This window comes from Cyrtonyx montezumae, unplaced genomic scaffold, assembly GCF_038088225.1.
Source record: "Cyrtonyx montezumae isolate F1298 unplaced genomic scaffold, pur_monq_1.0 scaffold_0, whole genome shotgun sequence".
Lineage (NCBI taxonomy): Eukaryota > Metazoa > Chordata > Aves > Galliformes > Odontophoridae > Cyrtonyx > Cyrtonyx montezumae.
Window position 1 is genome coordinate 52,157,967 of NW_027071824.1, and position 144,179 is coordinate 52,302,145.

The 144,179-nt window shown below is 44.0% G+C and overlaps 2 protein-coding genes across 3 annotated transcripts in view; both read right to left on the bottom strand.

The window, feature by feature from the left end:
* Positions 1 to 1,216: 1,216 nt before the first annotated feature.
* On the bottom strand, positions 1,217 to 86,083 carry FOXO3 (forkhead box O3). Its single transcript, XM_065735222.1, has 3 exons — positions 85,443 to 86,083; positions 16,923 to 18,354; positions 1,217 to 5,336 (listed from the first exon to the last, which is right to left on the bottom strand). Exons 1-2 carry the CDS (start codon positions 86,025 to 86,027, stop codon positions 16,957 to 16,959), a joined length of 1,983 nt encoding a protein of 660 aa, XP_065591294.1. The 5' UTR covers positions 86,028 to 86,083; the 3' UTR covers positions 1,217 to 5,336; positions 16,923 to 16,956.
* Positions 86,084 to 109,230: 23,147 nt separating this feature from the next.
* The window catches only part of AFG1L (AFG1 like ATPase), a 60,084-nt gene continuing 25,135 nt past the window's right edge, over positions 109,231 to 144,179 (bottom strand). The window contains exons 6-13 of one of the 2 annotated variants that reach the window (XM_065735268.1): positions 143,384 to 143,483; positions 141,092 to 141,150; positions 125,198 to 125,280; positions 121,611 to 121,681; positions 121,256 to 121,356; positions 112,601 to 112,741; positions 111,476 to 111,589; positions 109,231 to 110,794 (exon numbers count right to left, since the gene is read on the bottom strand). In XM_065735268.1, coding sequence (XP_065591340.1) covers positions 110,660 to 110,794; positions 111,476 to 111,589; positions 112,601 to 112,741; positions 121,256 to 121,356; positions 121,611 to 121,681; positions 125,198 to 125,280; positions 141,092 to 141,150; positions 143,384 to 143,483 — 804 coding nt within the window. In that variant the 3' untranslated portion in view covers positions 109,231 to 110,659. The remainder of the gene's footprint in view (positions 110,795 to 111,475; positions 111,590 to 112,600; positions 112,742 to 121,255; positions 121,357 to 121,610; positions 121,682 to 125,197; positions 125,281 to 141,091; positions 141,151 to 143,383; positions 143,484 to 144,179) is intronic. The other variant, XM_065735276.1, reaches the window with a different exon arrangement.

Consider the following 144,179-nt stretch of genomic DNA (forward strand, 5'->3'; position numbering starts at 1 on the left):
CAAAAGACCTTTGGTTTTCTGGGACTTGGAGAAGTTTAAGATGTTGGAGCTTATTTTGAAAGTATTCTGTAAGATAAGGGTGAAATATTCCATGGCTGGGTGAACTGCAGGTCACCGTCAAGACGTTGCACAACACAACCAAGTAGGTTTAGCACAAAACTTGCACAGGACTTGATCTGCTCGCTGCTGCCCTGACCTAAATTCGGATCAAAGCAGAGGCCCTCCCATGTTGGCATCTCACTGGGCTGAAGGCTTTCATCAAGTGTCCTAAATGCCAAGGGAGCAATGCCAAGGAGGAGGACAACACAGGTCCTTCACTGACAGCAAAACAGGTCCATTTTCCAGGAGCTAAAGCACAATTCATCCCAGTAAATGGCTATTTTCTGGCTGTATCTCCCTGCTGCACAAAAAGGCTGCTCTTTCTTGGAATCATCATTTGCTTTTGAAAAACAACTTTCAAAACCATAGACATCTGTGGCTTCCCATCAGGGCAGGGGAACAGTGCTTGCTGATGTGTCTCATGTTTCTCATCACGCTCTCCTGCGCCTTGGCCAGCGCCGTTGATACAGCTTTCTGCTGAGTCAGGCTGCTGGTTTTCTTATTCCAGATCCCGAACGGACAGTTTCAAGTCCTCGAGGCATATTTCCAACACAGTTTGAAACCCAGCCAAGCCTAGGGGGGACGCAACTCTTCTGGCTGTCTTACAGCTGGGCTGGTTTTCTCCTCAGAAGAGTGAGCTGGGCTGCAAGAGAGGAGCGCAGTGTCGTCCCAGGGGACACCCATCAGTGGCAGCCTAACCCAGGCAAGATGTCAGGACTTTCTTCATGAGGCAAGTGAGCAGGGTTTGGTGTCACCTTCCTCACCTGGCACCTTTGCTGGTCTGCTGCTCCTTACTCACCTCTTTGCAGAGGCCTACCATCTTCACCTGCTCCCCAGTCTCCCTCACCCATTGCTCACAGACTAGGTCATATTGTTCAGCATTCCCTGTGCCAGCAGCAGCTCTGGAATGAGTAGCTTTGTTTACTCCATGTAGCATGCTGCCTGCAGTGGAAGGGATGTTAAGACAGCAGCAGTCCACCTGGAGATGCCTCTGCAGAGGCACTGGACCTCGTGCAGGTCCTATGGACACATGCCACTACTGGTGTCCCCTCCCATCCCCCTTTTCCAGGTCCTGCATTTAGATGTCCATCACACAACAAAACAGCAAAGGCAAATCTGCAATGTAGAGATCCATTACGCTTTATTTACATGCGTCACCATCTCTTTTACAAACTAGATTACAATTTAAAATGGAATACACAAGGCAATATCTACTAACACCAAGTGGAGTAAGCACTGCGTCTCTACTTTGTTTGGAAAGGGGCAGGTTTTGCTCCAAAACAAACTTCCTTCCAATCTCTGTGGAGTAAGGTAATATATTCATCCAGGACAGCATCTTTTTTTTTTTCTTTTCTTTTTTTTTTTAATTTTTAAATTATTTTATAAAATCTTCAGTAAGACTGCAACATGAGAGTGTCTGCTTTCAAATGAAAGTACGAGATAGCCCAAATGAAAAGTATAAACTGTTCAGCTCTTCGGTATGTAAAGACGGCCATGCGCGCTAAGGCTGTGGATTTAATATTCTTCCAATTTACATGGCTTGAAACAAAAACAGATAAAACAGTTTTACAGATACTGTATACATATTTTTTCCAATCATGCAACTTTTTTTAAAAAAAGTTAAACATGTGAAGCCAAATGTACAATCCATTTTTCCAACCCATAGGAACAAAATGTATCTGGTCCCCCTTCACATCTGTTGGCAACTCCTAATGAATATCGTGTGCTAAAAACAATTACAGGACACCGACTGCCAAGCAATGACGTCATCTGAGAGAAATACATGATCTAAAAGGTTGTATTTTTGAGTAAGTGGCACGAAGATTTCTGGAGTTAGGCAGTGGCCAACCATCCCATTATTCTTGTGAGGAAAAAAAAAAAGGTACAAAATTATTAAATAAACCCCCAAAACTGTGACTAAGAACTGCATAAATGCCACCTTTTTAGACCTTTTGTAGAGTGTTTGTTTAAATGATACCTGTGGAATTGTTCTGGGCCTTTATTTTTTGATGTGATTTCAGAAGGAAAACTATGCAGAAGAACGTTCAAAAACTCAAAAGGCCAAAGTTTTCAAAAGGTGGTTTCCCCAAATTAACTATTATTTTTATCCTTACTTTTTGACACCTTGACAAGTGACCCTTGAGTTCAGCAAGACGCAGTTATTTATTCGGCAGCTCTGCAGACGAGGGCAATTTTTAGGCACCTCAGCATGTGGATGAGGTGGCCCTGGGGGGCAGCAGGCACCTCTGCGTAATGCGGGAAGTGCCAGCCCCATGACACCACATCCGTGTCCCAGACTTTCGATGCCTGACGTGAGGCACTTCAGTTTGAAAATTTTGGCCGCAAAAATGAGCAACAGAAAACAAACCAAACTGAAGAGGTTGTCCAAGTCCATCCCTCTTCAGCAAGTGCTGAGATAGACTCCAACATAGGGGCCCAACGTGGCCTAGATACGCCAATGGTAATGCTCTCCTTGACATTGCTGGGAGGTAGATTTAAGCCTTTCAGTTGCTAATGCTTTTAATTTAAAACAAACAAACAAACAAAAACCTCTGCCATTGACTAGCTGTCTCTGAATCAATTGTTTTGTCTCTATTTTCTGAACAGAGTGGACCATGTTTTTCTCTCCATTTATGCCAGTGTGAGCTAGCTTCATCGAGTTCGAAGTAGCAAGGCTGCCCTGGCAGAGTAGAAATTGCCCCAGGCTGTTTTGGACTAAGGGCCTTCCCTTGCATTGGACAAGAACTACATCTGTACAAAGGAACAAAACTGAATAATGGGTTTTTGTCACTTCAGCTATCCACCACAACAGCAATACTGGTGCTGCCTATGTGCACCACAGACCCGGCAGGTGGCCTTTGGGAAGGCTCTGGGCCTCGCTGCAGGCATCACCCATTCATGAAGCCCTGTTGGTGGCCAAGTCCTCAGGGTATGGGGACAAGCCCAGGTTGAGGCAGCAACCACAGCCTGGGGAAGAAGCACCAGAGGACAGGCCTTCAGTGTGCACACACATTTTGGGGCATGCCTGGAAGCTTTCAGGGAAGCCCTTGACTGATTTTGTTAAGATGTTGTCCACAGTTGGACCAATAAGCAAAGCGATGCCCAGGCCTGGTGACCTGTGGCATGCTAGTGTCTGGTAACAACCAACCTCCTTGAATTATGGAGATGGGCAGCGAGTGTCAGCCACCTCCCATGAATTTAATCACCTAGTCTACATGCTGACAAATAGACCAAGTGAGTGTGAAAATAAAAGTTTCCTTTTTTTCAGAAACGAGAATGATAAACCCTTGGCTGCTTGGAAAAGTTGATATGCTACAGGGCAACAACAACCACAACTGCACAGAGTTTACACAGTCATAACTGCGGGATGAAACCAAGAGGTGCATCTTTACGAGAACACTGTGAGCATGATGGGGGGCTACGTTACGAAACAAAACTTCCATCACACGGGGAGCTGTTATTTCACCAATATCACCTTGGGGACCTGGAAAGTGAGGAGCGAGGAAGGACCCATGAGCACTCGTGTGGGCGTGCATGACTGTGCGTGTGCGGTGGCAGTGGTGAGAGGGAGTCACTCCACATTGCATGGTACACGGACCGGTGGCAACTCATGCACTGAAACTTTGGGTTAAAATGCTAGTTGGTTTTCCTAACATCCATGCATAATGATCCGTTTCTGTACATAATAAAATATATTTATATATTTATACGCATAATGCCTTTATGCAAAGAAAAAAACTTCATATATCACTTTGGAGAATTATGTATACACTGTCCTATTCAGAACGTCTTCATACCAAGTTCTTATGTACCACTGGTGTTTTCCCCTCTTTTTTTGTATCCCTCCCCCCAAGACACTAATAAAAAGTAATCAAACTTTCCAGATTATAGAGAGGATCTATACAGCACCATACCTTTTATTCATTATTATTATTATTCATTTTACAAAAGAAAATCTTAAGAAGCAAAATATATAAAACTCCCTTGTCTTTCAGTGTCAGTTATCCTGTTACAGTCTGTGCTCATATGAAAAGCCATTTGCATGATATTGTCACCTTACCATTCCCTCTCCTTCTGCTTCTTCTGCAATGGATTATATACAATGAGAAGGAAAAAAATCTTCAAGGATATGTCAAAAAAAAAAGAAAAAAAGAAAGAAAAAAGGGATCACCGATGCAGTAACACACACTGCAACAATCTGTGCCTTGATACCCAGTGCTGCCGCTGCCATCAACTTGCTGATGCACACAGCCTGTTTGCTCACCTTTCCTGCAAAGGGGAGTGCTTTCTTTTATTTTTGCTTCCCAGACAGCTCTTTTACAGGTGGTTACACACTCAACGTGGCTGGCAGCTCAGCCTAGAAGTTCTCACCGTGCTACCTGCAGCAGCCCTGCTAACGTAAGGCAGGAGGTGAGCCCTCTCCGGTGGGCAGCAAGCAGGATCCCGTGGCAGCAAAGGCAGTGGCACCTGTGGTCAGTCTGTCCTCACCAGCACCAGCCGGGAGGTCTGCCTTTCTGGTTTCCCTGGCTTTGTAATCAACCTTGGCTTGATGCTTACAGAAAACGGGGCCGTACCATTATGTTTAAGGAAAGAATAAGAAAGAAACAAACCAAGCCAACAAGCACACAGACCACCCGAATCACCTCTCCCTGGAATTCGGTTGGTTGGTGTCACGAACGGTGTCTATTTGGAGAGCCCTAACATCTGAGCAACGTTGGGTTATGATCATTTCCTTGCTCGTACGCAGTGTTTCAGATTCCCCAGTGAGAGAAAGCAAAAATGGTCAAAAATCTACAGAAATCAAACTGGAGGTTGTGGGGAGGAGGGTGGGCAGACAGGGAAAACCTCCAAAAAGAAAAGCCAACTTAAAACATCCCATAAACCATTAATATATTGAAACACCACATACTCATTGACAAGTAACTACTGTAAAGGCTACACAGTGTGTTCTCAACAGGATGGTGCTGAACATTGTCTCCACAGCAGGTGCTTGGCCATCCCAGAAAAGGAAGATTTTGCATACTTCAGAATGAGTTCAAATCCAAAGAAAAAGAAGAAAGGAAAAAAAAAAAAGAGAGGATCTTCACTCAGATAAGGGGCCTTTTAACAGTCTGCTTTGTTAGGAAAATAATGCAGGGTTCACAAATGTCATAAGCTGTAAACAGTATCACTGTCCACTTGCTGACAGCAGATTTGGCAAAGGGTTCTCTCTCTACATCTCGTGTCAGTTCGAGGGCCTGGAAAGAAAGAAGAAAAAGAAGACAAGACAGTGAGATTGCTACATGTAGGAAAAGGAAAAAACAATCACACAGCAACAACAAAAACCCAACTGAGCAAAGCTCAAACCCAACCACAGTTTACACCGACAAGCAATTTTGTTTTCATCCAGAAGCTTCAAATGCATAGCAAAGGATAAGTTTACACCATTACCCCTCATGAAAACTTTTATGTAACAGCCTGAGTGTGTTTCTTTTCTGGCTAATGGTGAAGTCTAGTTACAGAAGCCCAGCATATTGTCTACTTGCTATGCATATTTCCAGGAGAAGCATGGAAGGATCCTTCATCTTCTGGAGATTTTTCACTATCACCACCTCCATCACCTGGGACAAATCTTCTGTCAGTACGTGACATCAAGTGCCAGCCTTGAACGATGGCCAAAGAATGCTGCTCAAAAGCAGCAGCAAGGAGTCACCAATTTTAGGTTGGACTGTTAAGTTCTTCATGAAGCATGAACATTTCAACATGTCAAAGGGTCAGGTTTTTAAAGGTGTGCAGAGGCTTAAGGATACACACAGGCATCCCAAAGGGTTTTTGAAAAATATGTACATTTAAACATTCCCATGAAATCCTTTTGCATCTTCAGGAATCCCATTTGAGAGCCGTCTGTATTGCTTAGCACGTGATTCCTCAAAGGTCTGGTTTCTGAACCCATCACCTAAAGCCTTTTGAGGACTTCCCCTGAGATGAATGACTAGAATTTTTTTTCTACTGTGCAAGGAGAAGAGGACATTTGCTGAAACCACAAAGCAATCTGAGTTGATTACAGGAATGTTTTTACTCTCTGGAAAGCCTGGTATCAGCCACCCTCAGGAAAAAACATGGATTTAGGGGGACTGCTGGATTAATCTGGGAGAGCAGCTCGTGCAAGGGAAATCTCCCAGTGTGATAGAAAGGCTCTTGAGAGATGCACATTTGCTCCATTACTGCACAGACTATTCTGAGGCTTCTCCTTTTTAAGGTTCCGGGCACTGATCCTATGATAACATTTTATTAAAATGACCTATTCTGATAATGCTAAATGATTGATGGAAATTTAATCATTTTGTCTGATGGTTATTAGAGCAACAGTGTGACAGCTGCTCCCTGCGCCATTAGGGGAGAACTTCATTCAGAGTGGCTTAGGGAACAGACAGATTGCGTCTTTCACCCAAACAAAATTTGGCTTTAGCCTTAATTACGAGCAGGGTTTTGGGGTAGACTGTTTTACGAATAAAGGGATTTCCGACTGGATCAACATATTGATTTCTTCGTTTCCAAAGAGTAAATTAATGCTAGCACTTTGCTAATGTGACTGCCTGGCAACAACTCCATTTGGTGTGTGTGTCTCCATGGCCACAACAAGGTCACCACGAGATCTCCAGTTACCAGACGGGCCTGGTAACTCCCAGTGTAACCCAGCAATGGATTTTTGTGGAACAAATGAGTGACTGCCCTTCGCAGGGCTGTGCTCCCCCACTTCTCACTGCAGCCATGGCACCGAGGCTGGAAGCCGGTGGCTTCCCAGCATGCCAGCTCATCAAAAGGAAGGGTTCAGCACTGTGCACTGCAGCAGCGAGCTGGGCAGGTCCCACAGGGCAGCCAGCTAAGCTAAGCATGGGTTGAACTTGAGTCCTGCTGACTTCAGAGGGAGCTTATAATGAAAAGGGAAGGAGTACAGGAACTCTGAAGTACCACAGAAGCATTTAACATTTAAGATTAAGGTTAAGAATGTATGTAGATTATCCTATAAAACAATGTGACAAAAGATAAAACTGAAGGACAGATGCTCAGAAGCATCACCTGTGTAAGTGGCATTGCCTGATGTTACCTTCTGAGAACACCAGTCCCTCAGGCAGCACAAACCTCCAGGAGATTGAGGCTTAACCAAGGGAAATACACAGCAGAGGTGGAACTCGCTCATAGCAAAACCAAAACATGTTCAATTCTCACTGTTCTGTTTACACAGGCTTTGCAAATGGATTAAAAAATGAAAAGATGCAGATCAAAGTCTTAACCACTGTACCTTTGGATTACCCCATGACAGCCTATAATAGACAAACACACTCTCACTTTCTGTCTCACCACAAAAAGCCTCCCTCAACCTTGAGTTAGTTGCCCTCTATTATGTAGCAATGAAAGCCATACTAGGCAGGGAAGTGAACATTCCAGCTACTCCTCTGTGCACATGTGGTCCTCCACCGCAACCACCCAGCTCTCTCCAACCCCAGCCTCAGCATCTCCAGCTGCATCTCAGAGCCACCACTAGGATCTCTCATGCTCCCAATGGCTGTTGGAAAAGCTCAGTGTCCACAGCGTCACCCCCAGTCCACAGAGAGCAGAGCTCAAAAGCAGTGTGATGGCAACAGCTGGAGGCTGTGCAGCCCTCGCAATGAAGTTGATACTTGGGCCCTGTGACACACAGGAAGGCACTGGAAGTAAGGGCAATTCCACTCTGCTGTTTTGACCCCTTGGGTACAGAACATTGGAACAAGACACATCTGCTGGACGTCACAAGAAGCTGAAATACTGTGTGAAATTACAGCCTGTGGAACCACACATGCATGTGGTTGGTGAAAATGAGCACTTTAAAACAGAAACAGAAAAAGCATTAAATTAGGGATAGTTCAAGATGAACTCTCGCTTTATCACTTCCCACAGACATTCTGAGCCTTAGATGATAAATCTGCTTATCCTATTCTGTGGAAGAGCATGAAACAAAACCCAAAGATTTCTTACTTTCCAATTCTTCAGTTTGCAAGCACTTATGTGGGAGGTAAGATGCTCACATTCTGTCCTTTCCTATACTCTCCTATCCTCCTTGCTACTGGCTTCCTATAAAGGCAACCCTTGCTTTACTCTGGTCCAGATGTTGGTTGTGGTTTCCCACCCCACCATCACATTTTCTAAGCTCTGACTCACATCACATCTCTATCACCTAAGGGGAAAGTGGCCTCCCAAGCCCTACATCAGTTAGTGGACCATCAGAGAAGCTCTAAAGGATCCATATTGTTTTCTCCCTTTGATTTCCACCTGTGCCAATTACACAGCATTAGAAATTTCTTCACATTGCAAAGGTGATGGATGCAGTGATGCTCCCCAAGAGCAAAGCACAAACAATGTGCGCTGCTGGTATGTTTATCAGTGAGCCAACACCACTGTCAGCACATAACACTGGTTTGCAATAAAGTGATGTGCTCCTTCACATTATCCTGGTACCAGGAACTGCACCATCAACACACAGCTCCTATGTAAGGAAGCCTACCGAGGACATCCTCATTTGGCTGGAAGGTTTGATGAGTGGACTGCATCTTAAAAAACACTCAAGGTGTGTAAAACAAGCATTTTCCCAGGGTACCACTCAGCAGGGACAGGAAATCCCAATAACACCTTTTATAAGTAGCAGTCCGGAGACTCAAAATGTAAACCTTTTGAAGGAAATGTGTGTCCTTTGGTGACAAATGTGCATCTGGTTTGGTGCCTATGACCCCTGCTTCTGTCATCACTCCCAGCAGTACAGCTTCTCCTCTAAAATGGGAGTAGGCTCAAAAGGGAACACTTGACTAGGTATGATTACAGCTCTTTCCTTAATATTCAGCCATAGGTTTTCACAACACTGAAAAATACAGAACATTTGTCACAACTGAACAAGGAAAATAACTGTTGTGGCCTTCCATGATGACAAAGTTGCAGCGTGAGATGTTTCATAAATCACAGAACGGTTTGGGTTGGAAGGGACCTTAACGATCACGCAGTTCCACCACCCATGCCATGGGTAGTGCTGCCACTCACTTAACAAGGTTGCACCATGCCCCATCCAGCCTGGCCCTGAATACTTCCCGTGAGGAGACCTCCACAACTTCTCTGAACAAGAGAAGAATGAAAAACAGAAAAAAAAGATTTTTTCTGGTTCAGACTGGTGGGCAGAGAGCAAGAGTAGAAGAATGGAAAGAGTAAGAAAACAGCAGAGAACTAGGGCATACGGGAGCTAAAAATTTGCAGTGCTGATATTGTGCAGGAATGTGCAAGCACAAAAGTGTATTTTTTCCTTCTGTTGCTGCCTTTTCACTCCAGAACACACTGCAAAACATAGCATACAATCAAATATTTTGGAAGCAAATGTAACTGGAGGTGTCAGATCGTTCTTTCTCCCTGCGTCAGCTCTGCAATAAAAGGCTTGCCGAGGACTGCAGTGAGGTGCCACAATTTGGGTTAGATATTAGGAAAAATTCCTTCTCAGAAAGCATGGTGAGGCAGTGGCACAGGCTGCCCAGGGAGGTGGTGGGGGCACTGTCTCTGGAGGCATTCAAGAAACATGTAGATGTGGCAGTGAGGGATGTGGTTAGTGGGCGCGGTGGAGATGGGCTGGTGGTTGGATTAGATGGTCTTAGTGGTCTTTTTCAACCTTAATGATCCTGTGATTCTATGATTACTCCTGACATACCTACCTCTACCTCCTCTGCAGAGGCCAATGCTGTTTTTCATGTCTGTAACACCACTGCTGCTTCTTCCCGCACAACAAGCAACTTGCAGCACCAGAGAAATTCACAACTTTGCCAAATGCCAAAGCCTGTCTTTTTGCACTTCATACACAGTAACCCTCTGAGAAGATTTAAACCAGACTGTATAGCACAGAATGACTTTAGCTCTATATAATTCACCACTTAAGTCATGTAAATCTACATTTACTCTGCCATGCACGTTATAATTTGTCTGTTTGACAATGAGGTAAACCAGAAGAAACAGAAGAAATTCTGCTCTTTTCTTATTCTATTTTTCTGCAGAACACAGATCAAATGTAATCAAATCATTACTATATTGTCATCTTTTATGCATGTGAACAGGTTAAAAAAAAAAAGCTGAACTTTCACAACCATTGATGAAGCTTTTGAAAAACTACTCGCAGAAACCCAGAAAAATCCAGGCTGAGGAGAACTTCTGAATCATCTGGACCAATCTTCTGTTGAACCTTAGGTTAGATCACCCATGGCCCTGTCAAGGCAAGTTTGGGATATTTAAGAGAGTCCACCACTACTCTGGGCAGTTTGCTTCACCTTATAGGTCGGCAGGGTGCCTTCTACCCATTTTACAGATGGGTACAAAAAGAGACATCTGGAAAGAAAATGGCCCACCCATACTCACACACTTGAAAAGAAAAACAGATTGGGGTTTTCCTTATGTACTGGGACCTGATACTAAACAACCTAATTCACAGGAAATTCTGCACTTGCTTGCAAGAGGAGCGGGCTCATACAGACGACACTACATATGTCACTGTGTTGTTGCCCATACAAAAAGACCATATGCTGCGACACTTGTTTTTACACCTCCAGATATGTCACTGTGCAGTGATGCTGGCTTTCCAGCGCAAGTGCTGCTGATGCCCAATTGCCTTTGAGAACCATTGCATCAGGCTGGAGTCAAACCTCTGCCCTGGCCAATGAAGAAGAGATTAGGGACAAGACATCATCTCCTAATGTGTCTCCAGGCTTCCTACTAACATTGTATGGTAAATTTTATCCCACCTTCCCTTCATGGAACTGAAGAGGTCTCCTGAAGGACTCCTCCATGCCTCTCAATGCTATGGATAGCACTACAACTGATTGAGGGACAGTGCTGTGCTCAACACAGCACATTTAGGCAAGATGCTGTTGGATTAGTGAAAGTTAACTGTATGGAGAAAGAAGGCCAAAAATACTTGATAAATCACAATGCTTTCTATGAGAGCACTTGTAAGGATACCCCTACTATTCACAGAAAAAGATGGGTAACTACTCTACAAAGGATTGTACAGCACAAAAATGGAGGAGAAATTTGCTCATGCTTTTGAGTCTGGAGAACAAATGTTGCTCTCTGAACTGCAGAGTAAAGGATACCTACCTGAGAGAAAACATCCTGAATTACAGGCTTACAGCACTGTGGGATCCTGCTTTGTGCTCTTTTTCTGAGTGTCCTCATGGAGTGTTTATTTTCCTCTCCCAAGTACCAATAATGCTCATATGGATCATTCATAAGGATTTTCACCAAGTTGATGTAAGAAAGGACCTCCTCTATCATGACTTAGGAGTGTCAGAATAAGGCAAGAGAGGGAAGGCATTTCCTCAAAACCAGATCTCTATGTTTGTACAAAATAGTAATCTTTGGAAGCTGGAAGAGGCTGTTCGCAGAAGGAATCAGTGCAGGGAAAAACAAGAGGCAAGATCTCAAACCAGCTGAAAAAGTGAATGATCACATGCCGTCCTCCATGGCATCCTCCAGGAAACTGTCCTCTTTCCCCCACAGCAATCACAGACAACCATGGCTATAGCAGCCTCCTTTAGCTGAGCTGCATCTCCGTCCTCTTACTGTTCAACAGATGTCTGCTCTGCCAGGCTCCAGCAACGGCTGCCCCGTGTGGTAATCTGAGCGGAAAAGCTGATTAAATGGCCCCACAAACCAGACTAAGGCAGAGTGGTCCCACCACCCAACTGCTGGTACCTGATTTAATGGGGTCAGTGTCCCCATGCGCCTCACAGAGGATCGATCGATCGGGGCAACTCTGATGTGACCATCCTGCTAGAGACATGCTCTTCACCACTGTTACGAAGCCTCAGGGAGGCTGTGAGCATCCGTCCTCCCTCCGTGGGCCAGGAAAGGAAGGCTGGCTATTAACCCACAGTACCACACAGTTACGTGCTTTCCTGCTGCCCACATCATACCTGTGCTCTCTGCCTGTCAGGAACATAAGACTCAAGGCTCTCTGCCTGTCAGCTCACCACTGCGGCTGAGCACTGAATTGCTATGAAAAAAGATCCTGACCTTTCCTCAGCTGCATGACGCTATGCTTCTAAAAAGAACCTCTCAGTACACGTTTCTTCAAGAAAATATGCTTTTTAGGGGGCTGTTTAAAAGCCTGGCTCAAAAGATGGACAGGAAATAACAAACCACCTGTAAGCATTCCCGCTATCAGACAACAGCACAATGTGAGACCAACGCTGATCTGCAGCTCTGAACAATCACAACAGCTCATTCACATGAAAAAGACAATTTGCAAAGACTCATTCTGTAATAAAACCCGAGTGCTGCTGATGCAGGGAGGAAAGCACTGGGGAGACCAGTTGATGCGGACTGTTCTAAAAATATCAGTTTGTGCTGTCATCTGGTGAGAGTATGTCATCCTGTAATCTTGGCATCTGCAGGGACAGCAAGTTTCTGCCTAATTATTGCTGCTGAATCACATGACAAAGCATGAGGCACTGACATATATATATATCTGTCACAAAAACAGAAGAACACTCAAACCACAGGACCAGACCAATATCTTGGCTTCAGCCATCCTCTGCTCACGAACACAAGTCTGTGGACAGAATTCTGTTCTTTTACAGACCTTTTCCCTCAGCTAGTAAAACCCTAAGCCAACAGCTTAGCAAAGCACTTCCAGAAGGTACAAGGGACTCATAGCATCCATACATCAGCTCCCCTTGCCTTCACAACTGCTGAGCAAAGGCTCGGCAGCCATCCTCCTGACTCACCTGGCCAGGCCTGGGGACCCTGCTACATGGGGCTGCCACAGGTGACACAGAGCTTCTGAAGCTCAGCTGGGAACCGTGGGGACTGAAGCCCAGCTGTGCATGAGCTGGCAGCAGCAGAGGCAGCTTTCTGTGCAAGAGAAAGCTGCAGCACCCCTGCAAGTGTGAGACCGGCCCTCAGGGAGCAAGGAGTTTGCGCAGGGCAGGCCCTCCTTGCAGATAATGGGACCCCTGTTCCCAGTGCAACACACAGTTTTGCATGCAGATATTTTTGTGAAGACTGAGCTTGGCATGACTGATGTTCAGCAAGTCACAAAACCACCTTTCAAAACTTGGGCTGGCTGAAACAACACTGAAATGCTAAAAGCGTGCCGCTGCCTTAACCACTAACCTGCTAGAAATGGAGCAGAAGAATTTGCCCCTCTTGAATTTCCTTCCTTGAAGGTTGGAGCCCCACCTTGGCTCCACACAGGAAACCTGCCAACCCTGCCCAAGACCTCATTTTTTGAAGCTAAGAGAGGAGGAAGCAGGGCCATGGCCCTGAAGCCATGGGGGCTCTCAGGCAGCAGGCTCACCAGCTCCGGTCTCCACAGGTCAGCTCTAACAGGCAGAAACTGTTTCTGGAAAAGAATAAAAACCACCTTCCTCATGGTATGTTGTCTAGTCAGCATGCTCTGATTCCAACGGGACAGACTGCACCTAAGCAGTGATCTCTGCACTATTTCACCTTTTAAGATGAACTTTTAGTCAGTGTTGTTATCCTCAGACCTATGGATTTGTCTTTGGTATGAATTTCATCCAGAAACTGAATGGAAATTAATAAAATAGCAAGCAGTCCAAATAGATAAGGACCAGTGAAATACAAACAGGCACCTTATTATTTTTCTTGGAAATCAGCTTTATCAGAAATGTTAATCACCACATTCCATGAACAAATTCACAACACTGCTATTAATGGCATGCACGCTGTACTACCATAGTAAGATGACTTGGGACTTCAGTGATGCTTAGTTTGAATGACTGCTTCTAACAACTCTATGCTGTATTTTATTTCTATTTCCAAACAAGTCAGCGTGGCTTCAGCACAACTCTGCTGCAGCACCCAGAGGGATCCAGCTAAATGGCACATGAAAACCTCTCCCGGAAGATGCAGCTCGATTAGTTTTGCAGGCAGCAAAACCAGCTCAAGAAGTTCCTGCCCTGCTTGCACAGAGGCAGTTGCTGCTGGCTGTTGGGCTCTCTAGTAAGCTGATCACTGAAGGGACAGAGGTAAATATGACTTCTTTGTGGAGTTTTGATACCACAGGAGGTGCTGCAGCACTGACCACCAGCTCATGACATGTTGCACTCTGCATCAATTTGCTTGAGGTTGCTCTCAGCAAGCACCAAGTCCCTTCAGCTCCACTAGCTGAGAGGGACACTGAGCTAGGCACCACATGGTGGGAACACTAGCAGAACGTGATGTAAAAGTATAAGGTATCCTGGAAAGAGGTTAGAGAATAGTTACTAGATGACCTCCAGCAGTCCCTTCTAAACCTCTAGGATTCTTTGATTCATATATTGACAAGTGAGCAGAGAAAACAGCCCAATGATAGATACGTGAGTGGGTGGAGGGCAGATACAGTGCTCTTGGGAAGTAAGTGCACGTAGGGGAACAGAGGCCCCCAACTAGCTTAACAGCAGGAAATTATGGCTGCATGAATAAAGTACGTAAAAAAGTATACTGATTTCTCCTTTCTTTCTTGCAAGAGGAAAAGTCAACCAACCAAATCCAGTCATGAGCACCAGTTATGGCCTGCTGAAAGGCTGGGAATGGTGAGCCTCATGAGCTCAGAGCTAGCACAGTGGAAGCTGGTGAATTTGCAAAGGCAAATGTGCAGCCAGTGGCTGCAGACACCTAACTCATCATGGTGGCATTGTCTGGACAGAGCCTCCCCTTCCCCAGTGAACAGAATGTAGTTAGTTTTCTTCCAAAGAGGGAAAGAGGCTTCCACAGATGACTGGACAGTAATTCACTGAGGAGAGCCATCCCCTTTACAATTCTGTTCTCCAAAGCAAGGCTCCGCACACACAAATGTATGGATTTCTCTCCTTCAAGGCACACCCCAGGAAGGATTGGGGTGGCCATGCTCTCCCTGCATTGCACAGGACAGAGGGTAGTGGGGAGCTGCTGAGAGGAGGTGGCTGGTACTGCACCTCCCTGCTGCTTCTGGGTCTCCCCACCACCTTCTACCTACACACAGCACATGACTGTACCAAAACGGGAGGTTGCCTTATTGCGTGTCATACAAAACCGTCAGTAATATCTCTTTTTTAAGCATACTGTACTGTTGGATGCTTCACCTCAGACCAAAATGGGTTTCTAAATTCCAACAGCTCATGCACTTGGAGGAGACAACAAAGGTGACCTGACGTGAGGATCTGCTTCACGGTTCATGAATCACTTTTCTTTTCTTTTTTCCCTTTTCTTTCTTAAATGATCAAGCACTGGAACTGAAAAAACAGCAGAACTAAGCTGGCACCCTAGCCTTGCCACAACACATGGTCAGTGGAATGCATCCTCTACAGCCCACTGCTGCAGCCCATCTCCCAGCCTCACCCTGCAGTGCTCTCCTTTTTAGAGAGATGTGAAAAGAATAAAAGGAAATCATTTGCCTGGAAGAGAAAGTTCTGCACAAACCACTGGCTGCACTGGAGCGAGGAAGCTTTGCAGAATGGTTACACCAAGGAGCCCTCAGTAGTTTTGTCCTCCCTTATAGCCAGCAAATCAGCACAGATTTTGGGGGTACTCTAGACACATAGGCAGATATCCAAGAGGCTCACCACTGGAGGTTCACATACTGCAAAGCTTCCCCCTGAACATTTAACTGTGAAAAAAAGGATGAAAACTCAATTATAGGGTCACTCAATAGCAAAGTCAAAAGACATGGATTCCTTCTTTCCATCCTTCCCCCAGAAAATAAGAAAATTGGAAGTAAGCTGAAAGTTCTGAGGAAGCGGAATACTTTCAATAATTTATAGCCAACCTTTTATCCTACTATATTTTGAAATCAACTCCCTTATACTAATAAATAAACAAAGAAGAAAGGGCACTCTGTATGGAACCTATTCTGTGAGTCAGGGAATGTGCACCTCTATGCAGGCAGAGATGGGTGGGAGCCCGCAGAATCACAAAGGATGACAGAAACAGTGTTTATATCCTCACCTGCAGATAAATACTGAAAAAAACCCACAGCGATCTGGAGAAAAATAACGTGAGGAAGCTGACATTTGAAAAGCACTTATGTCAGAACCCAAACCTAGAGACATTCTCTTGGTGAAGTCCAAAAGGAAATAATACCTAATCTTGTTTTGTGGGGGACCAACCATTTTTGCGTACTTCCATCACTTCAAACAGGATGTTCCCATGACCAGGATCCTACTTTTCATTTCTAAAAATATAATTCCTTGATTTGGTACTCTTTTTTTTTTTAACAAGAATTACATTAGAAAAATAAAAACAAGCAATGTCACTAGTGTCACTGTACCACAGCAGCAAACTATTTCGGTCCAGCTCTGTGACATACACTTAAGCCTTGGTGCAAGCACTGATCTTGCAAACTCTTCCTCCTCCCCAACAGTAATATTCCTCCGCTGACTGCAAAGCCCCTGCCTCATCCCTATGCAACACTGTTTGGCTACGTGTGGCATTGGCTGCACAGAGGAATCTGTCTGTTGCGATTTCAAAGTAGACAAACTGGAGCTCTCTGATTCCTAAAGCCCACAAATATTCCACCTTTGTTTTCCTGATTTGTCATTAACATTTCTTATGCCTAAATTAAGAAGGACACAGCATCTGATGCGTGCTGACCGTGCTGCAGCTGAACAGCTTTTATAGCTTAGCCTCATTTCCCTCTACACCTCCCAGTTTTTCTTGGTTGTGCTTGTTGCATACCAAAACAAAGCAAGCCATTGCAAGTTGAATTAGTATGATTAGTGTGCACTAACAATTAAGTGGTTGGTGTAAACTCCAATAAAACTAAGGAACCAAGCATTTTACCACATCTACAGGGCACTGACCTGTTTGCCCATTTTCCCTGTCCTCAAAGATCCTTCAGCCTGGTACCCAACTCTGTGATGAAGCCTGTTTAGCACCAGTGAAGTTCCCCACATTCAGACTGACAACGTTCTGTGCTGAGATGAGGGAATCAAAGTTAAAATCCAGCCCATCTGCATCCATGAGTTCACTGCGGATGATGGACTCCATGTCACACTCCAAGCTCCCATTGAAAATATCCAGGTCTAAGTCACTTGGGAATTTCTCGTGTCCCATGACCGGAAGGTTCATGCTAGAGGAATACAAAGAGGAGCCTGAGAGAGGGTCAGAAAGTGTTTGCATAGACTGATTGACAGGTGACTGCTGATGTTTGGAACCCAAGCTGTTGGAGTCATTCAAGCCTATGTTACCGATGGAACTGGACAAGGCACGGCTGCCGCTAAGAGGAGAGCTGTGAGACTGGTGCTGGTGATGGGGCAGGCTCTGATTGACCAGACCGCCCTGACCGGACTGCGCAGCAAACGACATCATGGGGTCACTGCGGAGCATTATATTCCTGCGGGAGTTCTGGGCGGACACAGCTGTGCTGGCCTGGGACATGAGCGGGTCAGACTGTGTCATCATGACATCGCTGTGACTAAGTGCATCTGAGGCGAGCAGATCCTGCAGCGTCTGGTTGTTGTAATGAGAAATGGAAGAGAAGGTAGCCTGCTTGTTCTCCTGAATGGTCTGCATGGGTGACTGGCGGAGGGAATTCAGGGACGACGGCCCGAACACGGCATTGTTGAAACTACTTGAGGGGGAGCCCAGCCCTGAACCTTTGGAGCCATATGGAAAACTGGAGCTTCTCTGCATTATCCCTCCTGTGGGCGACTGCTGGGAGGAAGGGAGTGTTATATTGTCCAAGAGGTCATCCATGAGGTTATCCGTCAGTCCATCGTTCAAATTCATTGTCCCAGCCATATCAGTCAACCTAGGCAACTCCACAGTGCACGGTTTGTTTACCGAGGGGGACAAGCTGGAAGGACTACTGTACAGCATGGGAGAAAGTGGAGCATCATCATCTTGAACATCATCCAGCTCGGTGCTCGCCAAAATCGGTGACAAGCGGCCGCTTATTGTACTCGCATTCGAATTTGTCCGGGAGCGAAAATCTGTCCAGGCATCCAGCTCGTCACTGCTGCGGGAAGTCGGGCTCCCTGGCCACTTGGACAGCTGTGAAGGGCTGTCCTCACTCGCCTCCTGGGCAGTCTGCAGGGCTGCCTTTTTCTTCGCCGCCCGCCCTCTGCTCTTCGTGTACTTGTTGCTGTTGTCCATGGACACGGCGCGTCTCCGGGGCGCCTTTCCGACCTTTCCGCCATCTGGATTGATCATCCACCAGGAGCTCTTCCCTGTGCCTTCATTCTGCACCCTGATGAATCGGCTGTGGAGCGACAAGTTGTGTCGGATTGAATTCTGCAGGAAAGGAAGAAAACAACATGCCAAGATCAGCCAGCATTCTTACTGCTGCCCCAAATCTCAGTCACAACACCAATGTCATGTGAAAACGATACGAATCAAAATGCTGGGCCCTCCTGGACCATCACCGTGGTTCACTGGGTGATGGAAATGGGAGGGCTGGGGCATGAGAGCACCTTGCCAGCATGCTGCTCTACAGCAAGCACCATGCCTGCGCTATCTGGGCATTCCTGGTACCCACCCTTAGGCCCCAGAAGCTGCATCCTAAGGAACAGAGCTAGTAAGGAACTAGATGAGACAGCTGGGGACATCAGAACAAGGGAACAGAATATCCAGCTCCTCTTTGCCAAGAACCCCCCTTCTCCTGGGATATGGATGAAACCAGAGGCCGCTGCTTGTGCCCTTAAATCATTCAACTCATTGAGGGAGCTGCACTTCTCCCCTTTCAACACAGGACAAACCTCTACATTATCAGCAATCTTGCCATCAGCTCCATGAAACAAAACACGCAAAGTCACTGCTGAAGACTGACTGGAGAGGCAGCCACACTCACTGCAGCCTTGGCAAATGTCTTTTTAATTCTTCATAGCCATGTGTGTTTGTGTATTTATTCTAATTCTTGAGCAAACTGCGTGTGCTGCTGCTCCTCTCCCACGAGCACGCTGTGCATAAGCTGTGCTTTCTCTCCTGATGAGATGCACCAGAATTACGCCTGTACCACGGCAGTCAGCCAGATATCCCCCCACTATGGTACCCTCACAGTCTTCAAAACGTGATGTGACACAGCACACATCGATACACTTGTCCCTATAAGCTGCTGTATGAGGCTGCACACCGCTGTATTCCCCACACTGTACAATGGGAGGTGCATTCACAGCCTTGCTCAAGTCAGCAACATCTGCACTCTGAAAGCCCCACCAGCTCGAAACAGTGATCATCAACCTGAAACAAGAGGCAGAGAAAACCAGCCCACAGTAGCCCTAATGAAACGACGCCAGATTTATACAGAACAACTGAAATGAAAATCCCACTCTGCTCATCCTACTGCTCTTGGCTTAAAATACAGCTCAAAGAAGGACACGCAAGTACTATTGGTGACAGAGAATGCTTCCAGAGGGTTGGATTTTTCTTTTCCCCCATGTGCAAGGCAAAAATTTTTGGAGTGATGCCATATCCTTTTGACATAAGTGTTATGCTATTCCTGCATGTTAAAGATGATCGAGTTTAAAAGTTTTTTTGTCTTTTTCTTTTTTAGTTTTGGCAAATACCAGCTATAGAGGATAAAACTACATTTGTTCTACCAGCATGCTTTAAAAGCACGAAGTCAACAGGACCATAGCACTGCCAATCCATCTGGCATAAGCATCCTTCATTCACAAAGCACTGAAGAAATTCCAGGTTTAAACGGACAAAGAATGTGTCAATCAACAAATCATTCTCCAGCATCTCAATGCTCGTATCGCTGGGATAAATGGTTGTTTGACATAAGTGAACTGGAGACACACTGGATGTAAAAAGAAAAACAGCCCAGCTTTTTTTTTTTTTAAACAATTCTTTTTGGTATAAGATGTCTTTTTCCCGTTAAGTGTTGTGGTTTTTGTCAAGATTGTGAAATGGAAAACACGCCTGAAATTCTTCTCACATGCAGACAGCAGACGCATTTGTGATTATCACTTAATGAAAAGAGAAATCATATTGACTACAGTTCAAAATAGCAACTGCTTTGTTTTAAACAATTTGCACAGAACAGCAGACAAGGCTTCGCAGACATACTCGAGACAAGTTTGGGTTAGTGTTTCAGCTGTAAACTTGGCTACTTCCAAGAGACTATAACACCATTATAGTATGTTGGATTGAGGTGCAGCATCATAGTTCTTCAGTCTAAGGAGAGAAAGAGCCTTTTATTGTTTAGCTGTTGACATTTTAAATGATACTTTGAGCCTGGTAAAAGTCTGCTTCTAATTTCAAATAACCAGGCACCACTGCTAACTTCCTCAGGTTCTTCCCAAGTGCCTGGAGACTGCTAATTTTGTTTTCTTCTGTTGATTTTAAATCTTTCCTGATATTCCAGTTTGTATTGCATCAGTGCAGAAGCTTTTACGTTCACCCATCGTGGCGACCGTATGTGAAAATATGTGCATGGGGATCTCTCCCAGTGGAAGGGAGAACACCACACCAAACACTAATGCACAAAAACTAAAAATGCTGGATATAAGAATAATCAGCAGAGTGATACCTACATATGAAAATACATATATATATGTATATACACACAAACATTTACGTATCTCTCTCAGAAAACAGAAAATAAACTCCTGAGGTGGGACCTGCAGCGTGCCGCATAGCTTCAAACATAAAAACACCCAGCTAAGCACCACCACCTAAGAGTTTGCAATCTTTGGTCTTCTCATGAATTTCTGCTGTACTATTATAACATCTGGTTTGAAACCAGGCAAAATCCTAAATAGTCAGTTGGTAAAACTGTGAAATTGAAGAACATTTCAGGATGAGGGCTCTGGTATGTGCGTGTATGTATGCACGTGTGTAATTTTCTTATTATAATATCTTTTTGCTCACTGTTGGTATTACAAAAATAAGAGTGTAATAATACTTTTGCACTGAAAATTGGTGGTTATGAAAAATCCAAGCAGTTTGTTTTCCTTTACATTATGCAATATGCCATTTATGCTCCGGCTTCTGTTTTTCTTTACTTTTCTCCTGTAGGAAGACTATTTTCTTAAGCATAATTATGGGCCGATTCATTTCTGTGTACCTCATCTCCACCCTCTGTTCAAACACTGCTTTGAAACCCACTTCTTTCATACAGCTTCCCATGCTAACTTCTTCAGCAACAGTGTCTCAGTTTTTGGTTTCTCCGTGTGCTGGGTACCCTGCCAAATCAAATGATGGCTGGATCCTGTAATCCTTTCACATATGAACTCTGCTAAAGAAATCACCGAGACTCAGAATTCACATGAGTGAAGACTGTTGTGCTGGGCTACTGGGCTACAATCTGGAAGGAAATAATTGGTCTTTCTACTCATTTCTGAACCATCAGAGAATGTTCACGACTGCTTAAAATGTAGAATAAACCTGTGGCACAACTTTTTCTCACAGGGATGTGCATTAAGAACATGACCTTACGACACACCACTGAGGAACTGAGGAAGCAAAGGAAGTACAGTTTGTGACTTGGACCCACTGTTGCTCAAATTAATGGAGATTTGTCTCTGGCTTATTTGGAAGAAAGATTAGGCCACAATGACTGAAACAAAACACATTTTTTCCATGCCAAAATACAAGAAACTTCAAAAGATCTATAGAAGAACGCCCATGAATCTGTCCTGGAGACCATATGTACATGGGACAGATGCTCACCAGGCCACAGACACCTCAGAAACAGCTCAGATACCACTGATAGCTACAACATGAGGACTGTACAAGAGCCAAGCAGAAAAGAAATACGATGAGCTCCTCTCTTTATTAGCGTTACTATTTATACTCAAAGTAAGCTGCATGCCCTACCAAGACTGTGGTTCTTGCAGATAAGATCAAGAGCATACCATACAGAGCCCAGCTGGGTCCCAGCTCCTCTTGAAGGGGTCCTACAGAAAGGAGTTATTGTTCCTGAAGACAAGGAAGAGTCACCACAGAGGAATACATGAGATGGGGCAGATGTGGCATGAGCAGAGGATGCTGCACGAAGGCAACGGGGCTACACTCAGCTGCCAGCTGCCGAGAGGTTACTGCAAATTCTCATTTAAAAAAAAACATACATCTGTGCAGAGTATTACATGCCACTGACAGATGTCAGGTGGTGTGCAAGGCTGAGAGGAAGACGGACAGGCAGGAGTGTCCCTGCTGGGGAGGAAGGAAGCTGAACATGGAGGGGGCAGAACAGGCAGAAAGGGGAAAGGACCAGGATGCCTGGAGAAGGGGACAGCAGCGGGGTGGAGCAGGGCACATCCAGGCACAGCAGAAGGGAAAGGTGACAGGAGAAGGCGCTACAGGCTGAGTGACTGTGCTACTGAGGTGGAGAAAGGGATGATAGTGAGGCCTGCAAGAGGGCAGGGATGGCAGGGCCCTGCCTCAGCCTCCCTGCCACAGGAGCTTAGACATCATGGGTTGAGACTTCCCCAGACAGCTTCTGGGCTAAGGAATCCAAGCCACTAAGCTGTGAGCTGAGGGCATTATGAGAACAGGTACTGGTGTGCCCACCACCTCTCCACTGCCTCCTTCACTGATCACTTGTCTTCACCGTGCACCTCAAGGTGTTCACTGACCTGTGTACTGATGTGAAACGGCAGGCCAGGAGGTAGCCAGCCCGTGCACTGGGTCTCACTACCAACACATCACAGCTGAGGAGCAAGAGCAGCAACGTGAGGGGTGATGCTACTTTTCCCAAAGCCCGTGGCACGTAGGGCATCTGTGCTGACCGAGGTCACAGTTGCTCCGCTGCTCCCAATTTTGTGAATACTCCTTGAGGGAGTTTTCACTCATGAAAATAAATGAAATCAGCTACCATGTCCTAATTACACATCTCTCTTGGTATTTTGGTTCAAGTGCAAACATATAAGCTCCCCGAGAGGACATCCAAACATTTCCAAGGCGTCAAAGCACCTGATTTGGTGCAAACTTATAAATGAGTCTCTTGGAAAAGCTTAGGCCATGCGTTATTTCAGCACACAACTGTGGCCAGGCCAAAACAGCAAATGCTCAAGCCTTCAAAACTGAGAAAATCCCCCCCGCTCCTCCTGCCCATGTCTGCTTCAGCCTCTTCCAAACTGTGTTTACCTTGTGGAGCCCGGCCATTAACTCAGACACCAGCTGCAAGTGCTTCCACTGCAACACAGAGTCTTTTTTGTCTGGGAGCAACATGTGGTATCAATTTATCATTCTCAACAACGCCACAAGGAATCCACTCACTTTAAAAATAAAAAGAGAGTTGTGTAACTTAACTCTTAAAAGCCCCTGCTTTAAGAAAAAAAAAAAAAAAAAGGCTGAAGATTAGCAAGATGAGGTGCAGCTGGTGGCTGCTGGGTCCAAGTTACACACTGCTGTTTTCATTTTGGTGTTCTGCAGTGAGTGGTTAATTTGTTATTTCAGATACAGGCTCCTAAACTGTAAGATCGCTTCTACAAATCAAGAGCAGTGGTTTATTTTAACGATCAGGATACTGCAAAATGATGAGAGAAAAACAAACACTATCTGTGGACCCATAACTGCTGCTATTGCTCACTTGGAGAACTATACTTTATTTCACACTTTATAAACATATTTAACACTCCAACTACACCAAATGAAGTTGTCTGGTGGCCACGCAGCAGGGCAAGGCTCAAATCTAATGCCACTGGGGAGAAGCCATGGAAATAACAGCTCCAGCTCACCGCAGGCTTTCCAATGGCCTCGCTTGCTCCTTTGACTTTGGTTTCCAACCTTCAGCACCATCCTCAAAACTGCATAGCACAAATCCATTTTTGAGATGAATACCCCTCTGGAGGACTTCACCAAAAGTTAGTTCTTTTCTTCAAGAAATGCAAAATGAACTAAACTACATTCTTTGTATTCAGTGGTCACTAAAATAGAAGGTTGTGAATAATCAGCACATTTTGCACATCCATCCAGACCAGAGTTTATGCCTTCCTATGAAGTAACGCAACCTTTACTTCAGCTACCATTTTTTACATTGTTTGCTTTAAAATCCTCCAATAGATTCAGTTACAAGTAAAGAAGAAAAGAGATACAGTGGCTTCAAAATGATAAATAGTTAAAACTGTCCTATGAATTTATATAGAATTTTTTGGGAAAAGGAATTTGTGAGTCTGGACAAGGAGACTTTCAGACAGTACTCATCTATTGGTTCTTCACAGTCTTTCGCTACATTGCCCCTTGAGGCTCAGTGCTCTCTTCTCAAGACACTTCAACATCCCCAGCCCAAAGCAGTCTCTGAACTTCTTGCCTTTTCCATAGGTTTTTGCAAAACAGAAAGAAAACCCATAACAAAATACGGTAGTAAAGGTGCTCCAGAAAGGCAGAAAAACTGATAATTAAGACATAAGAAAGTCTGTCCACAATATCTATCCAGCCATGTTGTGCCAATGTACAACATTTAATTGCCTGGTTTTCCATACAAAGCCAAATATGAAACAAACCAAATGTATATTTCGGTTCGTTGTATTTTCCCTATATTATGAAAGCTGTGGGGGAAAACTGCATTAAGCAAATTACACCCTAAAAGAGGCATCACTTCTGACACCCAAACATTATCGATGCTCACTATCTGGTATAATGTAAGAGTTTTCAGGGCAACCTGCCAACATTGCAGATGTTGGGCAGAAACAGGGTTGCAAAGGGAACATCCAGCAGCCCTCTGTGTCTGGCTCACAGAGATCACTTCATGGAGAGCACCAAGAAAAAGTGGGGATGATACAAACTCAACCCTGACACTGCACGACACCAGTTGTTGGCAGGGAGCTCTGGCCCATCTGGCCCAACCCCTTCTCCAGCTGGGACACCCACAGCAGGGTGCCCAGGACCACATCCAAGCAGCTTCTGATGATCTCCATGTAGGAGTTTCTATAACCTCTATGGGCATTTCCAGGGAGCTGGGTCACCAAGCATATCCTCCTGCCAGAAAAGGGGAAAAAAACCTCCAACCCACAGGTTTACAACCCCCAACAAATCAGCTTGGTATCTGAAGGGTGGCTTTGTTATATTCCCTTCCTCATTTTCTCTTTAAAGGAGTATTTCTGATCTCGATGGCAGGGGAACTGCCAGAAAAGACCCTTGCTGTACTAAGTCCTCTGTACCCACTCCCACCTTCGGGAAGCAGTGAGGGACATCAGAGCTTCTTGGGAGAACAGTAAGCCCAGTGAAGAGCACAGCAATCTGAAAGGTGCCGTGCTCACACAGACAAGCACGGCACACACCTCACTCTTATCCAAACTAAGGACTCTGCGCTGTGCTAAATTACAACAGAATAACTCAATCAGAGGAGGGAAACCAAACCCTGAGGATGCATGCCTCATGCCTCAGACTGTTCCCTTGCACAAGGGCAGGCAGCATGCCCCCAGAGGAGGTGGGAGCCCTGCCTTCTGAAGAAAGAGGCATCTCAACATGGGGAGCTGAGGAAACTTAGTCACAGCATCATTAAATGCTTTTGCTAAAAGAAAAAAAAAAAGAAGTCTAATTAAAACAACTGCTGCCTCACTCTTTGCAAACACTAATATTGCAAATCACTATGCTGACGTAAATAAAGCTCAGCTGAAAATATCTTCTGCCTGGAAATTGTCTCAGAGCATCACATTTCCAGTTAGCAGAAAAATCTCCAGTTATTTTATAGTCAGACGTCTATTGACCACAGGAGGACTCTATAATAAATTACATTTGTTTTGCTCTGAGCTGAGCATACTGGTTGCAGTTTATTTTTTTCCACTGGGTACTGGGAGAAGGGAAACGAGAGTGAGGAAAATGCTGGCAGCTTCCAAGGAAGAGCAAGGTCTGAGGATGAAAAGTGCAACCAACTTCATAAAGAGCAATGGCAATGGCCATGCAGCACGTATTTGTATATTTTTTTAATGTAATTTTATATTTAGAAGCTGCCTGAGCAACCTTCTGTCCAGTTGTTTTTGCTCTGGGAGGGCTGGGCAGAACATTCTCTTCCCACAGCCCTGCCCATGTAAGCTGATATGTTAAGCATTTGACTCCATATACAAAGCTGATATATAGGCATTTGTCTCTGCACACAAAGCTGATGCTTCTCCATGTTAAAACGGGATTTAGGGACCCAGAATCACGCAGCAGCATCAGGAGTTGCTAAAGGCACCTTGTCAGAGGAGCCTTCTTTTTCATCCTCTTCCACCTGCTTTGTGCCACGTCTGCACGAAATTCAGGAGCACAATTAATTTCAATCAAAGGGCTGAACTTAATTAAGAGCAGGAATTTACTTTCAGCCATTATCTTGCAAGGTGCTGGATTTGTGAAAATCCCAAGGCACATCAGTGCAGGCTTGACTGCGACACGAATACAGTTAGTAAAACTAAGAAACATTGCCACTTACTGTTTTTTAAGTGACTTTAAACTCAAGGAGTTGCATACAAAAAAGCCAGGAGAAACACATACAGCTGGATCTTTGCAGGGACAGATCAAAACAGTTACCATCTCTGTTCAGGAGCAGTGTAGCCAGGAGATAACATCTTTCTTCTCCCTTTTTCTTTAATGGCAAACTCCAGAATTTCAAACACTCCCACTGTAGTGACTCTGGAAATAGCACCACTCCGCATTTGTAGAATACCTCTGATGGGGAATCACGGTGTTTTATCTCCGTTCCTCCAGAAGCCCCAAGAGATGTGCAAGCACACACACCCCTTCAATCCAAACTCTGTCCACACAGAAACTCTCACAAAAATATCTGCTGCTTTCACTGCACACCCGACCCAGCAGCCCTGAAGCTAGTGGCAGAGCTCTCACAAACTTCACTGGTCCCTGTGTTAGACCTCAATGGAAATGATGCAATTTCATTGCAGGCTGGTACCCTCAAGTCTTTGGATTTGTGTTTCTTAACTAGAAGAAGAAATTTTCCCTCTGCTTTTCATTTCTTAGGTGCAAAGATCACACCAAAAGCTTCATACAATGTTTTGGAAGCTGGAGTTTTGAAGCTTTATTTTTGCTCACTCGCAGCATATGGCCGTTACTGTACACTGACTATTCAGAAATGTGTACAGGCGTTCTTTCATGACTTTATAAATACATGTGAGTGATGCTATTGCTTATAATAATTCACTAAAAATAGTAGCTTCCCATGGAAGATGACAAAAGCTTGTCAATGCTGATTCACCTATTCCAAGTCTGTATTTATACAAATGTAGTGGTGCCTCCTGGCCATGGGCCCTGACACCCCGCTGTGGGTGTCCCTGCTTGGGCAGGGGTTGAACCAGATGGACCTAGAGGTCCCTGACAACTTCAACCCTTCTGTGAAGATCTGAGAAGTTTTTGTGGTTGTGCTGACTTTTTTAACGCTTGCTAAGCCTGGGAAATGCAACTGGACTCCCAGTAAATCCCACTGCACAGTGGCAGAGAAGAAGCAAAGTCAGGGTGCACTGCAAAGCCTCCAAGGACTCCTGTCTTACCCAAGTGCATCACTGCCCTGCATGCAGCTCCGCACAGTGCCAGCTCTGAGGTGGCCCAACTCTAAAATGATAGATCTCTACGTACATGGGCTGTATTAACTGGAAGTGCTGAGCTGCAGCTATTTTATTGCAAATCTGGTGACAGCTGTGGCTAACACGTGACTGACAGAGGAATGGAACTGATACACCACTGACTGACCAAGTTTGATCAGGCCTGAGTAAGCCCTTCCAAAGCTGGCACAGGTACACAGGACCTTCTCATAAAACATGCCTTCAAACTACCTCCAAAGCAGCCCTGGGTGTCTCTGCTATGCGACCAATCTGAAATAGGACCCCTTTCCTGCGCTATTTTAAGCACGCCATTTGTTTATTATTGAACCAGAAGATGTTACGAGATTAAAAACAAGTGTATTTTCAAATACAATGCACTCCACCCAGCATGGCAAGGGACCGAGGCTCCTCCTCCACAGCCCCAGACACAGAGCGGGTTGAGGATGCTCCTGCAGGTGACTGTCCAATGGTCTGACCCTGCCCTGTGGGGCACAAGCCCTCGTGAGCAATGGGGTCACCAGGCTTGCAGAGCTGCAACCCCAGATCTGGGGGCAGTTCCCTGCCACAGTGTGGACATGGGTGCAAATTAAGACAAGGGAACAAAGGGGGGGTGGAAAAACAGGCGTCTGTCCTTCTCAAACTCAGCACTGGGCAGCTACAGTGCAACAAGTAAACACGTGACCCAAGTGCTCCTCAGAGCATAATGAAAGCTATCAAACATTAATACCTTTTGAAAGTAACAAGTAATCAGTTTTCCCTTTGAGGCATTCTGATACGGGTTCTCATTTCATCCCAACTATAAGCTGGAGAACACATCAGTCCCCCCTTACCTGTTCCTTCTCTGTTTCTTGGGGTTCCTATTTTTTCCCTCAGTGTTGGGTAACACATTTTAAAAACTTATTCAGAAACACCTGAGAGGGCAGTGAGGTGCTGGCACAGCTGCCTAGAGAAACTGTGGGTGCCCCAGCCCTGGAGGAGCTCAAGGCCAGGTTGGATGTGGCCCTGAGCAGCTTAGCTGGTGCACGGCAGCCCTGTCCTCAGCAAGGGGTTGGGGCTGGGTGGGCTCTAAGGTCCCTTCCAACCCAAGCCATTGTATAATTATGATTCCATATTTGAAAAATCACACAGACTTGCCTTCTGCAGATACAAACTAAGCTCATGCCATGCCAGATAAACCATGCCATGTCAGATAAGCCAGAACCAGTGGACAAAAATATCCATCTTCTCACTAATTTTAGACCAACAGAGCAACATGGTTTCACTTCAGCACTTTCTCTCCAGGCTGTTCTACAGTTTGTTTGCTCCACAAACCTGAGCAGCAGGACAGGACTCCAGCTTCCACACTGCAGTGCCCTGCCTGCATTCTTCCAGATGATAGCATTTTTGTTTTTTCTCTACGGAGAAAATCTTTTGAGAACCTCAAAATTTAATTCACCTCACCCACTTTGGGCATAGCTCTGTGACTGCTTTGGGCATGGCAGCATCCTGGGAGCTGTTCAGATCCTGCACTTGCTAAGTCTCAGCTCTCCTTCCACCCCTCAGACACATCTCAGCCTCACCTTGCTCTATGAACAGCTTGAACCAAACCACAGCTCGCTTGGATGACTTGCATGTTACTGGTTTTACTGGATTTCTTTAATTTATTTTCTGTTCACTGCAGGGGCAAAGTACACCTCAGGAGCTGACAAAAGGGAAGATGACACCTATTATGCTGCCAGTGAATCAGCCCTTTGCTACAGCAAGCAGGACATTCCTGTTTCACACGTAACTGGCAACAGCACCATCCCATCAACCTCAAAATTGAGGTAAATGCAAAGGAATGATAGCCTCTTTTTTCTTTTTTTTTTATTTAATAATATTTATGGATTCTGAGAAACCTCCACTGCTGCCACTGCTACAAACCCAGTCATCAGTGCTAAATATTGAGCCTATGAATATAAATATTGAGCAGTGTGCACACATTCCAGCACTTCCCAATGCTTTCTGAGCTCCTCACCCCACACTGGAGTTCTAACAGCAGAAGGGTGACTGCAGCCTTTCATGTTCCCAATTTGAACCTATGCCTGTGAGTATTGCCTCTCAAAGTCAGTGTTGGGGCATCTGCACTGTATCATTCAGGAGGCATATGGGGCCATTCTTCAGAGGCAGCTGTGGAGCCACGAGGGTGATGGGTTTTGAGATCTCTTTTGCAAAGTTGAGGTCTTCAGGATGTATCAGGGCAAGAATTACCCTGCAGTGTGCAGTCTGCTTGAGCTCCCTTAGTGGGAAGGGCTGGTGCAAGAAGATAACTGCATCTCAAACTTTGCAGGCAGACTAGGGAGTCTTAATTCAATAAAAACACTACAGAATAAAAAGTCAAGTGGTTTGGGGTTATTTGCTAGCATAAACCAGCCTTGCATCAACTGTCCTTCAGTATGAGCACCGAGGTAACCTCTCAGCACTCTAAGACAGTGTCACTTCATAAACTTCCATTGCTCTGGAAGATCTGAAAGTATTGGCTTGCTGAACCAAATTCCATGCTTCTTGGGGTTGCAGCAGCTGTATGAACTCTGAGATGACCCCTTAATCATTGCAGATTTCTTACAGCACTGGACAGGAAAGCCAATGCTTCCCCAAAAAACTGGTCCCAGCCTTGGTTGAGCACACATGCCATTGCCAGGCTTTGGAGGAAAATGGTGAGTTATGTTAGTGGAGCTGCCTCCCTTGAAAATAAGTTCTATTTAAATATCAACGTGGCTAAGACATAGGTGCATTTTAAAGGACAGTGCTAAGAATGACAGTGCTGTTATTCACTGGTGTTTGCTCTATGATGCTATTCACAGCTCAAGAATGCCAGGCCTCCAAAGCATGCCAGGTATCATCTTCATAATAAAGGTACCTAAGAAACCAGCACCAGTAAAGCAGATGAGGACAGAAAGAAAGGAGTATCAGGAAATGCTAAAGAGGATACTTAGAATCATATAATAACCCAAGTTGGAAGGTACCCACAAGGCCCATTGAGTCCAACTCTTGGCTCCACACAAACCACCCAAAATTCAAATCCTATGTCTGAGACTGTTGTTCAAACATTCCTTGAACTCTGGCAGCTTGGGGCCATGCCTGCTGCCCCAGGCAGCCTGTGCAGGGCCCAACCACCCTCTGGTGAAGAACCTTTTCCTGATATCCAATCTGAACATCTTTCCAGGAAAGGAAGATCATCTTCTACCAGGCACCTGAGCAAAGCGCATCTACATACGTGATGACAGCTCTAGTAATACTTATTCATATGAGCTGATTTACAAAGCACAGAGCAAGCTAATACAAAACTTTCCTCCTTTTTTCCCTTTTCATACAAAGACTACAGCTTAGCAGAGATGGAGTATCGCAAAACATACAAATTGAACCAGGCTGCTTTTTGGTTAGGACTAACAATGTTTACTCACTAGGGAATGACACCTTTAACAGAGCTGGTGAAAACTCATTTTGCTCATAGGATCTAACCCTTCATCCTTTTGCAAAGGGAGATTCTCATCTACAAAGCCTTTGGAAGGTATGTAAACGTATACTCTGTAAGCTGCTTTATTGGTCTGAACAGGAACACCCTCAACATGCAGGGTTAGATGTGTGCATGTCTTTGCTAGACATTGCTTATTGTAATGGGAAAACAAGAGGAGACAGACAGACAGACATGCAAAGGCTTTCAATTTCTTCAACAGGCAAGTTTCAAAGCTTGCAAAAGTTAATGAAAACCTTCTAGTAGCTTTGTATCAGGCTCCATTTGAGGTGAAAATAGACCACATTAATTATTTTCAGCAGAAATGGGTTCTCTGTGCCATCCAACCACAGTTGTAACCCCAGTGGTCCTTCGGAAGTGGAGTGACAGCTGAGTCACTAATGTTAAAACAGGAATGAGAAAAGGAAAATGAGAAAGAAAGTAGGCTGCTTCCCCCGAGGAGCTAAATACAGTATTTAATGGCACCTTTTTATAAGGTTAACAAATCAGGTGCTTCAACTATGAATTGCTATCATTGCAAGTACAATAGGATGACCCTGCACAACCCGTCTCTGCTGAGGCTCTTCCCTCCTGTGACACACAGTGACGGGGCGGCAGCCCAGCCCCTCAGCCTGCTCAAGGACACTCAGCCACAGCCAGCTGCAGCAGGACAAACGGCCACGCTGCCAGCAGCAGGGGCAGGAAGCGAGAGGAACAGATGGGGGACTTGTGTTTCCCTGCACCTGCAGAAGCTTGCCCTCGCCACCAGCTGCTGTCCTCGTGGCAGTCTGCTGGCACATGCCGCAGCGGTTGGGTTTCTCCTCTTTAACAAACAGCGAGGAGCAGCCCCCCCCCCCCACATCCCAACACCCTCACATAAGTGTGTCAGAAGCAATTAAGACAGGAGGCCACAAAACCTTTGAGCTGCATGCAACAGGGCAACCTTCCTCCACTGCTGCAGAAACGCAGGGCACCCAACACTTTCCAGCCCCTCAGCAGCCTGCTGCTCACGAGCTGTGTTTTAGCAGGGTGATTTACATGGGCACCCACCAAAAGATAGCAGGGAACTCCTGAAAGACCACCTTTTTCAGGGCTTCACAGAGGATAATGTCTGTGGGAGGACAGCCGGAAGACAGAGTGATCCTCTGCCCAGCCCTGCACCCAGCACACACTGTTCTCTTCGCTGCCCTAACAGTCATTTGGGCTTCAGGCTCCAATGAGGGGAGCAGAACTGCAAGCTCTGAGACTCAAGGGGATTGAAAAGAGGGAAAAAAAGGCAAGTGTTTGTCACAGCCCCCCAGGAACAGGAATTGGTCTGTGTGCCAGGAGGCTGGAGTCCATCATCTGAATTTCAAAGGCTCTCAGGAAAAGCTACCTCAAGACGCTTTCCCAGGCTGCTTTGAATGAGCTGCAGTTTGGTACTCTACCTTTTTTTCCTCCTCTTCTTTTGGCACTTCGTTGTTTTTCTTTTTCACTCAGTGAAAGGCAAAACCTATTTACTCCACTATTTACAAGCACTTACACATCACTTAGCTCTGGATGGTCACTGTGTGTTGCACAGCACACAAGACCCTGGGAGCTCCAGTGCCCCAGAGCACTTTGGTGCCACAGGACAGCAGCAGCACTATGGCATCCTGGGCAGCAAACAGAATGTGCTTTCTTCTGTTGTGCCCTTCTCCTGTCTCGCTCCCCTTCCAGGATTACAGCCAGTACCTGATACAATGCTGTTTGCCACCAACACGCCTTTAAAAAACAAAAGGAAGCATTGTACAGAAACAGGATTGTATCTCAGGCTGCCAGCAATCCAACGCCCCAACGCACCAAGTCAGAGCTGGCTCGTCTTGATGAGCACAACAAAGGCAAAACCTGCGAGTAATCTGTCCCTCGGGCACACAGCCTAGGGATGGCTGCCAAGGTGCTCTGGCATGACCCAGCGCACTGGGGACACTGAGTTTGTCCCACTGTCAGGCCTCCGGCACCAGGCATGGGGTGGAGGCCAGCTCAGGACCAACAGAAGTGGCAGCCCTGCTCTTGCTGCTCTGTTCCCCCAGGCAGGGCTGGCAGCTTCCAATGAGGCCCAGCTGGCTGCAAGTCCCTGAGAGGGACCAAGAAGGGTCAGCAGGAAAGGCTCCTGTAGAGCCTTGTGCAGGAGCAGAGGTGGATAACAGCCACGAGACCAAAATCACAGTTCCTCCAGAAAGGTTTTGGGAAATGGCTTCAGGAAGAGAGAAGCTCAGAGCTCTGTGGGATACAATTCACTGGCTCTCACAGCTGTCCCAGCAAGTAAGGCGGCAAAGAAAGGCCTGAGACACACGTCAGCAGGTATCAGATGCCTGACAAGCAGTGGTAAGGAGAGCTTCTCGGCCCTGGGAACGGCAGGGAGTATCGCCTTCTGCTCGGTACATAGCAACAGTTGCTAGCATCGGCAGACGGCGGGATGCAGTGCAAGACATCGCTATGACATCATCTGATTATCACCTCTCTTTCTTCATATTCAATTGAATTCCAATAAGGAACTATTTTTAGAATTGCTAGAGACAAAAGCCTTGAAAAAGTATATATTACAGATCGGGGTGGAGGAGGCCAGGGGTTCCTTTTCTAGCAGACAAAGGCTTAACAAGGCCCAAATATTTGGAAGCAGAAACCTCAGCAGCAGTAACATGTATATATTATCAATGAGGGCAACCAACAGTCTGAAAAACACACTTAAAGACACAGCAGACTCCTCACTGCCTCAAGTTCCTAACTTTAAGACCAGATATTTGTCTGAATGTCATGGTGCAGCTGATGTTGAATTTGGGATTTGCTGTTGAAAGTGTTGCTGGGAGCTCAGAAGCTCTCATTCTGAAGCCCAGTCCCTTAGGTTCTGCACGAGGCTGCTGCCCTGCAGCATCGAGAACTCCCAGCTAACTGCTCTGGCCCCTGATATCAAGCACACTGTGGTGCTTCCTTGGATTTGTTGAGGGCTACAGGCTGGGCTGGAGGCTGTGAAGGAGGCCTGGTGTGGGACAGCAGCTGGTGGCAGTCTTCCTCTGGGCCTCCCAGGCACGCAGCAGTGCCTCAGTGGTTGTGCAGCCACAGGTACTGGCATTTACAAAAAACTGCTGCTTTTTACATCCCTTACTTTGAATATTTGATATCCCCTATGAATTTTAATGGACCATTGTACCATCTCATGGTTTTTTAGCTTGTCATTTAATATGCTTGTATAGTGACAGATTAATGAAGTATTGAGTGATGTGAAGAGCTGGGTGGTATGTCACAGCAAGAAGCTTTATCTACTTCCATAGCAGGGATGGACTCCCTGCTCCCCCTGCCCCAAATGAGAGTAAAAACCAAAAATGTTTTAAGCAAGGCGGGGGGGGGGGGGGGGAACAGAAGTGCACTGTCAGGTTTCCTTTTTTACCATAGACCTCGCAATCGAAATGAAGACCTGGGATTAATACTCCATTCTGAGTGTGCAGTTCCATGCTGACATCAGCAAATGTCTTTGCCTGCTGATTTGACTTCCACAACTCACTACATCATGACATGTCCACTAAGAGCCAGCCCACAGCTCCCACCAGCATGGTTTTGTAGAGCCTCAGCCAAGTCCACCCAGTTTTGTCTGCCCCAGCTCCACAGCAACATGCTATCAGTGGGACCACACGCGTCCACAAGAGATAGCAAGAGACGGAGGAAGCCCTAACCAACCAAACAGCTTGGCAGACATGAAGTGACATGTGGTCAGAGATCCAGGAAGAGACACAGCTTAAGCATCTGAAATTCAGAGGCTGCTGCCTTACGTACTGCAGATCCGGGAGGTGAGCCAGCAGCCACAGGTTCCCCATGACACCATGCCCTGGTCTTCTACATAGAAGTTAGTCATGAGGGAACAACCATACCCAGTGTGGAGACAGGCTTCCTTGATGTGCCTGCACCAAGGGGGTTTACATGGGAAGGAGAAAATGGAAGGCAAAAGGCTGGCCAGCAAGTAACATGAGTATCTGAAAATATGTAGTGGGATAGGAGGGCAATAAATCACAAACCATCTGGAGATTTATTGGAGGCTGCTTGCCAGTGGGGCTGAGCAGCTCCTTTTTCAGGAGCGGGAAAGGCAAGGAAGTGCAAGGGGAAAGATCAAGCACTTGTTTACTGGAAAAGCAGATTCCTGAAACCCTGGAACGCACAACAGACTGCACAGGAGAGTGCTCAGCATGCTCTGGCCTCACAGAGCACTGCATCTTGAGCTGAGGTCTGCACTGCCAGCCATGGCCATAGACGCTTAGTGCCAAAGATGCTGAAGCCCTTGGCCCTCTCTGAAAGCGCCTGCAGGGACGCCATGGGGCAACACTCGTGGTCCCTGGGGCCTGCCAGCAGCGTCACAGAACAGCTTTTCTGTAATTCATTACCAACAGAAGGGAGGCAGCACGGTGTTTTCCAAACCCAATGCAGTAAGGGACATATGACTCCACTCACCCCGTCCCACAACACCACATGGTTTGGGAGCTGTTGGGAAGCGGAGATTCCTGCAGACTGGCAAGCAGGTGTCTGCTCCTAGTGAGCAGCTCCCAAACTGCCTCCTTGCTGCCTGGAGAGGTTTTCTTTAACTGTTTACAGTTCCTTTGATCTGCTCCTACTCAGCACTAGCAAAACAAACTGGAGCTGAGGAGGTAGGATCTTCCCAGTTAATAGCTTCAGCATTGTACCTTAATCCCCCCTGAGGCATGTTCCCAGAGTCATTTTACCAGCAGCCACCCTCTTGCCTGGTTGCTTTCAAAAAGACTTTGCTATTAGACCAGCTCTACAGAGCATCACAGCAAACAGCCCAGCACTGGGGTGGATGCCCCTCCATGCCCTATAGGAGAGGGGCATCATGCAAGTAGAGAAAGGACGAGTTAAAAAAGGACAGAGAACAAGAGTCATGTTGCCCAATGTTGGTCATCCTGGATGCCAATGCTACTGGTCGAGGCTCCCCAAGCCCCCTCAGTCATCTTAAGTGTGAGACTTGTCCCACAGCACCCCAGAATACCATATACCCCACTGCTCATGGGCAGCAGCGGTATCTGAAGTCAAATTTGGAAAATTTTCTCCTCTTCTTTCCAAGTGTTTATTTTTCTTTGGCTTCTCCCTTTCTGTAGCTGTGACCACAAGCACTGTGGCAAGCTGTTCTCACCCTTGTACAGCACCAGAGAAATGAACCAAATAATAACAGCACAGAGAAAAGGAGGAATTTCTCTTAATTCCATGATATTACTATTAAAGTGACTGGAGGCACAACACTGCTGCCCCAAATGAGGGGAATGCAGACGGGAAGAGGCACCACATAATTCACCTGAACCCACGGAAAAGTGCTGTAGACCTTTTTCTCACCTTTTTCAAGCAAAGGACATGCCTCAAAGGATAAAGGTTTCTCCAACAGTAAAACAAAGAGAGTAATAGCTGCAATTTTTAGCCTTAGATAATAAACTATTTAATCCTCTTTTTTTTTCATTTTCTTTTTACTTCTGAAAAAACAATCACTAGCTCCTCATTGTGGTACTTCTACAGTAATTAAATAGGCATCAGATGACAAGATAACAAGTTGATTAACTTCAGTCCAGTGAAGAAGAGCCTCTAGCCTGGTTTAAAGAAGAAACTTTCCTATTTTGCCCCAAGAAAAATTCAGCAGAAATAGACTTTTCTTCCCTCTTCATTTAGGAAGAAAACCAGCAGCATGTGATGCAGCTTTAAGGCCACAGCTTCCTAGAAGGAAAGGCCAGGCGGAATGGTTGCTCCTGAGGAGTCTGCCTGACTGCAGGAAGGGGACACACCAAGCCATGGGTAGCCCACCACCTTCTCTACAGCCACAGCTGCCTTCTGCTTCTCTGAGAGGCACGGGGGGGTATCAGGGACATGGCAAAGGGGGAAGTGGTGGAAGTACAGAGACACTGCTGCAGTTTTTGTGCTGACGGAGCTCCTGCTCAGCATCTCCTCCAGAAGGCAACACTCTGTGGACATCAGGAAGGCCAGCCAGGCTACAGACTGAGCAAACAAAATCTTCCATTTCTCTTCTGAGGAGGTGGTAAAGCAGGCAGGAAGCAATGTACCAAGTAGAAGACTAACAGGAACGAAAAGCCAACATTTTACCACAAAATCAGAAAAACCTGGAAACAAAAACAACTCAACTTTCTGTGAAAGTGTTTTAATAGGTTACCTTCATGTGGATGACTCCCCAGTCTCGCCAACTGACTCACCCTTGTGAACTGCCCCACAGTCTGCCTGCCTGCCAGCTCCTGGTTAAACTTGAACATCTTGTGACTGAGATGAATGCATCAAAGGCTAAAGCGCCACGAGGTAAAATAAGGCTTTCTTTGTCCGACATCCCCAGATGCTCCACCTCTCACCCTAGCTCCTGCTTATCCTCTGCGTCTGCACCCCCCACATTTCTGACTTTCAGAACTGATACAGAACAGGTAGGCTCAGTCTTTGCTTTTATGGAGTAGATAAAACCCACTTTCTGTTTGCCAAACATTTCTGTGCCAGAAGCTCAATTATGGCCTCTGTGATGGTCTCCAGAGTCCTGGTCCCTGTTCTAGTGCCACCCCGGCAGACATGCTCCTGCATCACAGAGTTCTGCATTTCCAGTGTCTCCCTTTCAGTCTACTTACAGCTGTAGTGGAAGGATTAAAAATAAATAAATTAGTGTATTATTTACTTTCCTACCTTTCCTCCCCAGAACAGGAACACCTTCATATCTAGGAAGTGACAATCTAGCTTAAATCACTTTTCCTGCCCTCACTAAAATCATTTTAAAACCAGTAGCCAGGACCAAAACAAACATCTCAGCAAATGCAATGTGTATTACTCAGTGATGATAAACATTATACACCCACCCTGATTTTTCACTTGATGTGGTTGGAAACTTCTATGTAAGGTGGAAAAAGTAAGGCAGACTGCTTTTATTTTTGACATTTGTAGAAGAGTTAAGGCTCCTCACAACAGTGCATTTATACTGGCTCCTCGTGCTGCTCACAGCTCTTGTGTGAAGAGGCCTTGAGGGCTAAATCTCGGGGGGAAGAGAGAGGCTTCATCTCCTGGCCCCTACCTGCTGCTGTGCTGCCCAAGCGAGGCAACTCCTCTTCCTTGTCTGCCACAGCAGAGCTCAGAAAGGCAAAGCTCTGTCTAGCCAACAAAGCTCTTTACCACCAATATCCTCATTAAACACAGCCTTATCAGAGTCCAGTTTCTGCAGTTTTAAGCAGTCAAGAATTAACTCAGTCAATATTTGCAATTTCAAGCCAGGATTAGAGGCCAGAGCCAAGGGCGAGCTACAACATGGTCACCCAACGCTGCATTTCCAGAATGAGCTCTGTCTCCTGCCTTACCCACAGAATGGAGCTGTCCATCCTAGCAAGGCTGCAGGACCACAGTCTTCCTGAGCAGTAGGCACAGTGCGAGCCTCACTCCACCACCTGTCAGTTGAGGTCCCAGTGGAGACCTTTATCCTGCTGCAGACTGGAAGCTGGGAGCACTGCTTTCCACTGAAGACATACAGAAGAGGTGAAAAGAAGTCCTCTATAAATAGGCAGAATGATATGAAATCACAGGCTATGCCTTCTATATGCTTCCACTGGTGGTTTTACAGAGCCCAAGGCTGAAGGAAATGTTTGAAAGAGCCATAGGAATAAAGGAGAAGGGAGCCAATTTTGATTCTCCCTTCAGCTGTACAAGCCTCTTAGCTGAATTACAACTCTGGCTCAAAAAACAGAACATGCATTATTTGTTGTACATTAATCACATATAGGAATCATCAATACTAATGACTGTACGAGGTTTCACTGCCAGTATCCCTGGATTTCCGTGCAGCACTCGGCAAAGCAAAAGTACACAAATTTCAGTATGTCTAAGCTACAGTGATTTTTCAACCCTTCCGTTTCCACTGAGTTTACTTTTTAAGAGGTATTAAATGGGTAAACTCGTTACCGAGTCTCATTATAAAGACGGAGAAAATACTTCTATCGCTTTTGGCATAAAGCGCAAAAAGTTGGCTTTCTGCTTGAGCAAAAGCCTGAAAAATGAACAATGCACACAGCACACATTGTTCTAGAAGTGCGTGCGAGCAGGCCGTGTGCCAGCTGAGCACTGTGACTGTCATGCCAAGGCAGAAGGGCACCCCAGAAAAAGAGCTGGGGAGTGGCCACACCGGTTAATGCCTCACCGACTGACCTCTGGGGGATCTGCACCTCGAGAAATAAATTGCTATGGAGAAATAAATAAACAGCAAAACGGACTCCGGGCTCTGCCCAAGACCTGTGTGTTAGCAGGGCTGCTGGAAACCCAGCTACAGAGAGTGGAACAGAAACTAAGTTAGCTGCATGAACAATTCTATATTATTCAATGTTTCAACTTGCCCCAATTTAAACATTACAGCATCTAGGGAAAATTAAGGTTTTATGGTGCTTACACTCTAGCACGGATTGGCTAGTGTAAAAAGACAGGAACAAGTCTGAGAGGGGATGTGCAGATAGCACCGAGTGAAATGCTTTCAGTTTCACCATGAAATTGCACATTGGTATTCTAAGAGACAAACTGGAAAAGATCTGAGGCTCAGAGAGCGGTCAGAAGGAACAGCCCAGCCCTAGACATCCCCACCTGCACAACCCCACACGGAGCCCATGTCTGAAGGGAGGAAGCACCAGGCAGCCAGCAGAAAGCCACAGTGCCTTGCTGCAACGTAGACGCAGGACTGCAGAGCAGCCCTGGTAAAGCCCCCCAGCACTTCTGGCTTTATTTCATTGAGCATGCATGCTAAGAGCTCCAACAAGACAAGGCCATCATCCCCAAAGAGCACACGCTGCTTATTCATCTTTTTCCAAATGAAAAGGAGAAGCTTTCAGCAAGCCAAAACCCGTGGGGAGATTTTCAGTCCCCAGAGGCAGTGGCAGGTGCCTTGATTCCTACTCAAGTCAGCAGAAATCAGGTGCCTAGCTCATTTGTGCCTCTGAAATCCCCTCGGTAATAGCTTAATGCAACAAAAGGGAGAAGCAAACGGGTTTTGTCTATGGGCTGCATCTCAAACAAAGAATACAAATTGCATGTGACAGGCTGCTGCGCGAGCCGGGCTGTGTACGTGCAAGTGAAAGAGCGAACGGAGAAGTATGCAAACTTCAGAAGGGCATATTGCTGCCAGTCATTTTTAGTAACACAAATAAAAGCCATCTCAGGAATCCCACAGGCCCCATTACACAAGGCTCCTTGGTGGGAGCAGCCTGCAGGTTGGGAGAACAGGCGCTGTGTTCCCCAGGAAGTAGTTAGAGGAACCTCCTCATGGGGAATCAGTGCAACCAAGCACCTCCAATTTCAGGACTTCTAGAAGTTTTGGTTCATCTCTCTAAAGAGACAAAAGAACAAAATTCAGAACTCTGATCCAAATCTGAATTCTCCTGCATAGGCTGCTTGGGCAGGTCAAGCATCTGTCAACTAAAAACTTCATCCTGACACTGCAGGCTTCCAAAGGGTTCTTTTGTTTACAAGCAACTTAAGTAGCACAGCAGTTGAATTTATTTCCCCTCCCCTTCACCTTCCCCACTTTCTCTATGGATGATAAATACTAAAGTCTGTAAACATGCTGGGATTTGATGTGGGTTTTGTTTAAACTTTTTTTTTTTTCTCTCCACAACAATCTTTAAGGCAGCACTAACATTGGGCAATATTGGAGAAAGTCATTCTCATACTAGGGAAAAACATGCAGCCAGGTGCTAGAGTGCTACACCAGTCAGTAAGAGCCAGCACCTTGCTCCTATGTTAGCATTTAAAAGAGGTCGAGGCTTTCAGAGGGACCTCAGGCAATCAGACGCTCCAGACCCACTGAATTTCAATTAGCTTTATGCACTTACTTTCCTCAGGTTCTAAAATCACCTGTAATCATACTTAAGTTTTAAAGTGCCTTTCTGCTTTTGTCTGTATGCCAGTCTTTATTCAGGAGCACCTTTTGTGGGTGTGATTAACTTCAAACATGCTTAAGTATTTCTTGAAGTAAACACAACTTAAGCGTATTTAGATTTAAGCGGGTGCTTGCCTGCTTTTCTGAAGAAAGATGAACTTAATTACACATCTACGTGTTTTTCTAAACGGAGCCCTTTACACTTCTTGCATCTTTTCTTCCTTGTGATTCTTTCTTTTTTTTAAATGTTAACTTCTCACTACAGAGTTTATAAATTCAGTTATTTTTAGCTCCCTGTAATACTCAGACTGCGATATGTGAGTACAGATTATACTAACTTATTTTTAACGTTTTAATTTTCATCTGAAGGAAACCATTTGCACATGCCCAGCTTCGCCACAAATTTAAGCAGTCTATGATTAGCACTAATTGCTGGATATGCCATATCACCGTGTAATATGCTGATCTTCTGAAGCCTTCAGTAGCAATCTTTAATAATCTGTCTCTAAACTGAGGCATGAACTCAGCTTCTCTACATGTTCTGTCTGACTGAATTTGCCTTGTTAATGTTGCCAAGAGCTGCGCTCAAAGAGCAGTAAAGTTTAAAGATCAGCGTTAAGATAGACATACCTGGATTCATCTCAGTTGAAGTCAGTAATGCTAACTCTCACATTCTATGCAACGTTGAGATGAAAGAAAGGTGGAAAGGTGCCTCCTGACAAAGAGTGGGAAGCATGAGGCCTGCTGCTGGCAGTGCTGATGGTAACGGCTCTCAGTCCATCTCAGTTTTTATCCTGAGCACGTTCCCCAGAGGCCAGTGGTATGCACTGCTGAGCCAACACTGGGGACAAAACCTGACTGTGTCACAGGGGTTATCAACCACCTCACCCAGCAGTTATTAGTGCGGCATACTTTGGTCCTCCCAATCTGCTCCAGAGGTCTTACTGCATTTAAACGCTGCCTTACAGCACTGAGTTCAGCCCATTCACCTGTGCTGACCATCCTCCTCCATCACCTTGAACCTGCCTTGGCTCCTGGACATGCTGCTGGCTGTGCTCAACTTATTGGGCTTCCGTAAACTAAGAACGATTGAAGTACATGACTAGCAAACTCTATGGGCAACTGCAGGACCAGCTGAACTAGCCGAACTGTGCTCAAAATAGGTCACCTCTGTTATCAAATGTACTTACTGCAACTACAACCACAGAAATCAATTTGAAGTGGAAAAAGAACGTATGGCAAGAAACAGAGAGGAAAGAAAAGACATAACATGCCAGTGTTACATCCTATTCCTTCACAAGAGAAGGCTATCCACAGATCCCATCTTCTGGAAAAGAAAAAGGCTTTAATGTGGACCTAGCTTTTATCATGTAATAAAAGGCTGCAGGAAGACGTGTTAATTTTCCAGTACTCTGATGAAGATTTATTCTAGATATTAGGAGGAAATTATCTACTGCCTAGAGAAGCAGTGGATGCCCCATGCCTGGAGACATTCAACACCAGGTTGGATGGGCAGCCCAAGGCAGGGGGCTGGAACTGGAAGGGCTTAAAGGTCCCTCCCAATCCATGCCATAGGTTCTATGACTGCATAATCAGAAGCAAGAGCACAGAATAAAGCATTCAAAAACTGCCACAGTAGCCTCCTCCCCACAAAAATAGCAAGGCTTGTATTAAACATATCCTGACACGTGGATGTCTTGCATTAACGAAGCAGATTGGCAAAACACGTTAAAAAGCCAAGTGCAGTAGAGGGCATCCCTTCTTGCACAAAGCAGCCAACAGGCTGCAAATTCTTCCTGGGGCCCTGCAGACAGAACCCCTTGCAGTCCACTTCAAGTTTGATTCTTTCTCTATGTGAAAATACAGATGCAGCTTAGTCCCTTTAGAAGTAGTACAGGTTCACCTCGGAAGCGAAGATTCACAGCATTTTGAATGAGACAAACAAGCAAAGCAGGCCATAATGAGCAGCAGAACTCTGGATGTGTAGCATGCAAACTGAAAGGCAAGCAATGGAAGGTATGGGGTATTTCGTATCAATCAAATGGCATTCACTCTTCACTCCTTTCTTAAGACACTCCCCAAAGAAGTCATAAATACTACTGAAGAAAACAAGACTCTCTCATCTTCTATGGAGCATGGTTTCTTCTGTAAGGTGTCTTCTTTTTGGTTTTGTAAATGGAAAACATGAGAATAAAATTGCTTTGATTTCCTGTTTGTATTATTTCACTCAAGAAATACAAGATTCATAGACAATAGCACTAAAGCAGAAAGGGACCGTGACACCACACAAAGCCATAATGAGACTAATCCTTCCATCTCCTCCTAATCCCTTCAGAGACTGAAGGAAGGATACTTACTACTTTTACCATCATCATCGCCTGACCTCCCCCTCCAACTGCCAGTTACAGTAGTACAGTTTGTACTGTTCAGAGCTGCTGAGTCAAAGAAAAAACAGCTCGAGTAATTAGAAAACAAACAAACAAAAATAGACTCTTTCTCTTCCTCCCCTTCTCCTCAATTCAAGCAACACCACACGTTGTGAATCACACCGTGGCCATCGTATGTCCATATCAGAAGCCCTGTACTCGCTATTTCTTCTGCTGTGCGTGTGAAGAAGAGAAAGATCTTTCACCACGTTAGTCATCATAAAATACCTGCTGAGTCAGTCACTTATCTTTGCGACGCAGGGTGTCTCAAGATGTTGGTTTCTGATTATGAATTGCAGATTTTTGGAGGAGGGAGCATAACTAGAGAGTGGACACATTGCATGCTTGATCCTAATACATGCTGACTTAGGAGCAGCATGTTTTTGTGCAACTTGCTTAGTTTTAAAATGCGAATGCTGATGCTGAAAGTAGTTTTATTTTTACAGGACAACCGAGTAATATAACATATATGTAACATATACACTCTTTCTTTCTTTGTACCTTTATTTGGAACATAAATGCTGCTAACACAATAATAGGAGTCTCACAGGCTTCTCCTGGACTGAAACTGAACCACATGTAAGCATGTGCAATGCTGCACAGCGCTACGAGCACAGCTGCATGCTGCTACAAACAGACTGCACTCTCACCAGTGACACACCTCCCCCTTCCAGCACTGCAAATAGCAGATGAAAAACTGTCACCATTTAAATAACACCAGAAAAACTAGATTCCGTTTACAGTAACTTTTCAAAACCAGCATTAAATGCAGTCAATAAAGCCTCCAAGTCACACAAGAATGCATACTTCCAGGTACAGATATCCTATGGCTGTGCTGAAAGGCATGGGCAGGATGGAAAATATATTCACTTCCACCAAGTGCTGCCAGTGTACTTCTCTCTAAAGAAAGCAAATGGTGGAATAATCAACTGCAAATGACTTCTGGGTCATGGAAGCAGGCGGAGAGGTTGAAACCTTGAACTACTGCTGCTGATGTATAGTATCTTTATCTCCCTGCTCCCCGTAGCACGCAGTTGCTGGTTATCTCAAAGGATGAATGACCCGCCTGCAATGAATTATGCCTGCTTATCTTCCAGACGGGGGCATACACTAAGTCATTAAGTCATCTAAGAGCATAAACCCAAGGGAATTACTAAATGAATGAGAAATCCTGCCTCGCTCTTAGCCATTGTGTCAGACTTGAGTGCTGCTGGTGCAGAAGCGGTGGGCTGGGGGCTTGGAGACCTCTTACCCACTGGATTGCCCACCCGCTTTCTGCTCTTCACTTTTTCTGTACGGTGCTGTCATCACAAGGCCCAATTCCTTCAGAGCAAAGCCCCTTCGAACCCCGAGCCTTTGAAAACACAAACTGACCTGCCACTGTGAGAGCATTCAGTCTGGATTATAATGGGTTTTGTCTACATGAAAGAGTGCGCTTCTTCTGAAGAGCAGTCCATTTTTTTTTTAATTAAAAGAAATTGATTTAGTGACAGAATTTACGACAGGGTATCTGACAAGCCCACTGACCTTCACACATGCATACAAACGACTGAGGCTTGATACAGCTGGAGAATCCAATTCTCATTCAAAACAATAAAACTGTTAAAACATTTAGATCACCAACTCCAGCAAAAAGTGGAGAACCCTCCAAAGCAAAGCACTGCAAAGATGGCTGAGAGTAAAGACTGACCTGCACAGTCAGATAACACCTGGAGAAGTCTAGGGGAATAAACAACACCTCTATATATAGAGGAAATAGCATATCTGACAGAGAGTCACCCATGCTCTTTCACAGCATCACTAAGCTCTGGCTCATCACCTGCCTGGGATGCTCCATGTACTATTCCAACTCCCACTGCTGCTTGCACTGAGCAACTTGTGCAGCAGTTAAAAATACCTCCTTTCAAATGTCCTCAGCACCTACAAAGGAAAAGGCTCAGCAGCATCTTTATCAAAAAGAAATTACACCAGCCCTTCCAGATGTTGCTATGCTGTTGGCACCCAGTCTCCAAAGCTGTTTTAAAAGGGCTGCAACTCAGGCTTGATTGCAGTTTCCACACCTGCAGCATGGCAAGCATCCTCACCAGCATTTCACTGAAGTCAGGAAGGGGGGGGGGCATGGGGCAGCATCCTCCACACTCCATCACACCTGAACCACACTGAACCTGGACATCCATCAGCATGATCTCTACCATGAAGGAAAATAAGCAGGCATCTCCAGGAAATAACAAGCCTGTTGGAATGGTGATCTGCTGCTTTACAAAGAGGCAAAGCAGACCTATTGCCTGTCAATATAGAGTATTGCCAGTATACATGAATAAATGATGCCTACTGTCATTTTAGCATTCCTCTTAAAACTAAAATGATAGAATGAAAAAAAGAAAAAAAAGACATTAAAAAAAAGCTCAGTTTTTTTTTTCTTGACTTACAGGCTTTACTAGAAGAACACCCCTCTCAGCCTGGTCACCCTGACAGGTTTCCCCGAATGCTACCAGATAAAAAATAAAACCTAATCCTTGCTTGAACGTTCCTGGGACAGTGCCAGGATATTTATATCTTTCCAGGGCAGAACTCAAACTAGGCCTCATGCTATCACTTGTGCCAAGAAGAGTCTTGCTAGGACACAGAAGGAGGAAATTGCTCTCGTTTCCATGTGGACATCAGAAAACTTTGTCCAAAAACAGGGGACACCACTCAGAAGGTCAGGGAAAAATCAGATTTTTACTTGGAAAGCATGGGCTCCTCGCACCGCGCTGCTCACAACTTTCTGTGGGACAGTTCAGGCTTACTGTCAGTTTTCTGTGCTTTCTGTTTTGTCTTTTTCCTTTTTTTTTTTTTTTAAGTAAAGATCTTCTACATTAATTAAGAAAAAACCCAAACCCACAAACCTTTAAGTTTCCATCTTCCATATTTCATTTTCAAACAGTACTTTACACCCCAAAATATGACAGGCATGTCCGGAAACAAGATTTTAATCTCATCTTCCTATGCACAGTGGCTTATATAAGGACTTAATTTTCTTCCTCTTATACAACGCCTATTTTTTCACACTGTGCCTCCAGCCACTACCATAAACAAGGAGTTAAAACTGCACGACGGTGAAAAGATTTCATTAACACACGAGCTTCTTAGCTTGTGAGTAGTCTGCTAAAGGAAAAATAAAAGCAACAGATTTTCAGATTTTGTAGACAAGGACAGAAAGGACTCCCTTGTTAGCTTCTATTTATGGTCCCACAGCAGATGACCTGAATCTCCTCCATACTCATCCCCCTCTACAGAGCCTATAGCTTAGATTATTCACTTCTTAATGAAAGCACCACCTGCCAGATGGACAAGAGAATAATTACATTACACTTACATTAATAAAATACATATGAGCTCCATTTGCTGTGTACAGAGCAGTGGTTTAGTGGTTCTGGATCCATATACAGTAGTAAGACACTCTGAAAGGGGATTTTCCTTACTGTATTTATGATAATGAAGACCAAGATCTGATTCATGCAATTGCCTGATGCAAATATATTTGATGTGGGAAAGGCAACCCTCAGTAACACACTGCCTGCCACATCTCATAGGTAAGAGTTTAGCCATTCCACCCACACCTCACTGTCATTCCCACCTGAAACCCTGAGCAGAAGCAGAGATAACACCAGGACTTACACAGAAGTAAGCTCTATGGAGTGTCACACAGAGGGAGGAACCTTATCTGAACTTGATAAAAACACTTTGGATTTAATTTTAAGGGTGAGCAAAAGTTCAAACCAATTAAGCCCCCATATCCCTACTAGTACCCACAGCACTGACCAACAGCATGTCCTGGCCTGGTGGTGTATCTCAGACAACATTTCCACCTCTCTGCTAAAAGCCTTACTTGTCACGTTTCTGGGAAACAGGGGTAGAGAATTAGAAAACAAAACTGTATGGGAGATGTAGCACATAATAGTTTCACCATTAAAAAGATCACCACACCATAGATCGAGCCACTCACCGTGTGGCCAGGGCTGCTGCACTTGTGTTGAAATGCAGCAAATCGTTTTCATGTCCCCCAGAACATGCTGAGCTATGACTGCTTTTATCTGGGAGACCAAGACCCACTTGCACCTTCAGCTGGTTGAGTCCATTTCTCTCTCCCAAAAGAGGTGACTTCTTCAGCAAAAGTGGTGATGCCTCAGAAGGTTAACCTCCAGAAGTTTCCCAGCAAAGCTCTACTAAGACTTTTCCAACCTATTCCAACTTTCTTGGCTCTTGTTCCCTAGATGAAATAGAACTTCAAAAGATCTTGGGACTCCGTCCTCACAGATGCTTTGCTATGACAGAATAGTGAGATTCTCCCATACAGTTCAGTGGTACCAACAACGCATGACATTTGCTTCTCCTCAGTTACAGTCCTACTTGCAGGGTGAAAGAACAGGAGCACAGCCTTTATCTGTGTCCACCTAGTTCTCTCCCTGCTATTGGGAGAAAAGTCTCCCTTTCAAGAGATCACAGAAGCACCAAATGGCTTGGGTTGGCAAGGACTTCAGACATCATTTAATTCTAACTGCCCTGGCACAGGCAGGGTCACTACACACTAGATCAAGCTCTGCTTAGTGACTCATCCAACATGGCGACCACAACGTGGGGAAGTAAAGACAACGGAGGAAGCCTAGAACTTAACACAAACCAATTGCATAGAAGCTCCATCCTTCTGATTGACTACTGCACGTAGAATTCCCTTGAAGGAAAAAAAAAACATCTCCACCAGTTTGCCTGAGACCTGAATTTCAGCCCCAGCCAGACAGCAGTCCTCATCTCACCAGAAGACAGCCTCCAGCGCTGGATGGCTTCCATCAGGATCCCATTAAGTCCGTGCATCTGCAGCACGCTCAGATTTTGCCAGAGCCACGTGTGTCTTTGGAGCAGACTTTGACATTGTGTTTGTTTCTGGCTTCAGAATGACTGTCATGGCCCTTAAATAAAGCCTGCTTTCTGGAAACCCAGTAATTTCTTAAACATGTTCACAAGTTTATTCCTGTTACCTGGCAAACAACACTGAAGCTACCAAATGTTAGCTTTTGTTTTGAGACAAAAGGCTGTTTCTCTGAAGAAATCTGTAGATTAGGACACATACTTTGGTGCTGAGGATTCTTTCTTTTCTATCACAGCAGTGTTTGCACAGGTCCAGCCCTCAGCTCCTGGTGTGTTTCTGAGTGTAAGCAGACATAAGGTAACACAGACACGGACTGATGCCTGTGCCATGAAACCAGAAATTATGTCAGAACCCAAAACACGCAGAGAAGAACTCCTTGCACGGAGCACAGCTCGGGGAGCCTATGTCACAGATCATCCATGATCCCAAGCAATTCATGTTCTGGGCAAAAGCGGGGCATAGTTCTAAATTCCTGAATGCAGCAGTGTTTACTGCACTAGCTCAGTGATTCACTGAGAACAGGATGTGCCCAATTATTCTGTGTATTTTTCTGATCATATTTCATACACTTCGGTTGCACAAGTAGAGGAATACATCCTTTCTTGCTTGTCCATTAAAATTCATTTCAAGAAAGGCCATCTGACTTCAACAATAAAATCACAAATTGGCTATATGCATGATTTTTTTTTTTTTTTGCTTTTGTTATTGTAACCATGGAATCAAAAAACTCAGCTGCTGAGTATATATATTCTGGGATACAATCGCTTTCCTTTTTGTCTCAACCCACTGAGAAAAGTTTTGCTTTTAACATAGGATACTGGTTTTGCTCCAAACCCAAAAATTAAAGAACTAGCAGTTCTGAGGACACTGATATCTATGCCAACAGCATTTGGCTTCCTAACATAAAAATTAGCAGAACTGTTATTACTGAAAACAAACCATTAGATCTTTCCAGGATAAATAAAAACTTAGTATTCCAACTATCAGTTCATAAACAGTACTTCTAATTTAGCTTGTTTGAACATTGTACCACAGATGAAACAGATGTACAGGGGCTGCTCTGAAAGTAATACCTCCTCTTTTATTTTGTTGGCCCACCACATCAGAGGTGGATGTTGGTGGTACATCAGTAGAGGTTGAACTGACAATATTCCATTGTACTTTGTTGCTGTGCACCAGGGGGACACTCTTAACAAAATGGCATCTGACATAGATGTGCATATGAAGCAAAAGTGTGTCACTGAATTCCTCCACGCAGAAACAGCTCATTCATTGACTCTTGCTGAGCACTGATGGAGACCAACCAGCAGCTGTGAGCACAGCGAGGTGGTGGGTGATGATCTCCAGCAGTGGGAACAGCATGTCACTTTCTCTGGTGCGGGTTTTCACAAGCATGGCATGCAGACTCTAGCTCATTGCTAGTGAAAATACATAGCTAATGGTAACAACTGTGCAGAAAAAGTGTTTTGTAGCTGAGAATTTATTATTGTGCTTTTCATACCTGTTGTAGTTTCCATGGAAATAAATAAGAGGCGTTACTTTTGGAGCAACCCACATCATTTCAGTGCCTGTATCTTTAACATTAATTCCACTACCTTTGCAGGCCAGGAACAACTTTTTTTTTTCCCTTCCACAGTGTGTTACTACAAGTACCTGAAACTATTTGTACTGCAGCTGAAATACCAAGATAACATGGCCAACAACCAAGCTAACCTCTTGACAAGCATGTCCAAAACTTGGGGCTAGCCACACAAAATTATTTTAAGAATGAAGCACCCTTTTTGTTGTGGAAGCAGCAAAGATGACAACACAAAAGATGAATGCTCTCTGGGGTCCCCATCTCTCAGTGTAACACACATGCAATGTTTACAACAATCACAGTGGTTAGGGAATGTGATGAGGGTGTTCACACAGAAAGCTCAAACCACTGCAGCAGGAGGTACAGCCAGCCTCACAGCTCCCATCACTGCCAGGGATGCAGAGGCAATCCACATGCCTTAAATCTGTGGTTGTGATCAACCTGCCTAGTGTCAATACAGGAGCCTTCACAGCAGCTGCTTTCACCCACTATCCTCTCCCAGCACGCAGCACGGCAATGCAGGCAGCCCCATCCCTATGGCACAGAGCCGTCTGGCCAGCCCCTGCATCTCTGCTTGTGCAGGACAGCCTCCCATCCTATTTTTCTTGGACAGCCATGTATTATGTTAACAAACCACTTTACGCACTAAAATTCACAAAGAAGGCACAAATTTCAGCTTCCAAATGATGAATTAGCAAGGCAGGCCAGACTTCTGGTTTAGTAGTGTTGACAGTACAGGGTGGGTTTTATTCTCCGGTCTAGATTGTATCTGGTCTTGTTTGACAGTAGCTGCACTTCCATCATAGGAAGTATGCTGGGCACAGTTCCCTCCTGCAGAAACCAAGCTGAGTTGAGACCTTTAGATGAAGCAAGCAGCCCCTCCTCTTCTCACCTGAGGTTTACCTCCAACTGCTGCCCAGCACTTGGAAGGCACTGAGTGTCACCTCACCACTTGTGTGTGAAGTCACTCATCGGGCTTTGCAACCTCACTTACAAGAGACATCAGAGTAAGGAAGGCCAAATTAAAACTCTAAGCCCATTAATCACACTCGCATGACTTCAAATAATACAATGTGCAACGTGCACCATATGCTTATGTAGGTCTTGCCTTGGGCCATAATCTAGATTATGGAATCCTCTTCACGACAAGTAGGGCTGCAAGGAGAAAGAAATTACAGAAGCAAGGAGGGATAGACATGGTTCATGTGAATTCATTCCTTCTATAAAAGGCAGTTATGTAAGGAGTTCATACCTGAGCTCAAATGGGCTGATTAACATTCCTGAAACGAAACTCATCAATTCTTCACATTAAATGAGGCCAAAACTGATGGCACATACCCACTCTTTGACACGTTAAATGCCTCAAGTGGAGTTCAATGGATCATTGCAGCTTCACAAAGTTCTCTCTGAAGAACTGCCAAAGGAGCAAAGTTATGCGAAATACCACTTCATCATTCCTATGGTAGCAGCAACGTGCAATCACACAAATGGCAGTGGAAGAATGCAGCTGAAGTAGTTCCTCTGACCTACTGCAACACATCAAGAAAGCTCTTCAGCTTGGCTGCTGGCTTGCAGGCAGCCAAGCATCACAGTAATTCCACATCTCTATCTGCAGACAATGTTGTACGGTATTCTAAGATCTGCATTAATACAAATTCCTAAAAATAAAAATGAAAATTGGACCTACTCGAATTACATTCTTTCCATGCTATGTTAATACAAATTCTGTTCAGCAGGGGCAACATTTCATGAGGAAAAAGAAGTAACTTTGAGGGGGAAATGAGCCACGTGGAGATTTTACAGAGTTAAAATCCAATGCATCAGAAAATGAGTAATTTTATCAGATCAATTGTTTAGTCAGTTTCTTTCAACAACAACAAAAAAAGGCAAAAAAAGCCATCCTTTCAACCGACTCTGGCCTGACATGGGTGGTTCTGGATAAATGGATACAAGTGCACAGCTACCCTAGGCTGCCACCCTAAAATGTGTCTGTCTGAACAGCTGGACTAGAGAAGACCCAGTCTGTTACAACCTCCCTTTTTACCAACTTTCTGATGGAGACTCAGGAACATGAAGATGCTGAAGGAGGTTGTTACCTGTAAGTGTATTTTATTTACCTCAGCAATGTATACAGTTAGTCTGCTCCCAATACACGTGTATGAAAGCATTAACCTACTGACATCCCAATATATTATTAATAACACTTGCCATGAAAAACTGTGGAAGACTTCTGTCGGCTTTTGTTTGTGAGAATTAAATAGTTACACATTCCAATTGAGCCCAAGCAATGACAGGATGGGGACTTCTGCTGCTTCTGCAGTCTGAGAAAAGAGAACCTTCAAGCCTCTGCTGGGCTTGAAAACATTAACAGCATCTGTTGCCAGCTTATACTAGTACTTCTATGCATATGCAGCTTCATACAAATCAAAGCCTCACTGCCTCTGCCAAAGGAAAGGACAACCTTTTCCTTTCACATGTTGCCAGTGAGCTCCTTCAGACAGAGAACATTTATATAAGTGTTCCTGTGCGATCGACGTACTAGGCACAGCCTCCAGCAGAACATCCCCATGCCATGAACCATCCAGGTGATGCTGCGGGCACAGCCCTTGGCCCCAGATCCTGCAGAGGTGTCAGAAACACGACCGGCTCCTAACCTGGCTTGCACCACTGCTGGGCCTTTCAATTCTATTACTCATTCAGGGAAACATCAAAAGACAGATGCGCACTTGAAGAAATTACAAAATTTGTTCCACTTACACGTGGAAACAAATGTGGTACAGCCCCAGATGTCTCTGGAGTCTCTGACAACAGACACAAAACATGGGTGAGACAGAGGAGAGTTAGAACTGACCCTGAACGTGCAGATTTTCAAAGTTCATGCCTCGCATCAGCTCCCTCAGAATGCTGCCTGCATCCAGCAGAGGTGCAGAAGCAGAGAGAGGACAGATCTTGTGTGGAGCTCCCACAGCATCCCCTTCAATGCTCAGCATGTCCTCAAATAGTTGTAGCTTTCACATACTGAGTGCACAGATTTTATTTTCCAGAATTATTTTGATTGAGGATTGTGAAAAGTTTGTTTCTAGGTGATAAAACAGTGCTAATTCACGCAACTCCACCTCACAGAAACAGCAGGACACTTAAATTACCTGGTTTTCAAGGAAGTCACCTAGCTGACATGCAGTTTTAATGAACACAATTGAAGATGTCTTTATCTTCATTAAAGACCTGCTATACGCTCAAAAAGTCATCAGCTTAATAAAATGAAGAAATGAAAATAAGAAAAAAGAGAGGGTGGGCCTGGGATCAAGAACTACCCACATACAATGTGTATTTACAGTCCTGGGTTGTTTACACCCACGTGAAAAGCCCAAATTGATGCTGGGTTTGAGAAAGCATAATTTTCTGACCTAAAGAAATCACACTGTGTATTGAAGTGCCAGAATGGAAACAACTGGCAGTGCAGAGTTTCCTCAAAAGCACAACTCAAGCCAGCAAAGATCTAAACCAAGACCTGGAGGACCTCCTGATGGGATGGAGCCTTGGGCAACCTGGTCTACTGAGTGACAAACCTGCTCATAGCAGGGGTTGAAACTGGAAGGTCTTCAAGGTTATTTGCAACCAAACCATAGATTCTAGGATTCTCTCTCTCCCCTTGCCTGGGGGGCACGCACCTGCCCTCCAGCTGGGTGTCTGCAAGATGCAGCAGCATCAGGAGAAGCTGTGGGACTGGAGACTGTAAAGAGATCCATGTACCTGCAGCAGAGCGGGGCTCAGCCTGTGGGCAAGCACCATCCTGGACTGGGAGTACTGGCACAAGCTGTGGTTTTTATTAACAGGCTGGTGCTTTCTCTATAAACGCTAGCACACGCTGTAGGGAGAACACAATGGTTCTTTTAATAGTGGCTGCCCCTCCCAGTCAGTCTTGTTAGCAAAATGCAAAGGCGCCCTTCTTAAGCGACCTTCCTTGGGTATCTTCCCCTCCAGCCAACAGCAGGCAGCCACTAAAAATAGTTAAAGGTAAAAGCTGCTCCACGAAGGTCCTAAGGAACACAGCAGTGCTGCATGCCTGGAAGGAATCATTTGTCCGCAGCATCTCAAGCTGAGATGGGCAGACATGTCTGGCTTAATGCTCCTTCCCCTCCCCTTTCTCAGAAATGGCATGATGTTGGGACACAGCCCCAAGCAGCATGACTTTAAATGCCTCTCTCCTCCAGGAATGCTTTCAATGTAGGCCACTCTATTTATGACACTCTTCCATAACCAGAGGATGAAAAGAACACCACTCTCAAGATACGACTGCTTGGTTCTCAATCCATCTTCAGGCAGTGCCAACAATAGGCCTGCTTACAGCTAATCCATTTACTCAGCTTACCTGCTGCACTCCCAGCCCTTCCTAAGGGAAGCCTCATCGAGATCTCCCGCTGCCAAGCGGCCCATGCTGACCTCCCTGGAACCACGTGCTTAGAAAGCCATGCCTTTGGGATATGGAAGAAGCAACCCAAAATGGTTGCAGAGCTTCCAGTGGCCTGCCAACAAGAGAAGCCATGTACACCTTCCCCTCTGTGGAGACACGACTAACGTTGTCATCACTAGTGGATGCAAGCACTTTCCTATCTGTGGCTAACCTCCAAGACCCAGCAGCCAGAAATGACCCCACAGCAGTTCTCTAATGATGAGGAAACAAATGCATGGTATGGGCCTACGCTCTTCTGTACTCCTCTTCCTTCAGAAGGGATGCAGCTGCTGTATCTACCTACACAACTCACTGCTAGATAACAACCTTCTGGCCAGAAAAATGGTGGCTGAGGAAAGTGTTTGAGGCAATTCTGGAAAGAGTCAGTCCTTTACAAATGCAGTGATCAACCTGAAATGCAGAAAGCTGAATTTTCCAGTGAGTATACAGCAGAGCAGGAAACCAGATCAAGAACATAGAGAAAGGAATTGAGGCCTTATGGTATGCTCACTTAAAATACTTGGCGCATCTAAGTGCAGATGAAGGAATGTGTCTTTCCCAAAAGAGGACTAGAAAGAAGTGGAGATTCTGGAGCTCTGTTTTAAGACAATTCTATTAAGTTTAATCTTAAGACTGCTCTATTACAATGTCACACAAAGATCCAGAAAGCAAATTCAATTTAAAGCAAAGAAACCAATAAAATGACCAACCAAACCGATGCACTGATGGTGGTTACAAAATTTATTATTAAAAGAAAATTCTGAATAGAAATGAACCTTCCCATTAAAAGATAGTATTGACGTGTGAATCAAGAGACTCAAACACTACAAAGCACCTTCGCAATGACTGTTCAGGAGGCGCTGAAATAGGTCAACAAAATCTCTACAATGGAAGATACAGAAAGAGAACTTCCCCCACATTACTCCATATTCACATGTGAAAGGGTCCCCTTGCACCACCCACTTTAGCTACTTGAAAGCCGGGTGCCCACGCTGAGCTGGGGGTCACATCTGCCTCTGCTGGCAGCAAGCTGGGCACAAGGACAGAGCAGTAAATAGGATTTCAGAGAATTCCATTATTTCAAAAAGCTCAGTGCCCATAATAGGAAATAAAAACATGAGCAATACTTTGGTGAGTGTTATTAAGAACAGCGAAGGGCAACTAGAATAAAACCCTAAAAGACTCAAATGATCCTTATGGGTCCCTTCCAACTCAGGATATTCTATAATTCTACGATAAGATATAGCTCTCAGGAAAGACAGGAATACAATTTATAAAGGTTATCTAACAGAAGACAGAGGTGACCTAGCTGTATGTACCTTCACTAAGTGGAGATCTCTGATAGCAGACATCAACTGAAGTTAGCACATGACAATGCAATTTAAAAAAAAAGCAAACAACAAAGTCTTGATGAATTCAGAGTGGAAAATCAGTACCAAACTTATTTCCACCCCCCCCCCCCAAAAAAAAAAAAAAAAAGTAGTAATTAACCACTTCCAACTTCCAAGAGCTTTACAATCTGAAGTCTTTAAATCAGGACTGGATGCCTTAAAAGGACCCTCAAGCTCAGCCAGAATTTATGTTCTTGAATTATTAAATTTGATGTTGCATATGTCACAAAGACGTCAGACAATAAAGCATAATAGGTCCCTCCAGCTTTAAAATCTATTAATTCCAGTCTGCATGTGCTAGGAACTCAATTACATTTATAGCGAGCAAAACTATAGAAACATTATCACATTACTACAAAACACAGGCCAAAGAAGAGTTTAATGTCAGAAAGCATCACAAAAGACAACTCCTTGCATGCGAAGAAAAAGGCTCACTAATAAAATTTAAAAAAGGTACTTAATAAATAAAATTCACCTAGACCTACAGCAATTTTTCCTCACATTACCCCAAAGGTAACTCAATTCTTTTCACAGCATTTCTTCATTAACACTTAATATCAATAACTATCACAAAATGTGTTTGCCTATTTTCTGCGCATGAATAGAAGAAAAAATAATAAAGGGCAGAAATTTCTCTTTTCAAAGTCAACACCTGGGCCTTCGTTGATAAGGATTCCTCTCCTAATACACGCTTTGTTCCAGCATGGAGAAAAAAAAATTTAGAGAATAAAACATTTTGAGTTGAAGCGGCAATTTCCATTATTAGTATGAGCAGACATTAGCAGCTAATTTCTTTCTGGTAAGGACTCATCCTGCCCTTTGGCTGGCCTGGACAAGGACTCTGCAGAGCCTGGTGCTGTACGAGCAGAGCATTAGGGCAATGCCAGCCCTCTCATCCGGCCCATCAGCAGCAAGCTATCTCTCCTCCACATCTTGAAGGAAGGCAGCTAGGTGAGGGGAATTTTTCAGGAATCACAGCATTTTGCACCCTTTGACGCCTCTCCCCCTTCACAAAGGCAATGGGTTCCATCCCTTCTTGCCAAGGCTGCACGGGAAGTGCCTACTTACACTTGTGACTTGATCAATCAGGGCTGCTGCTACGCAAAATGAAGTAGAGATGGCTCCATCATATTTCTACATTAATGTCACTCCACTTAATCCGACCTCTTTATTATACTCAATCACCAGGCAAGGTTTTCAAATTTGCAGCTAATTATTCACAGAAAGAATTGTCAGGTTATTTTTTCTCCTCTAATAAAACTGAAAAAAAAAAAAAGGACTATTCTGTCTTTTTAGAACAGGCTTTTTCTTAGTCATAAAAAGGATCATATGACAATAGTTTTGCAGTGTATCGTGCAAGCCCTGTTGGAGTCAATCCAATTTCTATACAAGTACTGCCATTTTGACAACAAAGCAGCCTTATTGAAACAGGCAGGCTTCATCTTAATTCTGGCACTACTGAATGGAGAGTACACACTACCCAGGGAACAATGAACCAAGAAAAGGGTTACAAATCTCTAGTGACAACTGCACGCAAAGAAAGAGAAGATGCATTATGATAGCATTGTTTGCTCCACTCTGTCAAAAGACCACTTTCAAACAAAGATCACTTTTTGCACTGAAAACCAAAAGCTTCTTCCAGATTTTGCACATGTGTTTTCCTGCCCTACCACCAGACCAGTGACACCTCCATTACTCCAGTCAGGAATGCTGAAGCAGCCCCAAATCTTGGGCAAAGGTGAGAAGAAAGAACATCTCACCTTTCCACTTCCTTCCCTCACTTCTCAGGGTCACTTTCACGCTCAGGGCACATACAGTGGGACTACAGTACTGCTCTGGAATACAGCATTTGTTCTATTTGTCCTCTCTGATTTACATTACTTAGTTCTTAGTGAAATTTAACTTCAGAATTCCTGAAATTTAGGACAGGCATTCCTGCTCTGCATTTGGCTCTCCCGAGGACCGTAGGTCATTCCGCCCAGACCAGTTTCTAGTTCTTAGCTGACACTGCCCATGCCACATGTTTTGGTGTAGCATTACATGCAGCCGTAGATATATATACTAAACAAGATGGGTAACAAGTTTTCAGTAATGTATCAAATCCCTTAGAAAACAGGTTAAAAAAAGCCACCCCTTTCCTAGCACTTCCTTGCAACACAAATATAGAGCAGAAACAAAGTAAATCCACACAGGGGGAGAAAAAAAAGATTTCAAGGTAGCAGAAGATAATCTGGAGCCCCCTTTTTGTGACAGCAATTGTAACATTGCTGTGTGTGACATTACTTAGGTGAATGCATGCTCCCAAGTACAATGGGATGATTACTCCAGGCTTGGCTCTCACTTGCAGGAAAGCTTGTTCACTTTGCTTTAGTTTGCATGGAAGAGAGACTCAGACCATCCATGGGTGGGTAGACTTGTGAATCGAGGCAATTTTAGCAGTTTGCAGTAGTTCTAGAAATAAGGCACTATGTATTTGTCCTGACCACGGTGATTACCAGTAAGCAACTCATGGGAAGAGCTGTAAAGTAAGAGCAAGGGCACAAAGACACCCATACAGACATGCATACACATACAAAGATAGGACAAAACCTTGTGAAACCTGAGAAACAGGCCAGCTCAGTCCATGAGCTCCAGTGTAATGAGTTTCTTAAAACCTTTCAGGTATTTACCCTGGCAAATACAACCTGATAATACAGGTATTTATAATATAAATCAAATACAGGTGTGTGCATGTCTTTTTTAATTAAAGCAATTACAATCTTTTGAATACTTGAATATAAAACTTGGGTTGGCAATTCTGGTAAGAAGCTCAGGAAAATACTAGCTTCAAAGACTTCTGGAGAAACACCAGCTCATCACAAAATGGGTAGCATCTACTTTGAGATTTTTCAAGGGCAGCACAAGCAGCTTTTTGCTCATACCCCACCAAAAAACAACGGGAGCTGGGTGACCAAGTCTTCTCATGCACCTGACAGTCTCCTCATTACTGCTCTGATGGAAATACCATGAAGCATGCATGACTATTTCAATTCAAGCCATTTCTATCACACCTGCTTCCAGAAACCCACTCATGTCATGCTGATGCATACTAAACATCCCCAGGAAAAAAAGGGACAGAGTCAAAAGCAGGATGGGTACCGTTCACGTGCCCCCATGTATTAGATGGAAGGTGATCAGCCACTTTATTTTCCTTGTTAACAAATACTTTTAAATTCTTACTCAGCAAAAGGGAACTTTTTTTTTTCTTCACTGGAGGAAAAATAAAGTGTCTTGGCAAGAAACACAGAACACAAGTTTAATCTTTCTAGACTGTCTTCAAGCTTGGATGGTGCAAATGAAAATATGTGACGGGAGTTTTTCTCCCAGTGAATAATTGTATGGGAGGGAGATGAAGCAAGTTACAGACCTAATGAGCAGATTTGCTCAGGTCAGCCATTCTGCTGCCTGCTGAGGAGAGCACAGCCTTTGTTTTCTTTTGACAAAACAACATTACTACTGCTCAAGTATCATCTGGGACTGAGTTCATAGCCTACAACCACCACTTCTCACCCGTCTCTAAATGGAAAGATTATGAGCCCTGAAAGCTGGGAAATTTTATTTTGAGAACATGAGAAAGCGTCTAAACACCAAGAAGTCCAGCCACCCAAGGTACTCAGAGAAGCCCTGGAGCTAGAATGCATGGGGTTCTCCCACCAAAAATAAATTACAATATGAAATGCAAAAGACACCTTAAGGCAATAATCGCCAATCTGCTAATAAAGCCAAAGGTTGTCTGGGTTCAAGAAGTTGCTAACTCAGCTACAAGGAGATGTCAGATCTCCACTGAACACTTTGGGTGAAGACCACAGCTAAAGCTGGCTGATTTAAATACAAAAGCCCACCTTTCTAACCATCAGACCAATGGCTCAGTGTGCTGAGAAGCCCATAAACGTAGACACAACCCGCTGCAAGAAGGATGGATGTCAAAAAGATAGATGATGTCTCCAGCAGTACTCAGGAATCCTGAAAGCCCTGTGTAACTTACATCTTTTTATACTGGAAAATACATCAGTACCAAGCTGACTGGGGTCCAACAGCTCAGGATACTCTTAGAAAAGCCTCCAAGCAGCTCTCATCTCAACTCTGTTGAAGAAAACTGCAATTATCCAAAGAGTACATCACGAGCATTTTTCTCTTTAACTAAGAAAGCTGCTGTTCAGGTCACTGAGTAGAGAAAATGCCCATTCCTTCAGCTTTAGAAATAAATGAATAAAAAATGTGAGTTTGGTAAGCAAAATCTACTGACTTGCTTCCAAAGGCTTCTTACCGAAACATTGACTGAAGCAACAGAGCAGTGAATACAAGCACCTCACTCACTGCTATTAAACACATTCAAGCCCACAGGGGATCTCTCTGATAAAATACACCAGTTCTTAAGCCTATATTCTACTTTGCTGCTTGTAATTTCTAAAACACAGAAAATAAAGAAAAAAACCCAAGTGATTTACAAAGAACATCCAGAGTCCAAGACAGAATACAGAGTAGAAATACCATCCTTCGAGAAGAGGAATACAAAAGGCTGCAGACTGAGCCCTGTGCTCTGTCATTCACGTGCCAGATTTGCAATTGAGAAACGCAATGCAATTCAAAATATTCAACTAAGAGAATTTGCATACTCTATCTGATTATGAGTTGTCTTAAAGATCATATTTAAATAATCAGATTAACAATGCCAAAGGAAAGAAACATAGCTTTAAGTTTGGGGGTTATTTGGTGATCTTTTTAGTTAAAGAATCACGGAACTCACAGATAAATTTCCAGATTAGTAATACAGGAAATCTCCTTTGTCTGGTTCAGGAATTACAGAAAGGAAAAGAAGACTTTGGAGGGGGGAGATGGAGGGAGGTGGAAGGGAGAAGGAAGGAGGAAAAATAATAATAAAATTAAAAGGAGACATTAAGAAATGTCTGGACTACTAAGAGGAACTTCTAAAGTGAAAGAAACAACTCTTACAATAAATCTTCTGAATCTGATGTCTATTTAAAGCGCTATAAATTCAGTCCAAGTTAGGGAAATTTAACATATTTAAACAAGAGATGCTAAGGAAATAAATAAGATGAGCTTCCTTATGTTTCCCAAGTGAGGGGAGGTCACTCCCTAAAACAATGTAAAATATGGTACTAATTTTTGTTGGCTTGTCATAACACACTAACTGTCTGAGCTACATTCCAACAACACGTCAAGACACTGAAAACAATAATAAGTGTCAGACTCCCAAATGACTTTCTTCATGAGCAGAGAAGCTACCAACACAGACAAGCAGACCACTGAGCCTTTCAACACTAAATGAGCTAGCTTTTGTGTTGCCTTAATGTGACTTTTGTCCTTACACAGAAGTATCCTGCCTGGCTGCACAACTGCTTTGAGTTAAAGGGATGTACTTGGGCCCCTGAGATGCGTGCTCATCAGAAGCAGTAACAGAAGCTACTACCATGCATTGTGGGAATGCACCCTAAGTTCCCATCTGGAGAGGTGGATGCTTCTGGAAGGAGCAAATTCTTGATGGCATTTGTTGAAGCACAGCCTAAAACTTCTCTCTTTATCAAGCCATTCTGACTTTGATGAAACAACTGTTATGCTAAGACGAGATTGTAAAATGATGCCTGAACAGGGGAACTGAAAAAAGAAACCATTCTGAAATAGATATGTTTTGAGAAGTTCACATTCCTTAAGATCCTGTGGAAAAACAAAGTTGTAGTCTAAACTTAATGTCATCATTATGACATTAACTCAATTTTCATTCTGTCTTTTCCAAGTTGAATGATACCAATGAATAACCTGCATTAAATCAAAGACTTATAGAATATTAGGTATACGTACGAATTACCTGGCGTAATCCTGCCTCTGCATTTGGATAAAATCAAGATGACAATTACTATGCAACTACAAATTAATTTTCTCTTTTTCTTGCTTAGAACCCAAGTGGCTCGTGTCAGACAAACTCTGACCACTGTGCACACAGGGCTAACGAAACAATCAAACACAAAAATAATCACTAGCAACAAAGAAATGAGAGAGGTTACTGGAGGGCAAACAAACTTAACCACTGGGAACTATCTAAAATAAGCAGGGGATTTAAAAATTTGTTCCCAAGTTGACTCAAATCTGAATCCTGAAATAATTTCTGCTTAGGAGGAACCATTTCACCAATAGTATTATACAGTGATATAATTACTAGTGCACCTTCATCCTGGTATGAAGAGGTAGCTCCTCACCAAAAGAGCAATAACAAAGGTAACAGCAACCCACTCATATAAGCTAGAGAGAAATGACGCACAGAAGGCACTGAACATTTACAACAGAACAAACTTCTTGAACTACTGCAAAGGAAACATTTTGATTTATGTTCCGGGATACTGAACCAACCAGAGTCTGCTGGTAAAGTAGCTCTGGCAGGAAAGTGCTCCTGTCCTTGAAACTCGCCAAGAAGGAACATTCTCTTCACTCTAAAATGCCCAAGATACAACCCATGTCTAGCAGCTCTTCCCTGAGAATGAAAATATGGCTCCAAGAAGTCGAAAGACCATACTGAGAAGAAAGGAAAAGGCTGACTTGAGGGAGAGCTCTAAGGTGACCAGGATGGACACTAAGGCTAGTTTCTGCCCATACCAAGCAGCAGAAATTAGGATCCCCATGCTGGGTAGCAGGTTTCACAAAAGTCTGCATCTCCCCATGAACAGACACACTGAACAGAAAATTCAAGGCTCAAAATACCAAAGCCCAGCCTGCATCCTGCACAGTCACCCTGGATCTTGAGTTACTTGATTGGTTGGTGACCAGAAAACACAGCTAATGAATGGAGTAGTCAAATGCCAGTAAGACAGCAGCACAGGAGGGAGTGGTAAGCCTCATCAAAGGCTAAAAACCAACCCTCAGGCTACACCAACAGCAATAAGACACCAGGGACTTCTCTGCCCCTGAAGCCCGTGACCACAGCATAGCTCACGCCTACACCACTCACTGATTATTCCTCTCCAGGCTTCCGCCAGCTCAAAGAGGCCATTTCTGACATGGGCTGGAGCCTTAACCCTTTTAGGGGGCTGACAGTGAAAACCTGGCAGCAGTGCCATGACCCTGCATGTGCTGGCAGAGCTGCAGCCTCCACAGCCTTCTGCACAGGTTGTGTCTGGGCCCACTTCTACATACCTCCATTTAATAATAAAACTTTAAAAATATAAATAAATAAATGAGTAGCAGTGTTTCATTTGGGAGTCACTGAGGCTAATGGAGACACCAAGGCCAAGCAGTAGGGCTTCCCTCAGCCCTCTGCTCCATGCCATGGAAGCCATCCATGTCCTATCACCCGAGGAAGGATATCCACAAACCACACACCATGAATACATAAACATCCTCCATTTTCAAATGGCCTGGTCGGATCACCCCATATGAGGTAACGCTTGCAAGATCACGTACACAATTGCCTCTAAACCTCTGGATTTAAATTCTGCTGGCCTGACATGCAAGAAGTCAGGAAGCCTCCAGAAACAGGCTTGAAATCACTTGCATAACATGGGAAGGGCTAGGGGAAGAGAGGAATATCTTCATTTTTGCTTGTCTTGCAGAATAATGAGCAATCTTAATTTCTTAATGTATTAGAGATAATAACAAGAGAAATATTTACTTCTAAAAGGATGAGGTTTGCTTTCCCCAGGTGGTTAGCAAAAAAAAGTGGAAGAGAATTCTTAAAATGCCCTTGACTCTGGTGTGCCATGTTGATGGGTCTCACACCAGGGCCTGGTGGTCCCCAGCTCTGGGGTCAAAATATGCTCCTGAGGACAAAATGGCAGTGGGACTGGGGTATGAGCTACCTGTCAGCCCGGCTTCTCCTGGCACTGGAAACAGGACAGAAGGAAAAGCTGTCCTGGCAGCCTATAAGAAGGAAAAAGATAGCAGCTAATTATTATTTTGCCATCATAAACCTTCTGGCACTGACTGAATTCCACACTAATGTATATGCAGTTCATTTTAAACAAAGAAGGACTCAAGTTCACTAAGGTGAGTGGTAATGGCAGAGTGAAATATTTCCTTGGCTCCAGTGGATAGCTTGTAGAGCCAACATCTGGAGAGGAAGCCTAGCTCCAGTCAAAAGCTGCTTCAGGAATATACCATACCAGAGATTTCTGGGTGAACACAGGAAGACACCTGCATTCTCACTAGCTACCATCTCTCCTTTACAAATGCACCACTCCATCTATTTACCACCAGACCCTCACTCTTAGCAAGAGCTCCGTAACCTTGCTGAAGCTAAGCCTACCCAACCTGTGCTGCTCTGCCCAGTATCCTGCCCCAGAGCCACCAGCAGCAGCCAGTCATCCCCCCCAAGGTGCAATCGCTGCTCCAAAACAGGAGAAAAGTTTCTTATCTGAAGCAGCATCACCTCTGCAGAGCAGCCTGAGAGAGGCACACAACAAAAACAGAGTGGAAACTGTAAATAGCCAGGATCTTTTTGGCTGCATGGAGCCCTCTTGGAGCCATAAGGCAAGGCAAGGCTGCTGCCCTAAGGAACCTGAAATCTATTTCGTACTGATAACAACAGAGCATTACACAAACACAAAACAAATGGGCACAGAGGTAGAAAAGCCAGGAGCGAATGGGGAAAAGATCACATTAAAGGATTAAAAGACAAACAAAAACTTCTTTCATCCTCACAAAATCATTAGAGGGTGTTGAGTCCATTCAGTCATGGCATTTTCACACCGCCTTTGTTTAGGTAAATAAATTGCTTTTAATAAACTTTGTAAGACCTCTCAAGCCATTTGTTAAATGTGAGTTAATTGCAGAACACGGGGGTGACAGTCTTAACAAAAAACAGCTTGAGCTTTGAATCAAGACTGCCTCAAAAGAACAGCTTTGCTCTTTCAGAAGAAAAAGAACATAAGCCCCAAACTGTGACTCTTTTAGAATCAATAGTAAATAGTAGAACTTGCTAGCTCACAGACAAAGTGGTTTATATGTATCGACAAGACAAATAAGGATTTTCTGACCATACCAAGCCTCCTGTCTTTCAACAGAAGTGCCAAGTGAGTCCTCAGATATGGCACCAACCACTCCTGAAACATGCAGAAAGCACCAGGTCCTCTGAAAAGCACGCTCTGAGCTTTCCGCTTCTCTGCCACTTAAGCAGTAACAACCAAAACTTCAGTACACTTGAAGAACAGAGGTAACATGGCCCCAGCAGTTAGGAATGACAGCAGGAAAAAGGTGACAAGCCCTTCCGTGGGAATGTGCCTTAAAAAAGGAAAAAGTCTGCACAGAAACAAATGAAAGATCATATTGACCAAGCTAACAGATATTACACCTGCTGCATAGCTTGGCTTCGTGCTACAGATCACATCTTCAGCCTTCTTTTAAAAGACCTCAGATGCTGAGGGAAATGCTTGAGCTAGGTTCACTTTGTCAAAAACCGCAAAAAGCACGGCAACAGGACTGGTGATAGGAAGGAGCTTTTCACTTTCTGAGCATCAGATCAAAATCCCACCCATGCCAGCTTCTGCTTGCTGTCTGATAGCTGTTAAAAGGCCCTTGTGAAATGAGTTGGATGTTTTAATCCAGTTTCAAGTGGATCGTGCTTAGATCCTAAGGTGGTAAAAGCTTTAGCGATCGAGTAGACAGGCACATGCCCTTAAGTAAAACTCAGTACAACCCACACTAATCAGCAGCCGTGCAGGAAAAAAGCCAGGGACGAAGAGGAGGCAGGAAATCCAGTTACCCACTCCATTCCTAGAAATGATTCAGCCAGATTGGACTTAAGGCAAATGGGCAGAATCATAAGTAGCTTGTCTTTGTAGCTATGTTTTATGAATAAGTATTCCTGCTCATGAACCCTTGATCTTTCTTCCCATAAAATGCTATTGCAAAAGTCAACTCATATTTTCCACAGGCATGGAAAAGTATCTGCTACCCATTCAGTTCTTTAAACAAACACCCACACTTATTCACCAGTTTTCTCTCTGACCCTCTTTCATTTATTTATTTATTTTTATTCTGTGTTTGCTTAGGTTTCTTTTTTTTTTTTTCTTCTGTTTTGGGTCTTTCCTTTCGGTATTACAGAATCCTTTCTGCCCGTGCCAGCTTTGGGAGGGCAGCACACAACGTCAGGACGATGCTTAAAAAAGTACTGGGAGTTCTGTTTGTGAATACATTCGAGTATGTTTTTTTTTCCTGCACTCTAGCAGAGCAGTCGACAAGTGAATGAGAAATCAGACAATACCTCATCTGACTTGTAATTAACAAAAAAAAGCTCTTAAATGCCTTAAAATACACCAAGTAGGAGCAACAGAAGGGCAGGGCGAAGGGAACATTTTAGAAATCAGACATGCAGTAGCTATGTGTTGATTTCAGAAATGTTCCTCAAGCTGTTTTGTCCAAACGCTGGCTTGAAAATTAAGCACTCGACAAAGTGCTGAAGCCTTCAGCCCATGCAACGCAGCTCTGGCGGCGCTGAGTACACACCATGCTGTCACGGAACGTGCTGCTCTGTCCTGTCCCGGTGTGTCAGCAGCATTGCATCACTGCCTGAGAAACCACACAGCTGCCTTGCTGTCCTGTTTTCTTGTCTGTGTGATAGCAAATTTCAGCGCAGCAAATATTTGAGCGTGTGCCGAGCACTGGGCAGTTGCAGTACATAGCGCTCATCACCCACACAGAACCCATTTATCACCAACTTCACTGCTGTATCCTAATTTTTAGGGCACTGCTTGTTCCCTCTCACAGATATGTTTGGAGAAATAACCCTCCCTCCACCTCAGAGGAGGTCATGATTAAGCTTAAAGATTGGCAGCCATGTTATCGACTGTTGTTATCCCCTCAGGCCTTTGGGATTACTGCTTTCACTGGCCATTACCAGCGCTCGGGCAGGATCCAAAGCACCACTGCAAATGGGCTCTTGGGTGGCCCCTGCAATCCCCAGCAAACACTGGATTCTGCTAAAAGGGGCTGGCAAATCCCAGCAGCAAACACGGGCAACTTTCCTCAGTGTTGATGCAGACACTGAATTAGTTGGGATCAATACGTACTCACCAGGCTGCTGAGAGGGGTAGGCACGCACGTGCCACCAAATTTGGGTTGCCTGTGCTGCTTTCAAAGAACACTGCCACACAGAGATCATGATTCAGAATTTTCCAGCTTTGCCCAAATTATTTACTTGCAGCAATCCTGCTAGGTGATACTCTTGAGGAAGGCAGGGGAAAAAGTCAGAGCTATCCACACCTGCAGCTCGCTGCTCAGTAACCACGCCAAGGCCAACAGGGCCCATGAAACATCTTACCAAAATTTAGAAAAAATAATCACCACAGCTACTTTCAAAAAGATTTCAAAGATAACCCTTTCGTCTCTATTTTGGAAGCAGAGGAGAAGCCCATTTGGGGTGAGGTTTCAGGAACAACAAGATTTCCCAAATAACAGGCACACACAACCCCCTGCAGTTCTCTCCAGAGCACCTTCGCTTAATCTTGTTATTATTTATGCTTTAGCATAAAACCATCAGCATCAGATGCACTTGCAAAGACTCCAGCTGCAAGCTACGTACTTGTTCAACCAGATCCATGTTATCATCTTTTCCCTTTCTCTTTACTGTGGCAACAGCAACAATTTATTAGATGGGGGGAGGGGGGAAGACCATATTATTTATAACTATGGCGCAAGACACTATTTTTAGCTGGAGAACTCTTCAGAAGGAAACAGTGTCCAGGCCAATTTTCATGTACAACTTCCTGAATTTGTGATTCAGACCCAAATTTCAGGGACGAGTTTAACTTAGGTTTTGATTTTTCTGACCTCAGAGCATACACAAGTCCTTGGGTCTGGTGCCTGTGGCTTTGCTGCTTCTTAGTCCCACAGATCTGCAACCCAACAGGTCCATCAGCCCCAGACCAGCAGCACTTCAGAAAATGCAGCATTTGGAGAAGACAGAGCAGAAAAATGGAGCCATCAGCCTTGTGCACATCCCAGGGAAATAGAAGGGGGCCATCTTGTTTGCAAACCAATGCCACCACTGTGGGCTGCCCTGTGCCCTGCTGGCCAGACAGCACCCACAGGCTCGAGGCTGCCATTCCACCCTCAGCAGCATCTTTTTCCCTTTTTTTTTTTTTTTAAACCCAGACTATATTTGACTTTGCTGTCAAGTATTTCAACGCAGCTGCTATTCTCAGGTTCTCCCAAAATACACACAGTAGGTACTGTACTATTGCACATACAAACATCTACCTTCCTACCGCAGCTATTTATGATTAACGTAACTTTTCTCCATTTCTGATTTCATTTCCTTTCCTCGGGCCCCATTCTACACTGCAGAGGAGATGCTTTCAAAAATGCACCCAGAACCAACTTTTAGCATGAAATAAAGAAATCTGAAATGTTAAGTCCAGTTTTGCTTGTGTATTTCAGTTTCATACAGAAAATGACCTTTGCCTTTTTGTGCTTCAGGGAAAAATAAGAGTGAAAGTCAGCAGTGGGTTAGGGTGGTAGAGGGGAGCACCTCTCACTCACCAGTGCTGGTTCCAGTCTCTGGAGGGTTTATTGCCTCACTTACTGGGTCCTGCACTGGCCTCTTCTGTTCTAGAGATGGTTCTAGATGACCCATCCAGAGGAGGAGACACACCTCCGTCTTGAACACAGCAAGCTCTCCAATCAGCTCCAAGAAGCAGCTCTCTGCTGCACTCAGCCAAGCAGGATGTTCAGACAAACATTTTCAGCCTCTGGTCCTCATCTAAAACCTCCCTCCAAGGTACCTGTTCCACTCAAAAAGATCTTGCTGTCAGCCCATGTACCTTTCTGTAATTGTATTCAAGCCCCAAACTTATTTAATTCCCATTGCTTCTGCATGATCCACAACTTGATCACAATATTGGCTATGATACTTCTGGAGGACGAAGCTCTACCTCTCCTAACCCTCGGAACATTGCTGTCCTCTGGACAAAGTCCTGCAGTCTCATGACTCTGCCAGGACTTCCCCTTTTAACTTTGTAGAAGGAACAATGGAACTGAACTGGGGAAATGCTGAAGACAAAAGTGGAATTCCAGATTACGATGATGGGGGTTTACAGGAACAACACAGAGCCACAGATCCTCTCTCTGCAGCATGCTGCTGGAGAGGTCAGGCTGTGGAGACTCCTCTGGCATCTGCCCATATGGAACAACTGCTAGATTCGTAGCCAGAGCAAACCCCCCCTCTGCCCTGCATGATCAGACTAATGAGAAGGGCTGTTGGAAAGGTTTTTTTGTCCTGATTTCTGGCCTGGGGTCCTCTGAACACATCACTGAGCAGACACCCTGGGCTCAAAATGCCCTCAGTACCCCTGCTCCCTGCAGACAGTATGTTAGTGGTGCAGCTTCTCTCTTTTAACTGGGGTGCCTTGATTTGTCATGAGGAGATGGAAAGTATTTTGTCCTAAGGGGTACATGGGATTACCCCTTCAGATCTCTGCATGCCCTTGGGAACAAGAAGCATGCTGCAGCCTGTTCTCTGCTAGATTGGACTGGGCTCATGCCACAGTTGCATGGCCCCACCTATCTCAGGTCAAAATTTCCTTTATCTCAGGAAAAGCCCTTTCTTTGCGGGACAACAGGGTGCTAAGAAAAAAAAAACACCTAGCAAAACATTTTAACCCAAAATAACGTGATTTTCTTTGCATTTTTTCTACCTCCTTTTCACACAATTTTACTGAAAGAAGAATGACCAGTTTACAGTTTGGATACTGGTGTCAAACAAAGCTCTGCTTGATCACTTAATCCCTAACTCACGGCGTGTTAACTCACTGTTGTTACCTCTCCTACCTCCTTCCTGCCTTATTATATACCACACAGTAGAAAACATGGAAAGCAAACAAAAATCGCAAAGACTGCACAGAAAAGCCTCCATGCAGTGGAGACAGGACAGATTTCCCAATTCACTTTTCTACCTCTTCAGTTTGCATTTTCCATCAGATGCTAATGGAAAATGCAAACTTCATTCAGCTTTCATACAGCTCCTTACAGCCACACAGGCTGACAGTTTTTAGCTGGAGTAAGCTTCAGTATATGACGAGAAGCATGGGAAATCAGTTATTTAAACTCCTCCACTCCCCACAAAAGCACAGGGAAACCTCAGCTAGCAGCCAGTGCTCTGAAACATGGTTTTCCAACATACAAACCAAACTGCTGCGTGTCCTGCTGCAGAGACACTTATCTGCACTTCAGATACGTGCATTTGAATTATTTAAGTGTGCAGAAAGCACACAGTGTAAATGAAAATTACTTCCACATTGCACAGAGCTGCATGGCAGAACTCCTCGCTCCGAAAGCCAAAGCTGCAGCCGGCAGCAGCTGGGGCACGGCAGGAATACTCCAGCAAGTCAGCACTACGGCTCTGCAAAACTGTAAATGATTACAGAATAACGCCCTGCAATCAAAGAACAAAAATGTGTGCTGTGCATTAATCTCTTTCCAAGACTGGAAAGGAAAGATAGGATTGAGTGATAAATCTGGCTGCAGTGTTTATGCAAGCGTATCATACTCCTTAGGACTGAATGTCCCAGAACGTACGGAGGAAGTAAACAATTTGCCGGCGCTCGCAGCCCCAAATACGCCAGCTCAGGCAGGACGCCCAACTTTCAGTTATGAAACAGCACCTTTGCAGCTCTCCCAGTTGCTGCCCATACCGCCACTGCCCGGGAAAATCTAAAACAAAGACCCAGCAGACACAGCCCGCGTTCCTCCACAGTGTTCCACGTTTTCCCTCAGGGCCCTGCTGGCATTCCCAGAGGCCCCCAGATCCCCTCTCCTGCTATGCAGTGTCAGCAGCCCCAGCACACACGAGCAGGCAGAGGCTGCGAGCGCTCCTTGTCAGGATTTACTTCTGGATGCACACACAGGCAACTCACATTCTCAGTGTCCCTCCAGCATATAATCATGCTCCTTTTGGCTGCTTTAGCGCTGCCAGCTTTCATGCATTCCTCGTTTTTGCGTAAACATGTTTACATTTGTAACTCCTGACTGGCTTAATACTGCATAGGCATTTTGAGGAAAACCCTACGAGCGCTTGAATTAAACGCAATGCTTTGACAGTCAATTACAAAGAAAGTAAATAGCAGACAGCCTGGATTAAGGGGGGTTGCATTTCCACAGGGGAAAGTTTTCTGATGACTGCAGCCACCATGCAAGCAAGAACGAATACAAGCAGTGCTTCAGCTCGATCATCCTGTGAAAACACCATGCTGTGTTGTGGCACAGGCGGAAAAGAAAATGAGAGAAGTGACCCCAAAGCTGAAAGATCACACCCAAAGTTGGCTCTGATCTTTCAGGCCAAAACACGCAGTTGATGGAGCAGGGTCGTGGCATATCTCTTGTCCCCTGTGAAGGAGCACATTCAGAAGCCATGAGGTCACAAGTTAAAAGCATTTCAGCACATTGCCTAATGACTGCCCAGATCGCCTGACCGTGGCCTGGATCTAGCCTTGGGGCTGCCTGGGTCACTGGGAATCCCCACCTACAACCCCCCCTCCCCACAAAGACTTGGGGTAGGCCAAGCAGCTCAGAAGGACCGAGTTTCCATACCACAGTTCACATTCACATTACAAAAAAGAGCCATGACATCTCTGCATACATAGCTCCCGCTGACACTGGGCACTCAGAAGCACCGTGGAGTGCCACACAGCAACCCCTCGTGTGTAGACAGGGATTCCACACAAGCTGCTAACAATTTTCTGAAGACAGAATTGAGATGCAGCATCAGGGTACATATCACAACAGCGCTACACTCAGGGAACCCACTTCACAGAAAGCAGCTATGTAAGGACCTTCCTCCCTGCAAATTGGCTGTAATACAGACCCAGATATTAACAATAATCTACTAATAACAAGACTGAGATGTAGCTGCAAGAATCCCCTAAAGTGAAATCCTGTCAGTGCTGGTAATCGATCCAGCAACATGTACCAGGTCAATGGCACAGCCATCTCCAATTCTTGGAAACATTACATCCAGTCTAATTCCCTCCCAAGGTCACAACCATCAGAAAATCCCAGTACATCGTGACCCAGAGATCTGTGACTGCACAGCTGTTATCAATAGCCCTGGAAACCCAAGCACCGTGTCTGAAACCTATCAGCTGCTGCCCAAGAACCCCTCAGACTCCCTAGCCTCTCCAATAGCCTGCAGAAGAGTGGCAGAGAACACACTGCAGACTTCTCTTGTGGGGGAGATTTGCCAGATCTGCTTTTGCACTATTTGCAATGCCTGTTTGTGTGCACTTTATTGCCACAAAAAAAGTCAGCCTGTTACTTGATTACAGTTCCTTCATAATAAAGTTCAAAACTAGGGGCTCATAAACTGCGTGCTCTGTGTAGAAAGTCTTTGAAAAGTCAATACAGGGTTATTCCTCCCACTATAGAAGTTGGTCTAGCACCAGCTCCATACTAAGCTGTTTCCTAACTATTACACAAGCCAAGTGAGGTGTACCAGAATCATCAAAGACCAAGCACAAAGTCTGCAGCAGAGGCAGAAGATACAAGGAGCTATGAGAAAAGGTTCTAATATTTTCTAAGCCAAATATGCTGAGTCAGAGGGCACCCAATAGAGGATGCAGGTACGTACACAGTACTACAGACTGTATACTTTCACATCATATAATCTATGATACATCATAGATTATATGATATACATTATCAGTGAGGAACTTGTAACGTCATCGGTAGGGAAGGAAGAAGGATCAGCCCTTCATCACAGAAATCACAATTATTTCATGTTCCACTAAGTACAACAAAAAGCTTTTCAGGAACTGATGCTTAATTTCTCCCTTCCACCAAAGCAATTATCCAGTAGCACAGCCCACTGAGCTAGCAGGCATCAGTAAAATGATCAATCAGGTAGAGACCACTGGGTAGCTGATGAAAAAGGTGATGAGCTTATTCTGACCTTGTAGCTACCTATCCTAGTGCAGGAAGGTCAGAGAGGAGCCAGAGAATGCTCTCAATCCACAATGTCAATCCAGTCATCTGGAAATCTTGCAGTTTGCAGCGAAGAGGGGGAATGAGGGTGGTTGAACGTTGCTACCCTACCTCCACTTGTCACAAAGCCAGCAAAGAACATGATTCCAAGATTTCTGCCCAAAACAGCAAGCATTTTAAGGCCTGCCTAAACTGCACCATCTCAGACACTGTTAGCTGTCTCATTCAGGCCACGCCACAGTGGAGATGCAAATCTCCCTAAGGCTGGATCATCACGTACACCAACGAGCAATCCCTATTTACACAGTATCAGCAGAGTGAATAACACTACCCGAATGACTAAGGATTTGCACACTGACAGCACCAGCACTGCTTACCCAAGGCTGGATTAGTTTTAAAAAAATAAACAAAGTTGTAAATTACAGGTGGTGCTCTGAGCCCCACCTACACCTCGCATTGTCCAACACTTCCTATTATAAAACCCTGCTCCCAGTTGCTAATAGCCTGGAAAATCTGAACTGAAAGTACAACTGGAAATAGAGCAGGTGGCCTGGGATAGGCAAGACACTGAAAATGGGAAGTCCTGGGACAGGAGAAATCTGGAACCAGGAGCTGGATAAAAAACTTGGCCAGCTGGACAAAGAGAGCTGATCTGGAAGGCAGGGAGGTGAGAAACAACAACGAAAAGAGGGATGTACAACGAAAAGAGCAGAGCAAGGGCTGAGAACAGTGAGGAAGGAGACTGGGACAGAAGGCTGGGGAGGAAAGAGGAGGATGCAAGGCTGGTGCTAGCCTGGAGCATGGGGGATGCTGTGGAGATCATGGCACAGAGTAGCAGGCAGGGAAGGGTGTATTACCTTACTTAGAGCTGAGTGCAAGTGCTGCGCAACAAGCACAGAGCGGGGCACATGTGAAGAACATTGGGGATGAACTGTGACCCTTACACCTCCTGAAGAAGGTGAATCTTGAAGCTGTGAGAGGACAGTGTGTGGCTAATAACAGTGTCACAGGGAACAAGAGAAAAAATCTCAAGTGAGAGAAGCAACTCCGACATTTTCAACTTCTGAGCACTGCTTTTATATTTAAACATTTTTTGGTGCAGACTTTGGCATAAATGAAGTATACTTTCATTTAGTACTCCTGTGGAGCACTTCACTCAGTGGTTGGAATACTCACATGGATACTCCCGGATTGCTGGATTATCCACAGAAATACTCCAGCTATTCAAGCCGCTTGAAATCTGACTTTCCTGTTCCCTCTCTGCTCCTGGAAAATGGGGAAGGCGTGTGACTGCCGCTGCTGGCACCCACCTGCTGCATCGTGTTGCTTCTAGGGAGAAAGCTCTGGCCTTGAGCACATCTGTCCCTACGAGGGGAATTGGTGCTTGGTGACTCGTGAGCATTTCCCACAAAAAATAAGGAAGCCATCATCTCTCAGCCTATGCAGAGCTCTAAGAAAGCAACTGTCATCCAAATGAAAATGTCAAACCAGAAACCAGGCACTCGAGACCGGATAAATTTAGTAAGAGGTCATGATTCAAATACAATAGAAGGAAACCCACATTTAATTTCTCCAGCAATTGTTATCATAGTGCTCAAGTAAACCATTCTTCCTTCAGGCTGAGAGTACACCAAATCCACATAATTTCTCAATTTGCTACATTTTTTTTCTCTTTCCTTTAACTAGAGAGCATTGTCATATTACAAGCTTAGCATGAGTCTCAAGAAAAATGACACACGAGTAGATTTTGCCATGGTTAAATCTTGACCCAGCTGTTGGAAAAACTCAAAGTGAACATTTCTCCTGGCCAAATCAGCGTTCTTTTCACTACACATACTCTTGGATCCAGCAGCTGCGAGTGACGCTACAGGTCACGCTGTCCGAAATGGACAAAGAATCTGAGGACATGCACAAGTTTTGGAGGCTTGTCTCCACTTCTCGGAATACTCCGCAGCACTGTTGCGCCAATCCTGATTTGCTACAAGTTTAAGAAGTGCGCCAAACTCTTGTCAGAACAAATTCTTCAGCTAAGATTTTCCTCCTTAAAGAAAGAAAAACAAAAGAAGATGGAAAGAAAAGGAAAAAGGAAAAAGGAAAAATCAACTACCTTCTTCCTGCTTCTGTTTTTCAGCACCATAGGATCAACACTAGCTGTTCAGTTGATAATACCCCTCTTTATTTGAAGTAATTTTTCTCCTTTCACCACCCACATTCATCTGGGACGTATTCAGTGTTATTCTGCCTGACACCGGTCCAAAACACCAAACAATTTCAGTAACTACACAGTAAGAGCATATCCTAACAGAGGCACTTCGTCATCCAGGAATCCCCTTATGTAACATCCCGCTCCACACTGAAAATAATGTGGAAAAACTTGCAGCGAGGTTAGGCAGAGCCATGTCTTTAAAACAACTTCTTCCTGTGATCAGGACTGAATTTTACAAGCAAGGAAACACTTCTGAACTTTGGCCTTTTGTCACCAGAAAGAGGTGGAGATTTATGCCCTTTCTGCTTCTAAATTAGATTCCTTCAGTGCCCCATTTTATATTCTTCCTGACAGGTCCCTATTTTGTATTAAAAAACCTGCTGTCATTGTGCTGCATAGCAAAAGACCTTTCCAGACGAAAGAGAAAAAACTCCCACCACCGAGTGAAGCAGCAAGAGGTAACTGCGGTTCAGACGGTGTAGCTGAAATACTTCACCCAGCAACATAGTCATTTCCAGCAGGGTTTGATACAACGATAATTCACTGTCCAGAAAAGTCAACAGCATTAAACATATTACACTGAGTAAGTCAAAATAAGATGTTCAAACAGCATTATTCCCCATTCCTTTCAAACGTAACACAGAGGGGTTAAGTATAGTCTCTCTTGCAATTAGCATCACCTTCCCTCCTCCTCAGTGTCCAAAACACTCTGGTGTCACAGAGCCACCTTTATCACAATCCCTACCATCGTTAATTCTCAGCAAACGCACCAGGGTGAAATCCTGCCCTCACTGACCCCAACCACCACCCTGACCCATGGTTTCACAGCTTCTGCCCTACCACTCCAGACTACAGCTACCTCTCCCCATGGGCTGCTGCTGTCATCCTCTGGACAGGAGGGCTGCTGCCCAGTGGAGCCCCAGAAGGTGGGCTGCAAGGATCGCCCAGGGTGCGAGAGAGCTGTCCTGGATATGAGAAGTCTGACATACACTTCTAGTGCATTTTAATTTAGAAAAATGTTGGAAAGATTTTATGTTTCTAATTAGGTAAACAGTATGCTTCCTTCACCTGCTCCAAGCTACCCCATCAGGTCTGGTACATATCAGATGCCAATGAACACACATCAGGCCGATTCCCACTGCTAGTTCTCAGTGCTCTTCTTCCTCCAAGCCCCCAGTGCCACTACATTATGGCCTTCTCTTCTTCAATGTAAAATGGCCTCGCCATTGATTTCCAAATATCTTTCTAAGAACACAGCTCCCCTTCCGGAAGCCTTCTGACAAACAGCTCTTTGTAAGAGATTTTTCTCCTACCTCAAGTGTGCAAACCTACTTGTACCTTTTAATCAGAAGTATTTTCACCATGCAGGAACTAGGTTGTACGAGCAGCAGGGCAAGAAATAAATCAGCTTGGGGAAGCTGAGAATCACACAGTCACCATTACAAATGAAATAACAGTACTGGGTTTGGAGGTTTCAGCCACTAGACAAACAAGCCTGGAGACCTCTGGCTCAAGCCATTCAGAGCTCTGACAGCACTCTAATTTTCAAATCTAGGATTTTAGATGTGGCCTACTTATCTGGGTCACATATATGGTTTGGGCTGTACAAAAGTAGAAGCTGCTTGCACAAGATTCCCAAATCACTCGAGAACTTTTACAGCATCTTGGAGGCAGCATCACTCTTGGTGTCAAGGCTATTCTCCTCCAAAGGCTTCGTGTGAACAGCTGCCTCCTGCCATAGGACACAATAAATACTTAAAGAACCACCATTCACACTGAAACCTGACATGGCAGACAAACTGTTTTGAGTTCTATCGTGCAGTGAAGGTTTTAAACCTAACAGATCATGTTGCACAAAACAAGGACACCGGCTTCAAGAGTCTCAGCTTACACTGCATCTCAGGACATGACTTGAACTGGCATCACCGACTCCTACAAATTCCTGGAAAAAAAAACATCATTTGAACATTTGCTAAGGCCCAGACTTTTGAAGAGCAAATAATGTTATAGGCTTTCAGGAAACCACATCACTGTTCTCAGAGCAAAACCAATCAGCAAAAAAAGGTGATAACGTGAGAGCCTGTGAAAGCCTCACACAAAGACACTCTTTGTTTAGCAGTGTTCTCGCTTATCAGGAGCCAATTTTATGTACTAAGCATATCTAGAACTTTATATACGAAACCAATAAATCCTCCATGAAGTATGAACAAATATATTTGCCCAAGATAGAGTTCACAGCCTAACTTTACCAATACCCACAAAGTCAGACAGCTTAGATTTGGATTCAGTCCTGCATTTTAAGGCACATTTACACTATAAATCTCATGTGAGAAGGTGGGGCTACCTTTGGTTATAAGCCATCCTTGGAAAGCCGAATGTCGGAAGAGCCAGCATTGAGAGAAAGAAGCACATACAACAGGTTTTAAGAGTGCCGACACATAACTGGAGCAGATACCAAGATAATTTGGTCATAGAATAGCTATGATTAGAAGGGACTTCAAAAACTACGTACTTCCAATCCCTATATTCTAGACTTAGTCCATACTCTAGACTTGATAAAACAAATATGACGCTGGAGGACATGTCTTTAAATGGCTGATTTAAAATGTTTTTTAATTCTGCTTCAGTTTATTTCAGAAAAAACAAACAAAACCCACCAGAAAGCGACATAATACAGCATGCAAAAAGCACTAATTTATATGGACAAATAGTCTTACCAATTTCATTACTGGCTATTCAGACTAGGAAAGTGCTCTGTATTAGAATATTACCAGGTAATGAAAATTCTTACAAACAGAGCTTTGTTTACTTAAGTGCAAGCAGCACTGCTACTAACACTGTCTGGCCTTACACAGTCCTCAGGGGGAGCTCAGGTCCAATTGCAGCCAGGGCTATAAGCACTGCTGGCTCTGTTCTTACTGACACTGATGAAATGTGTGCTGGTGCTGCAGGGGAGCTCTGCTTGGAAAGCCCCATCATGCCACTCTGACGTGGCCTTATTCCCTGCTCTCATTTGCCTGTGTGGCACTGTCACAAACCAGGCTGTACCCATGCAAAATGATCTGTGTCCCCTCCATGAACTGTCCTGCAGCACCCCGAGGTGAGACACACATCCTCCCCAGTCTCCTTGTGTATCTGCTGGCCTCCCACCCCTCTGGGGCCGCAATAAGCAGATGCCACCTCCCTACCAACGTGCTGGCACTCAGCCTAGTTCTGCTCCTTGGCTCATCACGTGGTTGGGGAGCCAGCAAACCAACCCAAAACTTTCTCTTCAGACTATGACACATACATCTGTTGGTCACAACTCCACATGTCTCCATGGCCCCAGATGGAGCTGGAGGTCTAAAAAAAAAAACAAAAAAAAACCCAGGGTGAGCAGGCAGGCCTGTCTGAGGTGCCACAAGGCTAAGGTGTGACCAAGTGAAACACAAAGCACAAAGGTAGCCTTACAGGTGCCAGCAGACAAAATCCACACCTTCGGCAACTCTCCTCCCTTCCCTCCTGATTCCAAAGCTCCCAGAGGGGTTTTGCCAGCAGACCTCAGCACAGACCCACCCTTCATTTGGGCAGGGGCCGCAGGGACACACAGTGGCATGATTCAGTGATTCACCCCGCTGAAACATGCCCACCAGCCCCAGGGTGCGTCACAGCCTGGGATGATGGCACAGATAAGAGCCCCACGCCCTCACAAGCAGCTTCCCGCTTCCAAAACTAGAGCTGTCCAGGATGGCACTGGCTGCAGAGGCATCAACACAAGACTTAAGTGCTGCCTGCCATCCTCCTCACTGTCATTGCCCCCCACCACCCTCTCGTGTCTCCCTCACGCATACCAACCACCAGCCTCAGCAGTGAGGGAGAAATTAAATGAAACACAAGCAGGGAAAAAAGAAATGAGTACCTTGGCAAATGAACGTGTTCAAGTGAGAACAGTGCATTTCATAATTCAGCTCGCAAGTACATTACATGTTTTGATCAAGCAAGTAATTAATTCCATTCGTTACTGCAAGACCGTTATAAGAACCTATCTTCACATCTATCAGTACCAACCTCCAGAAAGACATTTTTTTTTTACCAGTAAAATTGTACAAAGGCGTCTTATTCAAGTAGAAATCTTTAAATGGCCTTTATTTTTAATCAGCTCTGATGAACTGACAAAGAAAATTGCACCAATAAGCAAAGTCCAGGTAGGACATACATGCAGCAATTCCAACGAGACACTAGTGCTCTTAACTCCTGACATGCCTCCAAGTCCGCAAAGCAGTGCTACAAGGGTATCAGCCCTGGACAAGTGTGCAAGGGCATAGCTCCAGAGAAAGAACTCCAGTTTTGCACAGCGAGACTAGCTGCTCCTGAATCTCAGCAAGGCCCTAGCATCAGGGGTCTCATTGTGGCAAAGGAAAAAAAAAGGCAACGTGACAACGTTCTCCTCCTCCTGGCAGCTCCCTCGCACTTTCACCGCACGGTTAGGGCAGAGCACTAAAGCAACCACTCATTTCTTTGCCTCCTCCCAGCTCCTGATGGTGCCCTGAAACGGCTGTCCCACAGCTCCATCACCACCCACCCCATCCTGTGACAACCTCTGTCCAAGGCATTGCCCAGGAGATGAAGTAGCTGATTGAAACTGTAAGACTTCTCCCACTGTTGCTGAAGGCCATGCTCCACTCCAGTACTGGTCAGCTCCTCGCTGGCTGCAGGAACACAGAGGTAGGCCCTACATACAAAGCTGAAGGAACCCTTCCTGCAGGGCAACCCCAACTCCTCTGTCACAGCCTTGCAGAGCTGAGCTCTTACCAAGTACAGGGCTGAGGCCACACCACTGCAGGCCTCCAGATTTCTGTGTGGCCACAGGAAGGAAAATCCCAAGTACTCCATAGCAAAATGAAGCCCCTCCCATCCTGTTTTTTGACTTCCTACAGTTTGCACTCTTGGTCTGGTGTTTAAGTGCTTTGAAAGAATCTGTCCCCAGAACACAATGTTCTTCACTCCAAGTCAACACTCAAGGCATCCTTGTTAAGCCAAATGTTGCAATTGTCATGTAAGGGCCACCTCCAGGATTTCTGGATCCCAGTCAGCAGCTATTTAACCGCTCCCTGCCTCAAACCTCCCTCTCATCCTCCCGAACTCATCTTTCAAGATGCTTTGGTCTCATCTACACTTTCCCTTCTTGTGATTCACATCTCCAGAAAACTGTCCACAGCTGGCAGAGCTTCTGAAGAGACAATGGGTCCTCCTCAGGGCTCACAGACACAGCTTCACAGCAAGTTCCTCATGCTGCTTCAGTTAAGCTCTTGTCTAGTAATATTCCTCAATGTTAAGGCTCTGATGGCCCATCAGGTCTACAGCAGCATGCATAGCTGGGTTTTGGCAAGCTGAGAAGCAGAGCTCTTTCCTCATCTTCCTCAACTGATGAAGCAAGAACTGTACCAACCACACTAGAAAAAACAAAACACTTGGAAGCACACTGGTTTGCTTAGAAAGTTAAGCCAACGGCAAATAAATGTCACACACACAGCTAAGGAATTGGGGGCTGCCAGTGTTGCAGTGGTATCCCATCACACACAACTGAAGTGCAAGAAAGCTGGCACAGCCAGGCAAAGAAGCATGGGATAACCCATCCCTTTGCCTGAAGCATGTCAGAACAAAACATCTCACTCTGAAGGAAAATCCCCTTCTGTAGACGAGCCACTTTTTAATAATACATGCTAAATGGACTATTCAAGCAGGTAATTAATGTTAATTAACATATGTCAGGCCATAAATTGGTTAAATGCACCTCATTTTCCAAGCTTAGTGTGTGGCAATGCTCAGGAAATTGTAGTAAAGAACAGTCCAAGTTTGTAGAAGTAGGGAAAAAAAAGTGAATTTTTGAAAAGGATTAAGGTTAAACTTAATCCTCGCTTAACTCACAATGTGCTGAGTCAGCAATACTGAAAACTGAATGATGGTGCACATTACTTCAACATTTTATTTTTTGCCACTGAACTGCTGTGCTGTGCACATGTTGTCATCCCCAAGAAAAGCCACATCAAAGAAGCAGCAGCTCCTTCGGCGCCACGCTACCAGCAAGCTCCTCACTCTCTGCGGGACGTGACCCCAAGATGTGCTGCTGGGGCTGGGGCTCCTTTCCCATGCAAGCTTGGGAATGGCAGCACCTGGGTGCTCAAGATCACTCTCTTGCAGAGAGATCAAGCCTTAAAACCTTGAGGGCTGTACTCCTTTAAAGGTAATGTACAGCTGCTATTTTACAGCCTTGCCCTGGGGCACTTTTTCAGTGACAGAAACAGCAGCAGGGCTTTTCCAAAAGTGGGAGAGAAAAGAGAGCATGTAGGATTTTACTCTGAGCACCAACTTGCATTTGGGAGCACTTTTAGTTTCTCCCCTGGAAAGATGCCACTGCACAACAACCTACTGTAATAGCACTGCAAGCACAAAGCAAACCTCACAGAGACCTTCCGAGCTCCCACAGCGAGCGGCTGGGTGCTCAAACCTTGCAGGGCACCTTTAGGAGGCTGCCACCTAGAGAAATCACCTGGCTGCTTATCCTGAGATATCCCGTGTTCCCAGCAGTCCTTCATTGCATGACCGTTTCAGGTAGCCTTCTGTTTTTAAAGAGCTGAGGAGCATTGATTCCAGCACTTCCCAAGCAAGCTTATGTGGCAGCAATGCTATCCTGCAGCATTCACTGGAGATTCCCTAGTCTAAGTTTATCAGAACTCGTGATTCTACCTACAGCTGATGACGCTTACTGAGGCAATGTGCTCATATCTGCATTTCTCCTTAAGCAGAAGTGCTCCTCACTGAGGCACTGTGGGGGGAACGTCAGCACCCCTTAGGGGCTGTCCAATATCTCCTTCTCTCACAGATGTTGACTGCCTGCACAAGCAGGGGAAAAACAAGATCTCTGATATATGCTTCCAATATAACATAATAACGTGCACTAGTGTCTGTACATTACTTCTACAGGAAAGTTCAAAAAGTCATTTATTACTTTGATACCAAACTACACTCCTCTTCAATGCAAGCAGCTTGTTATCTTGCATTTCAGAATTTGAGGCTGGAATCATGCATCTGTTTCACTCAGTATGAAATTCACTTACAAACGTTACCGAGTGTTTTGTTAAAGTACAAGCGTAAGGCTTTGATCAGGTAAGGTGCTTAAGCAGTAAGTTTAAGGACACGAGTAATCCCAGCGAAGTCCCAGAGAACTATCCACGTGCTTAAACCCATGGCTGCTTCACTAGATGAAAACTTGAAATAATCAGACTACAGTTTGCAACCTAAGCCCTTCTGCGTGGACAGACAAGGCAGCTCAAAATTAGGAAAAATAATGTAATAGAAGGATGAAAAAAAATACTCATGCCAGCAATTCACTGGGGAACAAGGTTTTGTTGTTTTGCTTTTTAAATAAAAACTACCAGAAAGACAAAGCTGATGCAAATTCCAGTTTTACATTGCTGCTCCCAATAAAACAGCAATGCCACGCTGGAGGAATTGTAGTGCTTCAGCACACATCAGTCAATAAAACAAGGTAATGAAAGGGGCAGCGTTTGCATACAAAGTCTCAAAAATCTACCCCCTGAAGTAAATAAGCCAGCAGTTAGTATTTATCCTTCACTAGGAAGACCAGTGCAACAGTGTAAAACAAACAGGCTCCTGGTATAACACCAAAGCTAAGCAAGTTGGCTGTACTGTCATTAGGGAGCCACCGGTACCTGCGTATGAGGGACCCACTCACAGCCCCGTGATACATCTCAGCAGAGAGGAGAGCAGTCCCCCTAGTGTACTCTTCCTGCAGAAAAGGCTGTGTTTCACAAGAGAGTGCTGCGAGAAATTACAAAACAGCGTTATAGGAAATGGTATGGGAGCTCTTCAGCAAGCTGCAGTGAAACCTGGCACCTCTGCTATGTGCACAGAGATCACTGCTTCAGTTTTCTATTCCAGGATTATTGAGAAAAGTAAGTCGAAACATTGTTTTTTCCAAGCACCCACCAACTCAGTTCAGCAGTTTAGCAATTGCAGGCTGTGGATAGGGTAACAGATGCCTGAATTCAGGAGCACAGACAGACGAGCCATCGAGGAACTGCGTGGAGGCGCGTGCAATACTCATCCTACGCCGCGCAGACAGCCGACACCTTTCCCCCAGCTCCTGCGATAAGAAATACAAACGCTGACTTCCCACAGCGATTCCAGGCAGTCAGCAGATACGGGAGCACGCACCTAACCCCTCCCTGCCGATCCGCAGGGCCGGGCCGACAGCAGCTCGGGGGGAAAAGGCTGCAGGCTGGCACCCCGCTGCCACTGGGGCAGGCTGGAGCCGCTCGCATGGGGCGAGCCTTATCAGAGTTACCGGAAGCATAATATACGCCTTCCTAACCACATCTGAAACGCTCACTTCTGCTTTAATGCCCCAGGCAATAAATAAATAAATAAAGTGCAGTCGAATGATAGTCGCGACTTTAACTTACAGCTCTTACAATAATTGTTTTGAGGAGTGTAATCCCAGCTATGCGTGCAGATTATGGTCTTCACCACATCTCACTGGGAACAGCATTAAAATTTCATGTATACCTAGGATAACAAAACTAGACATCATCGTCTCTTTGCTTAAAATGATACTTTTCCCTCTCAAGACTGGAGAAGAACATCATCAAGTGTGCTTGCTGACTTCCAAGATGAATCTGGTTGTGTGAAATTAAGAAAAAAAGCCTTCTGACACAGAGGTATTTTCTGTTCACTTAAAATCTCAGGTTAAAATCTGAAGAAAAAAAAAAAAAGTCTGGTGTGAGAAGCTGATATTAGCTCCCAAAGGGTTGTGTTCATTACCTGGGAGGGAAACAGAGATGATAATAACATATAACGTGTTTGAGCATTGGGAGGCTAAGATGGAGTCTCTATTTAAAAGCAGAGCCTCTGCACAAATTCATTTACTTTCCAGGCAGCTGAAACATCCCACTTCCCAACACAATGGACTAAAGCAGCTCCGGCCCTGCTCAACGGCCCACAGTCAGCTCCTAGCCTCCTCTCACCCCACATCTCCCTCACTTGAGAGCAGCCCAGCTCCACAGACTGCCCCAGAAGGAAGGATGTCCAGCACCAACATGCTTCTGCACTGATAAAAGTCACCCTAAAAGGCTACAGAGGGACTTCTGAGCTAAGTAGTAAGAGGGAAATCCCAAGAGATCCAAGTTTTTAACATTGTAATTAGCTCCAAGTACCAGCTAATGCTGCTTCAGGAAAGGAATCAATATCAAATTAACAGGATAAGTTGTCAGAAAAAAAACTGTGATTGTATTAAGCACGCTGATCAATGCAAGCACTTGGCATTACGGCTGGGTCCTGCTGCTGCTGAGGCAACGGGAGCTCTGCCACCTCGTTCAGCCCAAGCAGTACAGCCCTGCTGCCTGCCCTTAGAAGCAGCAATGCAACACGGAGTTCACTGAAAATTCAATGCAGCAGATAAAGGAATAGTGTTTGCCATGGCAGCTGGCAGCGAGAGTCTCAGCTCAGTGTGCAATACCAACCAGGGAAGGCCACGCTGGCACTGTGAGATTTAACCCTTTGCCATGCTCACCATCGTATCAACTATCAGCACCTAGCTCAGCCCCAACACTGCAGAATCTGTGGGTTTCAGAGCCCTGTCCTGCAATAGCTATACCCCGATAAACTTTGTGCTCCTGTTTTCCTGAGCCTGAGATAGGAACGGCAGCACAATGCTTCCCCAGTAGTGCTCTGCTTGAAGCACAGCAGCAAGTCAGTCCGACTCCAGAACCACCGGGTGAGGCAGAGCTGCCAACAGAGCAGCCAGAGCTGCTTCAACCTGCAGTATTCCTGACTGATCCACGGCAGAGAGATTCAAAGCAGAAACGAAAAATCCCTGCAGCACAAGGAGCCTTCCCGCACACACACCCTCCACAGTCCCATTTCTCAGCAGCAGCTGCAAACCCCCGCATACCCCAGCAACGTTCTGCAGCACCTGCATATCTGTACGGCCAATCGTCAGCTCCACGGGGCCGACGGACAGCCGTGGCAACAGTCCCAAAGAAGCGGGTCAGGGAGAGCCCACCTCACTTGCAGCAGGTAGGCTCTGCCGGGTTGTGCAGGAGCAGGGCCTCGCTCTGCCACGCTGGCTTGGCCGGCAGCACGGCAGCAACCCCAGTGCAGACTGCCACGCTGCCAAACTGATGGCTGGTATCGCCCCAATGAGCAGGATGGACGGCTGGGGATGCGTGACAGGTGTACGGGCTGGCAGCACCAAGCCGAGCTCCCACAGCCCTGCCAGCTCCATACAAACACTGAGCCCTACGCTTTCCCTCCACTGCCTTTAGGAACCGTATAGGAGAGCACCGGGGCTTTTTTTGGAGAAAAACGCCAGCCGATCTACACGTGTGGATCCGGGTTGGCACTTCACCAGAGCAACTCTGCTTATTCCTATCACGAGTTACAAGGTCCTTCCAACTTGTAAAACATAGAAATGAAAAGAACGCTTTCTTCTGCCTTTTCCCTCCCAGCTTATCCTCCTGCACCGGACAGCGGCCGAGCGACGACGCTTCCACCCCTTCCCAGCCCCTTCTCCTACACTGCGGCCAGACGGCACCCCGTCCCCTCACCTTCCATCCGGCCGAGCTGTTGTTGTCGCCCTTGTCCTTGAAGTAGGGCACGCAGCGCACCATCCAGTCGTAGATCTGCGAGAGGGTGAGCCGCTTCTCGGGGGAGCTCTCGATAGCGCGGGTGATGAGGTCGGCGTACGAGAGGTTGCCCCACGCGTTGCGCCGCGACGAGCACTTCCTCGGCGCCGCCGCCGCGGGACCGCCGCCGCTCAACCCCCCGCCGCCCGCCGTCGCCGCTCCTCCCGGCGCCGACCCGGGCCCCTCCGGACCGCCTCCGGGCAGCGGGGCCGGCGGCCGCGCCGCCTCCTCGGGGCCGCCGGCGACCGCCGCTTCGCCGCCCGCGGGGGCCGCGCCGCCGACGGCCATGGCCGCGCCGCCGCCCCCCTCCTCGTCGTCGTCCTCCTCCTCGGGGATCATGGAGGCGGCGTCGGCGGGCGGCTCGCCGGCGGGCTTGGCGGGGCTGGGCTGCAGCTCGGGCCTCTGCAGCGGCCAGGTGCAGGAGCGGGGGCGGCTCTGCGGCTCGAACTCGGGGTCCAGCTCCACGTCCAGGGGCGAGAGCGGCCCGGGGGGCGACGCCTCTGCCATCTTGGCCTCCCTCGGGGGCGGCTGCGGCGGCGGCGGGGCGCTGCGACGGGGCGGGCGGCCGCCGGCCCCGCTCCTCCTCCGCCGCCGCCTGCTCGGTGCCGCCGGGAGCCTAGCGGGCGGGCATGCCGCTCCCCGCGGGCACGGAGCGAGAGGGCAGAGCCGGCAGAAATAACCAACGGAGAGCGAAAAACGCAATTAAATCAGGCGGAGCGCCGGAGTGCGGTGCCGCGGTGCGCTCGGCGGTGCTAATGTGCGTTTGTTTATGTTTCTTCACTCCATGCGGGCGCTCCGGAGGTGTCCGCGCCGTACCCGGCCGGGGGGGGCTCGAGAGTACCTTCCTTTCGTCGGGGTGGAGGGATCCTGCGCTCGTTCCTGGGCGGCACCGAGGAGTTCCTCCTTCTTCGGGATGCCCCGAGGCGAGCGCGGGTCCCACGCGCTGCTCACCGCCACTTCACGGCACCTCCTCGCCGGAAAAATAATAACAATAATGTAGGAATAATAATAAAAATCCTTCTTCTCGCAGGAAAAAAAAAAAAAAAAGCGAGCACGAGAGGGACGGATCAAATCGACGCTCCTCCAACAGGTTCGGGAGCTCTAAGCCCTCCCTCGGGCTGCCGAAGCGAACGGGTTTTGTTCCAGCACTGCCGCCGCGCTCATAACCTCCGTGCTCATAACCTCCTCGCTCCTGCCGCTGCCATCTTGACAGTCCCCTCCGCTCGAGTCACCGAAAAATCGCGGGCTGGGGGTGGTGGGGACGGAGTCGACGGCCGCCCCCACGCCAACGTTAAGGCAGAGCCCAGCGCCCGGCAGTAGCAGCGGCGGTGCTGCTGTTGGTGGCGGTGCTGCTGCTACTGCGCGGCTCCGCTCCGCCCGCTCTGCGCCTGGGGCTCGGCGGAGCCTTCCCTTTAAAGGCGACGCGGGGGGAGGCGGCGAGGCGAGCGGCCCGGCTGCCGCAGCCCGCCCCAACTGCCCGTGGCCCTGCCGGCCGCCAGCTCGCACATCCCTCCGCCTCCTCCTCGCCACAACACAAAGTTATAGCCGCGCGCAGAGAGCCGCAACCTAACCCGCCGCGTCGCGCAGCCCGCCCACGGGCGGGGCCGAGCGAGGCCGCCCCCACGGGGCGGGGAGAGGGGAGCGGAGCGCGGCCGGGCCCCAGCGCCCATCCGCAGCGCGTCTCGGTCGCCGCGGGGGACGGGGTTGTTGCCCGTTCCCTCGTGCGTTCATTTGGATTTAAGCAACACGGGTGATTTCACTACTCCACGCGTGGAGTTTTTGTCACGTTCGCCCGACTTACTGCCTAATCCCACCTGCAGGTAGCTCTGGTTGTCGCAGTGGAGCGTTACCTCCTAACTGGGCCATAAATGTGCGTACAAGTCATCCTTGCAAGTATTACCTCTGAAGTGAGGTTTACTTGGACAGTTTTCGGGACTGCGTTCAGCCAGCGGCGTGGGGAGCACTTAGCCAGAGCCCACGTGAAGGCCATCACCCCACTGTGTTCCTCCGCCCCTAACAGAAGAGCCTCTGAAGCTTGAGGATGTCACTAATGACAGGTTGGGTAAAGGGGTGACCCACAAACCAGGCACACGGCGCTCCCAACATGAATGTTGTTCCAAAGCACCATGTAGCAGTGTGTACCCATCAGCTCTTGCCCGGCTTTATGTCAACCTCAGCCACGGACCGGATTCAGTACAGAACATGTCAACTCCAGTTAAAGCAGGTGTGCTTCTGCTTTCCACACAGAAATATTATTGAGGTCAAAGTCACAACCAAAAACTACACAAGGCTGTAAGTGATGAGCATTCCTCAAACACCACAAGGAGCCCAAGCAGGACAGCTGCCACTGACACCAGAGCCTTCCCCAAACCTGTCCAGGCTTGGGGGCAGCATTTCCTCAGGTCCCTCACAGTTCCATGCCATGCTTTGACCTTGGGCTGGGTTATAAGCTGAAGATCTTGTCCTAAATGATATTATCATCTTCATTTATTTATTTAATTGGCACTGCATTGTTGCACTGGCACTGCCATTATGTTTCATTGTGCTAGGTGAAGGCCCTGCACGTGGTCAGAAATGCTCTACTCCCTGCCAGAATTGCAGCCTAAGTAAGACAGGCCAGGGCGGGAGAAAGGAAATAAGTAAGCAGTAACCCTATTAAGGAGATGATGGACTGAGGCACCAAGCAATTACATGACTCTGCTGAGGTCATACAGGAAGCCCATGTCAGAACTGAGAAATAAAACCAAACCTCCTGGGTGTCAGCCCTGGCCCTCTGCTGCAAGATTCTCTTTCCTCTTCAAAATGCACTGGTGCTTCAGCCTGACAGCCTTTTACTGCACAAGTTAAGCATCCATTCTCCATGCCTCCACACAGCCAAACAGAATGAGGAACCTGTTATCATCAGTGTTCTGTGGAACACTGCAAGAGGTATAAAAAGTGATCAAAATTGAATCTAAAGCCTGCACGATTTCCAGCTTCTTCCTTTAAGTACCTTGATGCCCCGAGGGTGGGATTTTCAAAAAGCTCAGTTTATGGGAGTTTTATCGCTGACTTCAACAGGAATAAAGTTAGGCCAGCCCCGAGGCCATCTGACAGACTCACTAACTCACTGTGCCTACTCAGGCTGAGCGTACTGCATCTTCCTTTGCATCACCTTTCAAAACTTGAGTAAGGAAGGTAGATATAGACATATCTTGCATGGCGGATGAGGCAGCCACCTTCTTACAGAGAGGGTCACATGCCATTTGCTTCCTTGGACTAAAATGGAGTTTGGTGACTTCTGCACAGCCATCTCCTTTCCTCGAACCGTGGAAGGACTTGCTGATGAAGTGGCACTGCTGGGTTAATTTTTCTTCCACAAAGTGCAGGACTGCTCCATAAAGGCCCTTGCCACAGGTAAAACTGAAGGCACATGTTCTTCAGGGTTCATTAAAGGGTGGGAAAAAGTAGAGGAAACAAGAGGAATGGTGAAGATGAAAGAAAGGAAAACTCAAATATTTTATGAATATTAAGGGCTCGTACTCCAAGGGATGATCTGATTCAGAGGATCTACATAAAAATGTATGTGTGGGCAAACTATTCTACACATTTTTAAATTATGTATTCCTGAATTCCTTTAAAAGCTGTTCTTCTCCGTGCCATAGGCAGTACCTGCTATGGATCCAGTGGGGTCATGGCTCCTTTGCAGCTGAGTCATTTCTGTGGGTTATCTCGGTCATGCACATTCACGACCCACGAGACATGGGGCCTATGGCATACTGCCTAGGGGAAGGTAGCTGTCATATGACAGCACTCTGGAGGGGAATCCTTACAAGTGATTATTTTGTTGAGATTAACTCTTTTAAGCTTTTTCATTCTGCTACATCAGCTCTGTTCATCCTCTGAGTCTTCCATGTTGTTGACACAGAAAGCCAGCTTCTCCTAAGGTGACAGTGTACCAGTTTCTAGCAGTAACCCAGATCTGATTGCTTCTTCCTTCTCCCATAACCTACATTCTCCCTGGGCTGGTAGCTGAAGAAGTGCAGGTCATTTTTCTGGCTTTACCTCTTTACAAAGGTATGCTAATGCAGCAGCATAGGAGTACAGTTGGAGGTAGAGCTAAAGGTGCATTGAGGAGGAGCTTGGTCCTGGCACTTATCGTTATCAACATCTACTGTAAAGCATAACTGCAGTTCACTAAGACAATGTTGCAGTTACCTTAAAACAATGGCCACATTGTCTACATTAACTCCACACAACCAAGTGTATATCAGACTCCTTTGTAAGCTACCTGGCTTCAAAGTCAAGTCTCCAGAAGGTTTGTGCCCACTGCAATAACCCTGCCTGCCCCTCCCATCTGCCCTATTCTTTCTTTTTCCCTCTGTTCCCTCATGTCCTTTAAACAAAAGCTGGGCAAAGGGCAGCAGGTTTTGTGCCTGATTGTGAGCAACTTGTGTGCTAATTAGAAAGAAATGTCACCTAGAAGCCAGCCAACATCCTACTTGGAGACTTAACCTTTCTGCCCAACTTGGCTACACAGCTGACCATCGGGTTCCAAAGTTATTAAGGGGAGATTGGCTGACTGGCACAGAGAGGCAGAGCAAGGGTCCATATTGCGCTATGGAGACACAGTAGGCTTGCCAAAGACGGTTGCAGAGTTCCAACTATAAATTTTTCCTCAAAGGGATGAACAGCAATTTAAGGATCAGTCGAGGCTGGACTTCAGCCTGTGAACTTGCTGACCGGTGAGAGGGGAGGGGAAGGAAGAGAAATGCAGAAGGAGGAAACACTGACATTAGTGCTCCTTCCTCAAGTGATCTTGATGAGTTGGGAACGGGCCCTAGGACTAGTTTAGCACCAGAACTTGCACGCCCACTGCCGAGGAATTCTTGACCCATTTCCGCATGTGTACAGTGACTAGAGTTGTCTGCATTAAAAAACAGGATCGCCTTTTGGAAGAGGCTAGGTTTATAACTTAAACCATCAAAGAAAACCAAGCTGCAAGTGGGAAAATCCAACCCAATCGCTTCACATTGTTATTATAGCAGTCTCAAACCCTCTGCATGGCCAGGGCCCAGCGAAGCTGTGCCTTGCATGCCAGCAGACTCCCAACTTCACACAGGGGGTTTCTAACAGGGTGCTATGCTTTCAGTAACAACCACACATAAGCACGCATAGCTGCCTTGCCAGCTCCCACAGCTTTATGTATCGGTCCTGCAGTACTGGTGCCTTCCTGAAATCCTGAAAGCCCCATTAAAGGAGTGTCTGGGCTGCCATTTTAAACCCACAGCCAAGTTCCTAACACTCGGTGGATGCAGCCCAAGAAGGCTTTCAGGGCCAAGAAGAAAGAAGGAAAAAAAAAGTGCTTTTTAAAACATTTTAAGCCTGATTTAAAGCTGATCCTATGCTACTCAAAAACTCACATCATAGTTTTTGAATACAGAAAAGAAAAAAAAAAAACAAAGTAGAAGCAATTGCTGAGATCGTATTAGCGCGGCGAAGTGAATCAAAGTGCTGAGCTCCAGCTTTGGTAGGATTTAATCTCAGACGGCATGGAGGCACTTCGCCCTGCCCGCCCCAGCACAGCCCCACACTCAGAACACACGGCCAGGACACCTCCGTGCGGCCAGCGGCACTGCCCCGCAGCCGACCCCTTGTGCAAGACGGGCACACCGCCTCTTACCCCATACGGAGTTAATTACACCCGCTTATTACTTAATTATCCCGTCCCTATAATTTAACGCCGTCCCTTGCCCACACAGCGGAGCAGGGCCACCGGCCCCGCCCCAGGGCCGCCACACTGCAGGCCCGCAGCCGCTCCCGCCCTAGGCCACGCCCCTCTCGAGGCCACGCCCCCTCGCCGCGGCCCGCCCGCACCAAGCTAGGCTGCGGCGTGCAAACAGATGATGTCATGCTCTAGAGCCGCGCGTGACCGCCGGGGCCCGCCCTCGTCGCCCATTGGTCGGCGGCTTTCGGCCGTCAGGACAGCGGCGCTCGCTATTGGCTGGTGCCTCCGCCCCGTCGCCGCCTTCTGGAAAATAATAAACAATCGAGTAAGCACCGGGCGGGAGGGGGGAGTTCGTGTTTCAGCCGGACGGCCGTTAGGCGGGCGGCGGCTGGGGGTTTGCAGGTGCCTCTGAGGCGACTGCCGCATGGGTCCCCGATCACTGAGCAACACTAAGTAACTGCCAGCTCCTCGGCTCACTGCTACGGTGGTGTTGGCCGGAGGCGGCTGAGGGGGGCTGCGGGCTGCCCGAGGATGCGCTGCCTGGCCGCCTCTGGAGAGAGCAGAGCCTCTCTGCTGGCTGCTTCAGCCCTTCTGTAGAATTAATGAGTTCCTCCTGTAATGTGCTTAAGGAGGAGGAAGTCCAAGCGCATTGCACCTCTCCAACTGCACGTTGGTCCTTCTACCGGATCTTTGCATCTCTGCCCCCTGATGCATGCTCAGTGCAAGGCATGTAGATGAGCAAAAGGAGGCCTAGTGCCAGGGGTCCCTCCCTTCCCCACGGCAATGTTACTGCTGATAGGTCACAGCCTCCCCATTTGCTGCAAGAAGCCCCAGTCCCCAACCCTGTCCCCCAGGTTCAGCAGGCTGGCTGGCAATACTTGGGCAAGCCATCTCCAGCCCAGTGACCTGCTTCTCTGGCAGGCCGTGGAGATGCATCTGAGCTTCACTGGGCCAGAGATCATGGAATAATTAAGGTTGGAAAAGACCTCCAATATCATCTAGTCCAGCCATCAACCCCTCACCACCAAGCCCACTAAGCCATGCCCTCAGTGCCACATCGACCCTTTTCTTGAACACCTCCCTGAGATGACCCCACATCTCCCAGTGCAGGGTGTGGGGGGAGGAAGATCACCAGGGGGCTGAGAAAGGCTTCAAAGGAGCTGGTGAAGTGCTAAGCAAAAGCAGCCCACGTTCTGCACGTGGTGGGGGAAGTGGCTGATAAGCTTGCAGCTGGCCCTCTCTGCAGCTGCCAGAGGAACTCTGAGGCTGCTTACTCAGAAGTTGCCTCCAGCTGGGGTGGGGGTGACATTTTCCAAACATTCCAGCTGTGCTGCAGTGAGTGGTGGGCATCTCCTGCCTACTGCCCCACCTGGGAAGGGCTGTGGCAGTAGGATTGTGCCACTGGTTCCTGCTGGCATGTGTTGCGTGTGCTTGGGGGAGCTCATCTTGCACAGGAACGTGTTTGAGCGCTCAATTCCTGAGTGGGGACGGAGGGGGAGGAGAGGTGTGGGGCTGCCAAGCACGGGGTGGATCTGGGTGTGCCCAAAGCAGAATGTCCCGCATCTTCACATGCAGACAGACTAAAAATAGGGGACCCCAGGATCAGTAAGCAGCAGTAGGAATTTTTGGGGCAGTGGATCTGGGCTTGAATGCCTCAGCTGGGCCAGGTCCCGCTCTGACTATGAGAGGCCTTATGTTCCTTGTGGTTCATGTGAGTGTAACTTAAGCACGCTTGGGGCATGCAATTACAGCTAACTGCCCTTCAAACTCCTCCCGGCATCTGAAAAATTGAGTTCTGTTGTCTGCATGCACTCTCCCCTGCCCTGCAGGATCCTCTCCTTCAGTCTGGCAAACCTAAGTGTGAGAGATGCATGGCTTAAATCACTCACTGCCATTATACCTTGGAGAGCTGATGACACTTAGTGAAACCTGTTTTTTTTTTCTTCTTTTTTTTTCATGTACCATTTTGTCAGCACACATAATTGAATACACACTGAGAAATGATCTGCTGAAGAGCCTGCTGTTTCTAAATGCAGCAGCTATTCTTCATAATAGGCATATTAAGGATAAAATGTATCAAGGTAGAGCTATTATAAGCCTTGTTTTAACAAAACTGATTTTTTTTCCCTTGGAATTAATATGGAAAGCTGGGGAGAAACTGTAGCTGAAGTCTGACATGTCCAAATACAAGAAGTATGAAGAGTAACACAGGCAGTTCAGTTTGCTCACAGAGGCTTTGCGACCTGTGTCCTCGAAGGAATGATGACATAAACTTTTTTTTAATTATTATTATTATTATTTTTTTAAGGAAGAAATTAACTGCCTTGGCTAATTGCACCCTTGGTAGGACACCATTTGTCTGTGAAAACTGTTGGAGCACCCAAATTTCTCAGCTGGGGAGAATTTCTGAAGTGAGAGTGTCACCATATCTGTGGATTGGAAGAGCTATTTAAAATTCTTCCTAACTGAAAAATTAAACACTGTTGCTTTAAAACAGTGGTGCACTGCTTTGAAAAATTAAGACCATATGGAATCACTTATTACTTTTCAATATGTATTCTGTCTCTGGTGCAATTTTATGTCCCCACTAATGCATAAAATCTTTTGGAGCTAGAATTAAGTACCACAAAGCATGATTTAATGCCATGGGGTCACCAAATCTGTTTTGCATTAGTGAATGTTTCAATCTGCTGAAAAGAAGGGGATGTCCCTGAACCAGTGGAACAATGACAGGGCAGTTGGAGGGATGCCCATAAATCTGAAACACTTTGGCAATATATGGCACTCATCAAACAAAACTTCTTAAAAATCACCAGGGATTTGGGCACACAAGAGATACGGTTATGAAGAAAATTAAACTACGTAACATAAAAGTGAAAGTCACATTAATAGCACAATACCTGGTTGCAGCTTACAAGGTCCTAGTGAATCGTGTTTGCACATAGTACAGTCCCACATAGGCATATGACTGTGAGAGAAAATAAGAACAAGTAATCCAGGAGCACACAAAAGTACTTTTGTTTACAGTGCTGCAGTAACTGGAAGTGCCTATTCTTGAGCTTATTCACAAACACTTCTGGCTCTTTCTTGCAGAAATCCTATCCAAACACTTTTGTCGTGACCCCATTAGAAGAGGACTTTTGGCCTAAGCTCTTTTCATGCAACTACTACAGCTTTTCTCTCGAGGTTCAGTCTTATAGTCTCGGGAGTCTCACAGATCTTCTTTCAGAGAGCTGAGTGAGGGCTGAAGCCTCAGCTATGCACTTGTTGCTGAGCTGCTGAGCAGCAAGCCGTGAAGCAGCCTTTGCTCTCGGGGCCTGGGCATTATCCTTACTCTAGTTCTGTAGGGACAGACACCAATGGGTTGAGCTTGATGAGCTGGCTGTGTGTAATTCATGCCAGCAGGTGTAGCACTCTGCAGGAATGGGAGGAGATCTCTGTGCCTTGATTCTGCACCTGGGAGCAGTGTAACTGGCTGGCAAGTTATAATTTAACAGAAAATGCATTTTTCATCTTGTATTGCTGTGCTTTCCTTTAAATGTCATCTGTAGAGTCTCGTGATGAGTGGAAGCTTCACTCTTGTTTTGCTTGTCTTATGGATATGGACAAAAACTTTCTTCACATGAAAGGGAATTTCACACAGTACTGAAAAAAAGCCAGATTCTTTCCCAAGGGTGTAAGTAGCCTAAAAAGGGTTTGGAGTCACTTTAAAACTTCAGTCAAGCTATTTGGTCAGTATGTATTTGTAATTTATAACCAGGAAGCAATCTGCTTAATCTGTAGCTTTCCTGTGGCACCAAAGTTTGTTCATCATTCTTTAAACATTTGATAATTGATAGTAGCCATTTCAAATAACTCTTCTATTTTGTTATTTTTTAAATAAGTAGAGTATGCATACTCCTGGCTTGACACCGTGACCTCTCCCTTCTGCTCAGACTTTAGCATTAAAATTCCTGAGGCAGAATGAAGCCAGTGGAATGAACGCATAGTTTGGTTAAGACAGATGTTATAAGAAGTAATTACTGCCCATTATTAACTTTTATCCAGATCCTACACCACTGCTATTGGAAACTAGTAGAAAATCTTCTTGAAAGTTCTTTCAAACATTCCTGAGGGTAGCTCTCCATGTAGGAATGTATACCTACTTTTCTGTGTGTGCGTGGTAGCACTGCTGTTTGCCCATAGATGGCACTAGCGTTACACTGCTGAAGAAGCCCCCAGCCTGTGAATCGAGGTTATGGTGGCAAAGAGATGAAAAAATAACTTGCTTCTTTTCACTGTGACAGTAGTGTTGGGAACCGTCCTAATTGCAGAAATGGTACTTGGAACTCACCATGAGAGAAGAGATCCCGAAGTGATGAGGCAGCATATTTCCTATGCTCGATGTCAGGATTTGTTCTGTGAAACTGACCTTTACAGCACCCTGAAAATGAGGAACGTGGTAGCAGAAAGCAGAGCAGGAAGCCTGAAATGGTGTAAGATATGTTTCTTTTGCTTATGAAGTACTTTCTTTCTAAACTCCGGGTTTGTGATTCAGCATTTTCTGCTACTGTCACAATATGAATGGGAATATTCTGCAGAAAAAGTTTCACACAATCACAGAACTGTAGGGGTTGGAAGGGACCTCCAGAGATCACGGAGTCCAGCCCCCTGCCACAGCAGCTCCCTAGCCCAGGTTGCACAGGTAGGCGTCCAGGCGGGTCTGGAACGTCTCCAGAGAAGGAGACTCCACCACCTCTCTGTGCAGCTGTGCCACTGCTCCGTCACTGCACTGGGAAGAAGCTCCCACACACGTTTGTGCAGAACTTTCTATGCTTCAGTTTGTGGCCATTTCTCCTCATCCTATCACTGTGCACCACCTTTTCTGTTGTTCTAGTTAAAATCTTTTTAATAAAGTGCTTGCCGTCAAGTATTTTTGTTTCCTTCTGTAGAGGTGTGGTGGGGATTGTCTTTTCCCCAAACCACTCTTCCCTCAACTTCATAATCTGAGACCCTGCAAATAAATGTAGAGAAAGCAGCGTTTAGGCAGAGCCTGGGTACTGAGCTGCTCAGCTACTGATAACTAATGTGAAATGTCATGGGCTTTGTTGGAGGTAGATGACCAGGCTGCTGCTGTTTTGGCTCTGCCAAGTGACCCTTTGAGCTTAACGACAGCGTGAGAGACCAGTTCCATTGGTGCTGAACAAATATCTGATGCAGGGTGGCTGGCATGGGGATGCCCTGGGATAGAGTACCAGCCTTGTGAGGCTGCTAGCCTGGCATGCCCTCTGGCTTCAGTCTCTACGGTGTGGTAATGACATGCAATCTCAGATGCAAGGCCTTCTCTCCGAGCTTATGCAGAAATGCCTACAGAGTCAATGGCAGCTTTGTAAGAGAAGCCCTGGTTTCTCAGCTTTCTGAGGCAGTGGCATGGGGTTGCAAAATGCCTCCTCTCACTGTAAGCTCTCCTTTAAATGTAAGGATGTTCCACAAACTTCTTTCTTTGTCTTCATGCTGAGAGGCATGAAGCTGCACTGAGAGGCCTGATACATCTTCTGGGTGCTCTGCTGCTGCAGGCATCTTGCCTCTCTGAAGCACTGTGTGAGTCCTCAGACCATCCTCATGCAAGGAAAAGGATGCAGAGGTATTGAGGCAGCCACACATGCTTTGAAGGGTAAGAAGGTTCACTGGGCTGAACGTGGCTGCTCTGTGCCAGTCGGATAATTCACTCCTGTGGATGTGGCCTTGGCATGCCTCGGGTGATATGTGCTCAGGGTGGTACCCTGTGCAGCGACAACATAGGTTTCCCATATCGAATCACATCTCAGTGAACAAGCAGGGAGACAGCCTTGTCATACCTTCTCTGTACCTGCTGTGATGGCAGCATCAGTGAGGGTAACTGATGGCTGCTTTTCAATTGCCCCGAATGCCAGGCAGAAGGAAGATCACTTGCATCTGCATGAGATTTGGAATAGATGTTAAGAGTCCTAAGGGAGAAGCAACTGGGTATGAGCACATACTGTATTACCGAGACCAGAACTGGGATGGCTCGTGTTTTTAAACTGATGTTGAAAAATTGGCAGTGGAATATTAGAGCCACACAAAATGATTCAGAGCCTGAAGAAAATGCTTTGCAATTAGAGACTTGCAGCACTCACTCACTCTAGCTTATCAAAAAAAGACTGAGCAGGGAATTGATTATGGTGGCTAAGGAACTTCTTCAGGAGAAATATATCAGGTACTGAAAGGCTCTTTAATCTAGTAAATTATGGGAATATGTATCAGGAAGCTGAAACCAGATAAATTCATATGAAAAACTGAGAGCAAATTTATTAGAGTGAAGGTGATTAATCACTGTAACAAGCTGTCAGGGCAGTTGGCACATTTTATGGATGTGCCCAAGCCAAGACAGGCACGTTTCTCATGGATGTGTTCTAACTGCATTTAAAAGCATGAATGACACTGTAGTCAAGGTAAGAAGGTGAGGTTTGAAGGGCTGTGATATACAAGAGGTCTGACTAACAGTTCCCAGAGGATCCACAGAGATCTAATGGTTCCCATCTGTCCTTAACCTCTAAGAGACTGAGAAAATAGCACTTAGCAGAGAGTGGAAGGGAAGAATCAAAATGACAGCCCTGCCACTGGCACACTAATGTACTCTCTGTGTCTAGGACAATTGTAACCTTTCCCTTCTCAGGTCTTCATTAATATATTTTCAACACTAATTTCAACACTATTTATCCAGTCCACTACCAGCCCTCTGTACTGATGTGTCAGCATCCTTCACCTTACTGCAATGTGAGTAAAAAACTGAGATGCTCAGCTGCTAATATGATAGCTTAGAAAAGTAGTTTCCTTTTTTGTTTGTTGTTACTTCATCTACTCGAGCTTCATGGTCACCTGTCCTCCATACCTCCTTGTTCCCTTAGCACCCATTTCCTTTTATTTCCTTTGCCCACCAGGTTCTGTACAGCATCAGTAGTCTCTGGTGCAGTACATCTTGAAGGCTTCTTTTAACTCATAAGGGATAAATGTAACAAAGTGAACCCTCTATTGCACAGATTTCATATGGGATGGCTGTGTGCTTTTTAGATAAGAGCAATTCATGATCCCTTCATTCAGAAGTATAAATTTGTAGTCACTGTCACTATTGATGCTCTAAGGTGTCTTTGCAAAATAACTCCTCCTGCAATCTGTATCTAGAAAAGTGCTCTAATCTAATTTTAAAAACAACACTTCTTTCCTGGAAAACCAGTTGGTTGTGAAAAGCAAGATTTTCTCATTCTGTGTTGCCTTTTCCAGAGTCCCAGTACTCTCCCACTTTCTCCCCATCTGCTCAGGGTGATGTAAGAATTTGCTGTTCTCTCGAGCCCTAAGTAAAGTCTGCTGGTTTTTCCCTGTGCCAGAGAGTAATTCTGTACAAAGTCAGAGCTGAAATGAGGCAAACAGAGGGAGAGAGACCCAGTCATCATCAATACCCACAAGCACATAACCTGATGTGTAGAGTCTATGTTTGAAACATGGAAAATAAGAGGTAGAGGAGAGATTTGAACTAAGATCTCCAAATATTAAGTGAGTGCCCTGAGTTTATTTTAGCATGGAAAAATCATTTTAAGGATAAGAAACTATTTATTTTATCTTTTTTATTTTGGAGGAAATGGAAGTCATGTCAAAATGCCAGAGGCCCACACGCCTCAGGAAAGTAACAGGAGTACCTGCATGAGCAAAAGCTCCAACCTGGGAAAAGACAGACGGCATGGGAAGAATCAGGGCGTGGTTGGAGCAATGGCAATGGCTTAGTCAGGGCACCATGTGGAGTCCTGCAATGCCTGGCCTTATCTGCAAAGACTGCAGCTGAAAGCAGACCAAGGCAAAAGCTGATTCAGAATATTCCCAACCTTTAGGGGAATACTGGGATCAAATAACCCATGTTTTAGGCTGAACTGAACTCATGAATATAAAATTTCTTTAAAACTCAGGGAAGATGTTGCTTTTGACCTTACTCCATAGCTTGGCTCTCCATTTGCTTCATCACTAGCCATGTGAAGATTATCCACCTTTGCTCTCTGGCTCAGACATAGTTTACTGTCCCCTCTCCATGTTTTTCTTGGTTCATCTGTTTTTAAATGTACATCCTGCCATTCCATGTGAATGCAGGAAGTGGCTAGCCCTTTTACTCTGCTTTATTTTGGTTTGTTGATCACAGAATTCAGTCATATGCATAGTAGTGTGTAATGGAAGGATGTTAGCTTTGCCCAGCTGGCTGAGATCTCACCTCGAAGCTCAAAAAGACCTACCTATTCTGAGTGGCGTAGGAAGCTCTCCAGGGCACAGAAGGAGAGAAGTAATCAATTCTTGTGGAAATGTTTCTGTGATGCCATGGAATCCAGCCAAGAGACATGATGAAAGTGAAAACTGTTTTCTAGGGCATCCAGTTTCATTTAATTTTGTCATGCCTGTAGAACTTTTCAGCAAATGTCTGTATCCTTTTGTGTGTTGATTGTGTCCTTTGTGCTTTTGTGATTTGGTTACCCTGGCAATCCAGCTAATTTTCCAGAAAATTCTTTTCCATCAAAGTTAGTTGACTTGCTACAGTAAAAGTCTCTCCTTGTGTGCTGCCCTTCTAAGTGCAGTAGTTTGACTAAGGCACGTCACAGAAGACCAACAAATAATATGTTTGTCTATGTCGCTTTTCCTCTTAGATTTAGCATTTTTAGAGCTTGAGGATTAAGATACGAAGACAAAAAGTTACTTAAATATGCCACAGTGTGGAGATTCAAGTGACTGTCTCACTGAATGTCATGTGGGGTGGTTACACAACATGTATGGAGAGTTAGGTGCCTCAAAAGAGCAAAACCAGGCTCCACAAGGACCTTCTTGAACAAGCTAGAAGAGACTATGAGCCTGGAAAAGGGAGCTGCACAGATAAGCTGCAGCAAATAAGAACTGTGACTGTTACAAAAAAACCAATGAGAATACATGAAATGTTGAACAGAGACTGACCCGTCTCCTTTTGTACCTTCTTTGCCCTTGTTATGGGGAGGGTGCAGCCTGTTGATCATTCTTGGAATACAGGCAGTGGACAGGATTGTTGCAAGCTGAGCCATGTGGGAGGATTTGAGAGACTGATGATGAATTGGTGGCAGAACAGGACTGGGGACCTTCCAGAAGCTCTTATCACAGCAAGCACAAGCAAGAACCATCTTTTTATGTAGAGGCGTAATCATGGGGTTTTCTTTGAAAGGATTCTACCATAAGACGAATATTAAGAGCGCTCTGGATCTCAGCGGCAGAGTTTCAGGTTTCTCCCAGCTAGAAAGGCACTGGCTTGTGCTATTAGTGAAGAAATGAGGTTGTGTCAACTCCAAATCTGTTCCAGGGGTTGTGTTTTTTGAGAACAGTGTCAGGATCCCAGCTGAAGAATACATTGCTCTAAGATTTCCTCACTGAGATACAGAATATCTTGTCATCACAGCTGCACTGAAGTTGGGTAATTCACAGTTGCGCCTGAAACTGGGTAATTCTCCCTTTGTCTTGAGGCTACCTGTGTATGCACTGAGTATCCTTGAACTAAATACAATCCTAGCCATGGATGGCACTAGTCACCTCCGCTTGCCAAACAGTCCCCACGTGCAGGGGCAGCAGTGACCCTCTCCAAAGAGCTTCCATGCTGGGGTATAGGGAAAGCTTCCCAGAACCAATGAGCTCAGTCACCAGAGAGAACAGCTTGGACATGAAGGCCAGCCAAGGATGGGCCAGTCCTTCAGGGAAGTCAGAGGTCGTAGATGATGAAGGACCTCATGAGCTTGGCTCCCCAGGCAGAGGAATTGTCACCATGATCACCACTCTAGGTCTTGCTAGTCACTTTCTCCACCTCTCTCTTTAAATTGAGCCCTGGCTTCCCTCCCAGCAGAAGTTGATAACCACACAGGGATCTGTGAGCCTGCTGATGTCATTATACAATGGTAGTGATACCTGGCAGTTTTTTGTGGTCATCTTCTCGGTATCGGTCTGCACTGTATGTGCTCTGCTTTCTCTGCTAATACTTTTCTTCCACAGTCTCTAGACCTGGTCTGCATCTGCTTCATTGCTTGAAGATCTCTGTTCACTCCTTATGTTGCCTGTGCAGAGCTGACTCCAAAATGAAACCGCCAAGAATGAGTCTGAAAAGTTGAACTGGTCTCTTATGTGTGATCATGGAGCACATGGCTTACTCTGCGCAGGTAACCAAACCCATCACTAATGCTTCCTTCTTACTCCCCATACAGGTTCTAGATCCTCTATTCCAGAAGCCCAACAGCACAGGCGGACAAAGTCCTACCCTTGTGCTTTGGGCACACTGAAGCAGCCCCAGTGCTTCAGTGCAAGAGAATCCAGCCCTGCTGCCACAGGGCACTGCAGGGGAGCCCGCCATTTTATTCTGTGTCACAAGCAGAGGGCTTTGGGAACTTCCACTTTTTTTTTCTGCACTTCCCAAAACCAATCTCTGCCCGAAGTAGGATTGTGTATTTATTTCACTTCGTATGACAGCAAGGTGAAAGCCGTCAGCATCCTTTATCCACCTATTCTTATGCAATCTGTGTGTGCTCGGGGGGAGTGAAATCCTTCAAGAGGAACAGCTCTGACCTACCCGGAGGCTGCAGGGTCACCTCGCCCAGCAGCTCGGCAGCCCGTCCCCGCTCCCAGGGGGAAGAAGTACACTCTCTGGCCGTTCCCAGCCCGCCGCCGATGGATGCCCCGTGCCGTAGTGCAACGCTGCCATCTCGTGGTCCTCTTCCTCCTTGCAGGCAGACTCCCGCCTTGGTGCCGGCGTCGTGCCACCTGCTCGCCAGCTTTCTGTTATTTCAGGAATTTTTACTTTATTTTCGGAAGAGCTGCTGAACCTCGGAAGAAAAAGCGTGATTCATGTGAAACTGCCTGTTTGGTGTCACTGAAACACATCGGGTAAGAGAGAACATCGCTGATGCTCACAAGTTGGTACAGGGAGAGATCCCGACGCACGGTGGAGCTAGATGATGGCGTATGAGGTGTCCGGCCTCCGCAGGCGGACTCCATAAGCACAAAGGTACTCCTACAGCGTTAGGGACTCTCTCTGTTCTCATGCACTGCTTATCCTGTTGTAGCCTGGATCCAGCTCAGCAGCACCATGTAACTGTGCGTCGGCATGGGCATGGGCATGGGCATACCAAGGGGTGGCTGAGTGCAGGCAGGTCCTGTCTGGCACGCTGGGACTCAGTCTGAAAGGCAGAAGGCAATTGAGTGAGGGCAAGGCAAAGCTTTGTAATGATCTGGAGGGTAAAATGAGAGCAATCAATGAGCAAGCTGCTGTGGCTTCAGGAAGGCGATTACAGACATACTGGTATAATGAGCACGTCTGGTGCACAGGAGCTATTTAACCTTCAGCCTTGTACCTTCTAAAGCACCTCTGGGGCACTGGGTAGGGCTGTTAATTATTGGGGTCAACCTTAGCAGATGGAAGTGTCCTCAAGTATGGGTTGCTGTGATACACTCAGATAATTTCTCCATTATGTCAATAACTAATTTCCTAAATTGTTTAAGAATTTACAGATTAGAGTCCATTAACCAAGTCTTAACTCATGGCTGCAAGAGCAGTTACAGTCCACGAGGACTGCAAAACCCATTAATAGGTCCTTGAGTACATATATAATGTGTGTGTGTGTGTGTGTGTGTGCATATATACGTGCTATGTCACAGCCATTAGTAAAACAAATAATCAATGCCCATAAAAAGCCTAAGTAGGCAATGACAGACATTGGCTTAAGCAGAGCAATCACAGCCTTCAGATGCCCAGATAACAGAGGGGGATGTCTCTCTGTTACTTAAAGGTCTGTGTATTTCGAAACTGTAATTGAATAGAATCAGAATCAGACCAACGTAGGTGCTGGTTATGCTTAGAAACATAAAAGTGTTGAATCATTAAAGTTGGAAAAGACTTCTAGGCTCCCGTAGTCTGACTGTCAGCCCACCCCCACCATGCCCACTAACCACGTAAATCAGTGACACATCCACACACTTCTTAAACACCTCTGGGGACGGTACCTTTACCACCTCCCTGTGCAGCCTGAGCCAATGCATCACCACTCTTTCTGAGCTTTTAGGCCATTCCCTCTCATCCTATCGATGATGGGAGATTACCTGGGAGAACATGCCAACCTCCACCTCACCACAACCTCCCTTTAGAGAGTTGTACAGAGTGATGCGTTCACCCCTGAGCCTCCTCTTCTCCAGTCTGAACAATCCCAGTTCCCTCAGCTGCTCCTCGTAAGACTTGTGCTCCAGGCCCCTCACCAGCCCTTCCCTGGTTGTGCCTCAGTGTATTTCTTGTAGTGAAGGGCCTCAAAGTGAACACAGTACTTGAGGTGCAGCACTTAATGCCAGTAGTGTAGCATCTGTTTCTGCAGAAATTATCTACAGTAAACAGTTTATGGATTTGATAAGCTATGACTCACTGCATTTCTCACCCTCACTCCGCAGGACAAATCTCACTGTTCCCATTAATACATGCTACATAATTGTTTGTACTTCAGTCTGTGAAGAACCAGTGTTTGGAAACTGCGAGGCAGAAAGACAGGAGATCCCATTGTTTCATGTGGAAACCAAGCGTGACTGGAAAAGCAGCTGCTGTGAGGGCTGCGGGGCTGAAGGCTGTGCTGCCTGAGCTGGCACATGCAGCTCTTGAGGCAGAAGCGTACTGTGTGTGTCTGAGTGTTACCTGCCTGGTGCTGTCCTGGCTGACTGCCAGGAGCTAAACTCAAAGAGGCTGAGGAGAGACGGGAGAAAGGAGGAAATGAATGATGTCAGTAGTAAGGCCTAGTGACAACACCAGGCCTTCAGGAGATAGGTGGGGAGCAAATTCCTGGAAATGGCCCCGCCAGCCCCTGCCAGAAGGGTGCCAGGCTGTTTTTCCGAGGCTGCTAGTGAACATGGAAACATATCGAACCCTGCTCCGGCGCAGATGAGAGGCCCAGGGTGCAGAAGGGAGGCAGGAGCAGCCTCAGGAGAGACTTTGCTAGAGCTGCAGATGCAGCTGGTTGCGTCCAGATGGGCTACAGGGGAAAACTTGGGAGTTTGCCTGAGCTTTCTGGGAGGGGACAGGTGGGGAGCCCCGAGCCCTTGTGCAGGCTCAGCCCTGTCCTCTGGTTCAGTCCTGTCCCCATGTTTGGTCTGTTGTTCTGCCCTGAGGGAACAGATTTAGGGGTCTGACGCAGGGTTTTTTGGAGGGGAAGGGACTGGCAGGCAACACCCCCATCTTTATATCAGCACGGGAATTGGGGAAAGCTGGGACAAAAATGGGGTGCTGTCCCCCAGTAGCGCTGCACTAAGCAGAGGGAGGCAAACGTGGCAGCTTTGTGCCTGGGGAGAGGTGGCAAAGCTGGGCCGAGGCGCTGCCCAGCATCCCGGTTGGGCACCTGGGTACACAGTTGCCTGTTGTTTTTCCCCACAGACACCGCCCTCAGGGCCGCACAGTGCTGCGTGCCATGAGCAGGGGCCGAGTGAGCGCAGGTGCACTGTGTGCTGGAACCATCTCCCACCCAAAGCGGCCAGGCGGCTCTGACTGAAATTTCATTTGCCTGGTGCGTTCAGGGGACATTCTAATCAGCATTTCCTGCAGTTTATTTGGCAAAGAAGCCCAACTGGCAGCTGCCTCGCTGAATGGGCTTTGCACCCAGTCTAACCTTCTCCATTCGCTATTTGCAGTGCTGGAAAACCTCTCCGTCTCACTCTCAGAAGTTTCTATAGCAATCACTGCCGTGGTAGCGAAGCACCGAAAATGGTGAACCATTCAGATTGTAATTTTGCTGGACAGTAGTGGCTCCTCTCCCCGCTGGCCTCTGAAATTTCACTTTTCGTCTGATACCAGCACCACAAGTGGAGGAGACCGATCTTCAGCCCATGTGTGCAGCCAGCTTTGTCTCCCTGCACCCTGAGTGACTGCGTTGGCTGCGTGCAGTGCCTGAGTATCAGCCAGAGGGACAAGGGGCGGGAGCTCGCTCCCTCCGCTCCAGGACAGGCCTGACGTGAGCGATGTTCTTAACAAGGCAGCAGGAAAGAAACAACCCGCCGACACGTCATCGTGTGACCTGAACGTCATCCATCACTGGAGGTAGAACAAACAAGTTACACAAGAGCGTTTGGCTTTACTAATTGTAAAAGAACAGAGGACACAAAGGGAGCTTTCACTTCGTGTCAGCGAGCTTACTTTCCCTGGTTCATTTAACTTTAGCTTAAACAATCGCTTGATCTTTTGTTGAGCGCTTCATCTTCCAGCGGCTGTGATCTCTCTTAATTACTGTGACGTTCGAGAACCGTGCACTAGAAATATATTCAGCCACAGAACTGAAGCACTTGCTTTCTGCACTGAGAGGACGTGCCAGAATTATACCACAGCTTCTGAAGGATCTGACTGACCACTTCCTCTTCACCTCTTCTAATAATCTTTTCCTACACTTCTATGGCTATTGTTGCCCAGTGGAAAAATTAGCGTGAAGCTGAGTAAGGGGAATCGCAGATAAGTGTTTGTAATTTGGCTTTGGCCTAACACAGTGCGATTGCACTGAAAGAATGTGAAGTCTCTGTGCTGGCAGCCGCACTTGAATCCGGGAATACAGGATTCGCATTGGAAAAGAGTGGATTTTTATAACGATTTAAATGAACAATTTCAGCTAGAGAGTGGATTAACGGAGCCAACTAAACCCTTCACCCTGACAAAGAACTGGCGGGAGAACCATAGAAACTCATCCAAAATTTTACGAACATGAATGCAGAGTAATAGGTCAGTGAGAAGCATTTCTGTGTTTTAATGACGCTCTTAGAATTCAATTCAATTTGAAACAAAAGTTGTTTTACAAATATGAGGAGAATGCAGAAGGCTGGAGAGGGAGTGAGTGGCCTGCATCCCCCATCTGCTCTGTCCTCCCTCTGCTCTCACACGATGAGCTGCCACTGCAAGTCCTGCTTCTTAGCAAACAGGAAGGAAAACACAGGCGCTGCTGTAGCCAAAGGGTCAGAAACATCTCCTGCTTTGTAGGGCCACGGATGCTCCCGCTGTTCTGCTGCTTTGCTCCCTGCATCGAGAGCAGCAGTGCTGTGCTTTGCAGCAGAACCTCCAGATGGATGTGATGTAATATGAGACCAGAGACGGGGAGGGTACAGCCTCCTGCTTCACACACCTTGGTGAATCTCTGACCTGAGACGGAGAGGTTTCTAGATCGTCTTTATCACTGGACATCATCAGAGTTCTGCCAGCCCCTCCTGTGCAGGCAGGGAGGTGCAAGAGGAAGCCGTGACCACTTCTCAACTTAAATGTTCTGCTTTCCGGCCTGGCCAGTACAGGATCCCCAGTCTGGCTCAGAGCAGAACCATAGCAGAGCAGTTTTGCTCTGAGGTGGCCTCGGTGCTCACCCAAGCACGATGCTTTGCAAATCCATTTTACTAGTTTAACAATTAGAGATCAACCATTTGGCTCAGGTTGTGATTTTAAAGATGAAGAACGTCTCCCACACCTATGTCAGCATTGGGCTTACGTTCTTCCTTCTTCATCACACGTTCCAAGCTGTGCAAAACTCATTGCTAACCATGGAACTGATAGAGAAAGCAGCTCTTAAGCAATAAGAACCCCATAGTGGCAGAAGAAAGTGGTTTGTGCTGCAACACAGCACTCAATCTTCAGGCTGCTGGAGAAGAGAGAGAAGTGAAGAAAAGGGTTTCCAGGACAGAAATGAGAGCCCACCAGGGCAGGGCTGCTGGCAGCTGTAACAGAGGAGGACAAGCCCAAATCTGTTCAGAACGCGTACCAAGAAATAGTGGGAACAATAAGTGAAATGCTTACAAAATCTGGATTTATTACTTTTTCCTGTATTACAACATTACTTATTTTCAAATAACAGAAGGATTTAACAGGGCTCATTTATATATTAGACTCATAATTATATCTCATAAAAAAATCTCTGTATCCATTAAAATGAAAATCCCAATCAAATTTACAAAGCTGCTGTAGTTCTCAAGTACAGGAGCTGAGGTTGTAAGGAAACACAAAGACAATCTGTCGTTACAGGTAGAAGAAAACCAATCTGAATTACTTAGGATTTTAACCACGTTGCTCTTCTTTTAAAATAGCTGTGTTGTGCCAAAAAATAAAAATAAAATCAAAAAGCTACTCTGCAAAGAGGCACGTGGTGTTTAGTTGAAGGCATTTCATTCTGTAACCCAAACTCCTCGGGGAGTAGCTGATTTTATTTTGCACTATTTACACGCTTTCATCCCACAACCTCAGTATGTCCAAATAATGATGAACTAAGCGCAGCAGCATCCCAGCGCTGGTGAGTAAGACAGTAACATTCCCATTTTACCAACAAGGGAACTGAGGCACGGGGCAGTGAGGATCCAGACAGCTGCAGAAAGCAACCTCCTGGATCTGCATCCTCTGGGACAGGTCTTGGTGGAGACACTTCTTCCTCTCCGGCAGGCGCCTAGTGGTTGTGCTGAGCACCAGCTGAAACCTGCTCATTTCCTTCATGGTTAAACTGCAAAAACCCAGCTGTGGCGTCACTGTGATCGTATACTGACTCATAAAAAGCCACTCGGGGTTTTCCTTAATAGATCAAAATAACACCAAGAAGCAGAGTACCTCCAATTCCTACAAAGACCTTGGGTAGGCCGTCTCACTAGGCCTGCAACACTGCAACTGTTCCCTCAATTTGTGCAAAGGCAAACAATGAAAATCAGTAGCACAGAATGACAGAATCATGTTATCTGTTCAAAAAATAAGAGTTACTGCACAAGAATGTGGAAGGCAGGCAAATACAGCTTTAAAGATAAGCTGTCTACACAGATAAAGTAATGCTCACAGAGATTGAAATTTGAATTGCTGGACATCAGGAAACAGATTCCCTTTGAGGTCTCTCCCAACGTCGGTTCCTTTGTCAGTCAGGTATTTGGGACATGCCGGCCAAGAGATTCTCAGCCAGGATATGGCCTTTACAGACCAAGAATTACAGTAATGCTCACTGAACAACTACAAGTTAAATGAGAACAAGTTGCTGATCTGAGGTGATGCGACTTTGCAAGATAAGAAAAGCCCAAGAATCCCATACTGGAACTTGGGACAGCATAAACCCAGCAATTTCAAGGCCATTAAGGAGCACGTGCAATTTATTCACAGGAATTTTGGCAGTTAAAACATCTTCATGTTTTAATTAATTCACACCTCAGGGACGCATCTCAGTGAGTGCTCAATTGCCTGGAAGCTATTTGGCCTTGGGTGCCTCCCAACCCAAACTTCCCATTAGAAAGAGGCTTTATGCATACCCCACACAATTATAAGTGGCACCCTCCAAGAACCATATAGGGCTTTACCTTCTTGAAGGAAATAGATACACGTAAGTATGCTGCTCTATGCTCTGGCATCCAGGCTGGCAGATGGATTGGTCCCAACTGTTTCTCCTCATGGTCCTGACCTCAACGCAGCAATCCATGCTCTCAGTGCAACCACAAATGCTTCACAGATTATATTATTATAGCAGCTTATCCTGCTTTTAGCCACTTTTCAGCCCCAAAATGCTTCTGAAATATTCCCTGTTTCTTGCCTGATTGCCGGCAGCAGCTACTGAAGAATCCCAGCAGAAGGCTTCCTAGCTGGCCAAGTCAAGACTGCACTATGGCTTTAGTAAGGAATGTGCTTTGGGACCAGTACTGACTCTGGAAGCTTTCAATGATTCTGCAGGCCTGCTGCATTTAGGGGCTGTGCTTCCAGAAAATTCTGGAGGTTTTCAAGAACAAAGGACATGTGGTACTAAGGGACATGGCTTAGGGGCATGGCAGTGATGGTTGACAGACCAGATTATCTTAGTGGTCTTTTCCAACCTTAATGATTTTATGATTCCATGAAACCTGGAGAGTCTGAGTTTGGGGTCAGCACACAGAATGCAGGAAAGGCTCAGATACCACCAGGTAAAGCTGTGCCCACTGGAGCACAAACACACCAGTAAAATCCTCAGCTGTGGGAATAACACAGTGGCATCAATTGTAAACCATAACATAAGCTCTAAAAATTATTTGGAGAACAGGCATAGCCTGTACCAGTCAGTAACTCCCAAGCCAAAGAAGTGGTCAGAACAGACCAGATTTGAGCATGTGACTCCCAAAGCATCTGTACTGCTGTAACAATTCCAAGTGCACAGTACCTCTCCACTTCTCCCTACTGAAAAGACAAATATTTTTGGTAATAATATTTTATCAAAATGATGGTTTTTGGTAAAACACACTTGTATTACAAAATGGTGGAATTGGCCCAGTAGCACTGTGCTGCCATCCCAAGCTCAGGGCATCTCACACAATCACAGGATTGCAGGGGTTGGAAGGGACCCCCAGAGATCACGGAGTCCAGCCCCCTGCCACAGCAGCTCCCTAGCCCAGGTTGCACAGGTAGGCGTCCAGGCGGGTCTGGAACGTCTCCAGAGAAGGAGACTCCACCACCTCTCTGTGCAGCTGTGCCACTGCTCCGTCACTGCACTGGGAAGGAGTTCCCACACACGTTTGTGTGGAACTTCCTATGCTTCAGTTTGTGGCCATTTCCCCTCGTCCTATCGCCACACACTGATGTACCACTAGTGACGGGAGGTGCTGCAAAGATGAAAGTTCAGGGTAGAAATACATTACTACTGTGAAAGGAGCACACCCAGCTTGCAAGAGCTACGAAATATAGGGGAAGTATGAAGTTGCATTTGTAAGTTATAGTACACAGTATAGCCCTGTATATTGTTTTATCTTATGTGATTACTTGTATTTAGTCCTCTGAGGTTCCCAGTACCCACTAGCTCCTCCTCAGGCCACTCTGGGATCAAACTGTTAGTTTTCTATAAACCAAACTGAGCAATGGGCTGATTACATGAAACTCTGAGAGGCTGAAAGTCAGCAGACGGTTACACACAGAAAACAGAGGGGGAAAAAAACCAAAGCAGAATACATTACAGAGGAGTTGTAGGATTCTAGCAGAGAGCTACAGGAAATTGGGATTTCCATCAGGGGAATCTTCCATCTCTCTTTTGTGCAAACTGTGACACAGGGGGCAGATGCAGTGCATGAACCACGAGGTGCCCTCTTTGGGTAACAGTATTCCCGACCCAGCGTGAATCCTGCGCAGCCCAGCGACTCTGTCTCCAGTCTAATTCTCCAGAACAATCCTAGGCCAGTCGCACTTCCTCAGCATCAAATTGTGTTTCACAGAAAATTAAATGAACATTAAATTTCACACCCCACGCACTGATGGTACGGAAGAACAAGTCTTCATGTCTTAAGCATGAAAACCATATGACGAAAGATGATAAAGTCCAGATGATAAAGTGCCATTATTATTTCAGTTGTGCCAAGAGGCCTTCTAATTCTGTAGTTTCACTTCTTTCCACACTTTCTGTTGCTTTTATTCAACTTCTAGTTACAACTGTTCTTTGTTCCTGTCCCCATCTTTCCAGTATTGTTCAGTCTGCATTTCTGTAAGCCGTGAGATAGTACGCTGAAATGCAAAGATTTCCTCTTCTCCCGTGAACATGGAGAGACCTTTGGCAGAATCCTGCATCAGTACACAAAAACAGTACTGCAGTAAGTGAGAAACAGAGCTGTCCTGAAGGGCACCCTACCTCACCCTTTATGCCAAGTGCTTCACAGGCTTGGACAACAAAAGCAGCAGCATGGCACCAAGAGAAAATGAAATGAACCTCCTGAAATTGAACAAAACCACCGATTTTGGCTAAGCAATCCTCTGAAAGAGCACAGCAAAGTAATAATTTGGATGCTATAACACACTCGCCATCTACATGCACTTCCCTGTCGGCCAGTTGACATTAACAGTGGCTCTAAGGAAAAGGAAAAACAGAATGAGCAATGCAGAGAGCTGTCTGTGGAGACGTGTGAGGCAGCGCTGTGCAGCCTAGAAGGAGGTAGGAGAGAACATCTCATCTGTAACTGGATTTTAAATGTTGGAGCTAAACTTATTTTCATACATCATTGAGCACATAATGGTTAACGATCAAAACAACCCTAAAACTTATGCAAAATGGTTCTGTATATTGTGATATTTTCTTTGACAGTGAATAAGTAACAAAACATACAATTATGAGAGTGACACTGCAGAAAAAAACCCAGCAAATCACTGGTTAAACGTCTCCTTGATTCCTCTTCTTAAAAATGCTGCTGTAATTAAGAGACCACAACAATTTGGTTACAAAAGGGAGAGGATGTTAGTATCATGTACCTGGCTCAAATCCAAATCATCCATCAACACTCTGCTGTCCTCCAGCTCGCCGCTGCCGGCTTCCACCAGGAACAAGCTTTGGAGAGGAGTTGCTGCAGAGCAGATAATGCGCACCTGAAAGGAACGAGGCAACAGGAATATTAACCTCACAGGATCTTTTCCTTAATAGCACCTCAAACAGTAACTTTTACTCACAGAACAGAACAACTGTGCATTAAACACTTGGTGCACTGCCCACGTATTTCTACCTGAAGGATGCCTACACTCAAGTCGTTCCAGAAGGCTGAGCCACTCCTCTCGCACCTCAGACCCAATGCACAGTTTGCTTATAACGTGACATAAAGCTGGCCTGTCTCTGCTGGGGGGAGATGCCAAGTGCAGTGGGACACAGGCTGAGTGCAGCGTTGTGCTCCCAGCACTGCAGCCCAGCGAGACCAGGAACCTGGCTGCAATGCAACTGCAGGCATGCTTAGCTCAGCACCTTGCTGGGTCAGGGCCTCTCTCATCATCTTGCCAGGACAGTCTTGAAAAAAAATTCAATTTATATTTCCTGATTGCATAAATATTTAAGTGTATGCATATATAATCAAACATAACACATAAAATCCTTTCTTTCATTACTTAAAAAAAAATCTAAAACGTTAACTTCTCTTTTTTTGGTTGCTGTAATACTGCTGATTTTGCTTCCATGATTGAAACCCCTGTAAATTCAAGTGAAGTGCCGTATTTATCATTACTATTTCATTAGCAGTTCTGCAACCTAATGTAAAGCCCAAAGCAATTGTTTCCTTTAAAATTAATAATGTAACGATGCTATTAACTCCTTAGTGCCTGACCAGTGCACCCATACAACCTGAAACCATTTACTGTCAGGTTGGCTCCACATATTTAGCAACACAATCCTTCAGTATTAAAACGTGGTCACACTGAATACAGGTATACACAAATACCTACTCGTTTGTCTTATTCACAATGGGGCAATTTGTGAAACTGGAAGGACGTTTCCTTGCAGCCTCTGCTGCTTATGTTTTCCGGAGTATTGATATTTAGCTGTCTGAAGGTAACAGGCAGGTTTGGGGGCTCTTGCTGTTATTCTTACCCACGTCTGAAAGGCTCAGTTCTCACCTTATGCTCATAAAAGGTATCAATCAGAGTAATGAAACGCCGAGCTTGAGTCCTTTTTGCCATGGTAAGCGGTGGGATGTCACGGACAAAGACTGTGTCAAAATGCTTTGATATTTCCAAATAGTCACTGGCCCCAAGAGGCTGAAACAAAACAGACCACAAGAAATGGAAACCCATGAGAGAAAGATTCATAAGCACCGTACCCTGAACTACCGCGCTTACAGGAGAAAGGCTGAAAGGTCCTGGTCACGTTCTTATTTTTGTTGCTCTAGGAATAGTCCAGTTTGCCCTTACTGACACAGGTAAATGTGTGCTCACTCATACCGATGGCTTTACTCAAACAGGATTTGTTAAAAATTTGGCTCTTCTGTACCCTGACCACCTCATGCCTTGACAACTTCAAACAGAAATGTAATGCAAACTGTAAACAATAACATAAAGAAGAGAATAAAAATATTAAGTGACAACATCAACCATAACTAATAACTAACCATAAGCACAACTAATTCGAACAACGAACAGGATGCCATCCTGCAGCAAGACTTCTGAAAGCGTGAGCTAGTTACTAAACCACAAGTACAGCCGCATGCGGTTTGCCTATTAATAACACGGACAAAAAAATCTTCTGTTTTAAGTACCAAAAGCAACAGGAAACAGACAAAGAGACAATCTGTAGCAGTCCTTTTGTTTGCGGTTTCACTTGTAACGATGAAATAAAAAGCTTTAAAAAGAACTTTTGTTTCTATTTGTGTATCTAAACAATCAACAGAAGATACGGACAAGAAGTGGCACCTCACTCAAGTACACATTCAAACATATTCATTTAAAATGACTTTCACTACATGGAAGGTCATTTATTTTTTTTCTGTGAGGTCTACCCTATTAGCAGTGCAGGCAGTATTTTATCTTGAGCTTTTAAGTCATCGTATTCAGGAAAAAAGCATAGTACACCTGAAATCCCTCTTGTTAGTTTTACTTGTGTGAGTCCTTGAGTATAGTAGTGCAAACACTCCACAGAGCAAGATCAGCAGCATTCAGCACAACATTACAACTCCCTCCATGATGAAATGCATGGTCCCAACAGGACTGTATGGTTATAAAGCACGTCAATGCTGCTCATATCTTAAAAAGAGGAAAACAGAAATATTGTACATAACACATTACTGAACAATTTTACTGTACGCCAAGCAGAGCTGCTTCACTAGAATCTTTCCTTGAGAAATCATGGGCAATTATTAATAACTATCCATGAACAAGACTTCAGGTTTTATTTTGAGAATGGAAACCAGCCAACCTCACAGGCAGGGATCGAAGACCCTGACTCAAAGCCAGTTCCCCCATGTGCAGTTTGGTGAATCACCTGCTTTGCTATTCACAACCACGCAACTTCCTTGCGACATCTGTGGGAAAGAATTACTACAAAAACTTTCAAGTACTTTTTAGCAGTGTTAAAGAGCAGTCCATACTAAATCTTCCACTCAAAGGTACACATACTGTTTATTTTCTCTCTGGTTTCAGCCCCCCTGACATTATTACGACATGAAAATATTCAAGAAAGCCAAAGGAACTGGTGGACAAACACTGCAGAGCCAGCCCGCTTAGCATCTCACCATTGGATAAAGGTCATGGCTAGCTGGGAAACTACCGCATCATGTGCAAAAGAAAACAAGGCAAACGGTAAAAGCGTAACACACCATGTGAAGAAAGGAAGACATTATACTACTTTTGCTTCGTTCTACTGCCATAAAAACATTGTTTATAGATGGTGACAAGAGGCATCCTTATCACAGCCAAACAAAGATTCAATCTACTTCAGCAACACGAGAAGCAGGCAGTTCAAAACTCCTCTAATTAAAGATACAGAAGGCAGATCATTCTGAGTGCTTTAACAAGAAATTCTGAATACCTACAGCAGCACTGAGCAGTGATACACTACAAGTGTGCACAGAAAAGCACTTCTGCATACTCCCAGATCTTAGAAATATCTGAGCCAAGCAGCCATGACTATTTTAGCAGAACAGGATAGTTCCTCCCTGCCAAGACTTGAGTGTGTTGACACACAACAAAACCCCTGAAGCAGCCAGCTGTTGTACACAGCTCAGCGTTGTAGTTTCCTGCAGAAGAGATCTCCAACCCTCTGCTTCCGGGGTGGAGAAGAACATAGCCTTGCAGATGGAAACAAAGCATTTAATCTTGATCTCAACATAACTTGTTCTCACTTTGGACAAGGCCTTCAAATTCCCTTCTGTCTTATTCTACTTACTGTAAAAACAAGGAACAACCACCAAACTCACTAATGCTCTGGAGACAGATCGAAGCCCTCTTTGTACTGCCCTAACCAACTAACTCATGTGGCAAAGGAAACAGAGCCAAACTAACAGGCTCAAGACCAGCTGACACTGCTGCTAGAGATGTCAGATGTAGACATATACTCTTTTCCACCTAGGAAAGGATTTCCACTGTTAGAGCAGCCAACAGCCTGCTGCCCAAATTGCCCCTAGTGCCTACAGGCCTCCTACTTCTGGTGCAGCGAGATCCTCAGTACTGGCTGGGTTCTGACTACCAGCAGTTCAGGATTGGATAAGAGGACAAGATTAGTGGGAAACAATTTTGAACACATACCACTATCCTCTGTCTAAGTCTGCAGTGCTGAAGTTTATTTTACGAACGTCACCCAGCCGCAGAAAGTCTTCTGGTTTTTATTTAGAAGAGTACACAAAGGTATTGCTTTCTCTGAAGTTGCTAATGAAGCTAAAATTCCTCCTATTATTATCACAGATATGTAATCTACTTACTAAAAGCCAACCTGGTTAATCTGGTCCTCTGAACAGCACCCGACAAATAACCGCTTAATTTGGTGTGTGTTTCTGGTACTGCCTGATCTTTCTTCTGTTTCACTGATTATTGATCAAAACTAAGCCTCAGATCCACAGCAAAACAATGTAATAATTGTCAATAACCATTTGTTGCCCACTCTTTCACCTGGTGAGATTTTTCTTTTCTTGCACAAAACATGAAGAGTGATGAATTTTTCTTATGGTATTGTTCTTCCTGGATGTATATATAAAACAGTTGTAGATTTCTGTCATTAACTCTGATGCCAGGAGTCAGTATTCTCTAGGCATCGTACTAATGCAAAACGCATTAGCACTGGCATGGGCTAACCTCCTTACAAAGTGCTTAGTCCACTTCAACCTCCTGGACTGAGTTCTCACCTTCATTTGGTTTTGGTTTTTTTCTGTCTACTTAATGCATTTTCAGCTATCATCATCTCAGTTCAAGTAGGATGTTTATTATTCGGAGCTCTCTGTGGACTGCTTTAAGAGATAGTCGTCCTCTGTTTCTATTATATATCCCATTAATTAAAGTATAAAGCATCCGCCGTCTTTGGTGGTTCGTCAGTGACAAAGCAGCTCATCTTTTAGAGGTTGCCTGAAGAATACAGATAGCTTTACACGTGTTAGAAAAAGATATCTCATCTTAGGAGAAAATTTGTTTGTTGACATTGGAAGATGTTCCAGGGCTACTTCCAATAAAACACTGAGAGTTGTGATTGGCAGTAACTATAATTTAATGCAAAAACTCCAACACTTCAAAACTTCCTAGAAGCAAGGTACAGTTTAAGACTATACAACATTTACAACTTAGATATTAGACAACTACAGAAAATTAAAAGATCTTTCTGCCTTTCCTAAGGAGCCACTACTACAGCTGATGAGATAGAGCACTGATGTAATATTTCAAGATCACAATTCAAGAAAAGAACAACAAATGCTGAAGAATTTATCTGTGATGCATCAACATTGAAGTTTAAGTGAGAACAAAGCATTTAGGGGACAGGTAACTTGGTGAAGAAAAGACTTATGGCAGTTTATCTTTTAGAAAATTTGGTTAGTCAAAGGCAAAGAGGAGTTCACTGAAGCCCTATTAATAACCTGGTAATTTAAAGGCAATTTCTTACAAAGTTTTACTCAAGGGGTCATGTAAAAAAAAAAAAATTAAAATAAAGAGGAAGCATGTCACTGTGTGATTAAAGATCACATCAGAGGGCATACCAAGGACAGTTCCAAATAATAGCTTTGATTTGGTGTTTCCTAGCTAAGCATAGTGAGTCAGCCTGCAACTTTAAATCATTTTAATTTGCCTGAATATTGCTTGATAGGAGGCTATATAACCTGTTTGCTGAAATATTCACTGATTGATCTGTTATTCTTTCTTTTAAATATCCTTTAAAGTATGTTTCAGCAACTCTCAGTAGGAAAACAACAACAACAAATCCAATCAAAACAAGCTACCCCCCTTCTCTGTTAATCACACAGATAAAAGATACATTGAAAAAAACTGACAGTTCAGACAGATATTAACTTGTGCAACCTTAGCTTAAATCTCTCAGATATAGGACAGCCTGCTTTGGCAGGGGTGTTGGACTTGATGATCTCTACAGGTCCCTTCCAACCCCTACAATTCTGTGATCCTGTGATCTGATGGAGACTTGAATGGCATTACCTGATGCTTCTCCCCACTCTGTCAGGTCCTTGACCACCCAGGTTACAGAACACAGATTCTCATGTAATGCACATTCATCAGCTTTCAAATGACTTTTCAAATGCTTGCGTTGCAGAAAAATTGTGCATTTCTTCCTTGGCTTTTTTTACCACAACAACTAGGTACTTCACTTGTAATGAATTTATCTCCACAACTACAACTGTGAATCAATAAAGTGATACTGTATTGTACAAACAGAGGACAGAGAAATTTGAGTTAAAAGCATAGATAAGCTTTTGATACTATAGACTAAGGTCCTCTGAAACTCAGGCTTCCAGAATTCATGGAACACATCAATTCAAAGCAGAATTCCTGCTGACTTCAGCCACAGCAATGACTATTGCAAGTTACACCACAAAGACACAAGAAAGACCAGAAAAATGAAGGTTACAAAAGACCAAAGTAAAAAGGTGGGTATTTTGTTTTCATTTTATTTTCTTGGAAGAACTGTATTTTGATATTTAACATCATCACTCTTTAGGTTATCCACCCATGAAATCAGTTTTATAGATGCATCTTCCTACCCTATCAAGACATTACATTCATCGGTAATTGGCAGTTGGATGACAGGATATATTTAATTACTTAAAGAAAATCCTACAGGATCTGTGAAACAGTTATTCAACCTTCATGAAAAAAAGGCTAAAATATGCTCTACTAGATTAAGAAGACGATACTGCCAGCAGAGGGCAGCAGTTGCTACGCTCAAGTGAAAGGAAGACTGAAAGACAACAGCGGGAGCTGGACAGTGTCCACTCACTCCCTTAGGACCTCGGAGGATTACATATAAGGTACAATGTCGTCTCAATTACTTATATGAGATCAAGAGTCAAGCCAAGCTGTCACAACAACCAGGCTTTAAACAAAATTTTAAAAGAAAAGTGAAGAAAGAGGATTAGCAGAGGGTGATTTTTCTAAGGCTTAATGATGGGGCTCTAAAAGATTAGACTAGCAAAGCACATTTACAGGAAGTCATTCTAATAGCAGATAACTACTTTCATGCCACCACTCACCATACTGCCATATTAGCCCCAGATGTAACACAGACCTGAAAAACTGCTCTTTGTTTTGCTTCAAAGCAACTGAAATAGATTAATATTCTATCATCCCATATTTTTCAATTTCCCACACATAATCCAGTAAACTAAAAAAAGAAAAGAAAGTTAACGTTTGATCATAACTGAATTAGCTAAAACTTGCAAAGAAATTGATTCATCAGTCATATCTGTCACGCAGCAACAACATGTAATGGGATATTGGTGGGAAGGTTCAAACTCTACTGCCATACTACCACCATCTGCCACTGATGTTGTGGGCCAACATAATGAAATAGGAAGCATTACTTTTGGAGCAGCCATTGTAAACAGAGTTGACACATTCTATTATGAAACTTGCTTTTAATCATAGATCTTTCCCATTTTAGATGCATGCTTCAAACTGATGTAATGTGAATAGGCATCTGCACGTGTGAACACATTTATTTGAAAAAGTTTCAGTTAATTATTGTATTTCTGAGAGGAAGGCTATTACTTGCTATCAAGTTAAGTTTTCTTTACTAATGGCTTGATGAGAAATTGTACTGCTTCCATGTTGTGGATCAAAACTGTCAAATATGGAAGACAGTTGCTTAAGTGTTGGGGAAATGCCTTATATATGATCAGGGGAATACCACTCAAACCCCAGGAAGTGACCAGCCTTGGCAAAATGCACTCTGCAGTCACTACACAGACTGATGGTAGAATAAGCACTGCCTATCTCCCAGAATCATGAGCAGGCTGAGCACATTTGTGCAGAACTTCAGGCTCCCTAGCCCAGGTTGCACAGGTAGGCGTCCAGGCGGGTCTGGAACGTCTCCAGAGAAGGAGACTCCACCACCTCTCTGTGCAGCTGTGCCACTGCTCCGTCACTGCACTGGGAAGGAGTTCCCACACACGTTTGTGCAGAACTTCCTATGCTTCAGTTTGTAGCCATTTCTCCTCATCCTATTGCCACACACTGCTGAGAAGAACCTCGTCCCTTTGCCTCCATCTCCCTGGATATTTATAGATGTGGATCAGATGCCCCCGAGTCTTCTTTTCTGAGGGCTGAACAGCCCCAGGTCTCTCAGCCTTTCCTCATGAGAGTGGTGTTCCATGCCCTTTATCATCTTTGTTCAAACACCTCTTCCTAAAATGACAGTTCAGACACAAAGCATAGCACAAGTAGGCTCTGCCACTTCCTTCAGTACTTGTGGAATGTATACTGCTGGGTTTTTTTTTGTTTGTTTTTTTCCTCTAATCTGAATCTCTCTGTATTCTCTGGCTTTCATCACGTTTCTTCTGCTAGATTTAGGAGCCCATTAATACCTCTATTTTTTCCAACTAAGACAGCTGTGTGTTACAAAACTATCTTCCAATCCTCTTTTTGACAAACTGAACAAAACAAACTGTAAATCTGTCATGTGAGGGCACAAATTCTCCAGCTCCAACAATCTGTGCCTTTTTCAAGAGCCTCTTCAGAATTTTCAATGTCTTCTCAAAAAATTCTGATGTCAGAACCACAACTAACATTCTGCCATCAATCTCACGGAGCTGCTTCCAAAGCTAAAGAAATCTTTCTACCCTGCTGTCTATGCCACCAGCCCAGCAGCAATCAGGCCTCAGTACTCTAGCACTCCACTTGGTAACAACACTTCAGCAATATTTTTTTAATACATTAGTTAACTAACTTTTCCATCCATTTAACAGATACTTTCTAATGCTGCACAATGTCAATTCCTGAGTAAGAACACCACGTACAAAAGTCAACCTTCTCTGCAAAATCAGTGAGACTGGAATTAATTTCATTTCCATTTAATTATCTACACAGCTTTCCCAATTCCATTTCTGGACTAGAATCTGAGCAAGGGACTGAAGTTACACAGGTCCTGCTTGTGGATTTTGCTTATTTGTTTGTTAACATTGGCACACAGTAGCACTCTTTAGTGATGTGGAATTTCACTTGCACTCCCAACACTCAGTTTAAATAAAAAAGCCTTGCCAAAGATCTCACCTCAGTTTTCCAGCACTCTAATAATTTGAAATGCACTTGCAGGCTTATTTATAACATATTCTCGAATTATTAACAGATTGAAAGTTACTTTCCTATTCTTTAGTGAAATAAATATTTTATTCTGCTTCATCCAGAACTAAGTTTTTCTCAAAAAAACCTTTTTCTTTTTCTACATCATTATTAAAGGTTCACTCACCCCCACTAAGAAGAAGCCAGTAATGCTCAGGTAATAAAAATTCCCATCTTACTTCACAAAAACAAAAATTGGTTTTGTTTGGAACTGAAAACCCATGAAGTCCAAAACCTACAGTCTGAAATGTAATTATATGAACAGAACTTTGGCTGGTTATCACCTTAGTAGCCTTAAGGAAGTGAAAACAACAGTTGGTGAACATACTGAGAAAAAAAAATAAAGATGCTATTAGTCCACTTAAGGGTTGTGATAATGTAATAAAAATTCATGTTTCAGACTCCTGGGGGACTGTCTTCACACCCCGTGAGGTCATACACTGGCAGCATTTTAGGAATCGCACCCACATCCAATCACAAAACACACCTAACAGAATCAGGCAGCATTTAGAGAAATTTGGCAAGTTTTTGAGAACGCCTGGGACTAAACAGGCCTTGTACAGCTAGTCACAGCTAAGGAATGCAACAGCAGATTGGAACAGCAGCAAAGCATTACTCTAGTGGTAGCAGGGTTATGAGTCTTTTGCTCAAGTACCAACTTAAAACCAAATTTTAAAAAGAGCATTTGGATGCTTTTTATATGTTAATATGTTGTGACTACTAATATTCCAACAATGATGCTAGTCCAGGCACATACTGCAGTAGAATTTTTGAAGGCAATGTAATTAAAAGTGAATTTACTGTATCATCAAAAAGAAAATGATTACTATTCCTTCGGGGAGGTTGTTTGTTTTGTTTGTTTGTTTTCTTCTAAATTCAAAATCTTTCTGCAGGTTAAAAAAAGCTTTTAATTCATTAAGACTTGGAAAAATAGTAAGTTTGTATTGTGCTGCTTTTTTAAACTGTGAAAAGTCTGAGCGTTAACTGATCTAGATTTGACTGGGTACTCACTCTGTCACAGAGCTCTTCAAATGTGAAGTCTGCAATGGTTCCACACGCTTTATTCAGCCTCAGCTCTCTGCCTTGCACTTTTAGAATCCTTGGTCTAGTTACTATGGGAACATGAACAAAGACTCAATCTTCTCTGGATAATTACTATAAAATTCATCTCTTACAGATAGGAAATGCATAGCTTGATGAATAATAGCACATGATTCAACACAAATTAGACAAAATGCTGATACAATGACTGCCACTTGAGTGTGGCATCAACCCATATACAGCAATGGAACTTATTAATTGGTCAGTGGAGATTGGGCATTGTGTTCTAAATGTATTCTCTTTCAAGAGAAATTAACTTACGTACAATCATTTTGTTTCTGAGCCAGCTCATCAAACAACTTATCCATGACAGCCTCCACATCAGCTTCACTTGTGCTACAGTGAAAAGAATAATAGAATATGAAATTAATAACACTTGAAGCCAACATCAAACAGCTGCCTGAGCCTGCTTAGCTTTTTGCCCATAAAAAAGAGAACAGGATGTTATGCTCTAAATACAAACATTAGATTTAGAATACACTTAAAAGTAGAGAATATTAACTCTCAGGTAGATGATTCTGCCTTATTTGCATACACTGAAAGACTTCTGTGTTTTGAGCCGTTTCCAGTAATGAGGCAATACGGGCAGAGCAGATCCATTAACACTATGTGTACACAATGAGAAAAAAGGCTTCTGGCTCTATCTAGCATGCAAAATAAGAGCAAATAGACAAGGCAAGGCAGTCAAGCACCTAAAGAAGTATCCTTTGAAATGTCTGAAGGGACTTCTTGAAATTAAATATTGGAGCAGCTTTATGGGGGGAAAAAAAATCAAGTCAACTGATTGTACTGAATAAATTGTAAACAGCTTGTAAAATTAAGGTGAAATTCATAATACCACCATTAGTAATTGTATCTGATTCATTTTGTCCACCACCCCACAAAACACTGTTTCAGAAAAGGTTAACTGCGGGTAATGAAAACGTACAATATCTGTGCTCACAGCTCAAGTTTATGTTCCGCTTTTGGTACCACAAGAATTATAAATCAGTCCAATCAGATAACTTTTTTTTTTCCTAAGGTTGTTTACAAGGCCAACCTCTTTGTGTCCTTCCTCGTTAGAGAAGACAGATGATATGCCTAGCTGAGTTCAAAAGCAGAGAATAGTAAATTAAGGCTACAGAACCCAACAAACCTGTACTCAAATATATAATGCTCATATGATACTTGGTGCAAAACGTCTACCTTTATAGACAGCAGATGCACTCAAGTTGTGTTGCTTCACACAGGCATCTGCTGAGTGACAAGTGACCATCAGCACATTACACAAATACTTTCCTATTGATTAAGCCTTAAGCGTCTTAGAAGTATTAAAAGCAAAACTAAAATGATTTTATTAGTTCAAAATTAGTGACACCAAACCTAGATACAGAGAATCTGGAGGAAAAAGACTTCTACAGATTCTATTTGAAACCCTCAGAATCAAACTCTTCGAAGCAGGAGGTTATATCAGATAAAATACCTGCCTAAAGAATTAGGTACCTAAAAAAAAAGAAGTGACAAATGAAAAGGAACAGACAAACTCAGAACAAAGCCATAACACAGGGAAGAAGAGAGTGGGTATATGTCAGAGAACATGCACCTGTGAGTGCATGTACCTATCAAAAAGTTTGATGTAAAGACTACAAGAAACAAACAAACATGACACCAAGGTGGATATTTGTATCTAATTACCAAGAACATTTGTTTTGAAAATAGACACCTGCGACTGAGATCAAAGGAGTTGCTTTGGCCAGGCATCTTGTTATTACGTTTAAAGTGATTGCTTTCAGGTGAGTACAAAGCAGCTTAAGGCAACTCCTAGATGCAACCCTTATCTGAAATGAAGAAAAGACTGCACAGATTATGAAGCAATGTGAGAATTTAAAAAAAATGCCATGATGGTACTGTAAACATTAGTACTGGAACGTACATGATGCATATATGCTGAACAAAAAGATTTTCTTTGGGGAACAAGACTAAATGAATTTCAAATAACTGAAGTAAAATGGTATATAGTGCCTAATAATTAAGAAAATAATCAAACAAAAATCACTGAGTTCTGTAGGGCTGAAAGTTCCAATGAACAAGTCTAAATATGAAAATGAATGCAATTCCCTCAGAGAAAGAGTGGACAATGGGGCTAAGCATCTTATTTCTAATGGCAGCTATAGGATTTTTTCCTTTTTCACTGCTTCAAAATGAATTATGTAAGTTCTAGAAGTAGTTAACATCCTTCCAATGCCAGAACACTTAAGACTTATCACCAATGTCTGCCATTCACTTGGTCACAAGTTTCTCAGCAGAACACCATGAAGTGCGTGGACAGGGCACTGCTCCTGGGCCTTATTCACATGTTCCTTCTCCTCTGAAATGCCATGTCACTTAGCCTGTTACCTAATGAGAAACAATGTACATAGTCTTCATTTCTTTAGATCATGAAAGGTGAAGAAAAGAACAGGGTAGGAGCTTTCCACAGCTATCAAACAGAAGGTCACAGGGTGCACCAGGCACACAAAGCACAGCTTGAAGGAAAGACAGCTGTGTAGGGACCAGAGCAAGCACCACAGGGACCAACTCTTAGACAACAGTGGCTACTTCCAGCAGAATCTCCAAGAAGACATCATGAAACTTAAAGGAACTGGAGCCACACAAGAATAAAGAACAAGACATTCTTTCTTGAGCTTGTTTGCAGACACAGAACCTGCATTTGAACTGCGTTTTCCATACACAGGATGTTGTAATTTCCTCCCAGAATTAGCTAGAACTGAGTTGGTCCCTTTTTATGCGTGAACAAGTAACAGCAGGGCCAGGCCCTAACGATCTCGGAATGAAGGAAGCAATGAAGGAAAACATTCAAACATAGGTTTGGAATAAAGTGGAGGAAGAAATTTGACATTTCATTTACATTATTTTATAATACATATTTTTAAGAAATTTAACTGCTGCAATTCTGCTAAGCAGTACTTCTTTCAGACAAAAAAGTAAAACTTCTAATTTCATAGTGAAGCCATAGGGGCATACTTGATTTCAAATATTCATGACAGAGGTGAAAATATTGCATCCTTCCTAAGGCAAACGTGATTTAAAATCGGTACTGTATGCTAAGTTGAAAGATACCACGGTTAAAAATCTCATTTTAAGCTACTGTCTGCCTTACTCACGTTGTCACTGATTGAATACTATTGCTACTTAGGAGCAAATGATGAGAAAAAATGCCTGCAATGCACAGGTTTCAAAGTATTTTTTTAAAAAAGAGGACATTTCTAGAAGGCAGATAATGCTGCAACTGCAAATGTGTTCTTTAAATACATTTATTTGCAAACATAGAATAAAGCGCTGAAGAAATTTTGTCACAATAAACAGAAAATGTCAAAATATGAGTTTGTTGGTTTTTTTCCAATCCACAGCACTGGAAACACCCAACATGAGATGAATCCTTGTCATTGGAAACACCCAACATTAAATGAATCCTTGTCATTAGATTTCTACAAATACTTAATTACTTAAATACAATAAGGATGTTCTTCTATTATAAGAGAATTGTGCAATCTCTTACAAGAGGATATTCATTACTTTCTAACCATCTGTCACTTCAGTTCTCCAAACACCACACCTCCCCAAAAAATCTAATTAGTTTTTATTCAGTCACACATTATAAATGATGCTAGTGTGGATACTGAAAATGTAGTTTAATGAAGTTAATATCAAGGCATAATGGAAGGCGGTTTGCTGAACAAAATGGACCAGAAAGCAAAGAAAGGAAAAGTCACACCCTGCTAATTCTACTACACACTTTTCATCTCCCATTGACTAGGAAAATATTGGCTAATAAGAAAAAGAGGGTAAATACCATACTGTAGATCAACTTACAGGTAGTACAGTTTTCCAGCAGCAGGAAGCACTCGTTTCCTGTAGTCTATTCCGGAATCAAGCTGGACTGTGCTGCAGTATTTCTACAGACAGGGAAAAAGAAAGAATAGCTTTCCTTAAGCCAAAGTTGTAGTTATTACTGTTTGCATTAGATAGAAGGCACACTGCATTGGCAAACTATCAGCATGAATATCACCTACAACGCAGATTTAAAATGTAAAACTGAAGTCTCCTTTATTGTTACTGAAGTAAAGAAATAAGCTGAAAATCATACACACATTCAGAACAACAAAAAAGTGAGTTTTCAAAAATGCCTCAGTTAGAAAATTGTACGTGGATTGGAAGAGCAATGAACAAAGTGGGCATTACTTTATTTACATTAATATCTCTGAGAGGGCTTTGTTTGGTAGTGGTAGGGATTAGAAATAATTATTTTGACATTCAAGAGTATAAATTTAAAAATAGGAAATGAGAAGCAATAAATGTTTAACAGCTCACAACCAACTTCTGGCAACAGAGATGACTACAACTACTACTCACTCAGCTAGAAAGTTGTTTCTTTTTTCCTTCTACTAAGACTAACAGTGTTGTAAGTCAAACATCATATATGTAAGCTATACAAAGTCCTGCTACAAAAAAATGCACTGAAGCATAAAGGGGAGTAAATTAAGCTACAAAAAAAAAAAAAAAAAAGTTTTCTGATAATGTACCAATCAATTCAGAAAACAAACTTTAAAAGAAAAAAAATCAGCTTCTGAGTATGATTTAGATGTCCCTGAGTATTCACACCTGCTGTAATAAAGGGTGCTGTATTATTATTATTTACTCAAGGCCATAAGGCTGAGAGCAATATTCTCTCCAACTCCAGTGGGATTAAGATTTTATAGCCTCTAGCAAAGGGAATACTCTGTTTATCTGTCAGTTCCACTGCCAACATACACAACTGCTGGCTGTTACACGACCCCAAGCAAAAGGAGCCGTAAAAGAAAAAGAGGGAAAGTTTTAATATTTTATCAAATATACCTCTATCAGCTATTTAATTAAAGCGATCTAACTTATTTTTGTAGGTAACTCAGCCCTTTCAGAGCTCTTTGGATTGGCAGAATCCACTAAATGATTCTGCAGTGTCACTGCACTATGAACTATGAGTTCACCTTGAATATTCTCACTTAGCATTTCATATTCTCTATCAAACTTTTTTTGAAGCCTGCATGAGGCCTCAGGTATCAAAATTTGAAATGTCAGATCTCATTTGCAGCATCTACGTTACAATTACGTTTACAATTACAATTACGTTACTACGTTAGGAACAATGGTCTTTTTGAAAAAAGCGCGCTGCACGGGATTTAGTGAATACAAATATCTGCCAGAGTGACTGGGACGATTCACGGCACTAATTTTTGCCCCTGGCAATTACTGAAGATTCTGTTCTTACTTCAAACCTCCAACTTCTCTGCAGAGATAATACAGTGAAAGAAAGATGATGAAGAAATGATTCTGAGAGCAGAGAATCTTAGGGAAACGCAGGGAAATCTCCGGTAAATGAGAAAGCCATGCTAATCAAATCATGCCGGGCTAAGGCTACTGCAAACACAACAGCATTGGTGCTACAATATTATTACAATCTATTCCCATTCTCTTAGTGAAAACTTACAAAGGAAAAGAGTAATGGAGCAGAAGAAAAAAGTTGCATAGGTGTGGGATAACATGCAGAAGGAAAGGAGGATGTGTGTGCTCTCTTCAGCATCAGGCTGGCAGTCAGGGCTGGAAGGGAGGTTGCTGAAATTTCACTGCAAAGCTGTGCACTTGGCTGTTCCTCAACATGCAGTGATGCTGGGCATCTTTCTAGCTAAAGCAGTATTTTTTCAAAGTAGTAGATTAGCTCAAGTACTACTTTTTCACGTTAGCAGGAATAAAATCACGCTTAGGATGGAGGATGTGCAGATGTTGAAGTTTATTTAGATTTTAGATACTCCAATGTTTAGTGATACTGTTTAACACCTTTTTTGTTTGTTTGTTTGTTTTTGTCCTGGAAACAACAGATAGCAAATTTAGCACGAACTCAGCCTCATCTCTTTGGCCTTCAAGACAGGATTTCAAACCATACCACTCTTGCAGAGTGCTGTGCTGCAAGACAGAGAGAATAGCAAATGCAGAACTGCACTACACATACTTAAGAGCATGGCAGGGTTTTTTTTTTATATTACTGAAAGAAAAAAAAATCCACCTGAAACACTGTAGCTGGTGTAAATTCATTGTGCTGATATTTACAGCGGCGCTAGCAGCTAGGCTGCTAATGACTGCTGTGAAAAGCAAGCATTCTGTGTGCTCAAGTACAGACCGGCAGTGGGAAAAACGACACAGGTCAGTGAGGCGTGCAGAAATGCATATCAGTACTTGGGGATGTAATACTTCAGTCTGTTTGCAGTCTGCTTCCAAACTCAGTGCTCCTTAAACGCAATCGCAGTGCATTCTGACTCATATAACGTTACAGTGAATGAGTTTTGGAGGTAAGAACTGGAGATGTAAATATTATTGATAGAGTTATGAAGCTGGTGCATTTCCTCTGACTTCCCTCCCTTTTCCCATTCTTCAAAATAATCAGTGTTACCATTATTCAGGATAAATCTCTGTCGTTAACACCAGTTGAGAAAAGCTTGTTTGCAAAAAGCTAATTTATGGTTTGGGGCCCTTTTAAAGCTGTGAACACTTGCCTGAGTGAAAGATACCCCTTTTTCCTATGAGCCTTATAGCATATTATCGTAGGCATCACACCACATTAGAATCCAAAGTCTTGTAACATTACATAGCTGACTTGGAAAATACCTGCTAACTATCATGGACTATAGTGCCTTTCACCCAGAAAAGTAAGAGCAGCATCCAGTTCAGAGATTTTATCAAATACAGCTCTTACAGTCCTACTGATTTTTCGCTTCCTTAGGAAGCCAAGATCAACTTAGCAAAACATACACAAGATGGAAAAACACAATTCTGATACAGTTTTCTGCAACATGTGATATAAACATAGGGGACAGTGAACTGGAAATTTTCAGAAATGAAAAACATCCATGATTTTACAGTCTTACTCTTTGGATTGTCTTAATTTTTTTCACTCTGTCCAGCAATGTTCTGCAACCCACCAACCCGTGTCCTAAACAAAAATAGCCACAAAACTTTCCTAACATTCTATAGGTTTGTGTGAATAAATACTTACCAACGTTTGCCAAAAATTACTTTTACTGAGATGTTTGAAAGCACACTCACATGTTAGGCATTGTACAAATATACCTAAAACAGACAGCCCCTGCCATTAAAAGAAAATGTTATAATCTATAAACCAACACGTTTTCAGAAAGCATTCCTTTCCAACACAATTGCTGTTGTTACATTGTAAGCTTGGAAGGTAGGAACAGCTTACTCCTTATGTGAACATACAGCTCAGATCTGTAGGTACTACTGAAAAATAGTAACAGTGACGAAGGTAAAAGAGAAACATGAATAAAACAACAATCAAATGATATGGTGGAAGAAGTGGCTGCCAACAAAACATCATGCAACCAAGCACTGGTGCAGGCACTGCCATTTTCACGAATTCGGCTCAGACGCTGAACTGATGAGAAAGGGTCCAACAGCAGCACCAGTGAACTCAGGGCTGCTGTGGGAGGAGTGCTTGCACCAACAGGCAGCAACAACAGCATTTCTCATCCATGTTGAGAATGTGCTGGTAGAGATTGTTCTAAAGGGGGGGGGGGTTCAGCACTTGGTCACCTTCATTCAAAGCCAGAGTCAAAAAGGTCACAGGGAAGCTACGCGCTGAGCAGAGATCTGAAGGATTTTCCTTTTGGGGTTTCCTTTGTAGGCAAGGCTAGCCACCCAGGCTCTTTGTGTCTATACATGTAAACACTCACTTATCTGCTTCACAGGAGCGCATGGGGCAAAACGTTCATATTTGTAAATGCTTTAAATGGTAAAAAGACAGCAGACAATCTAAACGTGTAACAGAAGAAAATAAAGGACACTAAAACATGCATTACCAAGCCAAAAAACTTAGAATATCAGAACTGCATAAATAAAAATGAATCCACAGTTGCTTAATATGGAATTAAGTACCAAACACCACAGAAGCCATGTACACTGAGTGCCACAATGCATTTTCTCACTTCTTCAGAGCTGTCAGCAACAATATATTCCTGTTACAGAACCAGAAAAAAACAATAGCATCATGCACAAATACCACAAACTCCTAATTAAAAAAAAAGAAAGAATGTCACACTTCTCTACTTCTTATCCTTATTTCTTCTGCAGTATTGAAAAAAACAAAACAGAACAGAACAAAAACCTAATAGGATTACATACAGAAGTTCTACTTTCTCCCTCCATCTTCACACTAACTTCACTGCCACTGATCTGATTAAATCCTGCAGATGTGATTGCATCCTCACAGTCACTAATCACCACCACGAATTCTAATCAACAGTTACAGAACTAACCAGTGGCTTCAGACTGTTAGTACTTAATTGTCAAAGCTGCATTCGTAACTATTAGTTTACATAGTTTATATACATATATATTTATTATTATTAAAGATGGAGATTTACAATGACAAATTTCTCCTACTCGAGCTACATTTCTACTTCCCTTTTGATGCAAACATGTAAAACTGAAACTACAGCTCATCTTGTCTCTTCCTGTAGAACCACTTTCAGCTTCCAAGAGATTTTCTATTCTACTGATATTTCAAGTCTGACTTACCCTATTCAATTTAAATGCACAAACTTAATGAGTCATACAATTTATTTTGAAGTTATTTATGTATTTATGTATACAAAGAACAAATACAATTACAATATTGCAAATGCAATTAGTAAGTAAAAAATACAGTGTGATCATGCAGTCATTTCCAGTGAAGTGGTAGAAAAACTTCCTACTCCAGAAGGAAAAGAAACAAAGCTTCAAGGCTCAGCTCAAGAGAGAACACCTAAAATGACTATCTTCAAATAGAATAAGACTTTGAGTAGAAAGTTATTAAACATAGACTAATATAAGTACTTTTTTCTTCTTGTAAGCACCTCTAATATTCCTCTGCTGCTACATTCCTGAATGGTAGCTATTAAAATGCTTAAACTACTTCAGAAATTAAAAGACATGATGTGATAGTTTCTTAAATAGAGGAGCAAAGGTTTTAGAAAATTTCAAGACCGTCAAAGTGAGTTGGATAACCTGCAAGGTTTCATCATTTTTGTTTCCCATGTTATCACAAAAAGATATCTGAAACTCCAACGGCCTTTGTATCCATGAAGAACACAGTACTAAGCACAATATGTCCCGTAAACTCAAATACGTAGATCAGCTCATGACTCTTGATAATGCTGATGAGCAACTATTTCTTAATTTTATCCAGACCACTGTAGGTCAACCCAATTGGCATTCTCTGTTCTGAACTTAAATGACATTTAAACAAAACAAAACAAACAAACAAAAAAACCATACGAAAGCATACAATATGCCCTGCTGGCTCACAGGATCAGACAAACCCTCTCTGAGGACCCTGGAGAAGTTGTACAAGGACAGAGAAATAAGTGATTCATCTTGGGATGATGATGACCCTAATTTCTACGCCTCACGAGCTTCCTCAACCTGTCACAACCGTAACTTCTAAGCACTCTGATATTTCTTCCATCTATCAGTTCAGAAAACAACAAGACTTTTCTCTGGCAATGTTTTCCCTCATACACGTACCATCCAAAGAGACAAACGTTCTCCCAGAATACACAATGCATCAACACACCACGAGAGCCTCACGATGCAACAGAGGAAGAGTTCCTCAGGTAAACAAAGCTCACCAGAACGGCCCATTTAGCCTCAAGTTATCCACTAGAATTTTATTTATTTATTCTTATCTTTTTTTCTTAAGAGATTTCAAGAAAAGGTTTCTTCATCCAAAGGATATCATTAAAACAGGTGTTTTCCCAAGTGTTTCATAACTCTGGTAGAACAAGAATCCTCTCAAGTCAATTGCAGTGTGCCATTAATAATTTGTTTTCTGACCTACAAGGCATACTGCAGGCCTTACCTTTGGCCTAGTCTCCAATTTATCAGCAAGCAGTGATCACCAGCACACTTCAGAACATGAAACTGGTCTGGCTGGGACTTGTGAGACTGAGAGAAGCGTAAGAAACACATGTGGTGCTTCCTCAGCTCCACTAGGAAACCATCCTGACAGTTGCAGACAAGCATGGCATGGATGCAGGGCCTTCAAAAGGCTGCTCACTTGACTCACGCTTGAAATTGGTCCTGTTAAAAACAGACATGTAACATGCCTAGCTTTGTCCTACACAGATCCATGAGACTATAGATGTGTTTGTGGAGAGGGGGAAGGAGAAAGAATAATCATGTATTTTGTGATGGATAAAAGCTTGGTCCAGGCATTGTTGGGTATGCATACAGTTTTTGGTCTTCCTGTTCACATGTTGCTGAAACAGGAGACTTTAAAGAAAATGTCAATGAATCCTCATAAGCACTATACATGACCTCTGGGGTAATTAGCAATCATTCAAAAGCAACAACACTAAAGTGTTCTATTCTTTACTACTGTCAGCTCTTGTCTTGATCAGCATTTTAATAAAGATGGTTCATTGCTAAGACAGTTTCATGAATCAGTCATAATTACATTCTGACATGCAGTGAATAGTAAAGCAAAACTAAATATCACTTCATCAACCTTTCTAACCTTTATGCAAGTATTAACTGTAAATAATTTTTACACAATCTTACAACAGAAAATCTGCATATTTCTTAGCTTTGTACATACTCTACCCTAACTGAATTTCCCGTGACCTATACCTGAAAAAAAAAAATTAATCCTACAATCAGGCATAATTACTTAGCATGATATTCAGGTGTTGCCTTTCACAGATTAAATCAACTTCACGTACAAAAGCCTACCTGAACTATAAAAATAGTGCAATGCTGTAAGGAGTTAACTAATTTTTTTTGGTCCTTTTTCCTCATGTTCTTCCTTAGCTGCAATAAGGAAATAAAGCAAATTGCTACAATAGCCTATGACAGCAGTGCTTGTTCCAGTTTTAAATGTTGGGAAAAAAGTAAAAGAGGAACAATTTCAAAATGTGACTAAGTATATTGTACAATGTCAACAGAATTAATAATTTGGATGATTCTGGAATATTTTATTTGTGAACTGTTTTTAAATGGATTTAAAGCACAAAGAGCTGGGAAGTCAAATACTGACTAACAGAATTTTTTATACGAATCTTTGCTTTATGCTTGTGACAAGAACACATTCAACTGTAGAGTTCAGCATAGATAATATTTGGAGTTAAAACTAATTCAGTGGAAGTTGTGCAAGTTTACATTACAGTCCTCAAAACTTTTAACAACTAAGAAAGCCTGCTATTCTTGCTACCGCAAGGAACATAAGATCCATTGTAGGACTTTTCAATAACTTATTTTAACATCTATCTATAAATCAGCTACCCCCTAAGAAGAGGAAAAATAGACAATTAACTTGCAAAATAATGGTGCATGAATAAAGACAGAGACTCTTAAAATGTACTGTTACGTGAATAGTATTTCAGATATTCAGACAAAAGTGAAAGAATTCAGGCAGTACAGATGAGGCAGTTCTGAGTAGGGGACAAGTAGTCTCTCCTTTTTCCAGGCGGGGAGCGGGATAATGGCAAACAGCAAACTTCCAACGCAGCATTACACTGAACAGCTTTCCTCATTTCACACTGCTTAGGAAAAAAGAAAATTGCCCTTGCAGACTAAGTGTAAATTAAAAAATAGATTGTATAAAAAGCGGTTTTGCTAAAGAGCCACAATGACTGTAACTTTCAATCTTCTAATAAACGAGCCGAGATGTTCTGTGAAAAGCAAATTGCCAAGAGTTCACTCTGAATTTCTAGCACAATGTTTCCTGAGCTAAGGGTCAAATTCACCCCTAATACATGTATTTCGTTTGAATGACACCCCGAAGTTATTTGTCTCGATTTCTTTTTTTGCTGTTGTTTTTCTTTTTAACGTTTGATTCGTATTTCTTTCCCCAGTATTAGCCTTTGCTCCTGCCAGAGCTGTTGGCAGGCAGGGAAAAGAAAAAAAAAGTATTGATTTGCGAAACTGGATTTCTCAGAATAAGAAAAAAAATGCGATTAAGATCTAAACAAAGGCTAAAGATGGCTTACGCTTAGCTCTGATGAGGTCCACTACCTCATTACCAACAACTGAAAACTTCTGATGCATTTTGTTTCAAGAGAATCCAAAAGTCCTTGCTGTAAAGCAGACTGGGGGGTGCAGAGTCCATTCACTCTTTCTGTATCACGACCATTATGCGAGAAGTATAAAACACTGCCTTTATGCTGCCAAACCACAATGACTCTTCTTACATCAAAGCATTTTCACCACTAGGGTTTTTTTTCTCCGAAATTTATTCAAGCCGAGGGCAGGGAGACAACAATTCATACACGCTAATTACACCTAATTATCTATTCCTTTTTTTTTTTTTTTCCACCAGCTTCGGCCAGTGTTATTTGCTATCTGGGTTTCTCACAACCTCCCCTTGCCCTGTCCATCCAGCTCAACAGTAAAGTCTTTGAAGAAAACAGTCGTGGCTTCTTAGGATGTTAACAATATAAGGTTCGACTCAAATTAAATTATTCTATTATTAGTTTTGACACATTTATGTGTTAAATATGAAGGCCTCTCGGTTAATTTGGCAAATTCCTCACATCTCTTCATGGCTAGAATCGCTCGTAACACCCTCTTGTAGGAGCTTCTCCTCATGCTTTCTTTTCATGATCTAAATGAAATGTTTATTGGATTAAAGTTCTTCTCTGCAGACCTCCACGGTGGCCTGTGACAAAGAGCTTAAAAGCTTTATTAATTGGCTCGGGTTTTTGAGGGGGAGGCAGGACCTCATTTCACATTACATCACAAGCAAATAAAACTGCCACGTGTAATTAGACTAATTTACCCCGATACTGCAGGAATCAGTGATTCCATACCTACGATACGCTTTGGTTTACTCATTTTAATCAAAGAGTAAACAAAGCGAGCAAGAATTGAAGAAATTACAAATAAAGGAAGCAAGAATGTAGGGAGCGCAGCTCGGAGCTACAATAGGAAATATTCTATCCTCAGATAAAGTTTTGGTCTCCATCTAAATAAGTTGTTTAGGAGCGAGCCCAGGCGTGTGCGTATAAGGCAGTCATGGAAAGTAAACAAACAGCTGCCTAGTAATGGGAGAATGCAGTAAGGCAATAGGTACTTTATAAAAAGCAGAAGTGCTGTAAGCTACAGAATTCAAGCAATCCTAGAGTTTAAATTTAAAACAGACTTGAAGGCTGTATGCAGAAAGCACTGATAACCTCTAATTCGACACCTTGCTTTCTAAATGCAATGTTTTTCAGTTTAGTCTTAAAACTTAGTCACACAAATCACCCATAAACAACACTGACGTTCAGCACAGAAATACTTGCAATCATGCTATATTTTCTATTTTTACATGTTTAATTAGGTACACCTCACAAAAGATGAATGCTTCTATTACTTGCAAAGAGAGAGAGAACAAGAACAAATGCTCCTTCTACTTAGGAGTTCGCTTGGTTACATACTAAGAAGGGAAACAAAAGGCCCAACATCTTCAGTAATGAAAAAGTCAATTGATAGGCGAAGCCATCACAATATCAAAGGATTAATCCCAGCAATCCTGACTCAGGTGACAGTTCACAGGGGTCAGAGTGGCTGACACTGACCTCAAAAGCAGGTTTTAACTATTCAACATACTGAAAGCTGCTGGGCTATCACACCATTAGAATGGAACAAACTGACAAATCAATTTCATCAATGAGATGACTTTTTTTTTTTTTTTTTTTAAATGAGCAGATCCGCCACTCAACAAATCCCTGTATTTCCAACACAGGTGGTTGGACAAAAGCTGAATGCACAATCAAAGAAATTTTATATCTACCAAATGCCTTTGTACAGAGCTAACTCACACCGATTTCTTTAGGGACAGTTCAAAATGTTCTAAATATTTTCACCTATTTTGTGGAAGCTGATGAAAAGTGAAAACACTTTTCCATCTCTCCATTTATTGCCTTGGAAGTGAGGGTATATTTTAACTATAACTCATCAGAGCAGGTAAAAAATGTCAATAAAAAAAATCCCAACCCAATCTGAGACAAACAGTAAACACAACACAGCATATACAGACACCACTTTCTATTTGAAAGGTGTTTACAATGCTCGCTCTTATCAGTCATTTTAACCAAAGAAATAATGAAACGAAATTCACCAAAGGAAGCTTACAGTAATTTTCTGGCCTACTGAAAACAGATTTCATGTTGATTCTTTACCTTTAGTTCAAGAAATACAGGTAAACAAAGTAAACTTGCTTTTATTGTTACTATTATTTTAAATCTTTATCTTTTTAAGGTATACTCAGGCTATCAAAGCCCCTAAAGCCTCCTGATTTTGAGTTGGGACTTTGTGCAGTTACATTTCTATTTCAGGAAGAAAACCTGACAATATGCTGAAGGTATGTATTCAATATTTTGACTTGGCTGGACATTTTAAAACTTTGCTTGACAGCTCCATGAGATCTCTGCAAATACATGAACCACTAGTTTAAAACTGTAGTTGAGACACAGCTAACTATTTGAGGAAAACTGTTTGCCTGAAGAAACCACTGAGTTAGAATTGCGATTCCAGACCAGTGAATGATTAATGTAAAAATCTTTATTAAATGTCTATAAAAATAAACCTGCTGCCAAATTGCCACAAAACCAGTAAATTAAGTTTTACTCTCTCTTTTCTGAAAAGCCTCACTTCTGATCTTACATCAGGTCATTAAGGATGCGTGGCTTTATTTGTAAACTAGCATTAAAATGTTGAGAAAGTTTTCAGATTTTTGTATAGCCTTAAACTAATAATTTTGGAAGCATTTCTGCTCGAAGCACTTGATCAAAGTAACCAGTACACACGGTTTTCTTGTCAAGAACTGCCTTTATACAAAATCACTAAGGAGTTCCATGCACTTCAAAATTCTCAGTAAGAGATGATGCGAGATTAAAAGCACAATCAGAAGGGACTGAATGTAATTGCAATTATAGAATTAAAAGATTTTTCCTTCCTAACACTTATCTCTGAAAAGCATTTTTAATAAAATTGCATAGACTGGAGAAGCACTCCTATCTGCTGCAGAATCTAAGCCCTTCTATAAAAAATATTCCATCCCAAAGAATTTCAGCCACAACAAACCAATAGACTGAGAGTATGTCCCTATTTAAGAAAACTACAATTTAAGTTACAACATTAAATAATCGGTGAAAATTTAGATCCTAGGCTATGTAAGATTTTAAAGGATCGGGACACTGGGGCAAACATGGATGGCAGAGGGGACCACGTGTTCAACTACAGATGCAGGCTATAGGAACTGCAGCTTTCACGTGGACCTAAAAAAATGTCACTTACCAATAGCAACTCCCACTGTAGGCATGCAGTAGTTACTTGCCCCCAGTAGTCTACCATCTAGAAAAGCAACACAGACAAACTTTGCAAGAAAACTACATATCCCACAGACCACTGTTTCTCCTTTGCGTTTATCACACAAAAATTGGCTCACATTTGTCTTGCAAGAAACAGGAACCCAAACGCAAATTCTGGAATTATATAATTTGGATAAAATGAAATCAACAAAAAAAATCAAAGATGAAAACAGACAATTCTAGATTTAAGACGGGAAACATTTCACTATCATATGAAGATAGCAAAAAGGAGTTTTGTTACACCTATCAGGGTATCTAGGAGCCAGTCACTCCACTTTTGTAGAATAGAAACACTCTGAAATCTGTACCATTTCAAGTGAAATATCACTTCACAGAAACACTGTTGATATCCTCCATTCATCCTACCTTCCTAAGATGGTTAAAGGATTTAAGACTCCTGCATTGAATTACTCCCAGGGCTAAGGCCTTATCTTAAGATTTATGATCCTAAGACAGGAAAGAAAGAAAAAAATATTGCCAAATCCCAAGCAAAGGCAGGGCAGGAGGTTCTGAATCCCAAGAAAAGTAAGACTGAAGTTAGTCTGAGTTGTCAAAGCCACTTCCAGTAAACAGGTTAGATTACAATTAAAAAAAACAACATATGGCTTGGAATGAGCTGAACATACAAAAGGTACGTTCTAAATCAAAGATTTGCCAGTACCCAATGTAGTATTTTCCCACTACATTTTCATGCAGAACCCCAGAAAATATCATCTTTCCACTTCCTAAAGCCACACACTGGAATTTTGAACAGCTGAGGAAGTATTCTTTCCTTTGTGTATTTTCCTTCATGAAGTAACACCACTGTAGTGAGAAAACATACAGGGGTACATGATGCAGGACGCACACACCTTGAGGAGGCCTAAATCTGCACTTCTCAAGCCACCACAACCAGAAGATGGGTTTCTTTATATCTGAGCCTTTGTAATGTAACGGTCATCTCTTAAAATCTTACTTCAAAATACATTGCATTTGTGTGGTTTCTAATGCCTGCTTCTGACGCACTGAACTCAAAATGTAGATCTGGAAATTTAGTTTTAGTAAATATAATTGTTTTTAATGAATTGTCATCACCCTTCCTTTTTCCAACTAAGATCAGGGAAACATTTGTTTTGATAAGCTTCATCTGATCTGCTGCTTTACAAGCATCACGTTTGGGGAAAGAATCATACTGTTCTGGTAATACTTACTGAAGTGACATTAAAGGCAGGTATATTTAGAGTTGTATTAAAACACAAAGATGTAGGGGAAAAAAATAGAACAAGTAATCCAGAATTTTAGAAAGGTCCTTCTGTATAGAATATTGAGTAAAACTTAATTTCTCCCTTCACTCATTATTATGGTAATGTCTGCACATCTCTCATTCATGTCGCACTACTTATTTCTTTTCACATTACTCCATCCTCAATTGTAGCTCTAAACCAATGCACCAATCATTAGGGCTTCTGCCAGCACTGTATCCACTAAGTCCTTTCGAAACATTTGTTATTCTCCCAATCCTAATGAGACATGTATAAACGACATTTTACTTTTTTTCTTCTGCCAGTCAAAGGGAGGGTAAAAGCAAATTACAGATAAGCACTCACAATAGATATTCATTAATAAATAAAAGAGTTTTATATTCATCAAGGTAGAAAACTACTAGTTTACCAGGAAAAACACAAAGAAAAGACAGGTTTACAGCAAGGAAGATTTGCCACAGACGCTAAGTATGACACTACATTCCAAAAAGCAAATGCATACATAATTATTACTCTTCTTGAAAATGCTCTACAATTACGACCTATCAGCTACAAAATAAGCCCTCTGCAGGAATCTAAAGTGGTTAAGTTGTTCATCTGTTTTTAGATCTCTTACTTTTCTAAAGCCATCCTGATGGGATCCACTCTCAGTGGTAACCTCCCTGACTTCATACACAGCCATTCTGAGATATGTAGGGCTGCCTATGCCGATGGCATATTAACTCTGGAACATGGTGATTGCTCAAATGTCAACATTAAATAGGATTTTCAAAGGTGCTTAGGCAATTAAGTAATCTCACGTTTCCAGCATGCCCCTCTGAAAGTCCAAGGCGTTTAACTACCACGCTGCTGACCACCTTAGCAGAAACATCCAACCAATCTATCTATTCGGCAATTCCAAATTCCTTATTAATCCAAACCTGACCTCAATTTCTACCTTTCCTTTCTTCTTATATATTGACACAGTTCACCATATTTATGTGTTTATGCTGGCAATGCTACTGTGAGGAAAGGAAGTTCTGTTATTTGCACTTTGCGTGTCATGTCAGTCCAGGCAGACCCAAATGCAGGGGTTGTATGCTAACCCCACCAGCTGCAGGCTAGCCTTCAATAATGTGACAATACAGTCATAGTTTGGGAATTAGAAAGATTTGCAACTCGCCCAGAACTTAAACTTGAGTTTTAAATGTTTTTTCAAAAGCAAAGTAAACGACTGTATCATTCACATTTAAGAAGCATGCTCCATTTTTTCACCTAATGAAGCAATGCACACCTGCCAGGCTCCAAGGAGCATGCTTTGGAACTTCTACTTGCTGGACATCACACAAAGCTTTACTAATACAGGCTGAGAAGTTCACTTCCACCTGAGGGGGAAAAATGTACAGACCCAGAAACAAAGTAATAAAGGTACATACACAAAACTAATTTCCTTAAACCAGAGGAACATCAAGTTTTTGTGGTATAACAAATTTAAGATGTCCACAACCACAATACTGCATCACTGTTACAGGAATTACTATGTCACATGACTGTAATAAAGTCCCATCCAAATAAATTCTGCTGCTTCAGCCAAAAAGGCAAACTTCCTCTCATAGTAAATGTCCTATTCTAGAACTATGTCTGTTCCAGAGGAGAAAAGCTCCTTTTTACCTTACTTTCAATTATCTTTGATCCAAGCATAGACATCCTATCCGGAAACTACAGAGGCTGCTCCAAAAGTAATGCCTCCTATTTTATTATGTTGGCCCACAACATCAGAGGCAGATGTTGAGGGCATGGCAGTAGAGGCTGAATGCTCCCACTAACATTCCATTACATGCTGTTGCCATGTGACAGTCGGCAGCAGAGGGGCAGTCTGACATGGAAGTGAAGGTGAAGCAAAGGTGTGACACTAAATTCCTCCATGTGGAAAAAATGGCACTCACCGACATCAATTGATGCTTGCTGAACACTGATGGGAGACCAAACAGTGGTTGTGAGCCCAGTGAGACAGTGTGTGGTATGTTTCAGCAGAGGTAACAACAATGTGAAATACAAGTCACTCTCCAGATGGCCGTGCACAGCTGTCACACCACAGAATGAAGAACATCTTGATCAGCTCGTCCATGCAAATTGGCAGATTACGATCAGGGAACTGTGCACAGAACTAAATACTGGCCTCAGTGCATTGGAAATGACAGTTGCAGTGTTAGAATACTGCAAAGTTTGCACCAGGCGGGTCCCCCAAATGCTCACACAGGAACCAAAAGAACATTGTATACAAGTTTGTCAAGATCTACTGAACCAATACAAGGATGAAGGTGACAGTTTAAAGTACATTATCATCAGTGACAAGATATGGCGTCTTCACTGCAAGCTGGAGTCAAAACAGCAGTCCATGGAGTGGTGACATATGAATTCCCCAAGTTCAAGATACAGGTCTCAGTAGGTAAAGTGAGGTGCAATGTCTTTTGAGATGCAAAAGGGATTATTCTTAGGCATTTCCTAAAACCTGAACAAACCATCAATTCTGACCACTATGTCACAACACTGACTAAGCTGAAGGCTCAAACTTCCAAAGTCAGGCCAGAGAAGATGACAACCTTTCCCCTACTACATGGTCACAAAAGACCCTGTACCACTTCAAAGACTATGGAGAACATTGTCAGCCTTGGCTGGTCTGTCCCACTGCACCCACCATACAGTCCAGTTTTGGTGCCTTATGACTTCCATCTGTTCACAATGCCAGATGGACTCTGTAGGCAACATTTTCCTAGCAATGACATGGTCATAACAGCTGTGAAACAGTGGGTCACCTCCAATGGTGCAGATTTTTACAAGTGCAGCATGCCTGTTTTTGTTCATTGCTGGCAAAGATGCATAGCTATTGATGGCAAGTTTTTTAAAAAACCGTGTTTTGTACCTGAAAATTTGCTCTATCAAATAGTGTTATTGTGCTCTTTGCATCTGATCTGTTGTTGCTGCCATGGAAATAAGTTGGAGGCACTACTTTCAGAGCAGCCTAAGCAGTACAAAGCAATCCTGTCCAAATCAAACTGATTAATACAGCAGTCAAAATTGAAAAGCATTTATAAAGTGATTCCCCTTACCTTCAGCACAGCAATGAATGGTACAAAATTAGCTCTCTGAAGACCGTTTTTATAGAGATCTGAAAGAAAGGAAATCAGTACCAGTTTTGCTACTTAGTCTCAATAACAATGTGAGCTTGTCTTTTAGACTTGCAAATAAAACTGTGTTGCTAGAGAGATAAGGAACAAAAGTGGAAAAAGGAAAGCTGAAATTGATTTCTGTTCTCTTGCTATATGAAGATTCATTACATTCTCAAGGAAGAAAGAAACATACTTAGAAAGTCTGCAAAAGGTAGGGAATAAAAGATGAGATATATCTAATGAGATAACAGATTTTAGCAAAAGAATAAGTTAAAAAAAGGATACAAAAATGATTTCTAATGCTCAAAATAAATATTTATAAGGCTGTCACTACACAACTGCTCAATATAAAGTATTGGGTAGAAGGGAAAAAAACCCAGATTAAACTAAAAATCATCAATTTGTGTTTACAAAGTTAGTGTAATTCTTATTCAGTGTACTTCAGTACACTTTAACCTTAAGCAATTCTCCAGGTACACCCCTTTTCCAAAGGGACAAAATCAGTCATCTCTAAGGCAAAAACAAATAAACACCCTTGTGCAAAGTTGCTCAAAATACAACTCAATTAAAAGATGTATATTAAGGTGGTTTTTGTTCAACGGAATTAAGATCTGTGCTTAGAGAAAGTACTCAACTGTCTAACATAATCATGAAATAATTATTATGTTTGTTTTGTGAGGATGAGGAAAAAACAGTAATTTTGGTGGTGAAAATAAACCAGGATTTCCCATATACTATACCTCAGTACTTCCCCTCATACTCCAGTGAGACAGAATTTTAACGTGGTTAAGCACATCACTAACGGTCAGCTGCTGAGTGCATCTGCTCACTAATGAAAAAGCCACTTTTTCCTTTTCTATCTATAATAGGATAATTTCTTAGCTCAATTTTAAACCCTTATACAACATACTGCATTAATCCAGTGCTCCTTTCTGTAGAAGGATTTCAGACACACACTGTAAGCATTTTCGAATATGGAGTAGTAGGAACAAAAAAACAACAACACATCAAGCAATGACCAGTGTCTGGATGGCAATATTGCTCATTTCTGGAGAAGCCTTTACTGATTTGACAGTCCTACCCACGGCAGGAACTGGATGATCTTTAAGGTCCCTTCCCACCCAGGCTATTCTATGATTCTATAATGTTCTCTGCTGAGTAGGTAGTAGAAGTGAATGCTATTCATGTTGACACAGTGACTACATATGTGCTAAATAAACAGACACGCCACAATAATGTTCACAAACTGAGAAATTAAAATGTACAGTGGAATACCCAAATAATAAGAAATTCTCCTGAGCTTTAAAGAATAGTGATTCAACAAACATGAGGATGGATCCCAAGTGAGTGAGGCCCCACTGTTGACTTCACTCGTAGAAACTTAGCTATATTACTTCTGATTTTATCCTGTTTGTTCAAAAAAGAATATATATATCCCCATAGGAAATTATTTTGCCTTTCAGTAACATTATTTGTTGTTTTCTTGTCTTTATTTAAATATTAAAAAAAAAAAGTAGTTATACTCTTTTACCTAATTTATTTAGGTAGAAAAAATAACTTAGTCAATGCTGTAACTTTTTAGAATGCACTGCAAATGTTTCCTATTAATCTAAAGTGTCATTAAAATGGCATACAAATCATGCATTATGCTAACTAATAATGCTAAGCTATAACAAAACACTATATATGCTACACTATGATGTAAAAAAAAAAAAAGGCAATTATTGCTGAATTAAAACCCATGCAGATTTGAGGGCATTTTAGAAGGATCCATCTGGTCTAAAACTCTAAAAATACTGTTAGAAATGGAAAAAACTCTCCATCTAAGGAATTCCCAATGAATGACATCAAACTAGGCTGTGAAAATGTTATCTTGAAAAAGATGCATGCTCCTCCCCTGAGCTGGTGTAGAAGGTCTAAAGTTTGCTAGCTACAAGATAGTAGAAAAACTCAGTATCGTTTCACTTCTCTATTAATGGATATGATCTTTTCCTGCCCGGGAATTCACTCAAATACAGAAGCAATATTTCACTTGTCCACATTCCCAAATATCCTCCCCTCACTGGTTTGGACAGAGAATAGAAGATCAAAACCACAGAAGGACTAGGGAAAGAGGAGGTAAGAAGTTCAGTATGAGAAAATAAAGGAGAAAGATATAGTGAAAAACCTTTTTTCCTTAAGATACTGAGATTAATTGTATCTGGTTAATAGCAGAAGCATGTTTGTTTTTACCTTCTGGCGGCCTGTTAGATGTTGCCACAACGACAACCCCATTTTGGAACAAGTTTTCAAAAAGCTGCTTCAAAATCATGGCATCAGCAATGTCAGTGACCTGCGGAAGACAACACATTTGTTTTGTCTTGCTTTCAGCTTCTGCTGCAATAGATTTGCAAGTGGCTTTATAGCTAGGAAAAATGCTTGTTAGTGAAAGCCATGGAGAAAGATTCTAATTATTGCTTGGTGAGAAAAAATAAAAGGGATAATTAATAAGCAGTGAATGTACCACAGCCTTTCAAAACTTGCCCGCTTTTTATTACAGAACTCCACCATATCTTCACCAATTGCTAAATGATTCCATGTTAACTTCTATTATAAAACTACAGGTGGGAAACACAGAAAACAGATCTAAACATTTAAGAGGCCTAATCAATTGGAAACAACATTAAAAAAAGAAAAAAACAGAAAACAAAGAAAATACACACCGGCTGTTTTACATTTCTATTACCTCTGAGGCAAAGGTTCGCAGAGGTGAATTTAAATGGTCGTGGGACTTCAGAAATAAAGACAAGTAGCCAACTATACATAATCAGCTGCTGTTGAAAATAGAATGATATGACATAGATACTATTGTGTGATTGTTGCAAAAAACAATTCAACAGATGGCCCATCACAAAAATAAGCAATTTCATTGTTCTTTTTAAGTGCCTTCTATTACTGTCCATGAATAATCAAAAGGCACGGCAGTCACTTCCAGCGCAGTCAGCCTCTTCTAACCTTCAGGCAGAAAACACTAACGAAAAATAAAAAG

What these genes read in the sequence shown, in the direction of transcription:
- FOXO3 (XM_065735222.1), bottom strand. Translation starts at nt 86,027, where the DNA reads ATGGCAGAGGCGTCGCCCCCCGGGCCGCTCTCGCCCCTGGACGTGGAG. An exon ending in ACAGCTCGGCCGGATGGAAG is followed by an intron (nt 18,355 to 85,442) that starts GTGAGGGGACGG and finishes CCTTTCCTGCAG; the next exon opens with AATTCAATCCGACACAACTT.